This window comes from Schistocerca gregaria, chromosome 2, assembly GCF_023897955.1.
Source record: "Schistocerca gregaria isolate iqSchGreg1 chromosome 2, iqSchGreg1.2, whole genome shotgun sequence".
NCBI classification, from domain to species: Eukaryota; Metazoa; Arthropoda; class Insecta; order Orthoptera; family Acrididae; genus Schistocerca; species Schistocerca gregaria.
Window position 1 is genome coordinate 654,389,822 of NC_064921.1, and position 121,896 is coordinate 654,511,717.

General features: G+C 40.2%; 1 protein-coding gene across 1 annotated transcript; it reads left to right on the forward strand.

Moving 5' to 3' along the window:
• Window positions 1–48,449: 48,449 nt before the first annotated feature.
• On the forward strand, window positions 48,450–100,066 carry LOC126334688 (ribosome biogenesis protein BRX1 homolog). The gene is made up of 7 exons (XM_049997171.1): window positions 48,450–49,170; window positions 49,249–49,404; window positions 56,065–56,185; window positions 78,285–78,409; window positions 87,570–87,705; window positions 93,529–93,623; window positions 99,563–100,066. The coding sequence occupies exons 1-7, from the start codon at window positions 49,069–49,071 to the stop codon at window positions 99,854–99,856; spliced, it is 1,029 nt and encodes a 342-aa protein (XP_049853128.1). The 5' UTR covers window positions 48,450–49,068; the 3' UTR covers window positions 99,857–100,066.
• Window positions 100,067–121,896: the final 21,830 nt, after the last annotated feature.

Below are 121,896 nucleotides of genomic sequence, written 5' to 3' on the forward strand. Positions count from 1 at the left end.
TGACAACCATACAAATTATTCACATCTATATATGGTAAATAATTTCATACCTTATTAACATCATAATGTTTCATATATTTATTTCTTCCTTTAACATATATTTTACAACACTGTGATATATCTCCTCCTGTTCCTATCCAACCGTTACTATCATATCACAAACATGTAAGAAATCAAACAGTTGTTTAGTCATTTTAAACACTGAATGCCAAGATAAACCATGTGCTGTAAACTACCAAGATAGATCAAGATTACATAATTTAAAGTAAGTTCTTCTAAATTTTTCAAACACATCATCAAAAAATAAAACATGAGTTTTAAGATACATATCATGATATTCGCCAGGACGTTTGATATTAACTGTTTCCCAAAACAAATTTTACATTTTTGTAATCTTCATCACTTATTTCAGCCATTCAGTTTACTGTAAAATTCTACCTTTAATGGTAATTGTATCTCATCTATTTTTTTCTAGAATCCATTTAATCATATGGTTATATAGACCATTTATGATTACTAAACTGAATAACTAATCTGATGAAAGTTTCTTGTTATGCAAACACATCACTAGAAAATGGAAATAGTCCTTTAAATGGTTTAGTTTAATTGTTCTGAAAAATTTGTACCAATGCCTCCAAATTTATAATAAGGTAATTTTTCCAAACATGTCTGCCTTGCATTACATGATATCTACGAATAAATCTAACTTGATCAGCTTTACTTAATTCACTATAACCCCATAAATAATTTATTTTTCAGTAATAATGAAATTAAACAACTGTAAAATTCTTCATTTTTCCTTTCCACGTACAGAAAAAAAATTCATCAGATTTTAAAAAATAACTTTCAAAATTTCAATTAGTCAGCATACTTATTTAATAGATATTTCAATATAAAGTATGAGATAATTCTCTTTTCTTGTCTTTCACATATGCCAAAGTACATCTCTATACATTTTTATTAAATTTGTCCCTATGTGATGGATTAACATAGAAAAAATCGAAATTTATAATCTCCAGACAAAATTCAACTTTTTTTCGAACTTGAATCAGTTTCTTGTTTTTCATCATTATTCATCAATAATATTGGTTTCGCAATTCTCTGTAAATGATTTATATTATGATATTTAAAAATATTTTTTACATACATTCAAGTAATTCGTTTACTTTTGTAATTTATACATTTACAGACAGGCCACACATCGTTCGTATCCATCTTTTGTATTTTCCTGTAAAATGAAATTATCAAATTACTTTTATTTGTGACCATAATTAAAAAAAACTGCACAATTTATATAGAAAAAAATTTATAAGGAAAATAAAAAATCTAAAAAAGTTTTCTAATAAATGGAGTTGATATTAAACAATAAGCTTATATAAAACAATCAGCAAATGCGTATGATTATTGAGGGAAAGACTAAATTCGTGGCTTAAAGCTAAAGATGATTGAAACATATTTTATTTTTCTAATTCTAGAAAAGCAATTTATGATAATGCAGTTAAAGAAGATAAGAAAATCTGTAATGAAATGAAAAATATCTCAAATATTGGTAAATATATACAACCTCATACAGTGTTCATCAATAAAAAGGGAATAACTTCATTAGTAGAAAAACACAGAAAAATTACTCCAAAAAATTAGCTAGAAAACTTATCAGTGACGTTGATTTAAAATTAAATGTTGTATTATGATCAAAGGAACTAGCATTTACTGCAATTATCATTAATTGTTTAAACAATGCAAAATCTGAGACAGAAATCTCTATTGGAAAGTACAGAATTGATTTATATTTTAGAGAATACAGAATTGTTGTTGAATATGATGAAAATAACCATAATGATCAAAATAATACAAGACTAAAAATCATGTAATAGCAATTGTATAGCAAATCTAGATTTAAGACTGATGAGAAAATGTTTAATATTTATGATGTCATCAATAGAATACATAAAAATACTTTAAAACGAATGAAGACGAATAAATAAAATAAAAAGGCTAACAAAAGAATTTTCTCACAAATGGAATCAATTACAGATATCATAGATCTATTCAACACAAAATTTAAATATTATAATAAACAAGTGTTTATGAGTATTGATGAAATGAAAAATCTGTGGTCTAATGCAAAAGTCCCTGCAGTCGCACTATCCTCTGTGCCCTCGGTGGTTCAGATGGATACAGCGTCTGCCATGTAAGCAGGAGATCTCAGGTTCTTGTCGGGACACATATTTTCAGCTGTCCTCATCGATGTGTATCAACAACACCTGTCGGCAGCTAAGGGTTTCGATTTAATTGTCATTTCATTCTACAAAATCTGCATAGTCATCAATGGTATCTGTTCTTTCGGGAACAGATACCATCTTCAGAGATTTAAAGGCTACCATGCCATTGACCTACTGTGCGAATGCGTAGGCTTTGCCCGAACTCTTACGGGACTCGTCAGCTTAGTCTGGCGCGAGTAATGAGTGAATGGGTAAATATCTATTGGGAACACTACGAATGTAGGATGAGGACAGTTGGGAATTTGGGTCTCAGGGAAAGCGTGCAAGGAATATGTCCCTGCAGTCGCACTATCCTCTGTGCCCTCGGTGGCTTGGATGGCTTGAGTGTCTGCCATGTAAGCAGGACATCCTGGGTTTGAGTCCCAGGCAGAGCACACATTTTCAGCTGTCCCCATCGAGATGTATCAACAACACCTGTTGGCAGCTAAGGGTTTCGATTTAATTATCATTACAATAAAAACAAACTGCACAGGTGAATGGATATGATGCAAAGAGAGTAGATAAAATAAATCACAAAATACATAAACAACCAACACAAACCATGAAACACACACACAAACGAACACAACACAATACACAACAAATCGTCAGACAGTAAGCAACACATGGCACATTATGACTTACAACAACAAAGTCACACACAGGGTGGGTAGTATACTGAAGACACAAGGACTCAGCATAGCATACAGAACTAACAACACAATACAAAGCAGGCTCGGAAGAAATACCACCAACACTGACAAATACAGCCAGTTCGGTATATACCAACTTACTTCCAACTGATTTCAATCTGTATATGTGGGTCAGACATGCAGGAATTTCAGATTCAGTTATACAGAACATTTCAGAACAGTGCAATAGCTCACACTCAACATTAGCAGATCACCTGATAGCACACAATCACCACCCAACAAACATTGAAACTGACTTACAGATCCTAAAACTAGTAGCAGGTTATACTAAAAATTAATTACAGCAGAAAACTTTCACATCCAAAAAGTAATAACCCAAGTAAAGAAAGTACTAAATGAATACACGTCACTGTGCAATAAAACCCTCTTTGTCACAATTGAAGGACTATACAGATAACACACACACCAAAATAACTCATGAAAAAAAACATTTTCTCTCCCTCTCTTTGCCCCAGTCCTGAACACACACACACAAACACACACACACACACACACACAAACCAAACAATACAAACGACAATTACACTTCAAATTTGCGAGCCTCATCCGAACACGCCATGAAACAAATTAATACTACACACCTACAACAACACATAATTGTGGCGATAACTCTGCCCATGTTTGAAAAATTCGCAGAAAATGCGATCTCAATCGACCATAAGTCATAGAAATCAGTGTATTCATCTCGCCAAAACATATCATGAAACACTACAACGTCTAAGCCGTAAGCTACACACAAAAACGTGATACATACTCATTTCCGTTTGTAAATGCATAATAAACAAAAAATAAAAATTACGTTTTGCTGTTTCCAGATGACAAGTTGTAAATTGTGTAGCAGACTAGCTACCAACATAAATACCCAATAGCTTCATGTAAAGTATGTAAATTAACCAATAAATTCACTCTTTGGCCAGTTAATCTATAACTAGAACTTAAGACCTACTGTAATAAACAACATACAGTGCATCAGGTCGTTAATACATATCTCAACTGTCACCAGTAAACAAATGTTGTACAATTTTTTCCAACAATTATTCATTCACAGTTGAAAATATTTTCCAACAATAGTTACTATATATGTTAATATGTAACAAGACTTTTACAGTAACAAAATAAAAAATATCCAACGAAGATAATACAAAAAGTGCTGAAACACGTCTGGGTAAAAACGAAATGGAAAAAGTGTTCTGCATAAGGCGGACTTCCTTGTCCTATTTTAATAGCAAACACTGACATTAGAAGAACTGCAACACCACATGATGGTGTCGTTGAGATTCCAACTGAGTATACAAACTGTGATTGAATACATTTGCTCCTGGAGCAATGTGGATTATCTATCATCAAGTCACTTCTAGTCGAGCTCTATCGAATCGATTAATGATGATGGGATCATATGCAAGAAGGATAGCTACCTGGACTTGGAGATGAGCTTCGAAAAAGCCCCGAGAGTAAAATGAAATAAAGAGAGTAACATCAACAAAAAGCCCTCTACGTTTCCTTCATATGCCACTGAAGGTTTTTGAATTTTTTGAGAACGAATTTTTTATTTAAATTAATTCTAACTGCCTAGTTAAATAATAAAACACAGTGAACTGGACTGACAGTAAAATTTTAATATAAATTATTGTTTTTGCGAGAATGAATTACATTTTTTTCTTGCATGCATGTTTTATTAAAAAAATATTTAATTTATATTCTTACATTCACTTTTTGTATAAAAAACAATTACTTTACAATAAGTGATTGTGAGAAGAAATATATTCGCTTCTATTTGTTTTTTAAGTAATTTAATATAAAACTGTAGTTGTTTTAATGAAATTATGTGAGTCAGACCTGAAAAAGTGGACTATAGTATGAACATTTGGTAGGTTCCGAGTAACTTGGGTCGGTTCTGGTGTGAGCTAGGACTGAGCGAATTGAGGTAGAACATGCTGAATATTCCTACTAACAGACTTCTGTGCCGTGATGACCGAGTGAGGTGGAGCAGTGGTCAGCACAATGGCCTCGCATTTGGGAGGATGATAGCTCGAATCTGAGTCCAGCCATATCGATTTAGGTTTTCTGTGGTTTCCCTAAATTGCTCCAGGCAAATGCCAGGATTTTTCCACTGAAAGGGCATGACCTATGTCCTTCCCCAATCTTCCCTAATCTGACGGGACCGATGAGTTCGCTGTTTGGTTCCCTCCCCCAAATCATCCAACCAATCAACCAAATATACCATGATCACCTTATGCGTAATCAACATTTTGCTGTTTACTAAGCGGATTACTTCAGATGTTGCATCTTACACACATTCCGATCATTTTTAGCAACCTTTATAGTTAAGTCATGTACATTCATTTCAGTTCCATCAACCATTACATCTAAGTCAATTACTTTCTTTCTCAGAATGATTTGGATGTATGTCTCTAGTTTCTTAACCTGATCATCTAAGTTGTTGGTCAGTCCCAGAAGGTTCTGGGCATATGTCTCTGAGTCCTTCTTAACTTTATGTTCGTTAGGCTGAAATTATCCATTTATGTATAGATGCATTTTCTGTCTATGCACACCTATATCTTGGGCAGTGTACCTGACATACATGCGAACTTGTCCATTGTGTGATGTAAACTACCGCACTCATCACTTTTCTCGTATCTATATGTAAAGAAACTCCTGAATGTTCTGTCTACACTTACTGTTATCATTTTTCTTGATTGATCAATAACGAGAAACCCATACTGTGTCTAATTCCAGCAATCTGCATATATTTGTACAAAATCATTGAATGATATATTGGTTCCTATATGCATCTGGTAAATGTGTTTTAAAGTCTAATTGTCTTGTTTGAAAGATATAATGAGATTTGCATTACCTCTCGCCAAATTTTTCAGTGTTCTGGAACATTTTGACTCAAATAAAACACAGTAACACATATAATGATCAAAACAGAAGCATTGTAGAATTTGACCCCAGTTTTCCATGGCAACATCGTCAAACATAAACATGGTGTTTAGCTTTACTTTGTTTGATGGAGGGATTTGACTGTTTTCACTGAAAATTGTGTTTGTTATACCATCTATACCCTGCACTATCTTTTACAATAAGTTTGCAGTTACATGGGCTGAAAGAGCGTTTTTGAAAACACTCCTAAGTGATCAAAGCAGGCTCCTTGCAGGTATGTTAGCAATGACATGAGAATATTTGCCTTGCTGTAGTTGAATGGACCTACCATCATCGCTCGTATTTTATGAGGTAAGAGTATCTCTTTCTTCTCTTCTCCTTCTGGTCTTCTTCCACACCATCACAAGACCAGTTACTTAACAATGAAGTCCAGAGGTTTCACCACCTTGCCATGATACCAATGATATCAGGTTTTGGTGTGAAATGGCCTTTTATAGAAAAATGAACATTTGTAATAATAATAAAAATAATATAGTAATATGTGTAGCTGCTATAGCGCTATCATCTTTCTGACTGAGATGCATTGGCTACACCTTAAATTATATAATGATGAGGTAGTTCAATAAGAAAAATAACAAAGATTTGCAATAATATTTTTATTTACACATCAGCAGTGGTACACGTTAGTAAAAATTTTCTGGTTCAGTCTCCACAACTGTACTTTATGTAGCACAATAGAACTTACTTGTATGGGCAGAATTCATTATGTATTTCTCTCAAGCTGACGGATGCTTCTTTTGTTTCTTCTATTGACACCGTTGTAAAGCAGTGTTCTAAATCGTCTGCATGTGTGCTATACGTTGGAGATATTTCAGAATGTCCTTAGACAAAGTTTCAACATACAGCAACCCATGGTTTAGTCTTTTCAACACAAGAGACAGCACCATCCATAGGGCAAATCAGTTCATAACAGTGGCTTGTTTTACATAAATGGATCGACCTCCAGAGCTCACCAGAGTGTCATGTTATCGTACAATAACGTTATAGGTAGCACCAGGCCAGCACAGTAAATGTTGTGCTGTGGACAACATGGAGAATACTCAGAGGTAATCTTTTGTCTGGAGTAATTTTCTGCACACCACAGTTCATTATGTTCCAACCCAGTAAACAGCACTTTAACACTTATGTAACTCTTCAGGCTTGCCCTGTGAGATCTTGACATGTGGAACAATCGGGTCTACTTCCGGATGTTTGTGTCACTCTGGCACAATATTGCACCCACGTAACTCGTTGCTTTCTTTAGGGGCTACCTGAGACTGCCGTGTTGGAGGATCATGTGTAGTATTTATGCTCAGAGGTTGCTGGGTTCTCTCTTTGCCGTCCCCGCCCGCCTGGCGCTGCTTGTAATGTGTTGTCTCTTCCCCGGTGTTCACTCGGACGTCCGCGCCCGACTTGGGCGCCATCTGTGGCAGCTCTCTAAGGTATGTCCTGTGTCGGGGTTCCGTCGCAGTCCGCGCCCGCCAGGTGCTGCTCCTCAGGTTTTTACCCCTCCCTGGTGCTCCCACGGACGTCCGCGCCCGGCTCGTCCACCATCTGTGGTCGAGACAGTTGTCCGGGGCCGGACCCGCATGTGGCGTTCCGTTCGTGGTCCGCGCCCGCTTGGCGCTGTTCCCAAGGTATTGGCAGATCCCTGGTTCTCCGACGGACGTCCGCGCCCGCCTAGTCCACCATCTGCAGTTATGGCAGCTGTCTGAGGCCTGTCTCGCGTCGGGGGCTCTGTTCGCGGTCCGCGCCCGCCTGGCGCTGCTTGTAAGGTGTTGTTTCTTCCCTGGTGCTCCCTCGGACGTGCGCGCCCGACTTGGTCTCCATCTGAGACAGCTCTCTGAGGCCTGTCCTTTGTTGGGTGCTCCATTCGCGGTCCGCGCCCGCCTGGCGCTGATCCTGCGGTGTTGGCACTTCCCTGGTGCTCTGACGGTCGTCTGTACTCGGCTCATCCATCATCTGTGGTCGTGGCGCTGTCAGAGGCCCATCCTGCGTCGGGAGTTGCATTCGCGGTCCGCACCTGCCTACTCCTGCAGTGTTACTACTTCTTGAGGAGTTGGTTGGTTCATTCCGTTGAGCCCTGATAAGCTCCACAGCCAGACTCCACGTCGAGCTGAGCTGGTAACGGCTGTCTCGTTTTATTAGTTTGTCTGTGACCTTGATCTCGATGGCCTCCTTTATGACACTGTCGCAAAATCTTGGCGTCTGTGTCACAATTTTGGTGTTGTTATAGTCCATTGACTGGCTGAGCTCCAGACAGTGCTCCGCTATGGCAGATTTTGTTGCCTGTCCGAGTCTGGTGTGCCTCTGGTGATCTTTGCACCTGACGTCCACCGTCCTGGTTGTCTGGCCAATGTATGACTTCCCACACTGGCACGGGATGTTGTAAATGCCTGGTTGACGTAGCCCCTGGTCGTCCTTCACACTCCCTAGCATGGTCCCAATTTTGGAGGGTGGACAGAAGATACTCTTTATATCATATTTTGAAAGAATTCTGTTGATCTTTGCAGAAATAGGTCCAGAATATGGCAGGTATGTCACTTTCTTCCCCTCCTCTGGCTCCTCTTGTGTACCCTGTGGTTGACTGATAGTACGAAGTGCTGTTTGGATGTCTGTGGAGGAGTATCCATTTCTGCTGAACACCAGCTGTAGATGTTCTATCTCTGTGGCCAGACTTTCCGTATCTGACAGAGCTCGAGCCCTGTGAACTATTGTTTTCAAGACTCCATTCTTCTGTGCCGGGTGGTGGCAGCTACTGGCTTGAAGGTATAAGTCAGTGTGGGTGGGCTTATGATAGAAACTGTGCCCCAAAGTGCCATCTGCCTTCCTCTTGACCAGGACATCCAGGAATGGGAGTTGTCCATTCTTCTCTAGCTCCATAGTAAATTTTATACTTGGGTGGTGTGAATTTAGATGTTCCAAAAAGTCATCTACCTTCTCCCTACCATGGGGCCAAATGACAAAAGTGTCATAAACATACCTAAGAAAGCACTTGGGTTGGTAAGTGGCTGATGCAAGTGCCTCCTCTTCGTACCTTTCCATGAAAAGGTTGGCTGCCACACGTAGCCCATTGCCACTCTTTCTTTTTGCTCCCCCATAAAGAAAATATGTTGAGGTCAGTACATGCTTGAACAGGTCGAGCAGGGCACCATCGAACTTCTCTCCAATGATATTGAGTGAATTGGTGATTGGCACTTATGTGAAAAGCGACACCACATCGAAACTGACCATGATGTCAGAGTCCACAATGTGTAGCTGCCTTAGCCGTTGTAGGAAGTCCTCCGAGTTCTGAATGTGGTGTGCACATTTGGCCACATATGGTGCCAATATCTTCTTCAGGTATTGTGCAGTCCATAGAGTCTGGGTGGTACAGGTGCTTTGGGATAAAGCTTCTTGGTGAACTGTTCAGGTAGACTTGTCTCCTTCAGCAACTTCCGGGTCTTCTTGTCCACCTTTTCAGTGGGGTTACCATCTAGTGGTTTGTAAGCAGTGTCTTCCAGAAGTTGTTGCACCTTCCTATCATAATCCAACTTGTTTAAGATGACCGTGGAGTTAACCTTATCAGCTGGCAGAACTAGAATGCTGTCACCCTCCCATAGCTGCCTGAGTGCCACCCTCTCCTGGCTCGAGATGTTGGATTTGGGGGGCTTCCTGAGTGCCCTGCAGGTCACCCTGTGGAGCTCTTCAGACACATTTGAAGGTAGCGTGTTGACAACTTGCTCATCCGAACTGATGAAGGCTGCAACAGGTACGCTTTTGGGACTCACTGCAAAGTTGAGGCCCTTGCTGAGTGCTTTTGAGGTGGCTTCATCGAGCTGCTTGTCGCTCAGGTTGACCACTGTCCATGTGTCCCCATCCTGTTGTACCTTCTCGTTAAGGCACTCAAACTTGGCCTGTTGACATGTTGTTGATTTCCTCATGGTGCATTCCGCCAAGGACCAGGAGGCACCATCAACCTGGTTCCAGTCTTCATGGGTCAGGGTGGCTGCTATGGAAAGGTGGAGATACCACAGGGCACAAAAGAGGGGCCAGAGGAGGGGAAGAAGGTGGCATACCTACCATATGCTGGACCTATTTCTGCAAAGATCAACAGAATTCTTTCAAAATATGATATAAAAGTATCTTCTGTCCACCCTCCAAAATTGGGACCATGCTAGGGAGTGTGAAGGACGACCGGGGGCTACGTAAACCAGGCATTTACAACATACTGTGCCAATGTGGGAAGTCATACAATGGCCAGACAACCAGGACAGTGGACGTCTGGTGCAAAGAACACCAGAGGCACACCAGACTCGGACAGGCAACAAAATCTGCCATAGCGGAGCACTGTCCGGAGCTCGGCCACTCAATGGACTATAACAACATCAAAATTGTGACACAGACGCCAAGATTTTGGGACAGTGTCATAAAGGAGGCCATCGAGATCAAGGTCACAGACAAACTAATAAACCGAGACAGCCGTTACCAGCTCAGCTCGGCGTGGAGTCTGGCTGTGGAGCTTATCAGGGCTCAACGGAATGAACCAACCAACTCCTCAAGAAGTAGTAACACTGCAGGAGTAGGCAGGTGCGGACCGCGAAAGCAACTCCCGACGCAGGACGGGCCTCTTACAGCCGCCACGACCACAGATGATGGACGAGCCGAGCACGGACGACCGTCGGAGCACCAGGGAAGTGCCAATACCGCAGGATCAGCGCCAGGCGGGCGCGGACCGCGAATGGCTTGCAGCCTTCTGGTATGGACAACCTCCCCTGAGGTGGCCTACAATATCGGAGTCTGTTGTCAGTTGACATTTACTCCACATGTATAAAGGTAAAATTGACTGGGATTAAAAAGGGTTTACTAAAACTTGTCTGAGCTCGACAGGATAAAATATAATGGGTGCTAGGGATCTAGCGGCGAGAGGAAGAGGAATGTTTGTTCTTCTTCTGCTTGACTCTCGCAATAGCGGTGATTATACGCTGCCAGTCATAGTCGGTAAAAATAGGGAAGCGCTTTATAAGGTCCAAATCCCTCTTAGGAATGATGGCGGTCAGGTTTGCAATTGCCCAACCGAAATCATAAGGCTTATGGGGTAGAGGTGGTTTAGGAACACTGGAGATGGTAAAAGGGTACGGGGAATTGAGATGCGCGAACGTCTCGTCACGCAATGATTTTGCGACCATCTTCAGCAGTTCTGGCGCAGTGATCGCTGTCTCTGCTGGCGGCGTGTGGACTCCATCTTCTGTGTCCTGTTCTTGGATGGGCGCAGCAGTTGTGACTTCATCTCCCAGCAGCGGCAATCCAGCCTTGTCTTCGGAAGGTCGGGCGGACGTTTCGATGCCTTTGCTCACGTCATCTCGTATTGCTGGTGCAGCTGGCTCGGAGTCTTGTTTCCGCTGGTCCTCCTCCTTCGAGGAGGGGGCAGACATCTCATTTGCTACATCCATGGGCACCCCCACAGCACACTGCGTTACCGCAGGAGCCGGGAGAGCGTCCGTCTGCGTGGCGATGGTGGCAGTCGTAACTTCTCACCCCTTGCGAGATTTGCTGGCCAGCAACTCGCGGAGCTGCGCGAGCTGGAGGCGTACCTCGTCCACCTCGGCCTGAAGTGCAGCCCACTCCCCTGCCATGGCAAACTTGAGAGCAGCAACTGCGTTGGCAACAGTATCGTCGATCTTGTGAATGCTGTAGGGGTTGCAGCAGCACGGCCCTCCACTCGCGCCAGCACCGGCAGAAGTGCCAGTGGCGCGATGCGCGGGGAGAGCTTCTTGATTCCTTGTCACCTCTTCTTGCGCAGTAATTCGCCGTCGGTGTATGTGCCGCTCCTTCCCGCGGCCACAGCTCTTGAGGTAACTGCAGCCACGGTGGTTGGCGGCGTGAGAACCGCCGCAATTACAACATGTAGCAGCGGCTTCCCTGAGCTTCGTACAGTCGCGTGTGAGGTGTGGCTTTGCACACTTCAGACAGGAGAGTACTCCTGTGCAATCCGCGGCGAAGTGCTCCAACTTCTGACAGCGGAAGCATTGTACAGGTTTCTTCCTCTTCTGCTTGCTGTCCAGTCAAAGCGCTTGACCCAGGAGGCTAACGATTGCGGCAACTTGTTCTCCTCGTCTTCTATTCTGGCGTCCAGACATGTTGGCGCGGCGAGCGAGAATGCCGGAATGGACCACGAATGGAGCGCCCAACAAAGGACATGCCTCAGAGAGCTGACTCAGATGGAGACCAAGTCGGTCGCGGACGTCTGAGTGAACACCGGGGAAGAGACAACACATTACAAGCAGCGCCAGACGGGCGCGGACGGCAAAGTGAGCACCCAGTGCCCTCTGGGCATAAATACTGGACAAGATTCTCCAACACGGCAGTCTCAGGTAGCACCTGAAGAAGGCAACGAGTTACGTGGCCAAATATTGTGCCAGAGTGACACAAACATCCGGCAGTAGACCCAATTGTTCCACATGTCACTTTAACACTTGTTGATACATTTTCAGTCTCTAACACAACATGGTAGTCACCATTCACTGATATTTCTAAATCAATATTTAAGAGCTTTGAACCACTTGCTGTTAGTTGTAAGTTAAAATAACAAGCAATAGAGCAGTGGGAGGAATCAGCTTCTCATCCACCACATCAACACCCCTGCAGTAACACCAGAACGTTCTGGGATGGTGCACATATTGGAGACCAGTACTGTCCTCCACTGGGCGGTGCAGGGCCCCCAACACAGTTCTTCTGAGAGCCGGGGACTAGCTGGGTGTCTCCATTACACAAATCGATGAACAGAATGGAATAGCAGCTCGTTGTCCTGCTCCAGTGTGTCGGTAAGGTGCGCTATAGGATCATTTAGTGCTGCTGCTGGCCACTGCAGGCCAGAGGTTGCTGTGGGTCTGGGTCTGCTAGTGAGAGCTGCCAGTCTGACCATGCTGGAGGTCACTGAATGAAGAGGAAGAAACAATAAGCAGCCATAGACAGCGACATGTAGTTGAGCAAAGACAAGAAACTAAGCTTCTTCTGTGAGACATAGGCAGATGAGGAGCTCATCTGCTGTTGTCACTTCAAGGTTCTTCCACTGGCTGACTGACTGCAACTGAGAACACATCCGTTTTGAACCCCCTGACATCATAACGACATGCCTGGATGTAGCATTCAAATATTCCTATTCTCCCTCATCAATTTTCAGTTAAAAAATAGGGGATTCTGCACTTCTGTTGGTTCAAGAGAGAAGTATTTGGGGAAAAAGAACCCATTTAAAGTGCCCTCCGTGGCTGTTTTGTGTAATAGCTCAGTCGAGGCCCATGCACCAAGGTGAACACCTCTGGTTCATTCTGTCTGGTATAATGGAGTAAGACAAAGTTGTCTCTTGCACTGGGGATTGATCGAACATTTCAAAAAACATGAACAGCTCCAGCCTAGGCAGTAGTCTCTATGAGTTGTGAAATGCAGCTTTAGCCCATCCTCCTACATCACCATTATCTGCTGAAAAGTATTCACCCCACCCTCGTTCATTATCACCCCTTCCATTCATCACGTAAGAGGAACATAGTTCTGAAGTGATCTACAATATCCAGCAAAATGTATACTATACTATAATATCTTACAGTTTTGTTCATCAAAATCACATGAGTGCTCCATAGTGAGATCCTTCCTTTCTGACACCTCAACACAGACACAGGGGTGGGAACCAATTGGAAAGCTGCTGTCACATGGCAGTAATGCATGGAACTCAGTAAGGGCATGATCTCCACAGTGTACAGATTCGTCATCCAGACAACAGACATCCATGGACGACCCAAAACGGTGGCTGATACACTGCACTTCATTCCATTTCTCAGTACTTACAGCTATTACGTTATGGGAAGTGGGGTTGGGAGCGCAGACATGAGCTGTAACCAAGTGGGGGAATCCTGTCTCCCATAGACTGATTAAATAGAGGATATGTAGCAATAAATTATTGACATTGATTTGAATTTCATGTCATGAGATTCTTTCTCCCCAGAACAGACAATCTTTTTTATGACAATTTCCAGATGGTTGAGGGGAGGGGGAATTGGGGGAGCGGAGGGCTGGGGATTTCCCAGGAAGGGAAAATATGGCCCTGAACGGAACTGGATAGGGGTGACAAAGCAACATGTCCCTTTTCCGAAAAGGGGGGGGGAGGAGGAGGGGGAGGAGGAGGGCGAGGAGAAATGGGTTTCTCAGAAGGAGGTATTATCCCCAGATGTTCGTAAATCAATTAACAGGGGGTCATAAATCAACTAATACAACAACAGAGTAAAGAATAATGGAGGGCGATAACTTTTCCCAGAATCTATGCTTGTCGCTCATTGCGTGCTACCCAAACAAACAATATGCACTAGAAACAGCTTTAACCTGCAACTTAAGTCAACTATGATATCTTTCCCTTTGGTGCTCAAGCAGCACTTGCCTAAAGAAAAGTAATTAACATCCTTTTCATGGAAAAACTCCATGCCAAACAATCATTCTGCTAGGAGACCCTTCAAAATTAGGACCAGACGTAACATAACTCTAGTTTATATTATGTCATTTACTTGCATTTGCTACTTGCCGGACCTAAAGCTCCTATTATACGGCAGTTTCTGTTGGGTGTTTTGGCAGTTTGTTTATCTCCTGAATCAGCTTAAACGGAGTCAGCTGTCTTGAAGAACTGAAGTAGGAATTTTCCTTGCTATGGCCTTGATTCAAGATTGAACTATTATCTATAAGTTATTAGAACATATCTTTTGAACAATAGTTTATTTGTCTGTTATTTCAGTTCCTTCATTTTAACTTAACAGGCCGCCACGATTGTCTTGATTGCCTCAAACCCATAAAATGACCATCACTGGAGGGCTTAATGATGTCAGAATTAGTTTGATGAAGCTTTGTTATTGTTTGCAGGCTATGGCTCATTTGTGACCTCAGTCATAATTACTGACAGGCACTGACTCTGCCAGTTACAGTCCAGAGTTCCCCTGGGCATCCGATCATTTATTTATGTGAATAACGTTTTCATATCTCCTTGTTTCTGATTCACGTTATATGAATTCCAGTAACTATTGCTGTTACACCTATAGAACTGTTGGCCTCTGTAACACTGGTAACCAGGATGATACCGTTTATTGTATTTTCTTCTTTTCTTATTATTCTGTTTCGGCAGGCGCCTGTCAACATGCTGCATGTCCACCTTGGTGTCATTTGTTCTGACCATTAAATTACTCTTGCTATTTAGTGCACTGTTCTTGCACAAAAGTGTCAATTATTTTTTCTAAGTGTTGTTGTTTTTAATTTTTTTACTATGAAACATCATCTACTAAACTATTATAATGCACTGAAAAATTGTAGAAATTAGAAGTCCATTTCGCTAAATCATTGGGTTGTTTTCATAAATCATTGGATTGTTTTTGTTACTCATTGTACTGCTTCGTAATTTTTCTTTTTGCACTGATTGCTTCAGTAGTGTCACTGATAAGTTGTTTTCAATTAGTTTAAAATTTTCTGGCAATAAATTAATTGGATCACGTGGCTGGTCACTTATTAGCACGTTCGATACATGTGAAGTATCATTCTATGGAATATTTATTTTACTTGAACAATACAGTATGTCAAGAACTGTCTAAGTCAACATCAACTTCATATAAAAAATAATCAGTTAAAATATTTGCATCACTTTAAGTGCGCAACTCTAGATCTGTCTCATAGATAGATACTGTGGTATCGATAGCTACGATGCCACGGCGTAGGTACAAGTTCTTAAGTTGGCACTACGACACCGACACCGACGACGGCGTCCTCCAGCCGGCGCTGGGCAGCTCTGCGAGCGAAGCTCCAGATTCAGCCCAGTTGATCAAGAGCAGACGACCAAGCAACTTAGCTTCTTCTTCAAAGGGGGCTAGCCATGACAGACTTTGCCTTTGTTACTTCAATGAAAATTTGTCCAACTATTATTAACTGTTAGCTTTGATACATGAGCGGCTTCGCACCTACGCGCTCATCTGTAAGCAAAGTTAAGTAATACTGCAGTTTGTAATGTTCATACACCACTAAAATAACTAAACTATACACAGTACCGGAGTACTTCACCTTTTCCTGCTCCTACTTGCGTCCTTCACTCCCGGCCTATTTTGCAGAGGCAGTTCACAGGAGCAGAACAAGCGCCGCCTATCCAGGCAGGATACAAAAACTGGCGATGAGTATGTGTCTTTTTTGTCCGGTATTGCTTTAGCTTTGTCAATTTGCCTGTGTGAATCAGTGTATCAATGCTCCCACCATTCGCTATAATATTTTGTTTTGTGTAAACCATGGCTTCGCTACAGGAACAGGCTTCACTGCCCGATCTTGTACGTTTTCATTCCTAGCAAATGAGGCAGCTGCTTGCTGCCTTAAATGGACTGGTCACACTACAGACTCCACCTACTTCGGTGCCTCCGACGCCACCGCCTGTACCGACGCCGTCGCCGACGGCGCCGCCATTTCGTGCCTCCAATCCTGATGTTGAAAACTGGCCAGAATACATCGCTCAGCTCGAGGCACACTTCACAGCTTACAACGTAGCAGGTACAGAGCGGCTTTTTTCATTGCCAACACGGGTGTTGTACCGTGTGCTCGTGAAATTGTTTCCCACCACCCACCCGGAAATTAAAACGTACGACGAAGTTATTGATGCTTTGAACTCCCACTTCCGTGACAGTGTAAATGTGGTAGCTGCACTTTACAAATTCTTTCGTCTCCGACGTGGCCCTGCTCAGTCGAATAAATCTTGGTTTGCGGACCTTCAGGGACTAACTTCTGATTGTGACTTTAATTGCTCATGTGGACGCTCATATGCGGATATAGTGATTAGAGACGCTATTGCGCAGAATGTGGCGGATCACCGCATCCGCAAGCAAATCCTCAAATTTAAAAACCCGTCTTTGCAAGAAGTAGTGGACTTGCCACACAGAAAAAATACATTAGACATGGCTACTTCCGTGTTCGACGTGACCCCGGGTGTGTGTACTGTTAGCGCAGCACAACACTTGCCCTCCCTCCCACCAGCCACATTGCGGCGCTCGCGCGCAAGTAAATATGGTTCACACCAGGCACCCACTGAGAAACTAAAATCCTGTTCGAACTGCTTTCGTGTCCATCCACAGGACGGTTGCCCATCCCGGGTTCACATCAGCCGATGAACGTCATGCCATTTATTCAAAGCCTTCTGCTTCACGTGCATCTACAGCTCGTCGTTTGAATCAAGTTTTGCCAGACACTTCCTCTCGCATTCAGCGCGATGGGAGGAAACTTTTTGTGGCTTTGAACATTTGTGGCCGTCCTGTTCGCATCCAGCTGGACACTGTTGCGTCAGTTTCTTTACTGAACAACTCTACATATGACTTGCTTGGTTCGCCCCCACTTCACCGTTCGCATTCCACACTAACTGCATTAACAGGAGAGGAAATCAGTGCTCGGCGTGTGTAGTTTGCAAGCCACGTATGATGCAACGATACGTGCAGTGTCTTTCCATGTGCTCCGCTCTAGTGATGCTACGGACATTATTGACATGGATGCTTTTGAACTTTTTGGCCTCGCAATTCAGGACAACGTACTTTGCATCAACGCTAGTGACCATGCAGACAGTGTTGCCGCACTATGCGATTATTTTGCTGAACTCTTTATGATGGCCTTGGTTGCACCGCAGACTTTGCAGCGCATGTTGATATTGAAGACAATGCCATGCCTGTTTTCCAGAGCGAACGTCCGGCACCGCACGCACTGCGCGACGACGTAGGCGCTGCACTTCAGCGTTTGAGAGACCTTGGCGTCATTGAACCTGTTTCTGCTTCGCAATGGTCTTCGCCTATAGTGTGTATGAAACAACCAAACGGTCGTCTCCGTATTTGTGGTGACATTACTTCTACTGTAAATCCCCACACATTGGTAGCTACATTTCCCTTACCGCATCCTGAAGACATTTTTGATAAGCTCGAGGCGGAAAAATTCTTTTCCACGATTGACTTGCGAAACGCTTTCTTTCAAATTCCGCTCGACGAACTGTCTCGGCGCTTTTTGTGATCAACACACACCTTGGATTGTTAAAGTTTCGCCGCCTTCCGTTCGGTTGTGCTTCGGCTCCTGCCTTTTCTCAGTCTTACTTGCAACAGTTGTGTGCCACTGTCCCTGGCTGCTCAAAGTATCTGGACGATATAGTTGTGTTGGGTCGAAATCCTGACGAATATTTGCAGAATTTGCGTGCCTTGTTTGTTTTACTTTTGCTTGCAGGACTCAAGTGTAACAGAGAAAAGTGCAATTTTTCTCAAACTGAGATTCAGTGCGATTAGAGACTTGCCAGCACCCAGGAACTTGAAGGAACTTCAGTTGGTGTTGGGCAAAATTACATATTATATTCGGTTCATAGCAAATGCAGTTCAGGTTGCAGAGCCATTCCATCGCCATCGGTGGAAGAACGTTCCTTTTGTTTGGTCTTCTTCCCAGCAAAAATATTCTCAAATAGAGAAAGAAGCCTTAGCTATTTTATATGGAGTGATAAAGTTTCATGATTTTTTGTACGGTAGCAAGTTCTATTTACTCACCGACCATAAGCCTTTGACGTCGTTGTTCCACCCATCAAAGCCAGTTCCGGCCCGTACTGCACAAAAGTTGCAACATTGGTATTTGCCTAACTACAATTACGAAATCTTGTTTCGGCCTACAACACAGCATGGCAATGCTGATGCTTTGCTTCGTATACCTATCGGTCCTGACAAAGCGTTTGATTCTTCCGAATTGTCATGCATGTTTATTGATTCGCAAGATAAGGAATTAGCTGCTGGTTTTCCGGTGGATTTTCGTCGCATTGCTTCTGCGACAGCCGCCGATGCTTCTTTGGAGATTCTTTTGCAGTATATTTGTTCTCAATGACCTCCATCTGCTACCCAGATTAGTGATCCTCTTGTTTGGCGTTAGTTTGCGCAACGTCATAACCTGTCTGTACACCACGGTGTTATTTTGTTACGAACTGAAAATGATTAGTCTCGAGTAGTTGTACCTCATTCGGTGCAGTAGGAAATCCTCCGATTACTGCACGCTGGTCACTAGGGTGTAGTGCGGACGAAGAAATTAACACATCGTCACTGCACTTGGGTCGGCATTGATAAATAAATTGAGAAATTGCTTGCTTATTGTCGCTCTTGTGCGGAACCAGCACTTCTTTGCATGGCCGGCTATTACTGCGTCTCCATATTGATTTTGTGAGTCCTTTCTGGGACACCCGCTGGTTGATAGTCATTGATCCGTTCAGCACCTTTCCTTTTGTTGTACCTATGTCTTCTACTACATCTGTCAGTGCTATTCGGGCTTTGACATCTATATTTTGCGTTGAGGGCCTTCCTGAAGTTATTGTCTCTGACAATGGCCCCAATTTATGTCCTCAGAGTTTGATACGTTCTGTGCTCCTAATCTCATTCGCCACCTGACCTCAGCCCTGTTCCACTCCCAGTCAAACGGCGAGGCTGAACACTTTGTGCATACGCATAAATCGCAGATGAGCCAGTTGCGCGCCACTCACTCTCACGACCGTGCACTATGGACTTTCCTTGTTTCCTATCGCTCCCAGCTGCGCCGCACCCATTCCCCAGCGGAATTGCTACATAGCTGCCCCCATTGGTCGCTCCTGCAGGTATTGCACCCGCCGCCGCGCGCTCCCCCTGCTTCGCCTCGTTCTGGCTTGGTGCCGCATGATTTGGTGTTCTATCGCGTTTTCTCTGGCAGGCAGCGCTGGGAGCAGGGGCGCATTCTTCGCCAGTCCGGCCGCGCCGTATTTGTCATTTCTGATCTCTCCGGCACTGTCGAGTGACACCAAAACCAGATCCGTTTGTGCCCCCGCCCCCTCGGTTTTCTGTAGCTGAGTCTTTTGCGGCAGAATTGGATGCTTCCCAGTTTCCGCCGCCTCAGCCCACGACTCCACCAACGTCGCCTCCGCCACTCGCGCATCGGCCAAGGGCGCTCCTGCCGCTGCCGTCTCCAGTCCGGCCGCCTGTGCCAGGCGAACGGCTCTCGCTGCCGCCATGGCCCCACCTCCGACCGCCGCCATCGCCGCCACGTGTTCCTCCAAGGTGCCTCAACCGATGGACGCTGAGGCTGCTGTCACGCCGCCGCCGTCACCGTTGCCAATGGAGGTTGTTGCTCCGCCTCCTCATCCGAGCATACCCAGTGGCAGTGCGCGTCCTGGGTAGGTTTTCCACTGGGCGTTTTCCTCGCTCCCTCGGGAGCAATTCGGGGACGTGGGTGGGCAGCACGCCCTGGCAGCTCCGCTGATCGCCCCCTCAGTTGCACCGTCCCTGCGTCCCTCCACCAGCTGTAGGAAGCCCTACTCAACGACTGTGAGCCGTTTCATGGGGGAGGGGTGTGGTATCGTTAGCTAGGATGCCACGCCCTAGTACCGAAGTACTTCACCTTTTCCTGCTCCTAATCACGTCCTCCAGTCTCGGTCTATTTTGTACAAGTAGTTTACAGGAGCAGATTCACGCACCACCTATCCAGGCAGGATACAAAACAGATACAATTTTTTAACTTGTAATGATTGAAGATCACGGTGTCAAAAGTTACATCCACTTTAAGATAAAGAGAATAATTCGACTATCTTTACTTTAATTAGTGGGGTTGCTATAATTTTTAATTAGAGTTGCTGCTAATTATTCTTTTTTTCCTTTCAATACTTTCATTTTCCTGTTATGGAGTGATTCTCTCATTCTGTTGTGAAAGTTTTCTTGGCTCCATTTATATTTATTGGACACAAAACACAAAAGAAACAGTGTAAGACATTGATAAGCTGTGTTGCAGCCTCACAATTATAATTCTACCTCTCTTTCATAAATAATTTGCTCCATATGATTATCTAAAAGAGAAGACAAATATCTTCATGATGGGAATGAGCTTACAAATAAGCATAATCTGTGATTGTTCGTCCACGTAGTTCCGCTGTTCAATAATTTTAAGAATAGTAATTACGATGGAATTTTGCCAGCGCCCCACAAGAAGTGCAACAATAGTGAATTCACTCAAGAGCGTGTGTCTCAGCTAATGTATGCACAGCGACGCACACTCCAAACAGTTATGCTTATGATTTTTCGTATACACGAAAAATTTGTAAGATACAATGCTGTATTGGTAGTTGATATTTGTGCTCGTCTTGAAGTCATTCACCACCTCTTGTTTAAAGACAATGTTACAGCGTCCAGCTTGCTGTGCTGAAATTACTTCCTTCTCCAAAGTATTATATGTACCATTGACAGATATGTAGGTCAAGTTAAAGAGAGACATAATAAGTGATGTTGACTTCATGCCATAAAAATTAATGAATTTCACACTATTAGTAAACTAAACAGAAATCTGTGTCCTCTATCATGGATGGAAAAAGACAGATAGCGCAAGATCGATGAAACATCCAGTACAAAATGTAAGAAAATTAATATTCTCAATTTTTTTCTCACCATTTCCACAGACTTCGTTGCTATGAGCACACCTCATTTTAATCATTGCCTTAAACTACTTAGGTGAATTAATGGATAGAAGTAAACATAGAAAATAAAACATATACCCATATAGATAAACCAGTGTAAGTCCCAATACAACTTCCCCCCTACTTTATACTAGTGTGGTCCACGGTTACTGGATGATAAAACACAGTAAAGGCGCCATTTCTGCATACTATCATAACATATTACAAATTATTTTTAGTTGTAACTTATATTGTATCTTTGGCCTGACCAGGGTTTAATGTAACTTTATTGATGGCCAATATTATTTTAATGTCTACCATAGACATGCCAGCTCTCTCTTATTTTACTGTTTTACTTACATATTCTGAAAGTTTGATTTTTCAAATCCATGCCAAGACAAAGGACATGTTCAAAGTCAGTCTGCAGCACCATTATTGTGGAGTAACTGCTACACAACTTTTCTGAGGATAGGCTCACACAATAAGCTATATTTGTTGTGCACGCACCTCAGAAGTCTGTTGGTGCAACAGGGCTAAGAAGTATGCTTTGTTTCCACAGTTTTTACATAACGACGAATTTCATGTGGTCAAAATATCTGTGCACCTGCTCCATAGGATAATTAGTATAGGCAAATGCTTGAGAGTTTCCAATTCTTCCATGGGAGGGTCTATCATTTCCAACCTGTGGTACAAGGCCGGCCCATATATTCAGCACCACGTCAAAATCTCACCAAATTTCAAGTGTGTTCACAAATGTTTTCACCTTATATGGACCCTTGTAGCAAAGTCTAGCGTCCCCCACCAGTACAAACAAACCAAAAGCGTGTGGTTCATTGTAAGCACTCAACTTCCCTCACTATAACACATGCAAGTGTAACCCTCTTACAACACACAACAAGCATTTGACAACTGAATAGTTCCTCTTGATGTCTATTTTGTCAATACATGTTAGGTTTCACATAACATACAACATAAGCAATACAGTTCAACAGCATTTGATTTACCCTACGCATACATAGTCCTATATCTACATGTTGCTGAAACATCATGTATATATATAGTACAATTTATACTTATTCACTTCTAGATTCATTATAACATTGATAACTTGGGCTGAAAACAACATTGAAATACCATTGTAAGTCTTAAGATTTTACTTTCACCCTTAGGACACATATAACATCTTACAGTTTCAATAGACAGTACTTAACATTTTCTTTTATCATTCATAGGCTGTGTCTCCTGCTGATCTGCCATGAGCAGGTAAATCTCTTAATCTTTGAGCTCATGGAATAGTATTACCTTACATAGAATACTGATTATTTTTTTCATTTTCAAAGTTGAAAGGACATTATACAAATATACAGTTGGCGATATGCCTATATCAGTCTTATTTCAACTGACTCAAGCACCTGTAAATACAAATTACTAATGAAAGAGGAAAGATCTTCATTATACTTAACCAACACAAGCAGACAGCTAAGCTTAGCCCACCTCTATCAAGTATATTGGGAGGGCAACTACTTATCTACAAGGAATGGTGACAGTCAATGGAAAGAAGCTTTTTTCCTGTTGGATCTATCATCCACACACCACAGATTAATTGAGCAAACTCTTGGTGCACACTTGTTTGTGTCTTTGTGAAACTACTCAGTGATTCCTGAAGTAATCTTAGAATTATGACAGTGCAGAATCACATAAGATATCAGTATTACTTGTTTTAAAGTACTTGTAGTGAGTACTTCAGTGTGCCTAACTTACATCCTTATTTTCAGTATATCACTCTTGCATATATAGTTTACTTAAATATGTCACTACAAAGGCTGTGCTGAGAAAATATTGTAGAAGAATAAGTCATAATCCTGTGTAAATGCATCACATACCCTCATATTTGGCGCTCATTTCAGTAGGTTGCGCTTTCTAATACAGTCTGGCCACTTTTTGTAGTTTAAGTCTACTAGTAGTAGACCTAAATGTCATTAAACAAAATTATGCATACTGCAATCTCTTCATATACACACACTCATTTACTCTGTCACATTCATAAACAATATGTACATATAATTACCTTATGGTGTGGCCTGTTTTCCTTGGTAGCATCTACCTAAATTCTCCTCCCTGTATTTAGCAGTGCGTGTCCTTCCATCCTTACCTGGAAAAGCTACTTAATAACAAATTAAGAACGTAGACACTCCATGGCTAACATTTTTCTTCTCATGTATCATTTTGTTTTAAGTAGGTGGATGTGTAAATTAATCGACTACTTTTTAATTCTCAAAACCAGTCCTTTTATAAGGGCAAATATTCAGAGTGTGTCTGTAGTTGATTTGCCTTTTTCAACCCTTCCCTATACATACTACAATTGCACCTTCAATTAATAAGTGTTGTAGATGGGCACCACCTCATCATTTGTAGTTCGTTCAGAATGTGATGATAGTCTGGCACTTAATTTTTTAGTTCTACACAGATACTTTCCTTTGTGTTTTATTCATTGTGTATAAACTACCATGAAAATTTGTATATACTGTAAAGAGTGGTGTAATGTACAGACAATTTTCTGTAGTTAGTCATTTCTTTTGTTTTAAACTTCCTTACAGTATTAGTTTTATCCTTATAGCGTAGGTTCCTCCATGTTAACAGTAACTTATGAAAACCTCCAGAATTTAGCTTTTGTGGCAGCTACGTGCCAAGTTTTCATTGAAACCAATGTGCGAAGCGCTGTGTTGGACAAAAGTATTTCTGCACATGCACTAAGGTTGCTGACAAGTTTTACATCTCAAGCACTTTGTCATATTTTATTTGGGAAATGTACGTATTGTAGAATGAACTGACACCACTATGATGGTGTTTGACTTTCATGTTTCATATAGCCTTTCGACATTAAACAGAATCTCAAAGTACTATAAATCACCTTGCTTCCATTTAAGAATATATAAATAAAATGAAAATTTCTTAAAACCAAGTGAACAATTGTTATATACACATTACATTGAAATATTTCATGTACAGTACTTCATTACTGCAGAAATGAAGGCACCTGCAGTCATGCTCGAACTGAACAGCATAACACAAAATTCATAGCTCCAGCTCCCACACAAAAAGGCTGCACACTTCCCACTATCTTCATGTAATGCTACGTGCCCATACGACTTCTTTAAATCAATTATATTGCGATATTTAACATTGTTAAATTTTAGTAACTGTTCTTCAATGCTGTCAAGGTTTGTCCTAACAGAAACAATGAGTTTATAATTCGAGAGCCAAGCACAAGCCTGACGCCACCGTTAGGCTTAGTGATTGGTAACATAAGATTACAATATGGAGAATAGGATGGCGTATGATCATCCAATTTATCATCCTTTCACTTTCTTTTCTTAAGGCATCTCTTTGTGCACAAGGAAGTGGATATTAAGGAAACTAAATATCTCATGTTGCGAAACTTTCATTCTATACTCATAAGCCTTTATTACCGTGGGGCGCCTTCTAAATACTTGCACATACCAAGATAATACTATTTGCAAGTCGTCTTGATCCTCTGTCAAACAAGCAGATTCACTTACCTTGGCTAGGACTGCCTCCAATCAGCCACTCACCTCTTTGTGTATCAGGAAACAGTAGATTTCGATATGACAATTGTACTCCGACATCAGTACTCTGAGTGTATTTTCAGTTGTGCTGGTTTTAATTAAATTTACTGATAACCTCAGTTCGTTGACTGCAAAGAAACATTTTCTTTGCCTTATGTCAATTGTGCTCTTGCGGTAGCTTTCTCACTTCCTTTGCACAGGTTCGATTCCCGGTGGGCTCAGGGATTTTCCCTCCCTCGAGATGACTGGGTGATGTTGGGTTGTCTTCATCATTCATCCCCATTATGGTTGGAGGAAGGCAATGGCAAACCACCCCCACTACAACCTTGCCTAGTCGGCACTGCGGGTCTCCCGCATTGTTCCCTACACTCCTCTGAGTATGTGACATGTCACTCTGTACTAGGTATTGTCTAAAGGTATCCATCCCAATAAGAATTTACTACAAGTTTTTCCACAATCAGAAAAAGACACCTTAGAGACAATTGCTGATGATAATGATTACTAATGCCTGAAGTTTAGCACCTTTTAACTTGGCCCCACTGGTCAGAATATGACAATTCTGCACTGGAAAAGTTGGTATATACCATCTAACATTCATGGTGCTGTCCGTTTGTTCTATATTGTGTCTCCCTACCACTTTCGCGCAACGACGCTCTGAGCATGTTTTTTAGGGAATTGACTAGTTTGAACCTGGGACCTGTTGCTGGTAAGGAGACGCCAGACCACACATGACATGCAGAATTCAGAAGAGTTCAGTGAGACTAGCGATGATATAACCAAATACTTAATGATCCCACCGTCAGCTCCACTGCACTCCCTGTAAAAGCTTCTTAATACTAACTAAATTTAGTGGAAGGGGTTCAAGGCTTTCCTATTTATAGTTAGCTGATAAAATAACATCGAAAAAGCAGTTAAGTTTACCATTGGAAATTTTATTCTACTCACAAAACATTGTTTACTAATTGCACTATTGATAAAAGGAAGTGTTTTAATACAGGATGGTAAAAACCAACTGCATTCAACAAAAATGTGAACGAATATTCCCTGAATGGGTTTCCAAGTTTTACAATGGATCGGAGGATGACCTATGCCATATCACATTTATAATCTAAGTTTAAATTAAGTTTCACAAAAGAGAAAACTATCAAAATGGTCTACAGTGACCCTCAATTATCTTTAATTACTTATCTAACTTGTCGTAAATTACAGTGGCTGATGTGGCTTGTCAATAATTATATAACAGAGAAATCATCGCGTTTCAGATTTTTACTTCAAGTGGCAAATGTGAACACCATGAGCTTTAATTTACGATCGACACCAGTATTACGCAAAAAGGGGGGGGGTAACAGATGAGACTTCTGCAGTTCTGAGTGAAGCTTTATGCGCTGTTATGCAGCATCGCATACGTTCATTACCTTGTCGTTGGTTAGGCAGCTTCAAGGAGACAGCAGCCGGCGCAGCAACCATCCAGCTCACCGTCTCGGAACTAACTCTCCTCTCCTAACTTCTCCTTACTACAATTTACCGAAGTTGGTTTAAAAAAAACTATCTCGCTGTGTTTTCATCTGACTAATCAGGGTCTCAATGTTAACCTTAAACTCCGCCTACAAAAATTCTGTCTATCCAATGAGAAACGTTATACTTTTCGTGGTGGGGCAATGTTTTTAAAGTTTGCAACGTAACAGAGACGCGAAAAAGTCTCACACTAAAACTTGCGGGTGGTGTGGCCCTTTTTGTCTTATCGTAAGATCTATACTGTTTTTCTGGAGGGCTGTAGCTTTTAACATGGGCTGGGGGTGGTCCTTGACGTAACAGAGACGCGAAAAAGTCTTACGTTAAAACTTGCAGCTGGCGTTGTCCTAGCGGTTAGCTGGCAACGTGGGTGTCCCTTATCGTGGGGCCTTCTAGCTTAACTCGGTTCTGCTCTCGGCTTCTGTTCTCGTTTCTCCTCTTGGAACTGCGTCTGTCTCATGGTGGGAAGGTACGACATGCATTTAGGCATTCTTGTGTTAGTCTGTAGTATTCCATTTGCTCACTCGTTACTCGTATTACTTTGGTTAATTTAATGTCACGATTTATTTGGAGCTATGTGACATACTACTGGATTTGCTTATCATGTCAGGATTTTCATGGAAGGTGTTTGATTTGCTGACACCTTACAACCATTGTCTTTATAGCTCATTAAACCGACCTTGTGATATTACGTTTGTCGATGCAGCGTTATCAAGTACCACAGGTACATCTAGATCACATATCCAGGCATTAATTATGGCTTTCGACGGCGGGTGGTGGGACACAGGGGCGCTGTAGCTGTAGCTATCCAATGACAAACGTTATACTTTTCGTGGTGAGGCAATGTTTTTAAAGTTTGCAACATAACAGAGACACGAAAAAGTCTCACGCTAAAACTTGCTGGTGGTGTTGTCCTAATGTTTAGCTGGCGACGTGGGTGTCCAGTCCGTCCCTTATCGTAGGGCATTCTAGCTTAACACGGTGGGAAAGTATGACATGCATTTAGACATTCTTGTGTTAGTCTGTGGTATTCCATTTGCTCACTCGTTACTCGTATTACTTTGGTTAATTTAATGTTACGATTTATTTGGAGCTATGTGACCTACTGCTGGATTTGCTTATCGTGTCAGGATTTTCATGGAAGGTGTTGGATTTGCCTGACACCTTACATATCACCACCCTTCGAACTTAATTTTTTCATTGAATTTAGGCAATGATTGAATCGTTGTCTAAATCAGTCAAAAATTTTCTAATTTATCTAAATTTTGTTGTGTACTGTTCAGCCACGTTATTCTGTTCTATGCTAGTTTGTATTACGAATTTATATTTTTATACTCTTTCACATTATAATTAAAAATGACAAGAGAAGAATATTTTTAGGCTATTATTAATTTTTAATTATTTTCTTTATTAATTTAAGTGTGATGTTTGTTTTTTAAGAAGTTTGTTATCGAAAGTGAGGAGCCTTTCACATCGATTTTCTTAGAAATGTTGTTTTTATGAATGTAGTAATTAAGTAAAGTTCTTCTTCAGTTTCATGCATCAGCATGCTGTTTAATAGCAGTAGTGTGACTTTTACACATATTTTTTGCCAGCGGTGGCTTGCCCAAGCGGTCTTCTCGTCGGGCCGTTTTTTGCTTGCTCAGTTTATTCGGGGCTCGGAGACCCATCCGGCGTTCGGTGTCCCATCGCGTATCAGCAGGGTTCCACCTAGCGGGCAAATTTATTGTCCACTTTCGCTACAAGAAGGTCACTCTGTTGGTCTCGCTGTCCTTTCCCTTCTCTCAACGCTTCTGCATTGCAGGAATCGTGTCTTGCTAAGTACGTCTTTTCCTTTCTTGATTCTTCTCGCGTTGCAACTTGTGGGTCGTTGCATCTCTTCCTTGCTGGAGTTTTTACAATGGTTCTTACAAAAAGTTTTACTTATAATCATCTAACATATGTCTAGTACCTACTTGTCTTAGGCCTTCTTAAAAAGCTTTACAAATTTTGGCGCCCTTTCCATGTTACAATTCTAAGATATTTGGAGTCTTAACGTCTACTCAAGAATCATCAAATTCGTTTTTTATTTTTGTGTCGTGTCGTGGTGTATAGCATTTTAGTATTTCATACTGTTAGACATTCTACACTTTATTCCTTCACCTTAATCTATGGTACTATTGGTGTTATTATTGAAACTACAATCTTTTTCCCACCTTCCTCTCTCTTCATTCTTCTTTCTCCTGACGATCTTATCTAGAACATAATCTTGAAATATTGTGCTGATTATTTACCAGTAATAAAATTAATCTTCAAATTTTTTGATATGGCTCACATGGTGAAGTCCTAAGCTTTTGCCTGTTTTTGGGTTGGTTAGTTCCACAGCATTATCATGAGCAATTCGGCTAATTATGACAGGTCCTTTGTATTAAGGTAAAACTTATGTATTTTGTGTTTCTGTTTGCTGGAGAGATGGTGTGTTTTTACAAATACTTTCTGGCCTACTGAGAATGTTCTTTTAATTGCTGTTCTATCTCCTCTTTCTTTTCTTTTAATGGCTGCCTTTCTGATGTTGGAGAGTGCTGTTGCTATGACTTGTTTGTGCTGTCTACGTGGTACAATAGGAAATCTAACATTTTCTCTGGTTATGTTTAGGGGTTCAATATTTTTAAATACAGTAACTGGAGGTAGTAGTGTAGTGCTATGTGGCATTTTATTGATTACTTCTTGAAAATATTTAAGGTATATATCCCAAGTGTTGTGTATTTTGCCTGCATATAATTGGCATAAAGTGCCTATGTCCTTCATTGATCGTTCTGCTGGATTTACGCTAGGTTTGTACTTAGATATGTAGATGGGTTTTATTTTGTGTTGTTTTAACATGTTCTGCCATTGCACTGATTTGTATTGTGGGCAATTATCAGAACTTATTCGTTCCACTCGATCTACTTGTCGGAGAAAATCTTGTCTAAATGCTTTACTTATAGCAAGACCTGTTGCCTATTTTAATGGTGTCATGGTAACATATTTAGAAGTAAGTTCCAAAACGACAAATATGAAAATATATCCATTTTTGTGTGCGTGGGAGGGCCCCCATCAAGTCTGTTGCAGCTATTTGTTTTAATCTTTTAGGGATTATTGGAAACATAGGTGGTTTGGTTTGGAAAGTGACGTGTTTAGCCCTCCTACATTTTTTGCATTTGACTAATACTGTTCTAATTCGTCTTTCCATATTAGGAAAATGGCTTGTTTGTTTTATTTTTAAAAAGCATTTCTTTGGTCCAAAGCAGCCATTACTTAAATGTGTATACCATATGTACTTATTAAATAGTTCATCTGGGATATAAATCAACCATTCATTTTTACGAGATAGTGCTGTCGAATGTCTGGAAAATCCTTACTTCTCCACTTGTGTTTGATTCGTAGTATTTTGGGATCCTTGTCCTGTTCTTTGCCTATGTTTTTCAATGCTGTCGTAATGTAGTTTTCGAAAGGTACTTGTTTCATATAGTACATTGTAAACTGGTCTTCTGCTGCTTCCAAACCTATGTTATTGGATGCACCCTGTGAACATCGTGATAAAGCATCTGCTAATACATTCGCTGGTCCTGGTATGTGTGTAATAGTGAAGACAAATTCTTGTAGTATTAACATCCATCTGGCTAACCTCCCATGAGTTAGTTTGGCGGATAACAGAAATTCTAATGCTTTGTGGTCAGTGTATACTTTTGTTTTTCTTCCGAGTAGGAAGTATCGAAAACGTTGGAAGCCCCATACAATGGCCAATGCTTCCAGCTCCGTGACTGAATAGTTTTTCTCGCTTTTTGTGAGTACCCGATTCGCAAATGCAATTGTCCTATATGATCTAAGCCCTGCCTGTTCGTATTCTTGGAATAAAACAACTCCTAAACCTGTTTTCGCGCTATCAGTGGCAATACAAAAATTTTGTGTTACATCAGGATGTGCTAAAATCGGTGCTGTTGTTAGTGCGTTTTTCACTTTTAAAAATTCTTCATTGGCTTGTTGATCCTATGGCGTGTTTTTTCCAGTCAATGCACATAGGTGTGGTGTTGCGAGAGAGTCGATCCAAATAAATTTTTTATAGAATCCGGTGAGACCTAGAAATCCTCTGAGAGTTTCTTATTATATGGAGTACAGAATTCTTTGATTGGCGTTAGTTTCTCTGGGTCGGGCATTACCCCTTTCTCGAAAATTATGTGTCCTAGAAATTTGACCTCTCACCTTCCAAATTTGGATTTTGTTATATTTACTGTGACCCCATGCTCTTTCATGACCTGTAAAAACTGATTTAATGTGTCATTGTGATGTTTCCAAGAGGGTTCTGCTATAATCACATCATCAACATAACAAGTAATTTTTTGTAAAATTTCAGGACTGAGTATAGTATTAAATCGCATAATAAACGCTGCTGATGATACGTTTAAACCAAATGGCAATCGTTTAAACTGGTAACATCTACCGAATACGATAAATGCTTTAAATTTTCTACATTCTGGAGCCAATTCTATTTGCCAGAAACTACTCCGTAAATCAATTGATTAAAATATCTTAGCACCGTGGAAGTTTTGTATCAATTTCTCTAATTTTTCTGGGCGATCTGTCTCAGTGATTATGATTGTGTTGATCTGTCTGGAATCAAGCACTAACCTGATGCTCCCATCTCGTTTTTGTACAATATGGAGCAGGCTGTTATATGTGGAGGTAGCTGCTTCAATAATATCGTCATCTAACATTTTAGATATCTTCTGGAATACTTTATTCCTGTAGCTTAATGGGATTGTATAGGGTGGCACTCTAAATGGTTTGTGCTGTTTTACTTCAAACGTGTACTGAAAATGTTTATTACTGCCAGTCTTAGGTAAAAATACCTCTGCTTTATCTCGTAAAATACCCTCTAATTCTCTTTTACTGTGTTCCGAAATACCGTGAACTTCTTGCAATTTTTCGTCGATTTCTTTATGGACTTCTAACATGAGTTGAGGCGATTCCCCCTTTTGTGCATACTATTCTAATTCTTCATCCTCTTTATCTCACGTCATTCTTAATTGTTTGTTTATAACTGGTATTTCTTCTAATTTTAGCTTTTGCTCAAAGAGAAGTGTGACATTCCCGAATGTTACGCTACCTTTCCCCATATCAGTTATCGCTCGTCTCTCATTTAAAAAATCTGCACCTATAATCAAATCTACAGTTAGTTTAGGTATAATCACGAAATTGGCTTCGATCTTTTGACCTTGGCACGAAAGAGTTAACCTTGTTTGTCTCGTAACTTGCGCAGCATTGTTTCTAATAGGACCTGTTACTTTAATCTTACGTGTTTTCAGAACTGGCAATTCCTCTTTGGCATTACACTGCATGAATAAATTTTCTGAAATCGCAGTCAGTTCACTACCGCTATCAATTACAATATTGACTGGGATATGCTTTACCATGGCCTTCACAATTTGTTGAATTTGAAAGGGTTGGTTCTGTTCTTCTTCTTCTTGCATCAACGAATCCTCCACTGAACCATACATGAGTCTTTTTAGGAATTTCCCTTGTGAATTCGAACTTTCTGTAGGATAAGCTTCGACTGCTACTTCTCTCTCTTTTATTTCCTCTTCTCTATTTCTTCCTTCCTTTACACTTTCTTCTACATCCTCTAATTTTTCCTCATCCTCGTCTATCTTCTCCTTCTTCGTCGCTACTTCCACATAATCGCATCTAAATGCTCTAATTATCGCTGCATAACTTCCTTCATTATATACATTGGTTTGTGTGCCCACTTGTAACTTATTTTCAACTTCTGTCGATTGCGCATTATCCTCATTGAATTCGCTTTCCCTGGTTTCCATCTCAAATAGCCCTGCAATAATCATTACTTGTCAATAAAATTCTTCTGGGTTAGAGACCGCATTGTCATTTATAAAATTCCAACGTTTCGGCGTCTGTTGCAAGACGCCTTCCTCAGGGTGTGTTGCTAACTGCTGAATGCGCGTAAGTGTGGGTACATATATACTATGGAAGAGTGTTGTGATTGGATGTGAGGATGAGGAGGAAGGGTACTAGCAGTTCATTTTATTGGCGTTTGCATTGCGTCTTGTTATTGGCGGAAATAGGCGTTTTCCATTGGAGTTTCCTTTACTGCCTGCCATTGGTGGAAATCGGCGAATAGGAGACTTAGCGGCGACTGCAGCGTAGCGTTGTTTACTAACTGCCTAGCATCGACTAGGCCGCGTCAGCGCTCTGTGTACCATCCTCCGCTGTGGCCTACCGCACGCCTGTTGCTTTGCGCGAGCTGTCCTTCCGCAAAGCTGTCACAGCAGGCAGCCAAGACGCTGGAAGTCTGTACCCGTCTTCTCTATTCATATTATCGGGTCGCTTGGCTATTTCTATAGCCTCTCTAATCTTCCTCCTCAAACTAAACGGCTGTTTCGCCAGTACTCGGACCTCTCGAAATTCGATGTTCATCCTGCACTGCTCATGATGTTCTGACACCGCTGATTTGCTATATTGTTTGAGGCGGATATATCTCTCATGCTCAGTTAGCCTGGTGCTTATTGGACGCCCAGTCTCACCTACATACACCAGTCCACATTCACACTCGATTTCATAAACTCCGGCGGCATGAAACTTGTCAATCGTATCTTTTGTCTAGCCCAGAATGTCTTTTATTTTGTTGTTGCTACGAAAAATCGGCTTAATACCTGCCCGACGGAGAATTTTGCCCAGACGTTCAGTAACCCCTTGTACATACGGCGGTGTTCTGTGCTTCGTTCTGTATTTCCCTGTTGCCCTCCTCCTTCGGCGCCATGGTTTTGCGTATCAGCCTCATGTCGTAGCCATTAGCTCCAAAAATGGTCCTGAGGTTCTGCAGTTCAGCTTGCAGGTTGTATTCACCGCTGATCCTGTAGGCTCTCTTAGTTAAAGTTCGCAGGGCCGAATTCTTTTGCATAGGATGGTGGTGGGAGGATGCATGCAGGTACCTGTCCGTGTTGGTGGGCTTCCTGTAAACTCTGTGTCCAAGCTTCCCGTCTGGCTTACGATAAACTTCTACGTCGAGAAAAGGCAATACCCCGTTCTTTTCAATCTCCATGGTAAAATGAATTTTGCTGTGCTGCTGATTAAGATGTTCGTGGAAGTTCTGAAGCTCTTCTTCTCCGTGTGGCCAGATAACAAAGGTGTCATTCACGTATCGTAGCCAGCATTCCGGGCATAATGGCGCGGACAGAAGTGCTGTTTCTTCGAATGCTTGCATAAAAATGTCTGCTGCAGCTGTCGAAAGAGGGGAACCCATAGCAACACCGTCCGTCTGCTCGTAAAAATCCCCTTTCCACCTAAAATAGGTGGTCGTCAAACAGTGGCGCACTAGCTCGCTGATGTCAGGTGCCATGCGTTCCTCTAAGATGTTCATGGTGTCCGTCATGGGTACATTCGTGAACAAAGATTTCACGTCAAAACTGACCATCAAATCCGTATCAGAGACCCGCTTCTCTTTCAAAAGTGCTATAAAATGGGTGGAGTCCTTGACGTATGCATCTGTATGTCTCACTAAACGTCTAAGCTTCGGAGCCAATTCTTTCGCTAATTTGTAGGTCGGCGAGTTGATACTACTCACTATCGGCTGTAAAGGGAAGGCTTCTTTGTGGATCTTTGGTACCCCATATATTCTTGGTGCCTGTGGCACCTGTGGAATGAGTCTACGGGTCGTGTCAAAATTCATCCTGGTTTGCTTCAGCAGCGCTTGCGTCGATTTCACTATCTTGACCGTCGGATCCCCCTTAAGTTTATGGTAAATGGGTTCCTTCAAAAGATCCTCCATCTGCTTATCGTAATCTACTGTGTCCAACACTACGGTGGCATTTCCCTTGTCCGCCTGTATTATCACAATCTGAGAGTTGTTCTTCAGCTCCTTGATGGCCTGACGTTCCTCTTTACTGATGTTTTGCTTCGGAGGCTTTGCGTGAGCCAAGACTCGTACTGTTTCTTGTCGGATCTTCTCTGCTTCTGGTTGTGGTAGATGGCGTACCGAGGCCTCCACTGATTCGATAATGTATTCTTTCGGTACTAGTTTTGGTGCGACTGCATAGTTCATCCCTTTCGCCAAAACTTTTGTGGCTGCATCGCTCAAGGTGTGGCTGGAGAGGTTCACCACTGTTCGTCGCATATCCAAAACTGGTCCTTCATCTCTTGTTTTCCGTTGCAATTTGTCGAACTTCGTCACCTGGCGACTGGTGATACATTCACTTGATCTGGCAGCTAGCTGGAAGGTTAACCTGTCGACCTTGTGCCAGTCATCCTCATCCAGTTTCCCACTCAGAAAGAGGTGCAGTTCACACAGTTTTATGTTGTTCACGTCGAGACTACCACGAATGTGACGGATCCTTTCCCGCAATAAAGCTTTGCTGGCCTGTGCACAGATATTCCTGCCTTGTACGATTTTATGTGGGACGTCAGCCGTAAAAATGTTGGTACTACATTGGCATCCCTACATCTCTTCAGGAACGCAAGATCATTCAGCAGTTTACCTCTTTTCAGCCTCAGTGATTCGAGCTGCCTGATGTTTGCGCAAATCTCCTGCCCATACAGGTGCGTTACTAGGCAGTTAGTAAACAACGCTACGCTGCAGTCGCCGCTAAGTCTCCTATTCGCCGATTTCCACCAATGGCAGGCAGTAAAGGAAACTCCAATGGAAAACGCCTATTTCCGCCAATAACAAGACGCAATGCAAACGCCAATAAAATGAACTGCTAGTACCCTTCCTCCTCATCCTCACATCCAATCACAACACTCTTCCATAGTATATATGTACCCACACTTACTCGCATTCAGCAGTTAGCAACACACCCTGAGGAAGGCGTCTTGCAACAGACGCCGAAACGTTGGAATTTTATAAATGACAAAGCGGTCTCTAACCCAGAAGAATTTTATTGACATTGACAACGGCCGCGGAAGCCTACGGTTACAATCATTACTTCGTCCTTTCCTCCTACATTCGTTGTGCATGCCCCTGGTAATTCATCTTCCTCGTCAGTGTTCTCCCAATTAATTTTGTCCCAACACGATATTGTTATTTTCTTGTCTTCGTTTTCATCTGGTCCCTGCGGATTTGTTTCTTCCTTCTTCTCTTCTCGTGATAAGATTTTTACTTCTCTGTTCAAGGTGCTGCAATTGTCCTGGGTCGGTGCGTCATTCTCTTTGGCTTGGGCACTTAACTGTCAATTCGAACGTTTATCGGGGTTTGGTGGTCTTACCTCCACCTCTTCTATCTGTATTCCCTTTTCTTGTTCAGCTTGTTGATAGTGGTTTCTTTGTTGATAATTTGTCGGTCTCTTGGTTCTCCAGTACCCGTTCCAGTTGTCGTTATTCCCTCTGTAATAGTTGTTGCCATTCCTGGGTGAATTATAGTTATTGCCATATTCTCTTCTAAATCCATAATCGGTTCTTTGTTGAAATCTATTGTCGTTTCTTGGTGCGAAGTTATCACGTGGTTCGTAATTATTGTTTCTTCGTGCTGTGTCTTGTGGATTTCACTGCTTTTTGCTTTCGTTTTCACGTGCGCTTCGTCTTTTTCTTGCGTCATCTTCCGAAAGTATGAACTCTAGTTCCCTTAGAATATCTTTAAATGCTTTGACATCATTGCCTCCGCGACCTACTAATGATTGCTGGTATTTCAATGGTAGCTTCATCGCTCATAATTTAATCAACTCTCCGTCACTGTATGGTACATATAAGCATTGATTTTTCTTTGCCATTAATTCGAAAAAATTCACGGGACTTTTCTCTCCTGAATTTTCAAAATATGGGTTCTGCAATAATTCGTACTTCACTCTGTTCTGTGCTTCGCTGGACCAATATCGTGAGAGAAACTTCTCTCTGAAATCTTCGTACGATCGGCATGTCGCGCAACATTCTGCATGGTTTCAGCGACTGTTCCTGACATGTGTGCACATATAAAGTCTAATTTGTGTGCTAGCGTCCAGTGTTCTGGTAATCCTACTCGGAATTGATCAATAAAAGTTCGTGGATGTAATGAGTTTCCTTCTCGAAAGTGTTGAAATTTTCTGACTGTGAGGAAATGATCGTTGTCGTACTTCGTCATAGTTCCATATGAAATTCGCGATTCTTCGCCACTTTTGTTTCAGATCATTTCTCCCGTCGTTCTTTCCCGTTCTGTTAGATCCATTGGATTTGTGCACTGTAGCTTTCGCCTACCCTTGCGTAGTATCGTTGGAGTGGTACGCAATAATTTTCTTCCATCGGTTGTGAACGTGTAGCTGAATGCATTGCACTGTACTCTTCGCGACCTGGCTTTCCTTTGTCACGTATTGGTTGGTTATCTTGTCTGGCTAACCTTGACGCTTCATTGCACGATCCAGACTGTCTTGAAACATACATTTGTAGTTCCGCATGTGTTTGTGATTACGTTTGTTCATCAAGAATTTCGAAACGTGTTTGTTGCTGTGCAGGCTGTCTGATTTCACGTATGTTACTTTCGGCCTGTGATTGGAATCGCAAATGCGTAATATCTTCGTTAATTGCTTGTTTTTCCGGTGCTGTTACAGACACGGATGTGGTTGTAGACTCTGTGCTTGTTCGGTCCTGTTCAATACGCTCTTCAATGGTTTGCAACAACTCTGTTCGCAATTTCTGAAATTGTCGCTTCGTTTGTGCTTCTATTTTGACTATGCGGTTATCATATCTTTTCAGTGCTGCTTTTGTGATACGTTTGTGTAACACAGTTTTCAACAATTTCACGCGCTGTACCTGCTGCTTGTCTAGTAATTTCGTTTATCTGTTGCTCTACTTCCTTGACTTCTCCGTGGGTGTTGCTATGTAATGTTTTGACCTCATCCTGAATGTCATTACGCAATGTTTGTACGTCCGCTTGTACATTGTCAGTGTCTGTTCTCAATTGATTGTGACCTGTTATTAAGTTTCCTATCACTTCTCGAGATTCTTTAGCCTCATCTTCAATACGACTTAGGTGTAACTGAATTTTTTTGTTTTGTTCTTTAATCTCACGCATTTGTCTCGTGGTTTCTGCAATTTGAATTTGGTTCGCTATGTCTTTATTTTGCCTTGTCATGGTTTCCATAATTTGTTGTAATAATTCTGCCAGATTGGTGGGTCCTATTGCGTTTTGTTCCGACGTCCTACGCTCTGTGTTTTCGCCCGAAGTGTTGGTTCGCAACCGATTGCATTGAGCTGTGCTGTGACACGCTTCTGCTCGCATTCCTTGTACTCTGTGGTGAGGGACCTCTGATAACATGTAATATGGGTTCTACGTATTCAAAACGCAAATTAGAATCCTCATCGACTGTGTCTCTCCTTTCCTGCTCCTCTGTCGTATGCTGACCTAGGTTTTCTGTGCCTTGGTGTACATTATCCTCGTTATGGTGCGTTATCTGTCCTATACTGCATCGTCTGTTGTACTGTCCTCTATTCTCTGTCCGTTTTCATGCTGGGTCTCTACCTCAATTCGGTCAAGGTCTCGATCTGGCATTGCTAATCTCTCCGAATCCCTTATTTTCTGTTTTAAAAGCAATTCACGCGCCCTACTTGTATCCGCCACCTGTGCGCTTGCATTGGAGAGAAAACTTAATTCTAACAATATTTTTAAAATTCATAACTTAATTTTGCTATTGTCTCTGCTAGAGTGTCTCTATTGAATACTTTATTACTATCTATCGCTGCAGCTACTGTTTTCGACTATGTATAACTTTAGAAAAAAAAATTACTACGAAAATTTTTCAGCTGGATATTTTTCAGACCTAGTTAGGCATGTGGTCGACCTTCAAACATGGTATTTTACCATCCTGGCAGGGTCGCCATTTTTTAACATTCATGGTGGTGTCTGTTTGTTCTATATTGTGTCTCCCTACCACTTTCGCGCAATGACGCTCTGAGCATGTTTTTTAGGGAATTGACTAGTTTGAACCTGGGACCTGTTGCTGGTAAGGAGACGCCAGACCACACATGACATGCAGAATTCAGAAGAGTTCAGTGAGACTAGCGATGATATAACCAAATACTTAATGATCCCACCGTCAGCTCCACTGCACTCCCTGTAAAAGCTTCTTAATACTAACTAAATTTAGTGGAAGGGGTTCAAGGCTTTCCTATTTATAGTTAGCTGATAAAATAACATCGAAAAAGCAGTTAAGTTTACCATTGGAAATTTTATTCTACTCACAAAACATTGTTTACTAATTGCACTATTGATAAAAGGAAGTGTTTTAATACAGGATGGTAAAAACCAACTGCATTCAACAAAAATGTGAACGAATATTCCCTGAATGGGTTTCCAAGTTTTACAATGGATCGGAGGATGACCTATGCCATATCACATTTATAATCTAAGTTTAAATTAAGTTTCACAAAAGAGAAAACTATCAAAATGGTCTACAGTGACCCTCAATTATCTTTAATTACTTATCTAACTTGTCGTAAATTACAGTGGCTGATGTGGCTTGTCAATAATTATATAACAGAGAAATCATCGCGTTTCAGATTTTTACTTCAAGTGGCAAATGTGAACACCATGAGCTTTAATTTACGATCGACACCAGTATTACGCAAAAAGGGGGGGGGGGGTAACAGATGAGACTTCTGCAGTTCTGAGTGAAGCTTTATGCGCTGTTATGCAGCATCGCATACGTTCATTACCTTGTCGTTGGTTAGGCAGCTTCAAGGAGACAGCAGCCGGCGCAGCAACCATCCAGCTCACCGTCTCGGAACTAACTCTCCTCTCCTAACTTCTCCTTACTACAATTTACCGAAGTTGGTTTAAAAAAAACTATCTCGCTGTGTTTTCATCTGACTAATCAGGGTCTCAATGTTAACCTTAAACTCCGCCTACAAAAATTCTGTCTATCCAATGAGAAACGTTATACTTTTCGTGGTGGGGCAATGTTTTTAAAGTTTGCAACGTAACAGAGACGCGAAAAAGTCTCACACTAAAACTTGCGGGTGGTGTGGCCCTTTTTGTCTTATCGTAAGATCTATACTGTTTTTCTGGAGGGCTGTAGCTTTTAACATGGGCTGGGGGTGGTCCTTGACGTAACAGAGACGCGAAAAAGTCTTACGTTAAAACTTGCAGCTGGCGTTGTCCTAGCGGTTAGCTGGCAACGTGGGTGTCCCTTATCGTGGGGCCTTCTAGCTTAACTCGGTTCTGCTCTCGGCTTCTGTTCTCGTTTCTCCTCTTGGAACTGCGTCTGTCTCATGGTGGGAAGGTACGACATGCATTTAGGCATTCTTGTGTTAGTCTGTGGTATTCCATTTGCTCACTCGTTACTCGTATTACTTTGGTTAATTTAATGTCACGATTTATTTGGAGCTATGTGACATACTACTGGATTTGCTTATCATGTCAGGATTTTCATGGAAGGTGTTTGATTTGCTGACACCTTACAACCATTGTCTTTATAGCTCATTAAACCGACCTTGTGATATTACGTTTGTCGATGCAGCGTTATCAAGTACCACAGGTACATCTAGATCACATATCCAGGCATTAATTATGGCTTCAGACGGCGGGTGGTGGGACACAGGGCGCTGTAGCTGAGGGGGCGGACAGCGGAACTGCCGGGGCGCTCTGTCCACCCGCGACACCGAATTGCTCGCGAGGGGGGCGAGGAAAACGCCCAGTGGAAAACCTGCCCAGGCTGCGCACCGCTACTGGGCATGCTCGGATGAGGCGGCGACTGGAGGCGGAAGCCGCGAAACCTCGAAGCCTCCAATTCTGCCGCAAAACAACCAGCGCCAGAAAACCGAGGACGGCACAAACGAATCTGGTTCTGGTGTCGCTTGACAGTGCCAGAGGGACCAGAAATGAGAAATAAGGAGCGGCCAATCTGGCGAAGAATGCGACTCTGCCCCCAGCGCTACCTGCCAGAGAAAATGCGAAACAACACCAAATCATGTGGCGGGCAGCGGCGATAGCGCCCGTGTAACAATTCCGCTGGGTAGCCACGCGGCTGGGTGAGATAGGAAGCAAAAAAAGTCCAGAGGACGCTCTCGTGAGGGCACGTGGTGCGCAACTTGCTCATCTGCGACAAAGTGTTGAGCCTCGCCGTTCGACTGGGAGTGGCACGCGGCTGAGGTCAGATGGCGAATGCCATTAGCAGCACAGAACGCGTCAAATTCTGAGGACACAAATTGGGGGCCATTGTCGGTGACTATAACTTCCGGAAGGTCCTCAATCCAAAAAACGTCAGCCCGAATAGTACTAACAGACATAGTAGAAGACATAAGTACAACAAAAGGAAAGTTTATGTAGGCAACAATAACTATCAACCAGCGAGTGTCCCAGGAAGGACCCGCAAAATCAATATGAACTTGCTGCCAAGGCGCAGTAGGAGTAGGTCATGCTAAGAAGCGCTGGCAGGGATGCTCCGCGCAAGAGCGATAGTTAGCAAGCAAAATCTCAACTTGCTTATCAGTGCCGACCCAAGTGCTTCGTCCACGCTGTACCCCAGTGACCAGCGTGCAGTAAACGGAGGATGGTTCAAATGGCTCTGAGCACTATGGGACTTAACATCGGAGGTCATCAGTCCCCTAGAACTTAGAACTACTTAAACCCAACTAATCTAAGGACATCACACACATCCATGCCCAAGGTAAGACTCAAACCTGCGACTGTAGCGGTCGCGCGGTTCCAGACTGAAGCGCTTAGAACCGCTCGGCGACTCCGCCCGGCAAACGGAAGATTTCCGACTGCAACAAACGAGGTACAACCACACGAGGCTGATCACTGTCAGTTCGTAACAAGATAATACCGTGGTGAACAGACAGATTGTGATGATGCGCAAACTAACGTCAAACAAGAGGATCACTAATCTGGGTAGCAGATGGAGGCCATTGAGTACTAATACACTGCAAAAGAATCTGCAAAGCAGCGTCGGCACCTGTCGTGGAAGCAATGCGACGAAAATCTATTGGAAAACTATCAGCTAATTCTTATCTTGCGAATCAATAAACATGCATGACAATTCGGAAGAATCAAACACTTCGTCAGGACCGATAGATATACGAAGCAAAGCATCAGCATTGTCATGCTCTGTTGTAGGCCGAAACAAGATTTCGTAATTGTAGTTAGGCAAATAGCAATGTTGCAACTTTTGTGCAGTACGGACCGGAACTGGATTTGACGGGTGGAACAACGATGTCAAAGGCTTATGGTCGGTTGCCAAATAGAGCTTGCGACCGTACAAAAAAATCATGAAACTTAGTTACGCCATATACAATAGCTAAAGCTTCTTTCTCGGTTTGAGGATAGTTTTGCTGGGCAGAATTGAGCAACTTAGACGCAAAAGCGATCGGGCGGTCAACAGAATTAATGCGGTGTGACAGAACCGCTCCGATGCCGTGAGAAGATGCATCGACAGCAAAAACAACTGGTTTGGAGGGCTCGAAAGGAATCAAACAGTGATCACTCAAAGCAGATTTGAGCTTGTGAAAATTAGCGTCACATTCCGAAGACCAAACAAAAGGAAAGTTCTTACACTGAAGGCGATGCAAAGGCGATGCAAAGACTCTGCAAAGGCGCTACAATCTGCACTGCATTTGGTATAAACCGAATATCGTATGTAATTTTTCCCAACACAGACTGAAGTTCTTTCAAGTTCCTGTGTGCTGGCAAGTCTAATCGCACTGAGATGTGACGGCGAGGGGTGGATACCCTGTCCATTAATCATATGACCTAAATACTGAATCTCAGTTTGAAACAAATTTGCACTTGTCCCTATTATACTTTAGTCCTGCCTGAAAATTTAGTCCTGCCTGCAAAAGCACAGTAAACAAGGCACGCAAATTCTGCAAATGTTCGTCAGGGATGCGACCTGATACAACTATATCGTCGAGATAATTGGAACAAACGGACAGTGGCACACTACTGCTGCAAGTAAGACTGAAAAATAGCAGGAGCTAAAGCACAACCGAACGGAAGGCGGCGAAACTAACAAATCAAGGTGTGTTGATCACAGAAAAGCGCTGAGACAGTTCGTGAAGCGGAATTTGAAAGAAAGCGTCCCGCAAGGCAATCGTGGAAAAGAATTTTTCCGCCTCGAGCTGTCTTGCAGGATGCGGTAAGGGAAATGTAGCTACCAATGTTTGGGGATTTACAGTAGTCGTAATGTCAGCACAAATACGGAGACGACCGTTTGGTTTTTTCATACACACTATAGGCGAAGACCATTGCGAAGCAGAAACAGGTTCAATGACACCAAGGTCTCTCAAACGCTGAAGTGCAGCGCCTACGTCGTCGTGCAGTGCGTGCGGTGCCGGACGTTCGCTCCGGAAAACAGGCATGGCATTGTCTTCAATATCAACATGCGCTGCAAAGTCTGCGGTGCAACCAAGGCCATCATAAAGAGTTCAGCAAAATAATCGCATAGTGCGGCAACACTGTCTGCATGGTCACTAGCGTTGATGCAAAGTACATTGTCCTGAATTGCGAGGCCAAAAAGTTCAAAAGCATCCATGTCAATAATGTCCGTAGCATCACTAGAGCGGAGCACATGGAAAGACACTGCACGTGTCGTTGCGTCATACGTGGCTTGCAAACTACACACGCCCAGTACTAATTTCCTCTCCTGTAAATGAAGTTAGTGTGGAATGCGAACGGCGAAGAGGGGGCGAACCAAGCAAGTCATACATAGAGTCGTTCAGTAAAACTGACGCACCAGTATCCAGCAGGTTGCGAACAGAACGTCCACAAATGTTCAAAGTCACAAAAAGTTTCCTCGCATCGCGCCGAGTACGAGAGGAAGTGTCTGGCAAAACTTGATTCAAACGACGAGCTGTAGATGTACGTGAAGCAGAAGGCTTTGAATAAATGGCATGACGTCCATCGGCTGATGTGAATCATGATCATGGCGGTTGCCATTGCGGCAACGCACACGCGAGTCACGCCAACGGGAGACAAGTTCGGAATGATTGTTTCTCTTACTGCACACAGCTTGCACATGTGCTTTCTTATTACAAAAATAACACTGTGCTTGACGGGATGGGCAACCGGGTCGAACAGGATTTTAGTTTCTTACAGGGTGTCTGATGTGAACCATATTTACTTGCGCGCGAGCGCCGCAATGTGGTTGGCGGGAGGGAGGGCAAGTGTTGTGCCGCGCTAACAGTACACACACCCGGGGTCACATCGAACACGGAAGTAGCCATGTCTAATGTATTTTTTCTGTGTAGCAAGTCCACTACTTCTTGCAAAGACGGGTTTTTAAATTTGAGGATTTGGTTGCGGATGCGGTGATCGACCACAGTCTGCGCAGTAGCGTCTCTAATCACTATATCCGCATATGAGCGTCCACACGAGCAATTAAAGTCACAATCAGTAGTTAGTCCCTAAAGGTCCGTTAACCAAGATTTATTCGACTGAGCAGGGCCACGTCGGAGACGAAAGAATTTGTAAAGTGCAGCTACCACATTTACACTGTCACGGAAGTGGGAGTTCAAAGCATCAATCACTTCGTAATTTTTAGTTTCTGGGTGGGTGGTGGGAAACAATTTCACGAGCACACGCTACAACACCCGCGTTGGCAATGAAAAAAGCCGCTCTGTACCTGCTACGTTGTAAGCTGTGACGTGTGCCTCAAGCTGGGCGATGTATTCTGGCTAGTGTTCAACATCAGGATTGAAGGCACGAAATGGCGGCGCCGTCGGTACAGGCGGTGGCGTCGGAGGCGCCGAAGTACGTGCAGTCTGTAGTGTGACCAGTCCATTTACGGCAGGAAGCAGCTGCCTCATTTGCTGAGCCTTAAAACGGACAAGATTGTACAGCGAAGTCTGTTCCTGTGGCGAATCCATGATTTACACAAATGAAAGTCTTATAGCGAAAATTGGGAACGCTCATACACCCACACGGTCACACTGGGAAATCACAAAAAATCTAAAGCAGTACCGATCAAAAAAGGAAATGATAGGAGATGCAAAAAAAAAATAGAAAAATAGTCCCTGGTCGTCGCCATCTTTTGTATCCCGTCTGGAAGGCGGGTGTGTGGGTAGGTGCGGGAAAATGTAATACTAGTCGGTACGGCAAGAAAATGGTTTACTGGTGCAAAAACAAGGTGCTAACCAATTACATAACTTTGTACATAGGTGCCATGCCGAAGCGAAGTGTCCTGGCTGGCTGTACCTGATGAAACGGGCGAGACTGTAGCAATGCTCGTAGAGCTCTCCAACGCTGGCTAGAGGGCACTGTCGTCAGTGTCTGTTCTAATGCCAACCTAAGCAGTGGCATCGTAGCTATCGATACCACAAGGAGAATAACAGATGGATGGTCTGTATGCTGTTTGTTCCTGCCAATTACTGTCTTGGTTATTGCCAGCTGTGGGGGGAGCATTGTGAACTTGTTAGCCACAGTCTCTTTGTTTGACAGAAGTCAGTCTATTGTAATTCTGTTTGTGATTTCCCCTGAAACCTCGTTTGTACTTTTGGTTTCCTGATTGTCATAATTATTACTTGTATTATTGTTGTTGCATGGGGCATATGGTTGCCAACTGTGTCGGTTATTGCCACCATTGCTATTCTGCTGTAGACTATTGTGCAGAGGAGCACACTGTATATTAACCTTTCTGTGGTTGCATTGGCCCCTCTTAACATATTGGGTCTATCGAGTAGAGTTTGGATAAGAAATACTCCATATAATTTTTAGGTGCTGTTATCAGGTTTTCCCTAATATGGGTGGTCAGGTGACTTTTCAGTATTTTAAGACGTCCACATGGGAAACTTGGTTTGTCCAGTACTTGGTTTTGTTTGAGCAATTTTCGAAATACTTCCTCAGTCCCCCATGGTTATTGCTGAATGGTGATCGGTTCAAAACCTTTCTTCATAGTCTCTCTTGGACGGCTGTGGACCAATATGTGTCCAAGAAAGCCCATTCAAATTTCTCATGGGTTTGGCCATATCTGCTGCCCACAATAATACATCGCCTTTTGTGTACCTCACTACGCACATGATGTTCCTTACTTCTGTCCAGCTCTGGGGTAAGACTTTCCAAAAAGCTCTGGAAAACATTATGAGGTTTACTCTCTTATCCCCTGTTGATAAACTTGGAAATTGTCTATGGCGGAGTAGAACTTTGTCTACTAATGAAGTAGACAAATATGTAGTATTGTCTGCTGCTGCTGTGGCATTGTCGGATGCACCTGATTATACTCTGGATATGTTTGCACAACTTGTATTGACATTGGAAGTGCCTCTTGCATTTTACAAATGCTTTCTTCTCCTTCTGAAGGGCTAGTAGCAAATGGTTGATAAGTATTACCGCTATCTCTCCTGCCTGACTGTATGTGATTGCTTGCTATTTGCATCTCTCTTGTGACATCCACTGCATTAATTAGACTGCTCTGCAACTTGTCCTCCACTGCCTTTAAGCCTAACTCAGTCCTAACAATCAATGCATTTTTCCTTTTCTTTACTACATCTTCAAATGCTTCGACATAGGTCTTTTGCTCTTGTACAACCATCTGTGTGAGGTTCATACCCATATCTATCATTCTGGCTTCAGCTATATCCTTTCAGTTCTTTACTTCCATTTAGATTTTTTCTAGTGCTCTCTTTATGAACGTGTCCCTAAATCTAAATTACTCAATTTTACCAACAGCTCCTGTACTTTTTCTGGCAAATCCTTATATAAAGATTGCAACTCATTGACAATACCTGCGTCTGCATCTGAGTCTACACATCACTCACTATCTTTACTATACCTGCCATTTCTTCTTGCGCCTTGTCTGTAAATGACACTTACTGATCTAGGTTGTTTATCTCCTGAGACCAATCAGTGAATTATTCCACTTCAATTTCTTCTCCATATCTGCAAGTTTGCATGTTAAATCACTAGAAAGGTTAAAGTGTAGATTGTACTTAAAATATCGAACCTCTGTGATACATCGTTCTTAAAAATGCCAAATGTTTGCTTTTGTTCATTTTTAAAATCACGAAATTTTTCATCAAGTTTTTCGGTTTATTGTGCAGAAAAATTATTAAATAAACTCTTCATTAAGTCAGTGAGGTCTTTATACATGATTTACACTGAATGCACTGATGACGCATTAGTGTCTTGTTCTGTCATATTGGAAACAAATTATTGTGACATGGAGAAACTGAAATATACTGATTGTTGGCGTAAGGCCAGGAAGTCACAGCATAGCTTCTTACAGAACCTTCAAAGTCTCTGGTTTGGTCCTTCCACTCAACTCATTGCTGAAGGACTACAATCAGTTCGGCCATCAGTGCTGCAAATTGTGAGCTTAATTGAAACTGCATGCACAAGGCTGGGCCTCTCAATTTTCTCTGCCAGTCGCCGGTGTGACCAAAGTGTGATCTTGGAGCCCAGACGACAGGTATCATTTGTTCCAATGTGTGCCTCAGTCTGCAGTTGGTTGCACCCTGTTCCGTCACTGGCTGCTGGAATAACGCCTTCAAAATGTAGAATGAGGCCCCCAGGCACACACATTGGTATCCTTTTCTATCCCTTGGTGCTATGTACCTAGTATGTATCATAATTCACCATGAATATAGACAGCTTCTATTCTTCTGCATCTCTCTCCTCTTAACACCAGACAAAACAGGTTTCCCCAAGATAGGTGAAGTGAGTCCCACAGGCTTAGTTTCAGTTTCAGAGAAGGAGAGAATTTCAAACTTACTGGTTAGGGGAATCAGTACAAGACCTTGAGTCATACCTAGTCCTTGTCCACCCTGCACCCGCATCACAGTCTAGTGGACGAGTAATGACAGATCCCATACTTTTTGCAGAGGGGACAGAATTCACAGGAAAGTATAGTACTTGAGATACCTTTAGTACCAGTATTAAAGGAGCACAACTCTTGGGAGCTCTTCCAACTCACCAATTTGTGCTAGCTACCAATAGTCTGATAGTTGTCTGGGCGATTCCCATCGATGTACAAACAACAACCAACTCGTACTGTGTTCGAGATCATCATTCACAGTACAGCTGCATTTTGTTTGGTGCAATTTATTGCAAGACAGAACAAATAACTTTAAAATAAGCACACTGACTGTCATTTAATTTGTTGAACTAAATTACTGCTAATTCCCTTTAAAAATTGTGACAAATACACAAAATGAGCAACACAAAAACCTGTGATTAAAATTACTAATTTCCTGAAACGTTTTGAGGCAGATTATAGTTGTTAGAAATTCGAAAACAGTGTTAATTTACAATAAATGTAGATAATATATAGGGCTACCCCTCTTTAAGGAAACACAGTATGTTGATTAGAATATCTACTACAGTAACTAAATCACAAAGGACGATTTACTGCAGATTGCTCGTAGGTTATCCAAAGGGCGATGGTAGGCTCCAAAATTCTCAAAATCGCACATTTATTTGCCTTGGTATACTGTGAATTTCAGAGATCATGTATACTTTGACAGAACTGTTAACCAAAGACGCTGATTTGTTACGAAATAACTTACATATCCAAAACTTTCGTAATGGTAACTTACAAAAATATAGTTTTGTAAGCGTCCCAAAATTCTCAGAAATAGCTATATTTCTCACGTCATTGCACAATGAAATTGTTTTGAACGTGGATGGGCCTACTGTTCTCAAAAATGTTAAAAGAGAACAATTAAGTTGAAGCCTATAATTGACGATGACAATACTAATATATAGCGGCACTCGCGAATTTTCGAAATTTCACAATATATTGTAATAAAAACAAGTACTGATAGAATCAGTGAAAGATTATGCAGAAGCGATGCGAACAGTAAAATATACGAATGTATCGGCCCACGAATCTCGCACACACTGTCTCACACAAAGGGAAACTCCGAAGTCGGCCTTTATATATAAATAAAAGTGTGTATTACACGAAATTTTCATTTATCTTTTTCTGTGCACAATTCTACACTGGTATGCCACAGAAGATCGCTGCAGCGTGCGTTAATCTCGGTCAAATTCGCTAAAATGTACAACACCAAAGAAGGACATCTTCTGTCTGTTGCAGCTAACAGTACACCTGAACTTATTTTTTCTCTTATAACATTGTTTGATATTTGATCTATGAGGATACATTTCTATATTTGAAGGCGTCGTTTATAAATATCTTCTTTTATTCTCTACCGTTGTAAAATTCATCTCTCGATTTTTCAAGGCACCTTTTTTTGTATCAGTAAGCTAAACAACGCTGACGAAGCACGCTTGTATACATTCCAGTGAAGAGTGGACCGACATCTATGAAAGTCAACGAAAGAAACAAATTAATGAATGGATGCTACGTGCTGCTAGGTAAAGGTTATGAGTGCTCTTGGGGAAATGACATAACTCCAGTAAGACGAAGGCTTTTAAGTTTTCAGACTGTCGTATTAGTCGGGCTAGTATGTTATTTCCGCGTTGTTTAGGTTCAACCATAGTCTAACAAGTAAGACTGTGTTTCAACTTTCAATACATGTAAACCCACTCGTCACAATTTTTTGCGATAGCTTGTATGCTGGTATCGATTGTCGATAGGCATTTTGTGTAGCGTATATTTCGCCTCGATAATGAGTGTGATTAGTAAATTATCTTTCAGTTGTATGAATCTTTGCGTTTGTTTTCAATTTGTCTGTTTAAGTCAAGGCGTGAGTGTTGTGCGCACGTGGTTTTGTTTGGAACATTCGGAATAATGGTGAAGCGGACTTGGCAGGAAACAGCGACTGACAGAGAGGAATCCGATGGAATTGCGCTGCCTACTACACGATATTCTGACGACCCTGTGCCGAAGAAGGTTTTACAATTTATTGTAGCTGACAGTTCATGAGTTTTATGTTTCTGAGTTCTCATTGCAATATTTCCTTTCGTCCAGGTGAAATGGATTAACAAGCAACGCGTGCTCGTGTTCGCCACACGGCGCATTTCACATAGGGACAGGCATCTCATGGAAGATATTAAAACGTTGATGCCGCACTGTAAACATGAAAGTAAAATGGAAAGAACAGAAAATTTGTTCGTCGTGAACGAGGTAAAACTTTGAATTTCAGTTCTCACAAATAAGTCCTATTCGAGAAATATTAGTATTGTGGCCATGTATGTACACTGTAGTTGGCATAGTCCATATCAATTCTGGCAGGCTAGCAAAAAACATCTTACCGTCATCGTCTCGGATGTTATAGAATGTAGCATATGCTGGAATTTACAAGGTAAGGAGCACGTATTTTTTTGGGTTCTCCAAAACAAATTTCTGCTCCGAGATACAGCCCCTCAAAGATGACATTGCGCTTACCATTTTGAAGATTCCAATCATGGAAAAATTTTTCAAATGATTTATCTCTGTAACAGTTCTAGATATTTTGTTGGTATTTTATTTGAAAAGTAATTGCTTTATGGTTGCAAAGAAATCCTCCATTTGGATTTGTCATTCGAAGTTCTTTTACTATATCGTTCTGAACTTTATTATTATTATTATTTTTATTTTTACTAAACTGCCAATCCATAAAGTTTTGATTTTTTTCTTTTGATTCGTACCATATAGTTCTACTTTCCCTGAAAAGGAGAGCTTCCACTTTTAGGTTGAACAGGTTTTATAAACAGATGATTTTTGCCATGCATAAAACCTGTTTTATTGCCTCATTATCACATAACAGGTTCATAAAAATCAAAACCTAGTCTTATTTATCATAAGTTTAATTTTGGAAGATAGGTAGGAGACTCATTTTTCAAGCATTTTAAATGGTTCCAAAATGTATGTGAAAGGCCCAAAGACTTAATGGATTCAATTTATACAACTTCTGCACACTCTGTTTTGTACTGGAATTAGGCAGTCAATGAAGTAAAAAGTTTATTCCCCTAGGAAGGTTTGCATCCCTACACCTTTTGAGTCATCCCTGCCCTATGTTGTGAGGCACACTTTGCCTGGCTCTTGTCTCCTGCCTTGGTGACCCTGTTGATAGCTATGCTACCATTGGCGCAGCCCTTGACTTTGCTGCGCCACTTGACTTTGCAGGAGCAGGCAATCCTTCCTGCCTTGCACTGAAGGTGCCTTCGATAAGCTGGTGTCCCATGGGAGGGAATGTAGTTCAATTGAAACAGGTTGAAAAAAAAAGTAGTCAACCAGAGGGAAAATGAAGGTTTATTAGCCTTTGACCTAGGTTTCAATATTTCTAAAAATATCTTCAGAAAGAATGGTTCCTAAAATGGATACAACCAATTACATAAATTATTTTTACAAACATAACAAAATATAAATAGAAAAATATTTGCAAGGTAAGCATAATCACTTGTTACATCACATGATGGTACATTACATTAACTGATGCCGAGTGGGTTTTGTTGTATATAAAACTTATAAAACAAGATTGACCCCAAGCCATATTTCATTTAGTGTACTTCAGAATGAATGCTCACTGGTAAATGTCCACTGGTAGAGGCTCTTGTCAACATAAAATCATAACGGGAATCGCAGAATAGAATATTTGCATAAGGTAAGCATACATCATGCCAGAGACAAAGGTCAACTGTTACAAATACATAGGCTCAAGAAACCAGGAAAAACTGGTTTGCAGAGGGTGTAAAGTACAGGAGCGTAAGAACTGTGCCTTGCTTGTGGCAAATAACAGCATTTTACATTATGCATGAAATTGCCTCTACAAGGGATTGTCATACTGCTTTAATGTAAAATTATGCTACTTAACTAAATGTAATCTGGCTGCTACCTAAAGCCATGGGTTGTGATAATTCTCGTTTTGTCAGTTTTATATATATGACAAGAGCCACTTGGCTTCAGCTAATCTAATGTATCATCATTTGATGTAACAGTTGACTACAGTTACCTTGCAAATATTTTTCTATTAATATTTTGTATGTATGTAAGAAAAATTTTTGTAAATGGTTATACACATTTTAGGGCTAATAACTCTTTGTTTTGCAACAGGGTGGCCGATTGTTTCAACCTCTTCGGACTTATACAGTTGCTGATTCGCAGCCATGTTTCAGATTTTGTAGTTCAATACAATGAGATAATTTATCATTGTGGAATGATATTGAATTCCAGGTGTCAAATTTATAAAATAACAGAACCTTAACTTCATGAGTTCTTGTGAATAAGTGGACCTTTTTCCAGATAATATTTCACAGTACAGTCTTAAACTTCACATTTCCATAAAACACTACAATAGGTATGCTCTGTCAGGATGTTAGCTACACATTCAGCTGTGTGTCTGACTCCGTTCTATACTATACACCATGAAGTGTTTGTAGAATTCTGTTTAAGTCCACGTTGTTACATACATGCATTTCAATATTTTTTGTTAAAGTAAAAGTATTTATAAAAACAAATGACCTTAATGAAGATATGTATTGTGCAGCAGTTGCTAAAATACACTTCTTAACTATATATATATATGCACAGGGTGAAAATAGTACTGGATATAGCCCTTTCACTAAAAATATTTTATATATTTTAATAGCAGTGCTCTTTAATGTCCCACGCTAACGTATCCTGTGAGAGACACCCTCCCTATGGAACATGCTATAGATATAAATGAAAAGGGCAGATGCTAGAGGGAAGAAATAGTAGACCCTGACTGTTTGCAATTTACTTAGGTATTTCAGCTGACATAATTAATAAAACGTGCAAACTTTCTGCATGTGTTAGTGATTGAGAGAAGTCATTTTCTGGTGAATTCCAGAAATATATCGCAGAGGAGGCAGTGGTGGGTCTGAACATAAGCAAAAATAACTAGAGAAAACTGTTAGTATCTTTTGTACATACAACTCTAGTGGTGAACCAGTAAAGCACTGAAATGACAATAGTGACATCTGCCAGTATTTCATTTTTTGTCTCATGAAACAATAGAGGTCGAGTAGTTGCATTAACTAATCAACTTGGATTAAGATGATATAAAGGAAAATGATGAATGCAAATGATAACATTCACTGAAAGACTTCCATAGAAAATGAAATTGCCATCATATTAAATGAAAATAACAGAAGCATTTTAATAAAGTACGAATGATGTATGTTAGTCGAAAAACAGCCAATACTTGTGACAACAAAAATTGTATGTGAAAACTTAGTTCATCTTATTTGCGTGAGTTCATACAAAGACACATTGATATTGTAATTGGCTGAGTAGATCACTTATGCTGTGCACATTGTAATTGACTAAGTCCCTCATGTGCCCTGTGCTCCCTGTGGCTGGCTGACTGCAGCTAGTCAAGCAGTCACTGTCTTAATTTCAGTGTTTTGGAAGCTGCTGACCATATTTTGTGGATACTTAAGTATTACAAAAATATGCAGTTTCTATGATACAGTTCATTAAAAGATTTTGCCAAGGCACATCTTTTGCTGTGTGGTTTGTTCTGCTACAGTGTCAGAAAATCTGATACTGATACATAAAAATTTTAATCCTATTTGGACTCAAGGAAATCTTCCTTATTCCCTCTATCATTCACTCATCTGATATAGTATGAGGCCATTAAGGGAGACACCCCAAAATACATATCTAATGTATAAGTGTATTAAGGTGCAGTGACGTACACAAGTAATTTTTAATGTTAATTGTTGCTGAATTAGTTCATTAACTTTCTGGTAAAAGTTGCGTAGTGGTCATCCTTGCATTTTTTGTAGTTTATGTATCATATATGTCATAATATGCATCAAAAGAATTGTCTGAGACTAGTTCTTTGTGTAATATAGGTTTATTGTTAATCTCATTTCTGACACCTCCATTAGTTTTGTCTGTCCTTGTTTTGAAATCTGTACACACTAAAATATTTATGCCATTTGTACGCACCTCATTGTATTGTGAATTTACATGATTGTGCCAAGTTGAGAGATATTGGCGCATCCTTTTTGTATAAATATGTATTATGTATTCTTACTTTGAGATGTTCTGCATCTTTAAGGGTCTCCTCACTATGGACCATTGAAAGGCCAAGTATAATGGGTGTACAGGAATGTTTGATATGGGTGTCAGCTTTGACCAATGACACAGGAAATATGCAACAGACTTTGTAAAAAGTGCAGTGATTGTCACAGGGTATATTGGAAACATTTTTCAACGAGCTAAGTTACAGATCAGTCTCTCACAACAACCAAGTTTTATTTAAGTATCAGATTCTTTGGCTTTGCCAGCTCACAACCAGACTGTTACCTTCCAGTCTAACCTAGATGTCTGGTAGAGCTACAGATCAGTCACTACAACCGGATTTTTCTAGTATCACATTCGTTAACTTTGCAAACTCACAATCAAACAGTTATCTTCCAACCTAATCTATACCTCAGATTAATGTGTCACTATAAAGTCATCCCCACCGCCCTCCACCCTTCTTTAACATTTGTTGCCTTCGCCAACTAACAACAAAACTGTGAATATATGTACCGAAAGGTGACATGACAGCAGCCATTAACATAAAGTCACCTGCCAGAGCCAATGATTCTTATCGAACCTTCCTCTCAACACAGTATAACAATGTAGTCTGCAACAGATCCCGTGATTCTCCTTCACTTTCACTGAGGATAATGATGTCATCATTGAATCTTATCATTGATATACTTTTAATCCTACATCTGAATCTCTCTTTAATCCCTTCATTGCTGCTTCAACGTCCAAGTTGAACAGTACAGGAGAAAGAATGCAGCCCCACCTAACCATTCTTTTTAATCTGAGCACTTCTCTCATAATCTTTTATCCTTATTGTTTGTTCTTGTACATATTCTCTCTTAATCTTCCATTCTTATTGTTGCTTTTTCATTCTTGTGCATATTGTGAATAACCCATCTTTCTTGATATGTATTTTGTCTTAGGATTTCAAACATCTTTCCCATTTCACACACTCAAACAATTTTTATATGTCAACTAATCTTATGTAATTTGTAATGTTACTGCCCTATCTTAGATGCCTCTTAAGTCTCATGGCTGTTCATATTTATCAGTATTCTTCAGATGATTATTGGAGAAACAATAAATCTTAATTTATTGCAATACTGCTGAAGATCCTTTTTAGTTAACCTTTATTGCTTTGATCAGATTTTAAGTAGCAGTACTGAAGAGGTCAGAACCAACATCTCTGCTGTCCAAACAACTACTGAACGAAGTAGATGAATTATATAGCAGTTGCACTGACTGACATAGAAAATTAAAAGATGATTACTCATTGCAATGTAGAGTTTGTATCCCTAACTGAGTCTGACTTTGTGCATAGTACAGAAGTTACAAAATGGTAAAATACAAAATTATGAAAATGAGAGTTGTTATTCACCATATGGCGGAGATGCTGAGTCGCAGATAGATGCCTGTTTGTCCTTTCTTTAATAATAATAATTTACTATTATTATTATTATTATTACAAGAAGCAAATAACATGTCAGCTGTGACTTTTCTGAACCTGTTTTGTTTTAGTGGAGGTATAGATTTTGAATGGCGGGTAAGTTGTCTGTTCTATCTCTGTAAAATATTATGCACGCCAGATAACGGAGTCTGACTTTGTGCATAGTACAGAAGTGACAAAATCCTAAAATATAAAATTATGAAAACGAGAGTTGTTAATCACCATATGGCGGAGACACTGAGTCGCAGATAGATGCCTGTCTGTGACTCAGCATCTCCACCAGATTTTTATATTTCAGATGGGAACATAAAAGACAATAAAAGTAAAAAAACAAAAACAGTAAATACAAAAATGGGAAAATGATGGGGGTACATTTTATGATGTGGAAATGTTAATAAGCAGTAGGGTTTACAAAGCCCACTGAGAATTTTCTGGAACTTAAATTTTCTAATTTGAGTAAGTTGTAATTAACATTATATTCTAGGAAAGTTGCTTGTGTCTGTGTATGTGCGGATGGATGTGTGTGTGTGTGTGCGCGCGAGTGTACACCTGTCCTTTTTTTCCCCTAAGGGAAGTCTTTCCGCTCCCGGGGTTGGAATGACTCCTTACCCTCTCCCTTAAAACCCACATCCTTTCATTTTTCCCTCTCCTTCCCTCTTTCCTGACGAAGCAACTGCCAGTTGCGAAAGCTCGTAATTCTGTGTGTGTGTTTGTGTGTTTTGTTCATGTGCCTGTCTGCCGGCGCTTTCCCGCTTGGTAAGTCTTGGAATCTTTGTTTTTAATATAAAGTTATACTTTTGTAGAATTGGGAAAATCAGGGCTACGAAACTATAACACTGGGATTTGGTCAGGGTCATGTTTTAAGACTTGAACATTGTGGAATCCAATAATTATTAATAAGTATTTACTTTTTAAATACACAGGTACTTTAAGAAGTAAGGTGTTTACTGCAGAGTAGAGAATGAGAGCTTCTGATTAGCATACATCAATTGTAAAACAAATAATTATTATAACTGTGTAGGCTTCCATTGCCAGAGTGAGTTGAAAGAAAAGTTTTCTGGAGATGGTACCATATTGTATATGTTCTTAGATGTCTTATAGGTATAGTAGGAATGTTTTTCATTGTGTTAGAGGTATTGAATTTCTGTGATAGCTAGCGACATTGATGTATACAGAAAATAAAACAGTTGCCCATTACCTCATAGCTTATATTTTGCTGCAAAATTACCTCTTTTAGGCTTCTCTTAGTGGGTTAGTAGTATTTGTGTTTTATCAGAACAAGCGTTCTATGTTTTTGTATGTAACAACAGGCTAACTGTAACTCTTTGTAGTATATCTATGTATTTTTACAGATATGCGAAATGAAGAACTGCAATAAGTGCATACTGTTTGAGGGCCGCCATAAGCGTGATTTATATTTGTGGATATCAAATGTACCGACAGGACCCTGTGCAAAATTTTTGGTTGAGAACAGTAAGTACAGAATTAAAAAGAACAGTAAAAGTCATGAATGGAGTCAGCACCAATTGTACATACAGGGTGTTTCAAAAATGACCGGTATATTTGAAACGGCAATAAAAACTAAACGAGCAGCAATAGAAATACACCGTTTGTTGCAATATGCTTGGGACAACAGTACATTTTCAGGCGGACAAACTTTTGAAATTACAGTAGTTACAATTTTCAACAACAGATGGCGCTGCAAGTGATGTGAAAGATATAGAAGACAACGCAGTCTGTGGGTGCGCCATTCTGTACGTCGTCTTTCTGCTGTAAGCGTGTGCTGTTCACAACGTGCAAGTGTGCTGTGGACAACATGGTTTATTCCTTAGAACAGAGGATTTTTCTGGTGTTGGAATTCCACTGCCTAGAACACAGTGTTGTTGCAACAAAATGAAGTTTTCATCGGAGGTTTAATGTAACCAAAGGACCGAAAAGCGATACAATAAAGGATCTGTTTGAAAAATTTCAATGGACAGGGAACGTGACGGATGAACGTGCTGGAAAGGTAGGGCGACCGCGTACGGCAACCACAGAGGGCAACGCGCAGCTAGTGCAGCAGGTGATCCAACAGCGGTACATCGCAGGGCCGACATCTTCAATTTCCTGAATGAATATTTCGATGATCGTGTGATTGCTTTGGGCTATCCGAAACATACAGGAGGCGGTGTGGATTGGCCTCCCTATTCGCCAGACATGAACCCCTGTGACTTCTTTCTGTGGGGACACTTGAAGGACCAGGTGTACCACCAGAATCCAGAAACAATTGAACGGCTGAAGCAGTACATCTCATCTGCATGTGAAGCCATTCCGCCAGGCACGTTGTCAAAGGTTTCGGGTAATTTCATTCAGATACTACGCCATATTATTGCTACGCATGGTGGATATGTGGAAAATATCGTACTATAGAGTTTCCCAGACCGCAGCGCCATCTGCTGTTGAAAATACTAACTACTGTAATTCCGAAAGTTTGTCCGCCTGAAAATGTACTGTTGTCCCAAGCATATTGCAACAAACGGTGTATTTCTATCGCTGCTCGTTTAGTTTTTATTGCCGTTTCAAATATACCGGTCATTTTTGAAACACCCTGTAGGTTGGCAGTGCATCAGTTTCTTGCCACCAGTGGAAACAACATTTATTGATAACCAGTAAGAAGCAATAAAAATTTGTAAACTACTTTGAATGTTCAGATTGCAACCATTTTATATTACTCAGAGATTTGAGGTACTATTGAGGCATTTAAGGTTGCCTTAAATTGTGGCTGCTGTAACTGATTTTTTTTACTGCATTTTTGCAATGAAAGTTGTAGTGACTGCCCTATCTGTAGCATAACACAAGGTCTTGGTTAGGTTGCAAGGGAATATTTTGGTTCCAAATTGGAGTCAACAAATTTAGTATCAAAGATAAGCAGCTCCAATACAGTCACTGAACAATTGAAGTACCACAGTGATTTAAATGACAGTCATCAGAAGTTATAAAGGTCTCTCATTATTTGTATTGTAATTTTGGCAGTATATTGTACCACAAAATTATTTCTGTTGCTATGGCAAATATCATGGCTTTAAGTTTTATGACCACTACCTGTTTGTTAAAACTGCGCATTCTCGGATCGTAAGTATTCTTTGATTTGACAAAATTATTTCAAGTCTTTACTGTGAGACTTTGCATGCCTATTGAATTTTCATTGGATACTTGTGGTCAGCTATCCCCTCGGTTCCCAACACAGAAAGCTCTACCACAAACATTGCTCAACAGAACAAATAAGAAATGCCATTGACCCTATTGTGGACTGTTTATAAGAAACTCCTTTCTTTAATAATAATAATAATTTATTATTATTATTATTACAAGAAGCAAATAACATGTCAGCTGTGACTTTTCTGAACCTGTTTTGTTTTAGTGGAGGTATAGATTTTGAATGGCGGGTAAGTTGTCTGTTCTATCTCTGTAAAATATTGTGCACGTCAGATAACCATTCGCTTGGGAATTCAGTTATTTACAGTTTAGTTAAGGTATGTATGTAATAGATAAGACAGAAGTAATTTGGATGTACATAATGGCGTTAGTGACTCTGCAACTTTTTGTTGTGTGGCACACAGTAACATTTAATGACTATTCACAATTTTTTATTATGGTAATGTCTCAAAGTAGTTCCATACTCAGGGAATGAGGGTGGGGAACCAGATGCAGGAACCCTGCATTGTCATTCTAGGCTAAGATCTAGTGGAAGCAGTTTGCCATTGCCTTCCTTTGACCTGTTATTAAGTGTTGAGTTTTTATCTGTGTCATGTTGATAACTGCGATGAGTGCTTATACAGCGTAGTGTTGATGTTTGTATTGTTCTGGATGAAGGGAAGCTAGAGGGTTAAACCTGCTGCCAGCACCAGAGGATCTTCAGAGTTCAAAATCTCCAGCTGAAGGATGGATCACCATCAACAGTGTCAGGAACCCTCTCTTTGTGACACTGGGGAGAGGTTTGGAGATGAAGTGCAGTTGGGACAGTTTTTAGATTCCAGCTTTTTGTCCCTTTATAAAACTTTCCAATATCTTTATAATTTATATATAAATATAATAAAATCACATAGGAATTGTGTGTATATCTGCACCTGCTTAAAATGTTAAAAATTTTATGTGCGTTTCTTCAAGAACAAATGAAGTTGGTAACTTTCTTGAAGTAGGCTGTGGATTGCATTATTACAAAGGAAAAATTACATTATTTCTATTGGTAGCACTGCCAAAAACAATATCATAACTTTTCATAATATAAACCCATGTTGCTTGCAGAAGTTTTGAGAATTCGGCTGTTACAGTGACTGGTGTGGATATTGGAAAGTCAGTCGACTTTCAGATTCTAATGAAACATTATAATAAATATAAATTATGGAACCAAGGAAAATGTATCTCGTGTTGGAACTATGAAGGAACAAATGGTGAAATGGTGCTTTTGCAGCTGTTGAAATTTTCAGTCTCACTATGAATGAAACAGGCTTTTGTTCTCAGGTGATGGGGCCTCGGAAGCATACAGCAGTACATTAGTTGCTCAGTCTTCCAGTGATAAACTGGTATATGTTAATCATATTCAGAAGAAAGCTGAGGAAGTTGAAAGTAAGTTTGAAAAATGACAAACTTTCAGATGGTAAAACCATAAAGGATAGTCTGGCAGACAAAATTATTGATTAATTGGAACAATACTGTGGGATGGCCTTTAAGAATAACTATGATGATATGTTCAGAATGGAACAGGCAGTATGGGCTACCTTCTTCCGCAACTGTCAACAGATGACAAAGCAATTCAGTGACTTCGCCCTTGCAGACCAGATTCATATCAAAAGTATCTAACATTTTGTACACTCATTAATACGCCCTTCCAGCAGCAGTTGCGGAAGTCGTAAAGCTCATTTGCAGAGACGTGGCACATCACGACTAGGTGAAGAAATCTACAAGAGTTGACTCTGAATCCAAATGAGTCTTTCAGCAATGTCATCTGGTTTCATATACCAAAAAATGTTTTTCCTAGTAGAAAGACACTAAAATCTGGGAACTGTGATACTGTTACTGCTTTTAATGATGGCAGTGTTGGTATAGTGAAAATGATACAGCCTATGGGATTAATTCCTGGTGTAATCTGCATCAGAGAACTTCCAACAGATGAAAAAGATTCGCATCAATAAAGATCATTATGTCGCAGAAATGGTTACTGAGGGGTCCTGATGGAAAATTAGCAAGAGGATGATACATGGTACAGAGTGCTTCCGAGTGAGTGAAAATAGAACATAAGTAAGTTTAGGCATTTCAAACTTTAGAAGCTGTTTCTGAAAATTTACATAACTGCTTTTCCCATGAACCTTGGAAACCATGTGAAGCAAAATATTCAAATTTTCAGGGTGTTGCAGCTTGTACATACTGAGACTACTGAACTAAAATAAACCATGATGTTAAGTATAACTAAAATTATTTTGAAGAAAGTACAAAAAGTATACAACATTTTAACCATGTACTTAAAAATTTGTGACTCTCAAAATCAGTGGTTGAAATGCAGTTATTTTGTTTCAGTGCTGTAGGACCATAACATACGTTATATTGTAAAAGTTTCATTTTCATTCTACAGTGGTTTGTGAAATACAGGAAAGCCAGTTGCCAAAATTTAATATTGGCGATATAAGGTATCCCAACTCCCTTTAATCCAGTACATTGGCAGAAAGGCTGGTAATAAAGAACTTTATGCCACCAACTCTTGTCCCCTTGCTGGCCAAGTACTGGCAGTGAAATTGGGGTACCTCAGAGTCAAGCACCACTGTGCAAGGATGCATTAGTCTTGCCCATCAAGGCTGGTAAGGTAATGTCTGAACAGTTAAAATTTAATTCCAAATCCAACTGAAGTTCTTTTTGCATTTTCCTAAGTCAGCAAAAGTGAATGTGATATGGTGATGTATATGTGTGTGTGTGTGTGGGGGGGGGGGGGTGTTAGCTATGTTCCTTGACAAATTACAGGTTATTTTTGTTCTTTAGTTAACCTAGATTTTATCTAGAATAATTTTGAATGGTGTATATCTGAATGATGGTGATATACAGGTGTTGGACAGAAATATGGGAACACCGTGAGAAATGTATCCTTGAATATAAATGGAGACATACTAACCAATGCTGCAGGTTGTGCTGTTGTATTTGAAGTGTTCCATACTCGGTACGTGTCAGTTGTGGTTGGAACAGTGTTCTGGGCAGCTGCGAATCCATTGTGTTGTAGGTAATTGAATTTGAATGTGGGCAGATTGTCAGTGCCCATATAGTGGTTGCTACAGTAACCAAGGTAGCTGAAGTCTTTGGTGTTTCAAGAGACACTGTATTGAGATTTGTACCACATACAGAAAAATCAGAAAAACATCACCACTAAGTCATAAAGCGGATGAAAGTGTGTGTGATTGTCACTGAAAATGATTGTGATGAAAAATAAGAGGACAGCAGCTGTAAAAGTTGCTTCAGTACTGGATGCTGCACTGGAAAACCCTGCCAGCACCAAAATAACGCAAAAGAAGCTTCAAAAGCAGGGAACTGCAGGGCAAGCTGGAATTCTAAAACTACTCGTCAGTGATGCAAATTCCCATAACAAGTAAATTTAGTGCTGACACCATAAAACCTGAATTATGGAGCAATGAAATAATGTAGTTTGGTCAGATGGTCATGTTTCATGTTGTTTCCATTTGCTGGCCGATTTTATGTCCAAGAACATGGGCCCCATGGTTTCTCCACAAGCTCGCATTTCTGCCAATGATTATATGACCATTTTGGCTGTTCAGGTCTGTCCCGAGGTACAGTGTTGTTCCCCAGTGGTGATGTTGTGTTCCAAGCCCTGTTCACACAGCTCACATAATCCAGGATTGGTTTTGGGAGCACAAGAATGAGTTCTGCATCTCTCCTGGTTGTCAGTAGCCAATTCTGAATGCTATTGAGCCTTTGTTGGTTTACTTTGGAGGGGAGCGTGTGTGATAGCTATCCACCTCCAACAATATTTCGTAACTTGCCACTGTTTTGCAGAAAAATGGTATAAGATTCCCTTGAAAAACATATGGGATTGCTACTTACCCATTCCGAGATGAGAGGAAGCATTTTGAATGTTGTGCTGTATTAGGCATGGTGATGTGTTGTATTTTATGGTGTTTCCATATTTTTGTCCACCTCCCTGTAGGATCCGGGAATTTCGAAACAAACAGAAACAAAGTGTCTTAATAGCAGTGTTAATAACTGGACAGCATAAAGAAGTTCATAGGGAATCTTAATGTTGAACAATATAGAGGATGTTTCAAAGCCTTTGCATAAAACATCTGGGGATGACAAGAGCATCTAATGAGGAACAACTTTCATTAGAGCAGAATGTTCACTGACACTAGGCATCTTTTTATTGAACTCATTGGCCCTTGGTTGATGAGATTACACCATACCTGCAGAGTGCACTAACAAGGTGTGCTACATCTGCATACTACATATTCCAGTAAATTTATAGTGATTTTCTGCAAGAAAACATTAAGGATCAGTGTCTGTAAGTGGAGAAAGATATTTTAGAAGCTCAATGTACCCTCTTTGGCACAAAGCATGTGACAAGATTACAGGTAAGACACTTGGCATATGAACACTTCTACCTATTGAGAGTATAACTAGTTACAAAAGATGCCTATACTCCGTTCACCAAAACAAGAGATGACCTGTAAACACATCAAGCCACGTGACAAAAGTGCTGCTGTCAAAGGGTGAACAAGGTAGGGGGAGCACACTCGGTGTGACCTTATCTGTTGCAGGTACAAGCTCATTGTGTATGTTGTTATACAGTGGTGATTTTATAATCTGGTTGTAAAGTTTATCTTTAAATATGTTTGAAAGACGAGCTGTTAATTACTATCATAAGTATCAGTGCTAGTAATCACATTTAGCATTTTGAAATTCTTAATTTGTGTGCCCATCCAATAGCATTGCATGGTTCATACTTTCTCTTTTATTTAGTATCACAGAAGAATAAACTCATTATTCACGGATACAGCGAGTGAGGGAGACATGTCAGTTTTGAGTCCACCCAAGAAATGATTAAAAAAGAAATCATTAAGCTCTTCTGGAAAACGTGTTTCTTAATATGTATAAAATAGAGCTGTTTTATCGAGAGGACTTAGTGATGAACGCAGTTTTGAAAACAGCTGCAGTTACAGGTATTGGTCGCCTTTTAGTGTATCATACGATAATGGGCATGCACTGTAAATGTATTACACATTTTTTGACATCTTCTGAAATGCCATTTTCGCCTTTATGTTGATTTGAAAATGGGTCTCGGCCAGAAACTAGTCATTGAATGAGAAATAAAATATTTGCAACTTGGACTGGTTTTTTCTTCTATTAAATGAGTACTGTGTTCTATTGAGTACAAGGTCATGAACTCTTTGAAGCCTCCTAAGAAAGATAAATCTCAGTAGAATATTTCAGAAAGTATTGACAACTTCGATAGAAATGCGATGTGAAGGAAAGTAAATCAATTTCTTTTTTTCCTCCTTTTTTTTAGCAGATTGTCAATTGGTGATGTGAATGAAGATCCAGATTTGGGAAATTAACGGAAAACTACAATTTGTAAATTATTGAAAGAAATGAATTCTAAACATGTTTGATGTGGATGTGATAGGATAGTAATAGACATGTTGATGTACTTTTATGGAGACTGCATTATCTGCGAGCTGTTAAACTATTGAGAGAAGAAGAAAGATCCATTTGCCATTTGGACGAGACATGGTTGAACGCACGATATACCCAAAGTAACATGTGGGTAAATAACACCATAAACTTCTCAAAACAAGTATTTCTGTCTGGATTAGTCCCAGGAAATGAGAGCCCCCCAGATAAAAAACAGAACATATGAAATGTTGGAGGTTGAACTGTTGGAACAAGCAGTAGTGACAGTGACTGCAGAAGAGTGGACCAAGTGTGCCCACCATGTAGTGGAAAAAGTGAAACTCAAATGTGGAAATTAGACTGCATTATAGAGGAGAGAGTAGAGTGTTTTATTTAAACCTGAATAAAAACATTTCACGTTCAACTAAATGAACTTATTTTTGTCGGCCTTTAACATAATTGTGACTAATATGGCTATTAAAATCACTTGTGTTTCAGTATGCTATGCTGCCTGTCAGTTTTTAATGCTTTATTTCATTACATTGTAGCTTAAGTTGATAAGTCAGATTTCCTCATGAGTGACGCATGTTGTGCTGTGATATCAGCCCAGTGTCTCTGTAGTATATTGTTCCTCATGAGCGGCGTCGGCCTTGCGGCCAACTGCACAGTATGTGTAAAGAATTTTGTACACCCCTACACATCGCATGAACACTGAATGTTTTCTGGAATAGATGGTGTTTGGTCTCATGAAACTGTTTCCGTTTCATCCCAGCTCTTGGTGAATATACTACATCTACATCTACGTGATTACTCTGCTATTCACAATAAAGTGCCTGGCAGAGGGTTCAATGAACCTTCATGCTGTCTCTCTACTGTTCCACTCTTGAATGGCACGCAGGAAAAACGAGCAATTAAATTTCTTTGTGCGATCCCTGATTTATCTTATGTTATCGTGATCAAGGTGCCAACAGAATGTTTTTGCAATCGGAGGAAAAGACTCTGTCTTAATGATTGCCACTCCAATTCACATTTCGTGTCTGTGACACTATCTCCCCTATTTCGCGATAATACAAAATGAGCCGCCCTTCTTTGTACTTTTTCAGTGTCATCTATCAGTCCCACCTGATGCAGATCCCACACCGCACAGCAGTACTCCAGAATACGGCGGACAAGCATAGTGTAAGCAGTCTCTTTGATAGACCTGTTGCACCTTCTAAGTGTTCTGCCAATGAATCGCAGTCTTTGGTTTGCTCTTCCCACAATATTATATATGTGATCATTCCAATTTAGGTTATTTGTAAATGTAATCTGTAAGTATTTAGTTCAATTTACAGCCCTCAGATTTGTGTGGCTTATCATGTATTCGAAATTTAGCTGATTTCTTTTAGTACTTATGTGAATAACTTCACACTTTTCTCTATTCAGGGTCAATTGCCACTTTTTGTACCATACAGATATCTTATCTAAATCAGTTGGCAAGTCGTTTTGATCATCTGATGACTTAAAGAGACGGTAAATGAGAGCATCCCCTGCAAACAATCTAAGACGGCTACTCAGATTGTCTATGTCATTAATATAGATAAAGAATGATAGAGGGCCTAAAACACATCCTTGGGGAACGCCGGATATTACTTCTGTTTTACTCAATGACTTTCCTCCTATTACTACGAACTGCGACCTTTCTGACAGTAAATCATGAAACCAGTCGCACAACTGAGGTGATACTCCGTAGGCACACAGTTTGATTAGAGGACGCATGTGAGGAATGATATCGAAAGCCTTCTGGAAATCTAAAAATAATGAAGCACTTACAGTGTTGCTGTGTAGCATCAGCAAACATTTTTCCTGTAACAAAAGTTGTTCCCCCTGATCTATTACCCCTAGATATTTGATGCAATGACTCTGGAACACCCTGTATGTTACTCTTGAATTAGAATAGATTACTGCTTGCTGTAGAGGAGACATGTAGCAACAGACAGCCACATTTAAAGGAAGACTGTTGGGAATTATTAAGCTATATTACACTTTTAATGTTCTTTGCAGATAACAATAAAATAGTTTAGAAATAAATCAAGAAATATGCAGCTTTTGTGTCGTTATACTTCTGTGAGTATTTGTATAAATGTAGGTTACCGAGTCAATAACTATGTTCATTGTAGTACAGAAATCTTTAAAAAATTGTTAGGGCCCATCGGGACCCTTCCCTGTTTCTATTCCAGCCCTAAACATCCATCATTCCACCATCACACCCAGTCTTTGAACTTCTCTCCTTTTCCACTACTTCTGTCGTCGCGCCCCCCCCTCCCACCCCCTCCAATGCCCTCCGTCTAACCTGCAGGATTTCACTGTCTGCCACCCTCACTGTACTATCCCTCCCGCTCTCTGTCTGTGCCTCCTCCTTATCCCCACCCAGTCGCCACTCCAATCGTACGTGTGTGTGTGTGTGTGTGTGTGTGTGTGTGTGTGTGTGTGTGTGTGTGTGTGTGAGTGTGTGTGAGTGAGTGAGTGAGTGAGTGAGAGAGAGAGAGAGAGAGAGAGAGAGAGAGAGAGAGAGAGAGAGAGAGAGACACTTCTATTGTTGACCAAGGCCTTAATGGTCGAAAGCTTTATTTGTGACAGTCTTTTTGTATTGCCAATCTGCAAATCTTATAACTGCAATCTGGTTTATGTACAAATTGTAAATAGCCTTTCGCTCCCTGTATTTTACCCCTGTCTCCTTCAGAATTTGAAAGAGATTATTCCAGTCAACATTGTCAAAAGCTTTCTCTAAGTCTACAAATGCTAGAAACATAGGTTTGCCCTTCCTTAATCTAGCTTCTAAGATAAGTCATAGGGTCAGTATTGCCTCACGTGTTCCAATATTTCTACGAAACCCCTTCCCCGAGGTCGGCTTCTACTAGTTTTTCCATTCGTCTGTAAAGAATTTGCGTTAGTATTTTGCAGCTGTGACTTATTAAACTGATAGTTTGGTAATTTTAACATATGTCAACACCTGCTTTCTTTGGGATTGGAATTATTATATTACTCTTGAAGTCTGAGGGAATTTCACCTGTCTCATACATCTTGCTTACCAGATGGTAGAGTTTTGTCAGGACTGGCTCTCCCAAAGCCGTCAGTTCTTCCAATGGAATGTTGTCTACTCGGGGAGTCTTGTTTCGACTCAGGTCTTTCAGTGCTCTGTCAAACTCTTCACGCAGTATCGTATCTCCCATTTCATCTTCATCTACATCCTTTTCCATTTCCATAATATTGTCCTCAAGTACATCGCCCTTGTATAGACCCTCTATATACTCCTTCCACCTTTCTGCTTTCCCTTCTTTGCTTAGAACTGGGTTTCCACCTGAGCTCTTGATATTCATGCAAGTGGTTCTCTTTTCTCCAAAGGTCTCTTTAATTTTCCTGTATGCAGTATCTATCTTACCCCTAGTGAGATAAGCCTCTACATCCTTACATTTGTCCTCTAGCCATCCCTGGTTAGCCATTTTGCACTTCCTGTCGATGTCATTTTTGAGACGTTTGTATTCCTGTTTGCCTGCTTCATTTACTGCATTTTTATGTTTTCTCCTTTCATCAATATTTCTTCTGTTACCCAAGGATTTCTACTAGCCCTCATCTTTTTGCCTACTTGATCCTCTGCTGCCTTAACTACTTCATCCCTCAAAGCTACCCATTCTTCTTCTACTGTATTTCTTTCCCCAATTCCTGTCAGTTGTTCCCTTATGCTCTCCCTGATACTCTACAAGCTCTGGTTCTTTCAGTTTATCCAGGTCCCATCTCCTTAAATTCCCACCTTTTTGCAGTTTCTTCAGTTTTAATCTACAGGTTATAGCCAATAGATTGTGGTCAGAGTCCACATCTGCCCCTGGAAATGTCTTACAATTTAAAACCTGATTCCTAAATCTCTGTCTTACCATTATATAATCCTGTCAGTATCTCCAGGCTTCTTCCATGTATACAACCTTCTTTTATGATTCTTGAACCAAGTGTTAGCTATGATGAAGTTGTGCTCTGTGCAAAATTCTACCAGGCGGCTTCCTCTTTCATTTCTTCCCCCCAATCCATATTCACCTACTATGTTTCCTTCTCTCCCTTTTCCTACTACCTATGACTATTAAATTTTCGTCACCCTTCACTATCTGAGTAATTTCTTTTATCTCATCATACATTTCATCATACATTTCTTCATCATCTGCAGAGCTAGTTGGCATATAAACTTGTACTACTGTGGTAGGCATGGGCTTCGTATCTATCTTGGCCACAGTAATGTGTTCACAATGCTGTTTGTAGTAGCTTACCCACATTCCTACTTTTTTATTCATTATTGATCCTATTCCTGCATTACCCCTATTTGATTTTGTATTTATAACCCTGTATTCACCTGACCATAAGTGTTGTTCCTCCTGCCTCCGAACTTCACTAATTCCCACTATATCTAACTTTAAGCTATCCATTTCCCTTTTTAAATTTTCTAACCTACCTTCCCAATTAAGGGATCTGACGTTCATTGCTCCAATCCGTAGAACACAGTTTTCTTTCTCCTGATAACGACATCCTCTTGAGTAGTCCCCGCCCGGAGATCCGAATGGGGAACTGTTTTACCACCGGAATATTTTACCCAAGAGGACGCCATCATTATTTAACCATACAGTAAAGCTGCATGCCCTCGGGAAAAATTACGGCTGTAGTTTCCCCTTGCTTTCAGCCGTTTGCAGTACCAGCACAGCAAGGCCGTTTTGGTTAATGTTACAAGGCCAGATCAGTCAATCATCCAGACTGTTGCCCCTGCATCTACTGAGAAGGCTGCTGCCCCTCTTCAGGAACCACGCGTTTGTCTGGCTTCTCAACAGATACCCCTCCATTGTGGTTGCACCTACGGTACGACTATCTGTATCGCTGAGGCACGCAAGCCTCCCCACCAACTCGGCAAGTTCCATGGTTAATGGGGGGGGGGGGGGGGGGTGGAACACGTCAAGATATACAATATCAAAGAGGATTTGATGTTAAAAATACAAGGTGGGGCAGAATGGACTTCCTAATTTCAATCACCATAGAGCACGCAGGTGCAGTAGTGGAGTGGGAGCAGTGGCGTTAGGTGGGGAAACACCACCATTTTTTTATAGTCACCATGCCAATGTCTGGTGAGCATAGAGCCCTTGTCATAGAAATGTAGTTTAAAAACAATGATAGTGTGGTGGCTAGGTAGAGGGCTTATCATAGGCGGTTTGGCTTGAATTGTCATGACAGTGTTCCTGCTGCTAATACCATTAAGAAGTGTATTCCTAGTGTTAGGGTGACAGGATGTGCACTTCCTAGAAAACCAGCTGGCTGACTTAAAAGTGTGAGGACACCTGAAAACATTATGGCATTGAGTGCCCATTGAACAATTCCAGTCTTCACTCTCTGTGGAAACATGCTTCTGTTCGTGGAATATCGTCCAGAACTGTAAGGCGAAATTTACACCCTGGCCTTCTTTTACACCTATACAGGTTGATATTTGTTCAAGAACTTAATCCAGAAGACTGGGTCAAACGTTCAGATGCTTGCAATGCAATCTTGCCTCAGTGCAAAACGAAAATATTCTGTGGTCTAGCAATGAAGCACATTTTCACCTATTTGGCTCAGTAAATAAGCAAAATTTTCATTACTGGGTGACTGAAAACCCTGGCAAACTTCACCAAAGACCTGCATAGACCCAGAGTGACAGTTTGGTGCACTGTGTCCTCCATGGGCATTGTAGGACCTTTGTTTTTTGAATCCCAAGATGCAGCTGTTACTGCGAACTATGTGCACTGTTGTGAGATGCTGAAGAAATTTTTACCTCCTAAAATTATTATTATTATTAGTATTAGTATTATTATTATTTATTATTTGACACGTCATGCAGTTTTGCAAAGTTCAACCAAGGACCTTGGAAGCTCTTAAGAGGGAAATTACAGATGTCATCACTGGAATAACACAAGATATGCTGAAGACAGTTCTCGAATACTTTTTTAAACCACTCAGTATGAGCATGGCTAGCCTTGGTCGTCGCCTGGATGATATAATTGTCTAAACCTAATGAAATTAAAATGGCATTTTTAATTATCTCTGTTGATTTTTTTTTTTTTCCATTCACCCGTCAAATTAGGGAGTCCATTCTGACACACCTTGTAGCATTAATAATAAACTGTTAGTAAACAGCGTTGTGTGTAGTTGTGCTAAATGTAATGTTGTTAATTTAGTATTAAAGACTATACTTTGAATAGAACTCCTGATTCTCCAGTTACATTAACCAGTTGTGGTTTTATCGTGTTCTACTAGCTTTATATAGAATCTTTTCATACACAATTGATGTGCTCAATGTGGAAGAGTGGCTGGGCATGTTGGACAAGCTGCAGTCAGTGAAAGGGCCAATAAGGGTGTGGCACTCTCTCTTCCAACCACTTAGAAGTGATAAAGTCTACTTATCACATCTATAAATAGGACACAGCCCCCAACACATGCCTTCCTTCTTAGATGTGAAGAACTACCCATTACCCATTACTCATGCATATGGCATGCTGATTACAGTTCACCATATTTTAACTGAGTGTAGTGTGCATTATGATGGGTGTGTAGAAACTGTTTTAGTAGAAGACGTGTGTTCAATTGTAAGTAGTGTGACAGGATTTCTCCAATTATAGTTTTGTCTGACCTTCTGCATAAGCAGTTAGGCAGAAGATTTTAGTGTGTACAGTGAGTGGTTGGCCCATCCAGTTATGTTAGTAATCAGGCAACCAGCTTTTCTTGACTTGCACCTGTGAGTCTTTTCTGATCTGATCACAATATTTTAATAGTCCGTCATATACCAGTTTTCACATTAGTACTGTTACGAATAACAGTGTGTCCTAATGTGAGGAAGAGTGCGAGAGAGAGAATGCTATCTGCATCTACATGGATACTCTGCAAATCACATTTAAGTGCCTGGCAGAGTGTTCATCAAAACACTTTCACAATTCTCTATTATTCCAATCTCGTGTAGCGTGCGGAAAGAATGAACATCTATATCTTCCCGTACAAGCTTTGATTTCCCTTATTTTATCGTGGTGATCGTTCCTCCATATGTAGGTCGATGTCAATAAAATATATTCACATTCAGCAGAGAAAGTTGGTGATTGGAATTTCTTGATAAGATTCCATTGCAACGAAAAACGCATTTCTTTTAATGATTTCCATCCCAAATCCTGTATCATTTCTGTGATGCTCTCTCCCATATTTTGCAATTATACAAAACGTGCTGCCTTTCTTTGAACCTTTTCAATGTACTCCGTCAGTCCTATCTGGTAAGGATCGCACATTGCGCAGCAGTATTCTAAAAGAGGGCAGACAAGTGTAGTGTAGGCAGTCTCATTAGTAGTTCTGTTACATTTTCTAAGTGTCCTGCCAATAAAACACAGTCTTTGGTTAGCCTTCCCCATAACATTTTCTGTGTTGCGGAGTTTTTCAACATATCTGCATTTCATGTGTTTTAACCCTACTCATATCATGCGGTAATAGTAAGGACACTGATGTTGAGCTCCCACAACAACACAAAACGTGGTGTGTGACAAAAGCAATTAAATGACAGTAAATTGTATGCAAAATGTTGCAATGGGCCAATTCTTACAATAATTTTGTGCTGCGTTTAGACTAAAATGCAACTCATATTATGTAAGTTATTTTAGTATCAAATTCAGTTTGTTATAAGATGCTCATTGCTTAATTCCAGAAGAATCTTGTAAACATTCTATCACCAAAATAAGTGAAATCAATTTCTTTTGCTATGTGCACTTTGTCTGCAGTTACTCTGATAACATCACCTTACAATTCATTTTTCAAAACTGATGCAGCACCAAGCAGCAGTTTTGTCTATATACTGTTCATAAATTTAAAAATGGTGATTTCACAGCCCCTCTAATTGTGTCAATTGCCATTGTAATGAAGTGTCGTCAGAATCTCGATTTTACAGTGAATTCATTATTCAAGTCACTCTTCAGTAGGATTTGCAAGAATTTGGCATAGCCATTAGACCTTATATGTGACAATAGCGTCCTGGGCCGTGAGCTGCAGTATTGACATGGTGTTAAGAGGTATCAGCATAAGACTAGTATTTTCATTCAATGCAGAACTGGAAGATGGAAGGCTAAAATCATTATTGAAGTCATAGCAATGTGTTAAAGTAATATTTTATTTATAACAATGTCTTGAACTCTGCATTCAGTTCTTTGTCAAAGTAATCCCTGAAAATTGAAGATGTTGCCCAACTTGTTGTACTCTGTGTCTGTTGAACAGTCAACCCACTCTTGAAAAAACACTTGCATTAGCACAGATTTGATGAATGTAGAGCCACAAAGGTTTTAACTTAGTCTCCTGAATTATTGCCTATAAAAAGGAGAGTTCATCAGTACTTGGCACACTTACACCCATTAGAAGTTTCTTCATTGGTAGAAATTAATATATGAAGCTCAGTCAGGAAGTAATGCCTATTATTTTCTTTTTCTTCTTCTACAGTCCAGAAACAGCTTACTGCATCAAGAGATGACAGCACTATGTGTGTTAGTGCTGAGTTTTTTGCCCATCAAAAGTTAGTTACATATAACACAGCATTCTGGGGCTGAATTTCTTACTGCAGACGGTGATATGCCCAGTTACATTCATGAAAGGCTGATGATGTTACATGGAGATCCTATGGCAGATTTCAGCACCATTAGGCAGTGGGTCATCACTGTAGAGAAGCTGAAGGACAAACGTAGTTGGCTAATGCAACTTCGAGCAGCTGGTTACTCTGGATGCCAACCAAATCATTTGTATTGACCATTGGGTAACTACAGATGAATTGTATTGCCAGTTATCGATTGGCAAAGGTAGTGTGACGGCCATTATTGAATAACTGGACTTCTCCAAAATTTGTGCACAGTAGCTATTGAAAATGTTGCCTGACCATATTAAAGAGGCAAGGAAAACAACTGCAGCCAACGTTTTACAGTGCTTCATTGTCGAAGGGGAGGACTTTTCGGGGAAAACTGTGACTGCAGACAAGGCTTGGGTTAATTTTTTTTTAGTCTTGAGTCCAAGAGGTAGTTGATAGAATTGAATTACACATCATCAACAAGGAAAAAATTCAGAACGATGTATTCATGTTTCTGCTGGGAAGGTTGTGGCACCAGTCTTTTGGGGTGCAAAGCACATGATTCTCGTTTATGTTTTGGAGATGGCCCACAATACCCTCAAGAAGTTGAGAGCAGAACTTCGTGGAGTCTTTCCACCAAAAGTTATAGCGGATGTCCCTTCTTTTGCATGACAGAGGAAGGCAAGAAAACAGTCACTTCACCACTGGTGAAAAAACCAGTAGGATGTGTGCCCCCCCCCCACTCCCCTCTCCCCCCCCCCCCCCCCCCCCACCCCTCTGCCCTTCTCCCCATCGACCATACAGTGCTGAAGTTGCATCACAAGACTTCCAACTGTCCACTCAAGCAACTCATTGGAGGGGATGCAGAGACCTTGAAAAAATTTTTGCACTGGTGACTGAGGAACCACAAATATGCAGGTATGCGTGCTCTTGTTTCAAGGTGGAAAAAAACTGTGGTCAAATATGGTGGTAATATTGAGAAGTTGACAAATTAATTGTGAATGTTACAGCTGTTATCCTATGTATGTGGCATTTACTTTTGTTTGTAAAATAAAAAGGAGACATTCCTTTCTGACTGGCCCTAATATGTTATTGTTGTTGTGGTCTTCAGTCCTGAGACTGGTTTGATGCAGCTCTCCATGCTACTCTATCCTGTGCAAGCTTCTTCATCTCCCAGTACTTACTGCAACCTACATCCTTCTGAATCTGGTTAGTGTATTCATCTCTACGATTTTTACCCTCCACGCTGCCCTCCAATGCTAAATTTGTGATCCTTTGATGCCTCAAAACATGTCCTATCAACTGATCCCTTCTTTTAGTCAAGTTGTGCCACAAACTCCTCTTCTCCCCAATTCTATTCAATACCTCCTCATTAGTTATGTGATCTACCCATCTAATCTTCAGCATTCTTCTGTAGCACCACATTTCGAAAGCTTCTATTCTCTTCTTGTCCAAAATATTTATCGTCCATGTTTCACTTTCATACATGGCTACACTCCATACAAATACTTTCAGAAACGACTTCCTGACACTTAAATCTATACTCGATGTTAACAAATTTCTCTTCTTCAGAAACGCTTTCCTTGCCATTCCCTGTCTACATTTTATATCCTCTCTACTTCGACCATCATCAGTTATTTTACTCCCTAAATAGCAAAACTCCTTTACTACTTTAAGTGTCTCATTTCCTAATCTAATTGACTCAGCATCACCCGACGTAATTCGACTACATTCCATTATCCTTGTTTTGCTTTTGTTGATGTTCATCTTATATCCTCCTTTCAAGACACTGACCATTCCGTTCAACTGCTCTTCCTAGTCATTTGCTGTCTCTGACAGAATTACAATGTCATTGGCGAACCTCAACGTTTGTATTTCTTCTCCATGGCCTTTAATACCTACTCCAAATTTTTCTTTCGTTTCCTTTACTGCTTGCTCAATATACAGATTGAATAACATCAGGGACAGGCTACAACCCTGTCTCACTCGCTTACCAACCACTGCTTCCCTTTCATGCCCCTCGACTTTTATGACTGCCATCTGGTTTCAGTACAAATTGTAAATAGCAGCCTTACGCTCCCTGTATTTTACCCCTGCCGCCTCAGAATTTGAAAGAGAATATTCCGGTTAACATTGTCAAAAGCTTTCTCTAAGTCTACAAATGCTAGAAACGTAGGTTTGCCTTTTCTTAATCTTTCTTCTAAGATAAGTCATAAGGTTAGTATTGCCTCACGTGTTCCAACATTTCTGCGGAATCCAAACTGATCTTCCCCAAGGTCCGCTTCTACCAGTTTGTCCATTCGTCTGTAAAGAATTCACGTTAGTATTTTGCAGCTGTGACATATTAAACTGATAGTTTGGTAATTTTCACATCTGTCAACACCTGCTTTCTTCTTGAAGTCTGAGGGTATTTCGCCTGTCTCATACATCTTGCTCACCAGATGGGTAGAGTTTTGTCATGACTGGCTCTCCCAAGGCCGTCAGTAGTTCTAATGGAATGTTGTCTACTCCCGGGGCCTTGTTTCGACACAGGTCTTTCAGTGCTATGTCAAACTCTTTACGCAGTATCCTATCTCCCATTTCATCTTCATCTACCACCTGTTCCATTAACACGCGATCTAGTGTAAGAACATTGCCCCTGTATAGACCCTCTATATACTCCTTCCACCTTTCTGCTTTCCCTTCTTTGCTTAGAACTGGGTCTCCATCTGAGCTCTTGATATCCATGAAAGTGGTTCTCTTTTTCTCCAAAGGTCTCTTTAATTTTCCTGTAGGCAGTATCTTTCTTACCCCTAGTGAGATAAGCCTCTACATCCTTACATTTGTCCTCTAGCCATCCCTGGTTAGCCATTTTGCACTTAACACGCGATCTAGTGTTGAGACGTTTGTATTCCTGTTTGCCTGCTTCATTTACTGCATTTTTATGTTTTCTCCTTTCATCAATATTTCTTCTGTTACCCAAGGATTTCTACTAGCCCTCGTCTTTTTACCTACTTGATCCTCTGCTGCCTTCACTACTTCATCCCTCAGAGCTACCCATTCTTCTTCTACTCTATTTCTTTCCCCCATTCCTGTCAATTGTTCCCTTATGCTCTCCCTGATACTCTCTACAACCTGTGGTTCTTTCAGTTTATCCAGGTCCCATCTCCTTAAATTAGCATTTTTTGTAGTTTCTTCAGTTTTAATCTACAGTTCATAACCAATAGATTGTGGTCAGAGTCCACATATGCCCCTGGAAATATCTTGCAATTTAAAACCTGATTCCTAAATCTCTGTCTTACCATTATATAATCTATCTGATACCTTTTAGTATCTCCAGGATTCTTCCATGTATACAACCTTCTTTTATGATTCTTGAACCAAGTATTAGCTATGATTAAGTTATGCTCTGTGCAAAATTCTACCAGACGGCTTCCTCTTTCATTTCTTCCCCCCAATCCATATTCACCTACTATGTTGTCTTCTCTCCCTTTTCCTACACTTGAATTCCAGTCACCCATGACTATTAAATTTTCGTCTCCCTTCACTATCTGAATAATTTCTTTTATCTCATCATACATTTCCTCAATTTTTTCATCACCTGCAGAGCTAGTTGGCATATAAACTTGTACTACTATAGTAGGCGTGTGTTTTGTGTCTATCTTGGCCACAATAATACGTTCACTATGCTGTTTGCAGTAGCTTACCCGCACTCTTATTTTTTTTATTCATTATTAAACCTACTCCTGCATTACCCCTATTTAATTTTGTATTTATAGCCCTGTATTCACCTGACCAAAAGTCTTGTTCCTCCTGCCACCGAACTTCACTAATTGCCACTATATCTAGCTTTAACCTATCCATTTCCCTTTTTAAATTTTCTAACCTACCTGCCCGATTAAGGGATTTGACATTCCACACTCCGATCTGTAGAACGCCAGTTTTCTTTCTCCTGATAACGACGTCCTCTTGAGTAGTCCTCGCCCGGAGATCCGAATGGAGATCTATTTTACCTCCGGAATATTTTACCCCAGAGGACGCCATCATCATTTAACCATACAGTAAAGCTGCATGCCCTCGGGAAAAAAATTACGGCTGTAGTTTCCCCTTGCTTTCAGCCGTTCGCAGTACCAGCACAGCAAGGCCGTTTTGGTTATTGTTACAAGGCCAGATCAGTCAATCATCCAGACTGTTGCCCCTGCAACTACTGAAAAGGCTGCTGCCCCTCTTCAGGAACCACACATTTGTCTGGCCTCTCAACAGATACTCCTCCATTGTGGTTGCACCTACGGTACGGCCATCTGTATCTCTGAGACACGCAAGCCTCCAACGGCAAGGTCCATAGTTCATTGGGGGGGGGGGGGGGGGGGGGGCGGCGGCTAATATAGCTAGGCATTTTACTTACAGACTAACTTCATTTCATCTGGTAAACAGCTTCAGTGTGTAACCTTTATCTGTCACAGTTTGCTTCAGTCTTAATGTAAAATTAGTTTGCTTAAAATTTATCTTCCAATCTTGCCGGTTCTGTCATTTTTATACTGTGGAGGAAGAAGTGATGATGGGGACATTGAACCAACCTGAATTGGCAGAGGCAATGCTTTGTTCATTTTCTTTTGTGAAATGCGCATTAAATAAATAAAGTTCAGCTTTAGATTGAAGTGTAGATAATCAAACAGGCATGTACTAGTCACTTTTTAAATTTTTATCTATATATATTTTTTTAATGTAATATCTAAACATGTTTTTCATTTCCTCAAACAAGAGTCAGTCATGTTATGCCAAGGTATTCTGAACTGATTTTGTGGGATCACAAATAGCTGCCATTTTGGATTAACTAAATCCGGTAACACATGGAATCGCTGCAATATGCTCTCCTTTCTTGCTACTTCTGTTCTTAAGTACATGATTTTTGTAAATATTTATTTATATTGACAGATGGCTACGTCTACATCTGTAACAGAGGGTATGTGCCATTGTTTCTGTTATTAGGGTTCCTTCCTGATCCATTCACGTATGAAGCACAGGAAGAATGATTGTTTGAATGCTTCCACGTGTGCATTAATTATTCTAATTTTATCCTCATGATGCCTATGTGTGATACATAAGGGGTTGTAGTATATCTCTAGAGCACTCATTTAAAGCTGGTTCTTAAAACTTTGTTAACTGACTTCCTCAGGATAGTTTGTCTGTCTTCAAGAGTCTGCCAGTTCAGTTCCTTCAGTATGTATCTGACTCTCATGGATTAAACAAACCTGTCACCATTTGTGCTGGCCTTCCCCATATTCATTCAATATTCCACATTAGTCCTATCTGGTATGGGTCCCACAAACATCAGCAGTATTGTTTTGTTTAGTGAAATATACAATTTTACATTTCTGAACATTTAAAGCAAGTTCACAATCTTTGCACCACTTTGAAGTCTTCAAGATCTGACTGAATATCTATGCAGTGTCTTTGAGATGGTAGTTCATTACAGATAAGTGCATTAGCTGCAAAAAAGCCTGATGTTATTAATATTGTCAGGAAGTTAATTAATGTACCATATGAACAGTATGGGTCTCAACACACTTCCCTGGGGCACTTCCAAAGTTACTTCTACATCTGACGACAACTTTCCATCCAGGATAACATGCTGTGTCGTCCTACCAAAAGTCTTCAGTCCAGTCACAAATTTCACTTGGTAGCCCTTATGGTCATACTTTTGACGATAAGTGTAGGTGTGGTACTGAGTCAAATGCTTTTTGGAAATCTTAGAAATACTGCATTCACCTGCCTGCTCCAATCCGAAGCTTTCAGTGTTGTACGAGAAAAGTGTAAGTTGAGTTTAATATGATCAATGTTTTTGGAGTCCATGCTGGTTGATATGGTGGAGGTCGTTCTGTTCAAGATATTCATTATGATTATGTTTGAGCTGAGAATATGTTATGAGATTTTGGAACAAATCAATGTCAAAGATATTGGACGGTAGTTTTATGGATCACTTCTACTACCCATCTTGTACACAGATGTGATCTGTTCCATTTTCCAAGAACTGGCTGTGTTTTTGTTTGTTTGAGAGTACAGAATAAGTAATGACCAATAATGTAATGGTTTAACAGAACATATTGAAAATTTTTTGGCTTCTGGATGGCACCTGCAGAAAAAGAGATCCAAATTAAATTTAAAAATAAATATCTTTTCATGTTGCCTTACCAACACATTTTAGCCATACTCAAAAATTTGTGGTTTTGATGAGAGTAAATTTTTTCCTCTTTGTTCATTTATTAAGAGAATTGTTTTTTCCTTAAGTTATCTTGGTCTTAATGATGTTATTTTGTTTTCCAGCATACACAATGGCAGAACTGAAGTTCACAGGAAATTGCTTGAAAGGATCAAGACCACTACTCTCATTTGATGAAAATTTCACAAAATATCCACATTATGCACTTCTGAAAGAGCTCTTTGTACAGGTACAATAAAAATTTGTTTAGTGGGCCTCATGAAATTCATTATGACTGGAGAAACATGCTCGATTATAGGAAAAACAGTAAACTTTGTTTTGTTGGCTCTTCAGGTAAAGTTGCTCCCAGCAAGAAACCATCAACAATGTATACACTGCTAATTGCCAGAATTTTTATTGCAGATTACTGAAACAGTTGACCACATCAAATAAAATTTTTAACAAGATATACCGGTATCATGTGAGCACAGTAACATGTAACAGAAAACAGCATTCACACTAGCTTTTGAGCACTAGCTCTTTTTCTAGCAATTATACACATATTCACACACACGGCCGCTCATAAACATCCAAATGTATGTTGTGGCCACGGCAAGACTAATTATTGACACTTGATTACTGAAAGCAGTTGCCTGAGCTGATGAAGGTGTGGGTATGGGGCAGTGAAGGATGAAAGGAAGGGGGTAATGGAAAAGAGATAGGTCCGTAGGACCAAATTGAGGAGCAAATCTCCAGGGTCATGGAACATGTCAGTACATGAAATTACAACATAAAAGTAATAACAGATAAAAATAAAATATTTATGAACCCAAAAAAGTCCAGCCGTAAGTTAAAATAAACACAGTCAACAATACAACAAAAGTATCAGCTAAATTTTTCAATGAACTCCTCAATATAATAGATGGAGTAACCCAAGAGAAAACTCTTCAGTTTTGATTTCAAAGTGTGCAGATTACTGCTAAGAATTTTGAATTCTTATGGTAGCTTATTGAAAACGGATAGAGCACTATAGTGCACACCTTTCTGCACAAGAGTTAAGGAAGTCCAATCCAAATGCAGGTTGGATTTCTGCAGAGTATTAACTGAGTGAAAGTTGCTTATTCTTGGGAATAAGCAGATATTGTTAACAATAAATGACTGTAAAGTGTGTGTGTGTGTGTGTGTGTGTGTGTGTGTGTGTGTGTGTGTGTGTATTAAAACAAAGATTCCAAGACTTACCAAGCAGTAGATAGGCACAATAAATAAAACACACACACACACACACACAGACAGACAGAATTTCGAGCTTTCGCAACCTGCAGCTGCTTCGTCAGGAAAGAGGGAAGGAAAAGGAAAGATGAAAGGATGTGGGTTTTAAGGGAGAGGGTAAGGAGTCATTCCAATCCCGGGAGCGGAAAGACTTACCTTAGGGGGAAAAAGGATAGGTATATACTCGCCCCCCCCCCCCCCCCCCTCCACACACACACACACACAAGCAGACATATTCTGTGTGTGTGTTTGTGTGTTTTATTTATTGTGCCTATCTACCAGCGCTTTCCCGCTTGGTAAGTCTTGGAATCTTTGTTTTTAATATATTTTTTCCCATGTGGAAGTTTCTTTCTAATCCAAGCGGGAAAGCACCGGTAGGCAGGCACAATAACTAAAACACACACACACACACACACACACACAACAAAGATTCCAAGACTTACCAAGCGGGAAAGCGCCGGCAGACAGGCACATGAACAAAACACACAAACACACACACAGAATTACTAGCTTTCGTAACCGATGGTTGCTTCTTCAGGAAGGAGAGGGAAAGACGAAAGGATGTGGGTTTTAAGGGAGAGGGTAAGGAGTCATTCCAATCCCGGGAGCGGAAAGACTTACCTTAGGGAGGAAAAAAGGACAGGTGTACAATCTCATGCACGCACGCACACACATCCACAGACACAAGCAGACATTTGTAAAGGCAAACAGTAATAATAATATCAAGAACTAAACTAACAACCCATAAACGATGTAGGTCACACAGTTACAATTTTGTTAGAATAATATTTATTCAAAAAGCAAACTAATAGCGAAAGTGCTACACTTGAGCACATATCCATTTGACACAGTTCGAGCATTCAAATCTCATCACGGATTAAAAGTTCTATACCAAATCTCGTTAACAATGCGAAAAGATAGTTCACACCAGGCTCGCAGCTGCTCACCACTCAGAGACTAAGTCCTGTGATACCAAACAACACGAAATTTTCTAAGTCTTTTCACTTCCTTGCTGCCTAAAGACCAATTGTCTGCTTTCATGTCTCAATCCGAACTGTACCCTTTGGTGAATGAGATTTTCACTCTGCAGCGGAGTGTGCGCTGATATGAAACTTCCTGGCAGATTAAAACTGTGTGCCCGACCGAGACCCGAACTCGGGACCTTTGCCTTTCGCGGGCAAGTGCTCTACCATCTGAGCCACTGAAGCATGACTCACACCCGGTCCTCACAGCTTTACTTCTGCCTGTATCTCGTCTCTTACCTTCCAAACTTTACAGAAGCTCTTCTGTGAAGTTCCTTAGTTGTCCTAAGCCATCCCTGGACAGAAGAGTGTCTTTTTTGCTGTTGTCATGAAACAAAGTTATGCACTTGTCAAATCTTGAGTCTGTTATCATTTTAAAGTGAATAGTTTTGAATGTGGAGGAAATGAGAAGTGGCTTCAGCACATGTGTTTTTTTTTTTTTTTTTTTTTTTTTTTTTTTTTTTTTAATATATGCAAATTCCATTCCTTTAATAGAACTCAGAACTTTCTGTGGCTTGAATATGAATACCTCACAAAACTTAATTTGATACCACTGTCTCTCTCTGTATTCACTACACCAAACCTTATACAGATCTTAATTCTGTTTAAACATAAATGTAACGATTGTGACTGGACACTTTAGGGATCAGTTAACTTCATTTTTAAACTGTGTGTGGTTTCGATAACTTTTTCTTTGTCTTGGGGTGTTTTCATACCACTTCATGTTTCATACAAGTCACAGAGTCATAACCTAAAACCACACAGTTTAATGGCACACTCTCTTCCACACAGTTGGCTTTTTAAGACTTCCAAAAATCAGTATAACCATTAATGTAGTTTCCCTTCTAAACCCATGTTTCCAGAGTTCACACGTGTTGCAAATAATTGCTCTAATTGTTTTTGTGATTAGATCACACATGTAGGCACCTTTGCTTTTTAATATGTTTTTATTAAGTCACTTTCTTGGCTGTTTGTCTTTTTGGTACAAATTTTACAATTGATTTCAAACTAACTTTTCATTGAACTAGAGACTTGAAACTTTCAACATAGCACAGAACTAGATTACAAAGCAATATTAATTCACTTTCTTGTGTGTTGTATGGCAGAAGGGACTTCGTGTAGCAGCGTCACTGCTCCCTTTAGCTGTCTTTGTTGTAAATTGTTTGCAGGAAGAAAGATTGCTTGTAAGTCTCCGTGTGAGCTCCAGTCTCTCCAGTTTTTACCTCCTCGGTCTTTTTGCGAGATATACTTAGGAGGATATGGGTTGACTCAGGTGAACAGGAAATTAAATATTCCAGAAATTTGCCACATATCTCTGTTGTAATCTCATCAGAATGTTAGAAATCGATTGGAAAATTTCACACACTCAAGACTAAAAAGCAGAAAATAATTATTTTAGTAAAAAACTTTTTAGTACAACACAGGGATAAAATCCCATACAGATTCTTAGTGCCATGCATATAGACCAGAAAATGTATGCTTGTGAATTTTTATTAACTATTACAGTACTTGTAAAATTTAAAACAAAAAATATGGGGTGTATGCGGTAGGTATTCATGCTTGAATAATTTCCTAAGTCACTGACAGTTTTATTGCACTGCAAATGATACGAACTGTTGTTATTTTTCTCAATGACAGCTGCTGCTGTATATACTCCTTACTATTTTCTATTGTGTGCACCCCACATTTTTAATTTTTAATTTTACGTGTATTGTCATAGTTATTAAAAATTCACAAGCAAAAATGTTTACAACTAGGAAGCTGTATGGGACTAAGAGATATTATTTTATGCTTCATACAGTATTATGAAAATGATAGTTGCTACTAGCCATACAGCCGACGAAGGCCTTGTTGCTTGAAAGCTCACTTTGACAGTCTTTCTGTTGTACCTATCTGCAACTCAGCATCTCTGCTACATTGTGAGTAACAACTATCTTTTTCATAATATTGTTGCTTTTCATCCTCAATTTTCCATTGTTTTATTTTATGCTTTGTAGTCAGTTTTAAAAATGTGTTACATTAAAAAGTTTTTTATTTAAATAATTGTTTTCTATTTATGTTAGAACACATTTCCGAAATGATTGTCCTTGGTTTGGTGACATGTAAAGAACTGTAGTCATCTTTGTATTCCCTGACACTTTTCCTGTATTTGTTGTTTTCTATTCTCTTACATTTTTTTCACATTTCAGTTCATAGAAATGTGTTCATTATCTGTGTTATCAAAAAAAAAAAAATGTGAAAGAAATTCATTTTAGCAACAGAAATTGACAGTGGTCTGTGCCATACTATGCAGTAGCCTAGTTTTATAAAAATGGGTGCATAGTTAGTTTGGCTGGAGATGTGACATCCTTGCATAGAGCAAGAGGATTCATTTGCCGCAGTTTAATATGGCTCATTAGTTTGTGTAATCTGAATTTTGTCTCTCTGTCCATTGTGACTGCAAAATTCCTTACTGCACCCTGTCAGTAGTAAGGCCTTGTCTTGCATGAGCGACAGAAGTGAGCGACAGCGAATGACTTCTGGATACGTGACACTCCAGTGACAAGCAGCAGCATTGGGCAAAAAACTTAGGTGTCCTGTGTGCAAGCGACTATGTTGCGCTACCAGGTGGCTGCTTAAGATCACCAGACAAATTCTTCAAATACATGTGAATGAGCAGAGGAGCAGTCGACTATCTCATCAATAAATTAAATACGGTTTTTTACATGATGAAGAACTTTTAACAGCCAATAAATATGGAGGAATGACTACTACATGACTAACTACGCTAAATACAAACATAAGTACACAGATTAAGAGCAATACATAACAGTTAGCTGTGGTGGAGGGGTAGCGTTTACAGTTTGTGATTAGGTGATAGGAGAAGTTCCTGTGTTCGATTTCGGATCATTCTTATATTTTTACTCACTGAGTTACAATTCTGTATACTAAGTTTTATATATACTATTTACATTGCATCACTGAGTATATTTTTAAGGTCTTGCCAAAGAACTTTATCTTCACACCTTTCCCAGTATATCACGCACATTCAGTTCTTAATAAATTACAATGAACCATGAAATTTTACAGATATTTGATGTTGCGAACATAATTCATCTGCAGGCGAAGTGTTTCAATTACTGTAAATAATCTGTAAAAGTAAAGTTTACAAAATTTTTGAAAAGGAAGTCAAACATTTTGTGTAATGATTTGTCAAAAAGTGTGAAATAAAAAAAATAATTAAGGAAATGTTTGGTGCACCTCATTTTCTGCTCATGATCTCGAGCATCATTCAAAGGCATGTAGAACGTTTTTCTGATCTTCTTATTTCTTTTACAAAAATCATTTCATAAAATATTTGACTGATTTCTTTCATTTTTTTTAATTTCAAGTTTTATTCAGAAAGCATGATCTTAACTGATCCTATACGGAAAGTCTGCACAATGTGATTTTACCCCTGCAAATTCTTAAAAATGTTGTGCAGGCATGTACTCAATTTCGTGCAGCACAGCAACTATGACGAATAACGGAAATAAATTCAGAACTTTATCGTTTAAAGATATCAAGCTATAAGATGCGGAAGAATCAAAGTTTGTCACTGAGTTGTTTTCTTAAAATCAGATGGTAAGTAATTCATAGCTGCCGTCGTGTCTGCTCCACTGCTGTGCTGAGAAGACATGTGGCTGTTGCTATCTGTTGCGCGCCTGCAGTGATAAGATACAAACACATTTGAATTCAAACGTTGCCAGTTGCAGCGGGAGACAGGCAGCGACACAGATGTACATAGGACACTTCCATAACTACACCTGCGGTTTTGTTTTGTCACCTGAAGTTGTCGCTCATGTAGATCACGGCCTAAGAGAAACAAGCTGTTGTTCCATCCAACACCAATAACAATACTCTTTGTTCTTCTAATCCCTGTCTGCTGTCAGGTGACAAAAATAACAATTTAAATTTCCAAACACTAAAGTCATTACCATCTTTTTAATTTGCATGTATGAGCTCTGGTTCAGTTCATGTTTTAAGTGTTCTCTTCATCCTCAAATGAAGATGTATAGAAAGAAGAATGTAAGAATGTGTTAAGATATGAAAGGGAGAGAATTGGAGAAAGATGTTGCTGCGCTTAGTATATTGATGCTGTGAATGCAATATGTGACATGGGACTTCCTGCATAATAGTTGCTGTTGTCTATGATTTTATGACAGAGGACATTTTGTGATGTGTGACTGTCCATTGTAACATGGAGTCTTTTGGAGGTAACTGTTCGTGAGCAATTAGTTTTCATTTGTGTAGTATCCACAAAAGGCACGACTTTATTCTGTTAGGAGTTGCTTGATGTTTGATAGGTACTTAAAGTTGGGAGAAGAGGGGGGGGGGGGGGGGGGAGTGCGGAGGCAAGAGCTCTTTTGGGCCATGGACCATTGTACAGAAATGATTAACGAAATTTGTGATGTAGAAGCAAGTGGGTTGTAAGGACGACTCTGGACAAGGGATGCAGTTAACTTGTGTGATTTTAGCATGTCTGCCCATGGGTAGTGAACATGAAATGTGACCCAAGGAATGTGAGGGAATTGTGTTCTTATTTGTCATTCATTCAGCTGCAGACTCCCCCCCCCCCCGATCATCTTCAATGCTAGGGTCACTTTAAAAAAATTGAACAGCCAGGCAGCCACGTATCTGGCATTGTGAAACTGGAATCATCTGAATCATACAAAAAGCATCTTTCTGTTTGACACTATCGAAAATTTGTACATACACAGGATAAAAAGATTTTTCTATTATGTATGTCTAAGGAAAATATTACCTATAATACACAATCTTTTAGATATGATCCCAAATACAGGTATGTCTGTTATGTAATCTACATCTACATCCATACTCCGCAAGCCACCTGACGGTGTGTGGCGGAGGGTACCCTGAGTACCTCTATCGGTTCTCCCTTCTATTCCAGTCTCGTATTGTACGTGGAAAGAAGGATTGTCGGTATGCTTCTGTGTGGGCTCTAATCTCTCTGATTTTATCCTCATGGTCTCTTCGCGAGATATACGTAGGAGGGAGCAATATACTGCTTGACTCTTCGGTGAAGGTATGTTCTCGAAACTATAACAAAAGCCCGTACCGAGCTACTGAGCGTCTCTCCTGCAGAATCTTCCACTGGAGTTTATCTATCATCTCCGTAACGCTTTCGCAATTACTAAATGATCCTGTAACGAAGCGCGCTGCTCTCCGTTGGATCTTCTCTATCTCTTCTATCAAACCTACCTGGTGCGGATCCCACACTGCTGAGCAGTATTCAAGCATTGGGCGAACAAGCGTACTGTAACCTACTTCCTTTGTTGTCGGATTGCATTTCCTTAGGATTCTTCCAATGAATCTCAGTCTGGCATCTGCTTTACCGACGATCAACTTTATATGATCATTCCATTTTAAATCACTCCTAATGAGTACTCCCAGATAATTTATGGAATTAACTGCTTCCAGTTGCTGACGTGCTATTTTGTAGCTAAATGATAAGGGACCTATCTTTCTATGTATTCGCATCACATTACACTTGTCTACATTGAGATTCAATTGCCATTCCGTGCACCATGCGTCAATTCGCTGCAGATCCTCCTGCATTTCAGTACAATTTTCCATTGTTGCAACCTCTTGATACACCACAGCATCATCTGCAAAAAGCCTCAGTGAACTTCCGATGTCATCCACCAGGTCATTTATGTATATTGTGAATAGCAACGGTCCTATGACACTCCCCTGCGGCACACCTGAAATCACTCTTACTTCGGAAGACTTCTCTCCATTGAGAATGACATGCTGCGTTCTGTTATCTAGGAACTCCTCAATCCAATCACACAATTTATCTGATAGTCCGTATGCTCTTACTTTGTTCATTAAACGACTGTGGGGAACTGTGTCAAACGCCTTGCGGAAGTCAAGAAACACGGCATCTACCTGTGAACCTGTGTCTAAGGCCCTCTGAGTCTCGTGGACGAATAGCGCGAGCTGGGTTTCACACGACCGTCTTTTTCGAAACCCATGCTGATTCCTACAGAGTAGATTTCTAGTCTCCAGAAAAGACATTTTACTCGAACATAATACGTGTTCCAAAATTCTACAACTGATCGACGTTAGAGATATAGGTCTATAGTTCTGCACATCAGTTCGACGTCCCTTCTTGAAAACGGGGATGACCTGTGCCCTTTTCCAATCCTTTGAAATGCTATGCTCTTCTAGAGACCTACGGTACACCGCTGCAAGAAGGGGGGCAAGTTCCTTTGCGTACTCTGTGTAAAATCGAACTGGTATTCCATCAGGACCAGCGGCCTTTCCTCTTTTGAGCGATTTTAATTGTTTCTCTATCCCTCTGTCGTCTACTTCGATATCTACCATTTTGTCAACTGTGCGACAATCTAGAGAAGGAAGCACAGTGCAGTCTTCCTCTGTGAAACAGCTTTGGAAGAACACATTTAGTAATTCGGCCTTTAGTCTGTCATCCTCTGTTTCAGTACCATTTTGGTCACAGTGTCTGGACATTTTGTTTTGATCCACCTACCGCTTTGACATAGGACCAAAATTTCTTAGGATTTTCTGCCAAGTCAGTACATAGAACTTTACTTTTGAATTCATTGAAAGCCTCTCGCATAGCCCTCCTCACACCGCATTTCGCTTCGCGTAATTTTTGTTTATCTGCAAGGCTTTGGCTATGTTTATGTTTGCTGTGAAGTTCCCTTTGCTTCCGCAGCAGTTTTCTAACTCGGTTGTTGTACCACGGTGGCTCTTTCCCATCTCTTACGATCTTGCTTGGCACATACTCATCTAATGCATATTGTACCATGGTTTTGAACTTTGTCCACTGATCCTCAACACTATCTGCACTTGAGACAAAACTTTTGTGTTGAGCCGTCAGGTACTCTGTAATCTGCTTTTTGTCACTTTTGCTACTAAGCGATGTGGACCACAGTTTTTGCATCATTCCATTGAAATATTTTGTAGTTGTTGTATGGTCTTCAATACCATCTGTTAGGAGCAGAGCATGTCATGTAGTGTGTACATGGTACTGAATTAAATTACTGCATTTAACTTCATGATATTGTATTGGCTGAGTTTACAGTATTAAGACTTGTATGTATTGATTTTTAGGTATTTGGAACTCCAAACAAGCATCCAAGAAGTCAGCCATTCATTGACCATGTCTTCACGTTCTCTGTTCTTGACAATCGAATATGGTTTAGAAATTTTCAGATTCTCTCTGAAGATGGTGCTCTTACTGAAATAGGTATGTACAAGTTGCTTAAAATGTAACAAGTGTTTGTTTGATATTTGAATTAATTCTGTAAAACAAGATACGAAGTATTATTCCAGACTGAGAATATTATGAGCAGTAGCACATTGTAGACTGAGAAACGAGTATATTCTGGTAGCCATACAAGCTTTTAATAGCTAATGAGATAGCCTTTCCACTGAGCACTTAACTTTACTAAATGTTATGGCATTATGTGACATCAGATGTGTTAATTCCAGAATTGCTGTAATAGTAGTGACATAACAGTGCTAAAGAATTGAAAACTGTTACAGCATATTATAGAAGAAATGTTGTTTGTTTCAATATTTAAAAATAAATTCCTCAGTATAACCTGAGTACAATGAAGGTGGGATGTACACATGTTTTGCTTGTTATAAATTTCATTACACTAATTTATGCGTATGTTAAATCTGGATGAAGGTAAGGTGTGTGGCAATTGAGAGAGTGTAAGGTGCAGGACAAGAAGATGGTGGGAAGATAATGGAAGATGTGACAGAGAGGAAGACAGTTGCTTTTCAGTGACAATAACACAGTAGGAGTTGAAGGAAAAAAGTGAAATTTCCTAAAGTGACAGTGATTGTATTTGGGAGGGGAGGTAAATACAGCATTTTAGCAGGGAAGGAAGAGTGTGGAAAATGGCAGAAGAAGAAAAGTGAGGCTAGGGAAGAGGAGGGGGGTGAGGTTTCACAAGAATAGATCATATGGTGGAAGTACAGTTCCCACCATATATGGTGAAGAAGATATTCTTTCTCTGAAGGGAAAGAGTAAAGCAAAGCAGTTTAAAACTGAGCTTGAGCTAAAAAATAAGACTTTTGAAAGGACTGAGGTGTGTGTGTGTGTGTGTGTGTGTGTGTGTGTGTGTGTGTGTGTGTGTGTGTGTGTGTGTGTGTGATACTTCTGGGTAAGGTTTTTGGGGAACAGTGTTCGGTGATGAATGAGATGTGGGTGCTGTAGAAGATCAGCAAGGAAGGTTCTGGGGGTAAAAGGGCTAGAGAGGATGTGGTGATAGGTTCTTTGTTGCATAGATAGAGGTAGTCCCAAGCACAAAAAAAGTGCAAGTGGCTGAGGTACCATCTTCAGATTATGTTCAAGATGGTAATTCACCTATTGGAGGACAACAGTCTCTATTTCAGAACTGGGTGGTAGGAAATATACTCCTTCCACCTTTCTGCTTTCCCTTCTTTGCTTAGAACTGGGTTTCCATCTGAGCCTTGATGATACGTGCTTCTACATCCTTACATTTGTCATATAGCCAACCCTGCTTAGCCACTTTGCACTTCCTGTTGATCTCATTTTTGAGACATTTGTATTCCTTTTCACCTGCTTCATTTACTGCATTTTTCTATTTTCTCCTTTCATCAATTAAATTCAATATCTTTTCTGTTACCCAAAGATTTCTACTAGCCCTCATCTTTCTACCTACTTGATCCTCTGCTGCTTTCACTATTTCATCTCTCAAAGCTACCTATTCTTCTTCTACTGTATTTCTTTCCCCCATTCTTGTCAATCGTTCCCTAATGCTCTCCCTGAAACTCTCTACAACCTCTGGTTCTTTCAATTTATCCAGGTCCCATCTCCTTATTTTCCCACCTTTTTGCAGTTTTTTCAGTTTTAATCTACAGGTCATAACCAATAGATTGTGGTCAGAGTCCACATCTGCCCCTGAAAATGTCTTACAATTTAAAACCTGATTCCTAAATCTGTCTTACCATTATATAATCTGACACCTTCCAGTATCTCCAGGCTTCTTCCATCTATACAACCTTATTTTATGATTCTTAAACCAAGTGTTAGCTATGATTAAGTTGTGCTCTGTGCAAAATTCTACCAGGTGGCTTTGTCTTTCATTCCTTAACCCTATTCACCTACTACGTTTCCTTCTCTTCCTTTTCCTACTATTGAATTCCAGTCACCCATGATTATTAAATTTTCGTCTCCCTTAACTAAATGAATAACTTCTTTTATCTCATCATACATTTCATCAATCTCTTCATCTGCGGAGCTAATTGGCATATAAACTTGTACTACTGTGGTAGGCATGGGCTTCGTATCTATCTTGGCCACAGTAATGTGTTCACAATGCTGTTTGTAGTAGCTTACCCACATTCCTACTTTTTTATTCATTATTGATCCTATTCCTGCATTACCCCTATTTGATTTTGTATTTATAACCCTGTATTCACCTGACCATAAGTGTTGTTCCTCCTGCCTCCGAACTTCACTAATTCCCACTATATCTAACTTTAAGCTATCCATTTCCCTTTTTAAATTTTCTAATCTACCTGCCCGATTAAGGGATCTGACATTCCACGCTCCGATCCGTAGAACGCCAGTTTTCTTTCTCTTGATAATGACGTCCTCCTGAGTAGTCCCCGCCCGGAGATTTACCTCCAGAATATTTCACCCAAGAGGACGCCATCATCATTTAACCATACAATAAAGCTGCATGCCCTTGGGAAAAATTACAGCTGTAGTTTCCCCTTGCATTCAGTCGTTCGCAGTACCAGCACAGCAAGGCCATTTTGTTTAGTGTTACAAGGCTAGATTATTCAATCATTGAGACTGTTGCCCCTGCAACTGCTGAAAAGGCTGTTGCCCCTCTTCAGGAACCACATGTTTGTCTGGCCTCTCAACAGATTCCCCTCCGTTGCGGTTGCACCTATGGTGCGGCTATATGTATTGCTGAGGTACAAGCGCCCCCACCAACGCCAAAGGTCCATGGTTCATGGGGGGGGGGGGGGGGGCAGTCAAAGATATCAGTGCTAATATTAAGTCCATTGGGAATAATATCAAGTGTCAGGAAAGATTTCAAGAGAAGTGTATAGGACTGGCTAAGAGGAGGATGAATTTTCGAACTGACGTAGGTACAAAGTGCTGAAATTATTTGACTGTTGTAAGCCCAAAGAGAGAACAAAAATGAAAAGCAAGAATGAACATTATTTGACAGAAGTGATTGTAGCAGTGATAGGAAGAGATGGGCCTTAAATGAGTTGTCTGCTGCACTCTTAAAAGTTCAAAGGAAGGAATTAAAGATCTGTGTGATGATGGATTCTTGAACAGCTGCAAGAAGCTGAGGTTGACACAGTCATTTTTAGTGCCTACCATCAGTTGAAAGTGAAAAGGAAATAAGTAGGAAGAAATGGTGCATAAGAAACAGATTTAAGTGTTGAAATAAGTTTTGTGATTAGGAGAGTGGATGGTGCAGTATGGTAACTTCAGGTGTAATAGGCCAGTACAACAGCTGTCATTCAAACTGGAAGGACCTAGGTGACTGGTGTGCATGTGGGAAGCAGATTTGATGGAAAGGGGGGGGGGGGGGGGAGGTAGAGAAATAAGAAGTAACGAAGAACAGATGATTGAATTCTAGATAAGGAAAGAAAGACACCTATAAAGTTGTGATAAAATTAGATGCAGGGATGAGAGGGAACAAACTGGAATATATATTACAATAATGGTGATTCTAGGAATAAACAAAACTCAGGAAAGGCAGCCACACAACTTTTGAGCTAGCATTATTTTTCTAGTTTTAAAGACAAACTTGCATCATTGTTTTTATTCATGACTGTATCGGAACTTGGGAAAGTAGAACATGTCTGTCGTACTACAGTGTCACTTTGTAAACTGAAGCAGAAAATAAGTACTGTCAAATGGGGTGATTTTGGACACGGGGGTGAATTCGGACAGTATGGCTTATTTGCTCTTTGCCACTGCATAGAAACAAAGAGTTGCTTATTTTAACGTCCGTGCGCCAATTATTTTAATCGCAAGATTGCATTTATTACTCCCCACAACTTTTATTTTGCGTCAATTGTTTCCCTAGGTGAATAATTGAACAGTCTCGATGTTAAAAATACATGCTTTATCATAAAATGGAAACTTTCTATTATTGTGCCGAGCAGGAAGTTATTGTAACCGTAATTGTCGATGCGCTCAGTAGCTAAGAGCATTGAGACAATTTCTGTAAAAGTTTGTTGAGTTTCTTGCGCAAGGTTATAAAATGACGATGGTTTTTGTAAAACTGTGTACTGTGTGGGGTGATTTCGGACAATGCCAAGAATGTATGAGAGCAGGAGAGGTGCTAAAGTACGGAGTAATTATGACCCATAACTTTGAGATAAAGCTGTTTGTGATATTCAGAGCGGTAGATTATCGTACAGAAAAGCGTGAGATTTGTATGGTATACCTAAATCAACCCTACAAAATAAAGTGCAAAAAGCACATCCGGAAAAAAGAAAAAAAAGGGAGGACAGCCAGTGCTAAATGAAGGGCTGCACATGGGGAATTTCCTTCCCTAAATTAGATATTAGATATTTAGTTAAAGGCTATCTTGATAAATCTGGCTGAAAAGAGAAGACATTTTGTAATAATTTTCTAGGAGAAGAATGGGTGCATTTATTCTTCAAACGACAGTCAGAAGATTGTTCTGTTCGCTTAAGCGAAAATATTAAATGAGCTTGTGCAGAACTTATCTGTAATATATAAAATTCATTATATCATTCCATATCACTTATTCATAACAAAGGGCTACCTTAAAATGTGTAAAATGTCATCAAAATCAAATAAAAAGCATGTTGAATTTTAAAAAAAGGCAGTAACTGTCTGAATTCGCCCTCTATATACTGTACCTTTGGACAAAGATTTAAAAAAACACGTGTGTCCGAAATCACCCCAATCCATGGGGTGACTTCGGACACTTTATTTAACTGCCTCAGATAAGTATACCTACACATACACTTTCTGGTTCTGGGATATTTTATTTGTTACACATATACCCTACCACTTCCATAACAATCAAAATAATGACAAAACCATCCGAAATCATCCTGTTTGACGGTACCAAGATGTGAAGAGGGTAACTAGAGACGGAAATTGATAGTCTGGTGATAATTTTTGTCATCATAGCCTAGAATAAAAGAAACAAAACCACTGTTTTGTTCCCAGTTGTATTATATGAGCATTTTTGTATTATTTGAGCTTTGTCACAAATGATATCTCGTAGGTTGCATTGTGTCCTGACTTTAGCATTCTTGTTCCCCTCCCATTAGTAATTCATCAGCATTTATGAAAGAGAGAGAGAGAGAGAGAGAGAGAGAGAGAGAGAGAGAGATGAATAATCATGTAATGCCATAGATCTCTTTCTTTCTTTCCCCTGTTTAGATAGGGCAAATATACTTTTATTGGAATCACACCAGGCTTTTGCCTTGTATCACTTAATTTTATATTGGCTTCTAAATTCACTTGTGTGCTGGTTTTGAGTACATGGTGTTCAGTAGTTATTTTAACTGAATCTTATTTCTTTACAGTAAGAGGGGAATTTTTCACAATTACACACATACAGGGATCTATCTATTATTTTAGGTAATGATTAGATGAATTTAAGTTCTGTGTGGTGCGCTTAGATGTTTTGGTCATTGTTTGCAGCTATTTTCATATGATAAATGTTTTCATGTTAACTTTTTTCATGTTTACAAAATAAGTTTATGTTAAGAAAGTATCTCAAAAGTTTGTTGTGGCCTGCAAATGAGTGTAAGTGTGCAGACGTTTGCAGATAACAATATGAAGATGTTTTGTGGTTTCTGCATTGTCATGTTATCCCTCTTTTTTTTAATATTTAACATTTAGTATGAAGTTTTGAAGAGGGAACACTCATGATCAGATATCTTGATAGAAAAATTTGTATTCTTTCAGTAGAAAGTACATATAAATCTATTTGCTTATGTAATTCTTAATTTTCTTGTTTTGATTGTTGTTAAAACAGAAGTAGGGAATTTTATAGGTCTTATACCTTTTTTTTAGGGCCACGATTTGTGTTGAATCCTGTCAAGATATTTGGTTCAAGTTTTGGTGGGCAGACACTATGGGAAAATGCCTCGTATATTTCTCCTGCTAAGGTACGTTTTCTATACTTTGACTTCTGTTGGTGCTGGCATTCTATTGAGTGTTTTTTTTGACAGTATCAGTGATTCCTTTGTTCTGCAAATGGTGCTTTCAACTACATTAAAATGTATTTTTCTCTGATTACATTGTAACTCACTGTACAGTGTGCCTGAGAAATCCCTAAATGTATAGTCAAAACACTATATTGTATATTAGAGTACTTACACGCACTGAAGAGCCAAAGAAACTGCTACATCAGCCTAATACCATTTAGGGCCCCCACAAGCACCCAGAAGCGAAGCGCTGCAACACAACATGCATGAACTCTACTAACATCTGAAGTAGTGCTGGAGAGAATTGACTTCATGAATCCTGCAGGGCTGTCTATAAATCTATAAGAGTACCAGGGGGTGGAGATCTCTCCGGAACAGCGTATTACAAGGGATCTCAGACATACTCAATAATGTTCTTGTCTGGAGAGTTTGGAGGCCAGCAGAAGTGTTTAAACTCAGAAGATTGTTCCTGGAGCCACTCTGTTGCGATACTTGATGTGTGGGTGTCACATTGTACTGCTGAAATAGCCCAAGTCCGTAGGACACAAGGGACATGAATGGATTCAGGTGATGAGACAGGATGCTTATATACGTGTCATCTGTCAGAGTCGTATCTAGACATATTGTGGGTCCCATATCACTTCAGCTGCACACATCCCACACCATTACAGAGCCTCCACCAACTTGAACAGTTCCTTGCTGACACACAGGGTTCATGATTCATGAGGTTGTCTCCATACCCTTAAAAGTCCATCTGTTAGATACAATTTGAAACAAGACTCACCTGACCAGGTGACATGTTTCCAGTCATCAACAGTCCATTGTCAGTGTTGATGAGCCCAGGTGAGGCATAAAGCTTTGTGTCGTGGAGTCATCAAGGGTACACGAGTGGACCTTTGGCTACTCGCCCATGCACCGATTTAACACCACATTCATACTCACTCACATCTTGATAACTTGCCATTGTAGCAGCAGTAACTGATGTAACAACTGCACCAGACACTTGTAGTCTTATATGGACATTGCTGGCCACAGTTCCGTATTCTGCCTGTTTCCACATCTCTGTATTTGAATATGTATGCCTATACCAGTTTCTTTGGCACATCATTGTCTATTGGCAGTACTACACATTTCACCCCAGAAAGTCACTTTTATGACAAAATATGAATACCTGCTAAGTTAGTAATCACTTTTCAAAAATAATCATGAAATTTTTAAATATTGAGACAGGGTTAATGAAACTGGCACACCAACAGTAAAATATTTAGCCAGCATGGTACAGCTAGGCAAAAGTTGTGTATAATCTGTCACATGGAACTCATAACAAATTGGTTTCCTCAGGTTCATCTGCTGAAGATATGCAGATGGAAATGTGTGAAAATCATAAGAACAATTTTATGTTCTCTTGGAGCTTCTCCTCTTAAAATTCATGAGTCGGTAAATGCGATATAAACACAATTTCAAAGGCACAAACTTTAAAAAGCAAACAAATAGTAACTGCTAGTGGTTTGAATTGTGATGAGTTATATCAGCAAGCAGCTTCAGGTAAACAAAAGTGCATGAATTACCTGATGGTATTCAGCTATTGCAAGTGTAAAAGAACAACTTCACATTTCTACTCGTGTTTCAAAAATTCAGATTCTCACATGGGTGCTAAGGACTTGGTCCGTTAACACTTTGGAGACCAGCCCCTTAGGAAAACCTCAGGCCTAGGAAACTATACCTTTATTTAAAATGTTACTGGCAGATATGTAATTGATATATCTTCAAACAATCAAGCTTCAAGATCTGTTTTTTCATATTTACTTTGGTTCTTTGATAAATTGCAAATTTTAAAATAATATAATTATCCTTTAAGAAAAAGGTGGGTTGTTGAGAAATGTTTTCCTCTTGAGCTTCCAAAAATTTTTGCTCGCTGAACAAACAGCACAATTGCAGCACAGTGCGAAACCTAATGAGTACACACATGGCATTACATTAGTGCGGTCATATTTGTGAGAGCAGCTATTACATTCACTGATGTTTCTTTTGAGATAATTCTAGAAATTGACAGCAAAAGGTAGCAGCAGTCAAGGGACAGGTAGTGAGAAGTATGTACATTGTTCTAGTATGCAGTGCATCCAGTTTTCAATGGTAGGTGACTCGTCAATGAAATTGAGGGGGATGAGGGGGGAAAGGCATTCATAGAAATTTAATATTCTGTAAAGAAAGTTATGTTATTCCAAGTAGTGGTCAGTGCATGGTTTGTGTGTCACTTTTGTGATAGGTTGTTTATTTTTGCAGCAAATTTTCAGTCTACTTCAGCCCCCACGTGTCTCAAAAACTATAAATCCAAAAGTTATAAAACTTGTAGCAATTATAAACAAGCTTTGTAATCAAATTAAGTGGAGAGATTGAGATTCTCAAACCTGAAAAAAATTTGTCATGACAAAATTTGATGCTTTTGAGTGTTACCAAAAATAGTGAACCAGATGCCATCAAACTTAAAATGAAGAACTTCAAATTTGGGCAAAATTTTTGAAATATCACCACGCAAGTTTTGCCATTCTTCATTTAAGAGACTGCTACTCATAAAGCTAAGGAGATTGGCTAAAATTTTGCAGCTTCTCCTGTAATCATTTAGGCAGCTTGCACACACAATCTGAGATGGTTCAGTGGTGAACAACTCTAAAATTGGACTACATCACCTGAAGTGACCCAGTACAAAGCTTCTGAGTATGGATATCCAAGTAAAACTTATAATCAGGATTACAAATGAAGTCCTTCCCTTCATCATAATGTTTTAGTTAAGTACCTATTTCTTTAATGAAGTATGTGTTCTTAAAACCCAGAGAATCTTGTTATATTTTATTGTTAGTGTTTTGAAGTCCACTGGCTGTAGTAAATGCAATAATAAACACAGCAGGCAACACTGCAGTGATATAATATGAAGGTTTCCACAGCCAATGTCAGTCTCATTAAAATTCTTCTGCAGATACTGTTGTGGGTCGTCATATAAAATACTTAGAGCCCATCTTAGATTAGCACAGAAAATATGCTCAGAAATCACCATGAATTAAGATCATATTTGACTGACATAATTTTGTGAATCAAGCTAAGTTCACAATCTAGTAACATTGCAAAACAACAGATTTTGTTTTGCACAAATAGAAGTTGAAAATAAGTAAATCATAAATATGATGTTACCACAGAAAATGGCAAATGACTATGTCACTCTCGCACTGATAAAGTTTGAAATAATGTTTTGACCTGTAGGATTGGTTATTAGCAATATGTCTTCTGCTTGTTTTGATACATCTGTAAAACACAAAACATTCAAATATTCTCTAGGTTTGGATAGAATTACTACACAGTTCATTGAGTTTCTGACTACCAAACGTGCTTAAACTGTTATGAAAATTGCACACACATTGACCAGACATAGTGAGCTCATGTAAATAACTTACAGAAGCAATATTTATCAGCCAGCTCATAAGCACTGGTTGCAAATGGGACTATGCTTGTAAAGGTCTGCAGTTCGATCCCGGGTTAGTTCTTAGTTTTTCTTTATTTATTAATTAATTTATTTATTTCAAGTACCACTTCTACATCTCTGGTCATGTTTGTTAATGTAAAAATTGTGAGTTGTATTGTGATTTGGAGTCCATGTTGTACTAAAGGTACCCCCCTCCCATATATCTTTGAATAGGACTATGCTCGGTAAATCATTCTGGTGGTGAAACCAAACTTCATGTTGATGACAGCTGTACCAAATTGTGCAGTGCAAGTATACAGGGTATTTCTGTAAGAGCGTATAAAACTTTAATAGGGCATAGAGGATGCTCCACTGAATAATTGAGGTAAGGAACCTAGGGTCGCAGAAACCAGCTTAAGGAGATAATAGGAATAAAATCACATTACTGTGTACTTTTTTATGTACATTTGTTAACTGCAAATACCATCGTTAACACAATGAACACCCCATTTGTACTGTATTGTGCAAAATGTGCTGAACCTGTTTTGTCAGTGCAAGCATGACATTGACGAACAAGAGTCTAAATCACCCTGACAGATATCCCTGGTATGTTTCGAATCACATCACAGGCAGCTACAATTCTGTCTCTCCATACCCACTGGGCTCTCATACACAAGTGACTTTATATATCCCCAAACGAAGTAATCAAGTGTATTCAGGTCAGGTGACCTTGCAGGCTATGGAATAGGACCTCTCCTTGCAAACCAGTGACCAGGAAAGACTGTATCAGTACTTCTCCATTATTGTGCTGTACTTCTCTGAATAGCACTGAGTAATGAATGGGTCTGTTGTTGATTCATAGCACATTCTGTCATGAGACAAAGTAAATACGATACAGCAGAGCCACCTTATGGACAAGTAAAGTAAACAAAGCCTGCATTATGACTTCCTAGTATTTAGACTCATCCTCCTTGCTTCCTTTCTGGAAATAAAGAATGTACATGTAAATAAACAGCACAGTAAGAGTATGTGTAAACTTGTATATGTATGAGCTGTAAATAAGCTGCAAAACAGTAATGCTAGACAAAGCGGTAGACAAGTTTACTTCCATGTCTCCTTAAGCTGGCTTTGCCAACGTCAGGTTCTGTACCTCAAATTGTTCAGTGGCACACTCTCTATATCCTGTTACATTTTTTTATGCTCTTACGGAAACACCATGTATGCTTTTGCTGCTCTCTGTGCTGATAATTTGTTTTTTGTGAAATAACAGTGGCTTTAAAACATGAGAAGTAATGTAACTTTCATCACACAGAAAGCCACCTAAATCTGTTGTCAACCTGTTTATGTTTATTCATGCCGCCTTCAGCAAACAGCTGAAATCCATAAGCAAAGCAGCTGTCATCTATAGTCAAAATCAGCTGCACCATCCAACTACTAATGACAGGATGCAATGTATAATGTATGATACTTATTATGAAGATAATTATGACACCATTATATTTTATGACCACACTGCTTGACTGTGCCACATGCTGTTTCCCTAGGCTGCTGTGGTGAGCAGCATTCAATGTTCGAGAGCATTAGACGCCAATTCTCAATCATTTCTTTTCGTGTACTTTACAGAAATCTGACAATTTCAATGTTTTTTGGTTGTGAGAAGTTTCTTGAAGTTCAAGAAGTTTTTTCTGCTCGTTTTCCTCTGCCTGTACAACACACAAACTGCAGTAATAAATACCGTGTATCTATGATGTATGATTCACATCTGAGGTTGAAGCACGATAATCATGTTGTGGCTGATACAGCGATGTTGCCAAGTTTGTATTGTGGTAATTTAGATCAACATTGAACTTTGTTCCATTAACCCAAGTTGACAAAATAGCGAGTTTGGAACTGGGTTTATTTTCTGAACTAGGGCCAAAGTTGATCTGCAGTCAGTGACATTTATGCAGTTGGCTCTTAACAAGCTAACATAGCTGACCTTTTGGCCATGTTGCACTGGCTTTTGTCAGGGTCTGGACTAATCAACAATATATAAACATTCACTTACCAGCTAACTAGTCTGTGCCATAAGGAAGGACTGAAACATCAGTTGCTTTAGTATTTTAGCTTATTAAGAATTTTATAAGATGATGCACAGTATGCCCAGAAGGATTTTAATCAGACCACTACACTAAGGGACTTGCGAGCAAACATTGATTAATTTCAGGTAGAATTCCACATACTTTAGATTGCTCAGCATTTTTAAATTACAGTGAAGCTTATTTTTATTTGATTATTACTGGCTTCTGTACTTAACATTATTTTCCACCCTTAATACCACCCAAGCTTTGAAATCACATAGTGTGTTTGCATAACACCACCATCATTCCTGCCCTTAAAAACCTTGTTTAAATGTTTATTGGATGTTGATGTAAACATGTGTATTAAAACACTTCTCTGTTTACAGTACCGTCAGCAGATAGCCAAAGCTGCATCAGGGAAGTACATAAATCGAATTGAGCAGAAAGTGGCTTATGAAAAATCAAAGCCTAAAGAATCATACAAGTTAGACGAGACAGATGATATATTCCATGGCGATCCCATAGAAAAAGCAGCCGAAATAGCGAGCAAAGAAGGAAAAGCATTGAAACTGAAAGCAAAAGTAAGGAGTCATAAACTTGATAAGAAAAAGAGGTTACTTAAAAAGAATCTGAAGAAAAAGAAGAAGAAGAAGAACAGACCAGCTGAAAATGTACAATAATAATTTAAAATTTGTTCGTGTGACACCTGAAATGATCTTATTGCAGACATTATGAGTTTTATGGATGCGCTATGTATATATAAGTAAAACTGTTGGAAGAAATAAGATATTTCAGTGTTTGTAATATTTTTTTCTCACACCTTATGTGTGTAATATTTTTGTGAAATATCCAGAAGATGCTGTGGAAAATAAATTTGCTTAGTCACAGAATTTTCCGGTTTGCTAATATCATGAAACTAAATACCTTCATCACGTAAGTTGAAATGATAAAATAACTTGTAAACTGGTCCACTTTCATTAAGCGTAAAAAAAATTCTACAGAGTGTTTGTATTAATTTCATAGATAAGAAAATTTAATATCCGGATTCATTTTTCTCTGTGACAAATTTCTAAATAAACTTCTTAACAAAAGTAGGACACAGTTTACATGTCAAATGCCTTTCATATTAGGCAGTGACATGAAGGGATATTTGAGAAATCATTTCTCTTATACATATTAAGGTGTTGGAATACTGGCATGAACCATGCCGTAGTCTCTCTAACAGCATCTTCCTGTGAAGACCAACATACCCATTCAGCTAAGAACATCCACAAAAAGTAAGAGAAGTGGGAATATCACTTTGCAGGGAAGTGACAGAAAACCTGAAACCACAGCAAGTGGGAGTGCAATTACTTCGTAAGAATTACAGCAGAAGACCACAGGAGGAATTGGAGAATCACGGTGTCACCAAAATTTTAAATGTAGTGAAGGAAGTCAGAAAATGAATGTCTTTGACTAAAACTATTACACACACCTGTAAAAGACAAGGAGATTGTGGGAACTGTCTTATTACCACCCAAGCACAGTGCATAACATTCATCCCTGAAAGTCTGGATTAACAGACTTGGAAAACGAGCAAGAGTACTATCTGCCTTTTTAAGGGGAAAGAATTCAGAAGTTGGAGGGAACAAAATTTTGTCTTTATGTAGAAGTGAAGAATTTTTAAGCCACAACAGCTTTAAACATATGCAACATTCTTTACATTATTCCTGGTAAAGTCAGACAAAATTATAGCTTTATAGATTGTGTTCTCGCATTTGCCTGTCTACTGTTTCAGCTAATAATCTGTGCACTTCCCTCAATAAATTTCATAGGTAATCTTATTGTTCCTAAAGCAATAAGTAGAGATTGATGTGTCTATAAATGCCTTTTTTTCACAGCTGTTTTCATGTGTCTTTGTGTCAATCTAGAAATAATTTTAAAACACATTTATCCTGTGCAAACAGTTGGAGTTATTTATCTCAAGTGTGTGTGGAAGCTTTGCATTTCACTGTTTTATCTTATTAAGTTTAAAAACTCTCAAGTTCCTGATGTCAAGTCCGGCCTAATCCAAGCAGTTCTTGGCACACAACAAGATGTTAGTTTCCCCAATGCCGTTACTTTCACAGAAAAAATTATAAACCCACAAGCTATGAGTATAAAAATTTACTGCAGTCATTTCAAAACCAAATCTAAATTTACTCAGTACTTAGTTGCAGTTCTCACTCACACTCTATTGCACTGTCCCTCTTCCACAAAGGCATTGTTATTCATGAGAAAGTTCATTACAGTATGGTGCCAAGCATATTTTATGTTGCACGTGGAAGAACAAGCTAAAAGTCTCACTGCTAACGGCAGTAGTCAAAAGTAACTGGTCTGTTAATCAACAATTCTACTAACAGCTAACTTTATATACATGGTGGTCTACGCACATTACTGTTTTAAGACATACCATTGTACTTTACAGAGCTCTAGGGTCAGAGCCCCCCCCCCCCCCCCCCCTCCCTCCCACCGAGAAACATAACATAACCAAGTTGTCTTACCTTCTAGAACATAGGGTCATTCAACTATTGATTGTTTAGTAGTAGCACACACTTGTACAAGCCAGTCAGCAGAAAATCTGGTTCTTTCATTGATCAGCCAACCTCAGGTCTCGCTACATTTAATTAATTCCAAAATTTAAGAGAAACAAATTAATATCAAACTGTCCCTATCTGCTGTTTTCTGAAGGAAAATAGTCAAATCCTTTTGTCAGAGACAAAATTGGTTGTTTTACAATCAGCATTCACACCAGTTCCAGTACTTACTGCAAAGTTGCATAATATTTATTTGCATACATTCACACCATTTTGCTTTTTTAGTCATCAGTCTCCTGACAGGTTTGATACAGCCTGCCCTGATTTCCTCTCCTGTGCCAATCTCTTCATCTCAGAGTTGCACTTGCAACATATGTCCCCAATTATGTGGTGAATGTATTCAAGTCACTGTCTTCCTCTAGAGTTTTTGCCCTCTACAGCACCCTGTAGCACCATGGAAGTTGTTCCCTGATGTCTTAACAGGTGTTCTACCATCATGTCCCTTCTCCTTGTCAGTGTTTCCCACATAGTCCTTTCCTCTCTGATTCTGCATAGAACCTCCTCATTTCCTATCTTATCAGTCCACCCGATTCTCAACATTCGTCTGTAGCCCATCTTAAATGCTTCGATTCTCTTCTGTTCCGATGTTTGCTATTAGTAGTCTTCTCTTAGCCAGGAATGCCCTTTTTGCCAGTGCTAATCTGCTTTTGGTCTCCTCCTTGCTCCATCTGTCATAGGATATTTTACTGCCTAGGTAGCAGAAGTCTTCAACATCTACTTTGTGACCATGAATCCTGATGTTAAGTTTCCCACTGTTCTCGTTTCTGCTACTCATCATTACTTTTGTCTATTTACCCTCAGTCCATTTTCTGTATTCATTAGGTTGTTCATACCATTCAACATATCATGTAATTCTTCTTCACTTTCACTTAGGATAGCAATGTTATCAGGGAATTCTATCATTGATACTCTTTCACCTTGAATCTTAATTCCCCTCGTGGATCTTTCTTTTATTTCCATCCTTTTCATCGATCTAGAGATTTAACAGTAGAGGGGGGGGGGGGGGGGGGGCGGTAGACTATAGCCCTGTCTTACACCCTCTTTAATCCAAGCGCTTCATTCTTGGTTTTTCACTCTTATTATTTCCTCTTGACTCCTGTACATATTGTATATTACCTATCTCTCCCTATACCTCACACCTGTTTTTCTCAAAACTTCGAATCTCATGCCCCATTCTACATTGTTGAACACTTTTTCGAGGTTGACAAATCCTATGAATGTATCTTGATTTATCTTTAGTCGTGCTTCCGTTATCAATTGCAATGTGAGAATTGCCTTTCTGGTGCTTTTACTGCCCCGATAGCTGAGTGGTGAGTGTGATGGATTGTCGTCCTACGGGGCTCGGGTTCAATTACCGGCTGGGTCGGGGATTTTCTCTGCTCAGGATTTTCTCTGCTCAGGGATTGGGTGTTGTGTTGTCTTCATCACTTCATCCCCATCCGGCGCGCAGGTCACCCAATGTGGCGTTGAATGTAATAAGACCTACACCAAGACGGCCGGACCTGCTCCGTAAGGGGTCTCCCGGCCAATGACACCAAACGCTTATTTCACTTTTACCTTTCCAAAAACCGAACTGACCATCTAACACATCCTCAATTTTCTTTTCTATTCTTCTGTATATTATTCTTGTCAGCAACTTGGATGCATGTGCTGTTCAGCTGATTGTGTGATAATTCTCACTATGATAAGCTTATGGAGTCGTAAATACCAGAGCTCCATGTGTTTTTGTCAGTATCACCTTAAGATGGCCAGAAGACTCTGTGCCGAAATATCGTGATAGGAAGTTACAAATATCCAGCAGTTCTCCAAATATTGTGGAACAATATGTATCTCGGGAAAGTTTTAAATCTCACTTGTCAGTGATTAATCTAATGTAGGTGCTGTGCTGAGATCGCTCTTTTGTAACATTGTTGGTCTACAGAAATTGTGGCCGTAATATTATAACCATACCAGATACGCAATCATGTACTTTGCCAGAATATTTACAAACAACTTCTGCAGTCACTGCTGCTTCAAGTGATGAGGTAGATCGCCTAGTGCTCTTACAAAAGCAGCTTAATCAAATGGCATTTGACAAATTAGAGTTACAGGGTCAGCTTGATGAAGCTTTATGTGAGCCCTGCTGTAAAACCCGACTGTTTCACGCTCTTCCAAAGCTGCTGCCGTGGATCCTATCAGGTATGTGCCAAATGTTACCAGTACTCTCCCTGCAGTTAATTTTGCACCTTCATTTTCTGGAAAATCAGGTGACAGTGTTCACCATGCTCCTCCAAAATGCCTGTGATGTAGGGCAAACATGTTCCTGGCCTAATAACTTTCTTTTAAATGTAACTAAATTAAAACTTTTGATGCACGCACATATTTAGAGTCAATGTCATGTGTTATGCAATCATTTTTGATGATATAGTCAAGGAGTTAACAGAGTGCTACTCCGATAAGAGAGGTCTTAGCTACTACCATGATCAATTGTCTATACTCCAACAACAAAAATTGGTGAAAATTATGAGGCATTTGCTGACTAGATAAGAGTGGTACCCTATTGAACACACACTCTGGGAAGGAAGAATGCCCGTAATGAGATATTAATTGAAGATCCATTTTAAGAACTATCGGCATATTCATAAGGGGAATTAAGCCACAAATTGGGAGCGAAGTGAAAGTAGCTATCCCCAACTTACCTGCCCAAAGCAGTTAGATTAGCCTTGCTGCACAAAGAAGCAGGACAGTTCGCAACCTCTGTGTGCAGTAACGAAGCACAACATGAAAACCAAATCACACAGTCAAGCATTGTCGTGCTCCATGTTGCTCAAATTATCGCACAATTGGACACAACACTGACAAATGACCCCCAAATCAAGGGCGAAGTTGCACTACAAAATTGGAGAGAGATGAATGGTTAGAGGGGCCACAAGAGATGGGGAAACGACCAAGTGGTGGGCCCTGCCACTCACCCTCACCACTGAAAAAATTGTGAACCCAATACAGGAGACACCTCAGAGGTGGCAAACTTAGTTGTACGTGATAAGCTCAGAGGGGAAGACTGTCAGGATATTTATCGACACTGGAGCTCAGATTAGCGTATTATTTGTTGGACATACTGATAAGTTCGTGCTTAAATTGCCTCATTTCAACATAAGTAGATTGGGTGAAAAGTAATTGTTTTTGCAGGAACTTGTTAGTAAAAATCACATTGATAGAAAATCATACACATTTAATGCAGAATTTGTAATTAAGGGCAGATGGGATTTTTATGTCATCCTGTGAAAGGATTCCCTGACCTGTTACCAGATGATGATAGACTATAAGATGCCAACTGTTCGATGCTACGCACTGTTTTGACAACAAGCACATGCTGCAGTCACGAGGGACTTGTTGGGTGAGGCCTCCCCCCCCCCCCTTTCCCCCCCCCCCTCCCCCCCCCCCCCAGGCTCCAACAAAGCTGTGCACTTGGGCGTTAAGGACTACCACACCTGTTAGAATCACTGGAAGAATGGGAAAAGTCCTCTGGATCAATGCAAAGACTGGATATCGCCAACATAGGACTTCTCCCAGAATGATGTTCTCGATCGATCACAGATCCATGTCAAAAGGGGTTTACCTACACCAGAAATACTAGGAAAGAAATTTTGAGTACTGGTGTGAGTCAACGATTCTGGTCAACAGGAGATAGAAATTCCATGTGGAACTATGTTAGCAAGTGGTACAGGAGTATTACAAGCAGAGAATCAGCCAGAAGCAGTTTAAGAGAAAGGTAAAGAAACAGTTACCAATGAGGAAGGTTTGCATGTCACACCTTTGCTAAGAAATCAGTTAAGGGAGAAGTTGGCACATTTGCCAGAGTCGGAGCAGAATATTTCATATCCAGTTTTGGAGGAATATTTGTGATTATTTGAGGAAAACCAGTACTTGCCAGCAACTGACCTTGTGAAGCATGAAATTCCAACGGGAGATGCTAGACCCATCGGTCAGAAACCATATAGATTACCAAATCATTTACAATCTGTTGTTGAAGGAACTATTCAATAGTAGCTCGCTGCAGAGATAATTCAACCCTCTGCAAGCACATAGTCATCCCCAGTGGTCGCCGTTCCCAAAAAAAATCATTAAATGGAGGGAAATCCTATTGTCTGTGTTTCAGTATGAGAGCAATAAACGAAGTCATTACCCCTGATACTACCCTCTACCCCGGTTTCCATAAAACGTTGGACCAATTGGGGAATTGTAAGTATTTTACCACCCTTGACATACACAGTGATTACCACCAAATTCCTATTGCTGCACAAGATTGGCCCAAAATTGGTTTTGTGGTTCCAGCTGGATGATAAGAGTTTCTCCATGTGCCTAGTGGTCAAAAGAATGCACCTTCCACTTTTCATAGGTATCTCGATGACATAATAATTTTTTCAAGGACAGGTGAGGAATGCACAGAGAGACTGACGAGTGTGTTGTCTAGGTTGCGAAATATACACCTCAGTTTGAGCTAGAGAAGTGTTCATTTGTTAAGTCACAGATCCAGTACCTGGGACATATTGGTACAGATGGAGTTAAGCCAAACCCTAGGTTAATAAAAGCTGTAGACAGCTTTCCAGTACCTACAAACATTAAAGAGTTGCAATTGTTTCTGGGATTAGCAAATTATTATTGCCATTTTGTGGAGGATTATGCTATGATAGTCAAGCCATTGACAAAGTTGTTAAAGAAGCGTGTTAAATGTGAATGGAGAGAGGAATGTGGTATTTCTATGGGAAAAATTAACAACGTTTTAACAAGTTCACCTTTGTTAATCCACCCAGATTTTGAAAAACAAGTTATTCTTTCCACAGATGCATCTGATTATGCTGTGGGTGCAGTTCTTTCCCAGGAATACGATGTTACGCCTCTAGGTAGATCAATTCAGTTGAGATTAATAATAGCATTACCGAGAAAGAGCTCTTAGCCGTTATGTTTGGAGTTAATATTTAAATGCTACTGTGCTCACTGACTGCCATCCTTGTTTGGATGTTAAGTTTAAAGGACCCCAGTAGTTACTTAACTCAATGGGCATTGAAGTTAGCGGAGTATTTTCACATAGTACATCACAAACACGGCTGTCTCCACCAAAATGCAGATGGATTAAGCCACAAAGTTAGAATTGTTCAGGCAGATGATGCTTCATTAGAGGAGTTAAAGAAAGCACAAGAGATAAATGTAGAATGTCACCAGTACATATCTCATCCAGAGTTTGTCACTAAAGACAGTATTCCATATTACAAGACACTCTTGGGTAACAGAGTGGTAATACCTAAAGAATTACAGCAGTGCATTTGTGGCACAATGTCATGACAGTTTGCAGCTCTGCCATAATGGGCAATGTGCCCAAAATGCTGGGATAGCATCTCACTTTTGACAGAAAGGCAGACAAAGACTAGAATAAATATGTTGCTTATGTCGCTTCGGCATATAACAGCTGTATGCACATATCGATTTATTCTCCCTACAAGGCAGTCTATGGAAGGCCATGAACTCCCTGTGTGAACTCAATAAACTCCAACCTGGAGTAGATATGAGTGAAGTAAAAGTATCGGCCCTGTGCTTCAAGTCAATTTGGAAATAAGTTAAGTAGAGTAATGACAAAAGTACTCAAAGACAGTTGCAGTGTTGTAACAAAGGGGGCTATGATCCCGTGGTATAAACCCGTTGATCTTCTATTGCTCCAAACTCCTATAGTTAAGAAAGGAAGAACAACGATCACACCTCGGTATGAGGGCCCATATCCTATTTTATGGGTGACCTCTCCAGTAAATGAGAAATTCAGTTGTCTGATCGCACTGTAATAGTTAATTTTGACCAGTTTTAACTGTATTGTGGCCAGCTGTGCTGCCACCGGCGGCAGTGCTTACTCCTGCCTCAAAAGTTAAATCGACAAGTAAAGGTGTTCCTAGAAAAAAGAAGCAGGATAAGCTGTTGCCGACCTGCCCTCACTATGCTCTGAGGAGTGGGTGCCCATATGCTCACTTGTAAACTGTGTTGGTCGGACAGAACTATTAGCAACAAATAAGGAATACTGTCCCTGTGGATACTATAAGAAGATGCTTGCACTACTGTAAGGCTACAGTTGTGCCTTTCTATATTAGAAGTTATAGTCTTAAGAATCAGTAACTAGAGCAGAGAAATATGGCAGATGTAATGTCTGAGAGAGTAAATGCTTATGGTGGTGATCCACTAAGCAGTAAAAGCTGCTCCAATTGTGGCAAAGTTGTGCCAGTCACTGAGATGTAATGTGAAGGTACTAATAGCTCTATTGACACACTTAACTACTGAGCTGAACAGGTTAGTTGTGCCTACCATCTACTACTTAAAATGTGCCCAACAAAGTTTTGTGCTAAAAGGAATAGATTCTTATGGGCTTTAATGCATTTCGCCATTTGACTGAACTGTTGAAAGTCATGTGGGTCAGTATAAGATCTCATGATAGACATGTATTAAGCATAGTTAATTTCCAGGACATAAGTAAACTGAGCATAGACGTAAAAAATTGGAAGGGCTCTTAAATGCTTCTAGCTCATTTCACAGAAACATAGACATCATAGAAAACTTTACTTGAATGTCAGTACACATAAGGAATGCGAGTTAATTTGCACTAGAGAATTTGTCATCAGCGACACTTACAGGGCTTATGGGTATCACAATACCATTAAGCATTCACTACACAACTGAGCAACAAATTAGTAGGAAAAAATACTAAACTCGTAAAAGAAGTAAAGGTATATTGTTAACTTCGTCTAGTTTGAAGAACACAAATTTCACATTCTATGAGTAACTGTATCTGCTTACTAATATATAAATTGTTTTATTTCATGTTAAAATGCTTTACACATACTGTCGATCCACCATGCATTGATTACTGCAAATGCTTTGTAACAAATTATTTATACCATCATGAACAAAATTACTACAATTACCGACGCAGAGAGTAGCACAGACAAAAGAGACACACGACTTGTTGCCCACTACTTATGAATTTAAGCTATTGACGCTACTCGCAACAAACTGAAATAGTTTCTAGGCTAAACCACTGAAACAGTTGGTGTCTTATGCAATACCTGCACCTGCTCGAAACATATTCTAGAACAGATGACATAGTTTTCAGTTACCTTTATGTACAGATGTTATAAACTGAGATGTAACAATCATGTTGTGATCTAATTCATACCCAGTGATTAATGTTTTATATTGTTTTATTTGTGAATTATGAAGCCACTCAAGGTAAGTTTATTTCTGTGAGCTTCGAGAAGAGCTGTGTCATAAGGAATATCATTAGTGACCCACAAATAATACAAGCACATACAGATTATTTAGTAAACAGCTTTGCATTTTCCCATTAGGAAACGGTAACAGAATTGTGAATTTAGAACTTTTAACAGCTGCCATAAGTGATGTCATGTAGTTACAGCACACAGTGTGCACATTTGTGTTGACTGGGTCTCCACCATCTCTCTGCAGTGGGTCGGCCATCACTATGAGCCAACATCTGGCCACTCTCAGTCCAGCAGATAACGCCATCCCTCCCCTTTGCTCAGCTACACCCAGTGTCACTTGTCTGGTTCAATTTCTATTTGTCTTATAATATTGATCCTCTTCAAGAAAAACACATTGATCATATTTTATTTTAATATGCAAGCGTTAAGATGTGAAGTCAAAGTACCTAACCCACCAACCAGATAAAATATCACAAATTTGCCTAATGGCTTAAACCATAGGTCAGTTTTGGAATGTTTAGTGTTCATTTGGAAGTACTGTATAAAGTGTCGCATATTGCATGAACTAATATTCATGGCTTCTAAGTGAGAGAGAAAAACCTCCTTCAATTCCCTATGCATTTTTATTTCATTGTGCTGATCTGTGGATCAGTATGTGATGTGATGTAGTCTCTGACTAAATGGAAGTTTCTGTCCTGTTGCATCATCCAGTTGTCATGTGTCTCGCAGTTTTGTGTCATCTTACCTATCACCGTAGCAGAGCTGATTGTTGGAGGTATAAATTTTAGCAAAGGCGCCTGTTACTATATGCATCTTTGTGGTCTCACCCGCTATGTAGAAGAAAGGCAACATATTCAAACCATGATTGGATTGACTGACTTTTGACAAAGGCTTCAGTTAAGGTTATACAAGACAGTAAAATCCCATCTGTAGATGCAAAGTAAGCAGTATTTATTATTGGTAATGTTTCGTAAAGTCAGGTCTAAACTAAGCTGAGAAACATTGTTCATTAATTAGCTATACTCTCCCACTAGGAAACCCTGAACTTTTAAAAGTGAATGCACATAACCAGCCTGCTGAGCAGCAATATTTTAAATCATTTTCTGAGAAATTTCTAAATCTACCAGAACTGCTTACGCACTCTGCCTGGACTGTTGTAGTAAAGAACTTGCAATTATTACAAATCAATATTGATCTCTGTACTGTTCAATCGAGTGAAGTGAATTTCCCAACATTAATGTAGTGTGAATTTTCTTCATGATGGCAGCCAGCTAGACAGTTGCAGAGCTGAGCCGCACACCGCTGTACAACAGATGTGCTTCCTGACACCGCTGAGTGTTACACACCAATGGAGATACCGCTCAGCAAAGCAGCATAACACAGTTCCTCTGCAGTCCCTAGCGATGTCAGACAAATCATTCAAAAACTTTGCTAACACGGTCTACTACGCACTGTTTAGCATAGAAGCTCTATACTGTCCTCCTTCAATACATTGACCCCTAAATATTTAAAATACACAGGGAGAACCCACACTAAAATTACTAGCAAAAGTATAACTTTGAAAAGATGACACAAGACAGTTGTGGCTAGCAGAGCCTAGCCATTGGCTTGATATCCTTCTTAGCCTCTACCCCAGGAGGAAATCTCTTGTTTTGTTAGGACCAATACTTGACCCACAGCTGCATGATGAAGAATAACAGATCTCTCCATCCCAAGGATGCACCATCACACTCTTGTGAAGAGCACATTCCTCTAGCCCTCGGCACACAAGCAGCTCTCTCTTTCCCAGCTGTAAAGTGTGCTGACTTAGATTCCAGCAGCAAGGCGAGCTATAAGCAAACATTAGACAGACAAAGTTGTGACAGTGCATATTGGTAATGCATTTACACATGAAACAACCACTCAAGGACAAAATGTCTTAATTTATTTAATAATGTATGGATACAAACTATGAATTTATATCTGATGTTGCTCTGAGCTATTATGAGGAAACATCTATTACCCTAAAACTATGTACGTAGGTTTCGCCACAAGTAAAACTTCCAGGCTAGAAAGGTAAATTTATCGCCGGAAGACTACTGCCACTGTCTATGAGAAACATCGATGCAGCACATTGATCTATAGGGTTCCACAGTTAGGTTAAATGTACCCCAGCACAGTACAGGTTGAGTAGCACCAGTGATTGTATCACAACTTTACAAAAGCATTTGAGAGAGCCAACAAACCTTCACACAAATTGTAAGGAAATAACTTCTTAGTAACACCCTATGAGAAATAATGTTACAATTCACGTTACATGGTGAAACATAACACTGTAAAATAGGTCACATATAAGCAACAAATGTCTCTCTTAGTACCTTCATGTGCTTAAGAAGTTAAGAAATGGAAATAAGTGTATCAGCTTGGGAAGAACTGCCTCTTATGCCTCTGCTCTAGCTGCTAAAAGATGTTTCATTGTATTTAGAATGAGGTGGTTGAGCTCCACCATGATTATCTTTTGTGTTGCTATGTGTTGTAATTTATGTATTCTGTATGGAAAGGAATGACGGTCTCCCCCTTCCCTCTGTGCTTGGCCACATTTATAAAATGTGTTTTGTATTGTACCATGAGTAGGAATATCTTAATGCAGCCAGCTGCTGCTCAGTATGAGCTAGTATGCAGTGACGAAGCACGTTATTTTATTTTGGTGCATTTAAAAATTGCATATGAGGAAAATAATCCCAGCTGTAAATACCTTAATGGTAAACTAATCTCGCTTAGACAAGTATATACATTGTAATCAGTGTGGATGTATGACTCCCATGTTGAATATGAAACGAAATACACTCCTGGAAATGGAAAAAAGAACACATTGACACCGGTGTGTCAGACCCACCATACTTGCTCCGGACACTGCGAGAGAGCTGTACAAGCAATGATCACACGCACGACACAGCGGACACACCAGGAACCGCAGTGTTGGCCGTCAAATGGCGCTAGCTGCGCAGCATTTGTGTACCGCCGCCGTCAGTGTCAGCCAGTTTGCCGTGGCATACGGAGCTCCATCGCAGTCTTTAACACTGGTAGCATGCCGCGACAGCATGGACGTGAACCGTATGTGCAGTTGACGGACTTTGAGCAAGGGCGTATAGTGGGCATGCGGGAGGCCGGGTGGACGTACCGCCGAATTGCTCAACACGTGGGGCGTGAGGTCTCCACAGTACATCGATGTTGTCGCCTGTGGTCGGCGGAAGGTGCACGTGCCCGTCGACCTGGGACCTGACCGCAGCGACGCACGGATGCACGCCAAGACCGTAGGATCCTACGCAGTGCCGTAGGGGACCGCACCGCCACTTCCCAGCAAATTAGGGACACTGTTGCTCCTGGGGTATTGGCGAGGACCATTCGCAACCGTCTCCATGAAGCTGGGCTACAGTCCCGCACACTGTTAGGCCGTCTGCCGCTCACACCCCAACATCGTGCTGCCCGCCTCCAGTGGTGTCGCGACAGGCGTGAATGGAGGTACGAATGGAGACGTGTCGTCTTCAGCGATGAGAGTTGCTTCTGCCTTGGTGCCAATGATGGTCGTATGCGTGTTTGGTGCAGTGCAGGTGAGCGCCACAATCAGGACTGCATACGACCGAGGCACACAGGGCCAACACCCGGCATCATGGTGTGGGGAGCAATCTCCTACACTGGCCGTACACCTCTGGTGATCGTCGAGGGGACACTGAATAGTGCACGGTACATCCAAACCGTCATCGAACCCATCGTTCTACCGTTCCTAGACCGGCAAGGGAACTTGCTGTTTCAACAGGACAATGCACGTCCGCATGCATCCCGTGCCACCCAACGTGCTCTAGAAGGTGTAAGTCAACTACCCTGGCCAGCAAGATCTCGGGATCTGTCCCCCATTGAGCATGTTTGGAACTGGATGAAGCGTCGTCTCACGCGGTCTGTACGTCCAGCATGAACGCTTGTCCAACTGAGGCGCCAGGTGGAAATGGCATGGCAAGCCGTTCCACAGGACTACATCCAGCATCTCTACGATCGTCTCCATGGGAGAATAGCAGCCTGCATTGCTGCGAAATGTGGATATACACTGTACTAGTGACGACATTGTGCATGCTCTGTTGCCTGTGTCTATGTGCCTGTGGTTCTGTCAGTGTGATCATGTGATGTATCTGACCCCAGGAATGTGTCAATAAAGTTTCCCCTTCCTGGGACAATGAATTCACAGTGTTCTTATTTCAATTTCCAGGAGTGTATATGCGCTCTGATGCATGTTGCCACACTGAAATGGGCTACCATAGCAATCTCAATGGGACAGGTGGTAGAAGCAGGTTATTCCCATAAGAACTGACAATAGTTACCTATATTATAAAACTGTAGAATGATCAATATTGTAATGGCCTGCAAGCTTTGCCCCCAAGTAGACTATTTTCGTCTACGTAAATTTACCTATATGTCTGCTTGTGTGTGTGTGCGCGTGCGCGCACACATATATATACACCTATCCTCTTTCCGCTCCCGGGACTGGAATGACTCCTTACCCTCTCCCTTAAAACCCACATCCTTTCATCTTCCCTCTTTCCTCACGAAGCAACTGCTGGTTGCGAAAGCTCGTAATTTTGTGTGTGTGTTTGTGTGTTATTTTATTGTGCCTGTCTACCGGCGTTTTCCCGCTTGGTAAGTCTTGGAATCTTTGTTTTTAATATATTTTTCCCATGTGGAAGTTTCTTTCTATTTTATTTACCTAGTGAGTTGTACATTCTAATAACAACAGAGCTACTGATGCTTTGCTGGTTGCTATCCTTTGCTAGATTGTATGAACAATATCTCCACTAGACTCCCACTGTTTCAATGCTCCAGGGGCGTGCAACTGGCACGGTGTTGTAGTGCCGTCAGAATTTTACGAAAGTCTGGAGACACTTGTGTTCCAGCTGTTTCGAACACGCGATATTTTAAAGCAGGGCGTAAGGATGAGCATGGGATACTGCACCCATTTATTGTTTGCGCAGACGAAACTGGAAGGGAGATAATTCGTCGGCACTGGCAAGTGTTCAGCGTGACCTGCCAGGAATAATCAAATATGGCCCAGAAGCTCCGTGGCCGGCTGCAAAGAGTAACATAGCTTTGTATTGTTGAGAAACAAATGGAGTGACTAGAGATAGTGACTGATTATTAGACGTTGAACTGCTGTTAAGAGTAAGTGGACTGGACGTGGATAGTCAGCCACGATAAAAACCTATGTATTAATTGTGTTCAAATATGTGTAATTAACCGATTCAGGGTGCCTGGTAATGTGTGGGCTTAGGCCATAAAGTGTTTTTTTTTTTTTTTTTTTACAAACTGGAAATAAATATGTTGTGGTGCATTGAATGATATTCCAAGAGTAGCGTATTTTTTAAATAAGAAGAGAGAGAGAGAATGAGAGACTGAAAATTTCCCCTTCCTAGCAGTGAAATCTTCGGAGAAGCGTCCGGTGCTAGCAGAAGACAGCGCTACAAGAAAGCAGAACCAATAAGTCCACAAAAACGCTTAAGCTGTATAGAAAGAGCTTAACATTACACCAGGCCGCTGCAGTGTTGTGGCTAGCGATCTCCGAGACCACGTACTGGGCATAGCATTCTCTTCCAGTTCATTTTTGTACTATGTTCTGTCTGACCTCTATCTGAACAATGAATTACCAATTTTTCAGTATCTTTGATTCACTTATGAAGGGATGCAGTAGGTCAGCCAAGCTATTATATCTTATAGAGTTGGTTCAAGCCTTCTCAAAGGTTGCAAATCAACCACATCAACATATCCTTCATCATTTTGCTTCAGGGAAGCTGATATCATCATCCTTTTTCCTTTTATATACTCCAGTGTTTTGCATATGTTTTGTAGGAGGAATTGTTTCATATTTTCAACGAGACAGTCTGAGGACATTTGGCAGTCAATTACGAGGTGATCACTAATACACTTTACACACTGCATGGAACACACATTGCACTTTCATGTGTTCTCTCATTGTTATCTAGATAATTTTATTTACTTTGTGCTTTGGCACACTTTGACGTTACGACTATTGATTCGTGCTGCTATTAGCCAATTTTTCCCCCAATGGCTCTATGCGCAGAAGGCTCAGTATCAACCTCATGGGGTTACCTGAGCACTACATAGCTCTTGAGGGGAATTCTCCTGACATATATTTCTCTCTTATCTCTACCACAGACATTTGGTATCAAACACATTGAAATGTCTGTTGTTTTACACGAGATAATAATATTGCAACCATTTATTCTACACATCAATGGAACTGTCATTCAAATAATCTTATTATTATACCCTTTACTCATGCCCACCCTTACACAATGTGAGTTACTTCATTCACATGAAAATCTACATCCCTCCTTGCAACTACTGGATAATCTATTACATAGTTTAACATATATCAATGGAATGTTCACATGGACTTTCTTGTTTGCATTTAAAACAATACTTCACTTAATTTTCATTCGTTGTCACTGTAAGCTAGCACTTGCCAACTTTCAGTGGATTTGTTGGCGACTGCCTCTGTCACAGACCAGCATCCTCTGTCTCCACATGAGGTCTGACTCCTCTGATTGGAAAGCATTCAGAACAATAGGATGCCTTTTGTTCCCTCTTTTCTCATTATTCTTAACTTATGAAGTTGTCATTGGACTAGGTAACTGCATTGCTTTGCCTCCTTGAGGGACTATATTTAATTTTTATTGATGATAAGTTCACGCCACTCATTGATGGTATCAATCACTGTCTGAGTTCAATACGCTACAGATAGCAATACTTCATCCACTTGCAAGTGATGTACAGAAAGCTATGTACTAACATTTGTCTCTGCTGCCAGTTTCCTTAAGTGGACTATATTGTTATGCTGTAAGCAAACAACACTGTGTGTTAATGCCTCTCAACAATCCTACACTATCACTTAACACTGTAGAAAGGAACTGTTCTTAGAGGAAACTAAAACACCTCTCTGCCCTCATACTATCCTTGCAATGCACAAACCTTGGTTCATCCCTGTTGGAAACAGTTTGCTGTACTCTACACAACAACTCATTTCAGTGGTTCTAATCTGCTACCTGCCTAACCTTGTATCTGACCTATCAGGTCACTCTAGCTAACAGGGAATTTTTGTTTAACATTTCTTCTTGTAATGTAGTCACCTCAGTTGTTAAGCTCTCTGAACATTTAACAGATGTTCATAACACTGGTCTTAAATCATTTATGATGTACCAGTCTGAAGTACTGGTGGTGTTGCCATATTTGAAACACCTACGAGTATTACCTAAAATTTCAAAGACCCACCTCTTCGGTTCCATTAATGAGCTTTTAACAAAAGAACATGGACATGCATATTAGCTTTCCAACTGCTACATCTGTATCTATAGCTCTAGTTATTGTCTGCCTTGTTGCATGGACTCCGTATACTTGTAGATGTTGTAAGCCAAAGCCTCAAGATGTACGAGAACAGCAGCCATCTGACGAATATCACGGTTAATGTTTAAACTCCCATGACACTTCTCAGGCATGGCCCTCCTAAGTTAAGATATAGAATTTAAGAACTTTTGTCACAATTCATGTTTGTTAAATTTCTACATGTAAATCCATCATGGTTACTTACTTGTGAAGAGTAGATTCCATTTATACTTAAAGAAGTTTACTTACCAAGTGTACACCCTAGTTCACAACCCTTCAGCAGGAACAGTTAGTCAATAAAGTGAATCAGTGAGATTACTTAAATTGGTCACTTCTGAATTATTCATGTAATTACCTAGCATTCAGGTAACAATATTTGTACCTTTATTACTGGTCCACTCCCTTTGTATACTGCCAACCCCCCTGCCCCCACTCCTGATGCATTCCCCACCAATGAGTGTTCAAAAAATGGTTCAAATGGCTCTGAGCACTATGCGACTTAACTTCTGAGGTCATCAGTCGCCTAGAACTTGGAACTAATTAAACCTAAGTAACCTAAGGACATCACACACACCCATGCCCGAGGCAGGATTCGAAAATGCGACCATAGCGGTCACGCAGTTCCAGACTGAAGCGACTAGAACTGCACTGCCACACCGGCTGGCCCAATGAGTGTTAGTCACTTACAACTGGTGAGGCCGCACATCAGGCTAGCTGGCCATGTCACAACAGACCTGATGGTCCTACTCAGTAGCTCTACAGGTGACCACCACCACCACCCTTGCGCTGTCGTCCTGGCAGTCACACTCAACCCAGCAACATCACATCAGTGGGCATGTGCCCAAAATTAAATGTAAAGCCATTCATTGTTTAAAATTTATGTGGCAAAAGACAAAGAATATGAATAAGTGTGAAATCTTATGGGACTTAACTGCTAAGGTCTTCAGTCCCTAAGCTTACACACTACTTAACCTAAATTATCCTAAGGACAAACACACACACACACACCCATACCTGAGGGAGGACTCGAACCTCTGCCAATACCAGCCGCACAGTCCATTACTGCAGCCCAAAGAATGTGAAATTTTGAAAATATGTATAAGTGAAAAATATTGTAACCCATGTCCCTTAAAATATTTTTCTATTTATGTATTTCACCCTCCAATACGTTACTAGTCTGGAACAATTAACATATTCTTTTCGGATCCATAAAATGGCTCCCATGGAAGTGTGAGGGAATTTTGCTTGGTGAGCAGTAATAATGAGAGAATGAAGGATAACTCTATTTCTTCAAAAATGTAATTGATGGTATACGTTCAATTCTCTGTCACAGCCCAGCCATGCTTTTTTGTCACGGCGTGATGTGAGCGGGATCTAACAAAGCACTGGATGCTGTAGTCACACAATGTACCCAAGTACTTGTGGATATCTTCCCATAGTACCAACCCGCCAATGGGAGGACTGGATGCATGTCATGTGGTACATCAGGCGGGGCGGCAAGGAACTGCTGGTATGGATTGCTCGCTCTTGTCTGCCAGCTCCGCTACCCTCCAGATGTTTCTACCAGCTCCTGATGTCTCACACTTTGGCTGTGGCAGCCTCCAGTTGCTGTAGACGTGATCGCAAGATTTTTGGCCTGAAGTAGGTGATGGGAAATAAACCTCCCTGGTTCTTAGTTTATGTTCAAGTAGAAACTTGAGGATCTATCCTGGATGCCCCACTACCATTCCCAAATCCATCCCGATTCCACACACATACACAGGAATGGTAAGTGCACTCCGGAACTGTAAAATGAATGGTGATGATGCAACCCAGTTATGTCTCAACACATGAAAATGTTGCATTTAGGTTGAAAGTCTGCTGCCTGTTAGTGTTTCAAGTGCGTTGTTAAACAAGAAAAATAATCACGTGCTTACGATATTTCCTGTAACACTCTCCAAAACTGTTATAAAGGCCCACAATACTACATAGACACTGTGATTCTGCCCCAAACACTGTCAGCACATGCAGCTCTACCTCCTATCAATGAAATTCACGAGTAGTGTTTCTGAGTTGTTGTTATCGCAGTGACCTTGCAGAACAACAGAAGACTTGGCGAAGTTATAACTTCGGAATGTACATTGGTGTAGAAAACACATTATAAAGACAGCAGATGGATTTTATTTTTAAGTTTTGCGTTTATTTCATTGTTTCAGTTTACCGAGAATAGCCACCGTTTTTACAGGGTGTATACGCCCCAGGACAACCGGGAAAAACCTGGGAATTTTTTCATCCAGGTGAAAACCGGGAAAAACACGGGTTTTTTTAGAATTCCGGTAATTTTTCAGTGCTTTAGTTTTAAGTTAAATTTTTGGAAGTCTGACTGCTCAGAACTGATTGTCTAAGAAAGAGTATTACTATATGCCGTTACTGCAGAATTATATTGCAGCAATAAAACGCAAATGACAAAAAAAAAAGCAAAACTTAGGTTGCAAAGGAAATGCGCCATTTACAACAAAATACACAACACACACAAGGTCTGCCAACAGTAAAATGTGTTAAAGGCGTTAGGACGAAAGACTACGCAATACTTCAGCAAACTGTTTGCGATCATCGTGACGTCACAACTCTTTGCTTGCAAATGTGTTCTCTTGACCTGTCCAATATTATATGTACAACCATACAATTCTATGATTTGTATTAACTGTTTTGTTTAAGATAGATAATTTCCTTGCTACAAAATAATGTAAAAATCAATTGTAAATAGCTCTCTTGACCTTTCCAATATCATATGTGCAGCTATACAATACTATGATTGCCTGGATCAATAAAAATACAATACAATACAATACAATACATTAGCATCGTTAGAGCAGCTGCCAGCGGGCTCATTCGTCTGTGCAGTTAAGTCTCATATGAACAGTACATTCTTGCGCTTCTGGCCACTTAAAATGTGGCTGTTTTGGCTGTAGCAAGCAGCCAGATGCTACCCGGAGAAAAATTTCCTGGCACGCAGTGTTTACGTTTAGTGATTTTTCTCCTTCCTCTTTATTTACAGCGCTGTCACGTCAAATGAAAACAAAACGGATTTCTCTGGCAGGGAGCCTTCAATTGAATTAAAATACGTTATTAGTTTCAGCTTTTTGTTTTATTTACCGGTTCCTGACAGTAAAGCATTAACAGCCTTGCACGACGATTAAATTATTTTGGTTGGTTTGCTAAAGAAATTTGACTTATTAATCTATCCTGCTGAGGCAGTCAATTTATTTTAAACGAAGTGTCTCATTCCAGAGTATTGGCTAGTTTCAACTGTTTGTTGGATTTCAAGCGCACGTTTCCATCTTCTGAGATAATGCAATACTGGTACTCCAGGAAAATTTACATCCCGAAAACCATACTGAAAAACTTAATATCAGGTTGGGGCCTGCTTAATTGTGAATCTGGACATACGAATGTGCACTTTAAGCTGAATTATGTATTTTAGTAGGGTTTACGAAATTCTGATGCTCTTGTAGTATCATCCGATTTTCTATAATTTAATGACGTAGTGTAAGATCTCTTAATGCATTAAACGCAAGGTCATATAGGCTTCTTATCCGTCACCGTAGATGCGCAAGCGCGGTAACGACTGTTTTCTGGCGATCAAAGCAACTGCTGAAACGAACCCGTTACTAATAGTTCGCGGGAAAATTGTGGTTTGAAAAGCGCCACTTTCAATGTAAATTTCCTTTTACGCAAGATGAATTATGTTCGTTTGAGAATGTGCGATGAATTTCTTAAATCACAGTGTGTTTGACTCTCGTTTAAAACTTAAGACTTTGATGACCAGCCACTTAGAAGAATTTCTAGACCAGGCATTTATGTCATCATTTAAAATTTTACTGGCAGATGTGTGCGTTGTATCTGTGAGAGTAACACACGTAAAAAAAAAAAAGACCAATTTAGAAGTGAAAGCTTAGCTTTTCTGGTGGCTTAATGATCTTCGAGACCAGTACTTTTCCTACTTGTCTGTTCGCGCCACTGAACAATGGTGTTGCTGCTTACTGACTAGACTTAGCCACTGTTCCTATGTTTCGATACAGTGTATCGATCGATACGTGGAACTGTTTCAGTGTTTCGGAACGGCTGTGGTTCACTGTTTCGAAACAGTGGTGTTTCATTCCGCCCCTGTCTCGAATAACCGGACCAGATTCGATCTCGAGCCAGACACAGAAACTGTATCGTTGTTTCAAAATAAGGCTGTTTCAGTCCACCTATGCTTGGAACGGACTAATTGTATTGAAACAGTATTTGTTTCATTCCGCACTGTGTCGGACGAGATTCGGGCTCGGCACAAGTACTGAAACACAACATACCACTTCATGTAACAGTTTCAAGAGTGTCGAAATCTTTTTGACAGGCAATAGCATGAAGCTTAAGATATCCGAAAATAAAGCTTTGTTACTAGCTGACTGTCCTATTCCGAAATGGCGTAACATCTGCTTTATAAACACTAACCAAACAATAAAACAACGCATACTATTCACATTCAAAATAATAAATATGTGAAAATAATTCAGTTAAATTACACTTTTTTTTATAACATACGCTTCTCTGTTCATTTACAGTAATCATATTAAGAAACGCAAGTAAGTCTACAACATTTTGAATTAAAAAAAGGCGTAGAGTGACAATTATTAGACACATACATAAATTTGATGTAGGTATAATTGCAAGCAATCTGTTTGACATATCACTCATAGTGTAATGGTGAACGGGATGAGCTGGGGAGCATTGTGAATTTATAGTAACGGTTCGAAACACCTTGAAAGACGAAATTTTTTTGTGTTATATTTTGTTATTTATTCGATTTATTTGGCGTTATTTATGAATCTATAATCAATGTGTGTATTATACACAATGATTCCCTTTGTGTGCATAGACATTAGCAGGGTGGGTATATTATCCATACTAACGGAATGTGGGAATCCCAGTAGTATATCCGTAGTTTCTGCAGTTTGCTCCGACCTCCAGTTCCGTTCGTGGTGGTTCTTCTGTCTTCAGCTATGGCTGTCCTCAGCCAATTGAAGTCACACGACACGAAAGCAGTCCATTTGGTGCAGGAAATACGAATCTGCCAATACGCCTAAGTGATAGTTTCATACTTCCTGCAATACGATTTGCGCTCTCGCATCTCATTTGTGTTTATATGGACATACTTATACAGTAGACATTCAAGATGATAAAATGTGTAGATTTATTAGATTACAAAACACAAACTGTTTCACTGTTTCGAAACAGCGTATCGAAACATTACATTGTACTGTTTCATTTGTTTCGAAACAGTTATGTGATTCAGTTTGCCCATCTCTACTACACTGATGTGACAATGAGTGTGTAGGTGGCGCGACAATCGAACAGTTTCATAGCTCTGTTACAATAATACAACCTACTACTAGTTGGCCAAAGTACCACTCAAAGTAA

Excerpts from the sequence above, each read along its gene's own strand:
- LOC126334688 (XM_049997171.1), top strand. The coding sequence starts at position 49,069 with ATGGTGAAGCGGACTTGGCAGGAAACAGCGACTGACAGAGAGGAATCC. Across the intron at positions 49,405-56,064 it reads ATTTGTTCGTCGTGAACGAG|ATATGCGAAATGAAGAACTG; the intron begins GTAAAACTTTGA and ends GTATTTTTACAG. Across the intron at positions 56,186-78,284 it reads AAAATTTTTGGTTGAGAACA|CATACACAATGGCAGAACTG; the intron begins GTAAGTACAGAA and ends TTTGTTTTCCAG.